The following is a 105,776-nucleotide window of genomic DNA, read 5'->3' as shown; positions in this document are numbered from 1 at the left end:
TGGAGGTAATATCCAGCATCAGGCAGATGACACAGCAAGGCATGAACCTCCTCAGCAGCTCAGGCTGTTTGACTTGGGTGAAGAGACCTGAGGTGCACAAATAACATAACGTGTAATAGCAGAAATCAGCAAACAGATGATTGTCTCCTTTTGGAAACATTTTTCCTCTCAGCCCATGAACACAAAAGTGGGGACTCCATGATACCTAGACATCGTGTTCATTTGACTAATCCAGCTACTGTAGAATCAGCAATTTACTTCCTGCATTTACAGGAAGCAAATTAGACACAGATTAATTTGGAACAAGGGTGGGCTAGCAATGGGACAAAATGCTGCAAGCAATTCTGTGCTGCAGGACTATTTCCAGATTGCTTTGGGCACAAAGGCTGCCCAGGAGCTCATCACATGGAGGCAGGCAGGAGCCCCACCAGTGTAAAACACTGAGTTCCTACACCACTGGTATTCATGGAATCTCCCCCAGTCCCACATGTTAATGCCACTTGGATACAACTGGATATTTTGTGACAGTGAAGTTATCTTAAATTCCACAGGAAAGTTGATGAAAACCATCATTTAAAATATCCTTATCAAGCATTGGTTAAACAGTGGGTTTGGGAAGGGAGAGAGATTTTGGAAAAAAACTCTCCTGCATGTAAGAACGTGGAGTAACTCCCATACACACACACACACACACAGAGCTACACACTGTGGTGTGAGAGCACAAGGAGTTTCAGCATCACCTTGCCTTGAGTCCTGAAGAATTTAAATAATTGCTTTGGTTCTTAAAGGCATACAGAGCTGTGGCTGCAGTGCTTGGAGTTCACTGTGAGCTGAGCTGGAATGGTGTGTCAGCTAACTGCAGACACATTTCCACATTTCCTCAGTTTTCCTTGGAGTATGAGCAGGGCAAACTCAAATCTGCCTGCAAAATCCCTGGAAGAAACCATCTTAAAATGTATAGCCCTTACATAACCCAAAGCTTAAATAACCCACTTCTACAATCATTTATACACATGCTTATCTCCACAGACAACTGAAAAGTAGAACAGCTCCCCACAAACAGGAAGAAAAGCCTGTGGAAAAAACCCTTGCAGGACTGGGGCACCAGCCTGTGGGAGCCAGAGTCCTCTCTTGGATGGCAGGAAGGTTCTTGGCATGCTGCAGGTGCAATGCAAAGCACCACTAAAGTCAAACCTTCCTATAAACACTGGTTAGAGCTATTTCATTATTCAGGTCTCAGGAAAGCTGGGGAGTCAAACATCTCCTTTTTGACAGGAGAAAACGTGAAAATCCCACACTGCCTTTTTCCTGGACTGGATGCTGGGAACTTCCAGACAAAACCCTGTATAATGCATTGGCTTTGAGACTTTTTTTTTTCTCATTTTCTAGAATCACAGAATCATAGAATGGCCTGGGTTGGAAGAGATCTTAAAGATCATCTCAGTCTAAGTCCCTGCCAAGGCCGGGGACTAGTTCACCACTTCCCCTAGATCAGCTTGTTCAGATCAGCATCTCTTGCAGTTATTTTTTTTCCACAGGCAACAAGCAACAGCTCTAAACCCAATTCCAAATGCAGTTTGGTTCAAGTTTCAAAAAGCTCTTATGTTCTGTGTGTCTGTGGGTGTGCACATTTTCCTTTAGCGTGGCTGCAGCACTGCATTGGAAGGGCTACATTTAATTTTTTCTTTTTTAATCTCCAAGGCAGTTATCTCTGACAGTGAGTGTGTCACAGGACAACATTTCTTGCAGGGATTGCACAAATAAGCCTCCAGCCTCTTGCCTTAACAAGCTATGCGACCCAGTGATGTTCAGCATGGCACTCCTTGTGTTTTATTGCTGGCTGCAAAGATTTGTTTTGAGCCTCTTTCAGTGCTAAAGGTCTTTATTGCTAAACAGCCCTTGCTGTTGAGAAATACATGAATTTAATGTACTCATACTGCTTGGAAGGTCGTGGAAATTCAACTTAAAACTGCAATCATCTCTTTCTTCCCCTCTTTTTCATTCTGTCTGAGTTTTCTCTTTGCTGTTTGTAAACCACTTCCTGAGCTGGCTCCTGTGCTGCAGCAGCACTTAATGAAGCAGGCAGTCATCTCAGTGCTGCTCAGGCACATGAAAGGGATGGTCTGCAGGAGGAAGGGGCAGTGGCAAGTCTCATAAAAGCAGCATCCCCCTTGTGCTGCTTTGACAAGATGTGAACTAGTTCCATTCATCCTGAGCAAGTTATTAATAATCAAAATCCATCCACAGAAGAAAGCAGTGCTAGCAACACTCTCCTTGGCTGTTCGGCAAGATGCCTGTAGGGAGGACACGGAAGAATCTTGTGAAGAAGAGCACCAAAGCCCATCCTGGACTATTTCATACCTGGAAGAGGTTAAGGAAGGTTTCTGGAGGGCCTGTCTTTGGAGAGGAAATAGAAATCAGGCTTTTGAACATTCTGCATCAAAGATCTCTTGCCGGTGCCACTGTTGCCTCTGTACCTTTTGCTAGGAAACAAAAAGCTTCCATGACAGCTAGCAGCCGTTCCAGGAGTGAGCTCTCTCACTACACTGGGAGAGAAGTTCTGAGTATGAAAATGTGTATGGGAATTTTTAAATAAGTCTGGCACCTTTCACGTTGCTTTTCAGCAAGCACTCTCCACTTCCAGCAGGAGCTCTGACAGTTTACTGGGAGCAAATCCTGTGCTGTATTCTGGAAGTACATTTGCAGTTTTATGCTCTCAGGTATTTTATTTTTCTCCCTGGTGTTTCTGGTGCTGGCATCTGGGATATAAGTGAGAGTATTCCTTTACTTGAAGCAAAAGATTAATTTTCAGCTCTCACAACTGAAAAGAAAAGCTGAAAACCACAGACTCTAAAAAGACATGGTAATCAGAGAGGCCACCACAATTTTTTAGTGGTTTGGGGTAGTGAAACTTTAATTGTGGCTGTCCTTCTGATTGTTGCACATGAGAAATCTGATTCTAAGAGTTACACTCCCATGATCAGTGAAGAGAAGCACACAAAGTAGTTGAGCTATCCAGTCAATGCTCCAAATCTGATCACCAAATATTGCATAAGCTGCTCTCAAACAAGTTACAGATTCAGAATTATCTGCAGAAATAATAACAACCAGCATTTGGCAGCCTCAGAGAAACCTACTATTTTCTAATGGGCTGTTCACAGTGACCCCAAATAGACAAAATTAATCTAATAAGGTGTTCATTATGTATCATTTACCAGCTTGTGCAAGTGTCAGCCCAGATCTCAAGACCACACCTGACCTTTTAATAGACACGTTTTTCTAACCACCACTTTCTAGCAGGCTGTGCTGGAAAGCAGCTTAGCTTTTATCCCGGTGACTGATCGAAATATCCCTCCTCCCCTCCAGCTCTGAGCATCCTGCTCCATTAAAGCTCCACAGCTCTTATCACACCTCCTCACTCCTGCTGCTGTGCTGAAGGGCAGGAGGTGCTTTGTGTCTGCTGGGCCCTCTCAGAACATCTCTATTGCAGGAACACAAAAAGCACCGAGCGCAGAAGCAGTGGGGAGGGGAGAGGAGGCGGTGTCTCTGGCAGGTCAGGGGGCTGGGATGGCCCAAAGCCCAGGCACCAAGGTGGAACATCCCCCAGGTCAGGGCCCTGACTCACAGGCACTGACGCAAAAAACCGCAGCTGTTAAAATGTCACCGCCTGTCCTGCCCCGGGTGACACCCGGCAGGGACAGCCCCGTGCCAGCACCGCAGCCGCCCGAGCACCTCCCACCCAGCCAGCAGCCAGCCTGGAGTGAGGGACGGGCACACCGGGATCTGTGCCCTGCTGCATCGAGGGTCACCCTGGGGGAGCCCCTGTCAGCAGCTGGGACTCCAGGCTGGGGGGCTTCCATGGTGCAGTCAGTTCAAGATGCTTCAACTCCATCAGATCTAATCTCAGCAGCAAAAGGGGTTTGCAAATGGACAAGTGGCACACCAGCTTCCTATGAAAGAAATCATCACACTGCCTGGAACTCTGACTCCTGAGCCAGGGCAGCAATGACCTAAGCCATAACCTAAAGTAGCCATAACCTAAAGTAACCATAACCTATGAAACCATAACCTAAATTTGCAAATACCCAGCAGCCCCAAAAATCTCGGGGCCTGCATGTTGTGTAAGTAAAGTTCCTCTTTTAAGGCTTGGAGGGGGTGCTCAAAGTATCTTCCCCACTGTGGAGGAAGAGAGAGCTGTGTGCTCCAATGAGGTGAGACCCCACCTGCAGAGCTGCCTCCAGCACAGGAAGGATGTGGAGATGTCTGAGCCAGTCCAGGGAAGCACCAAGATGATCAGAAGGATGGAGCACCTCTGCTGTGGGGAAAGGCTGGGAGCATTGGGATTTCTCAACCTGGAGAGGAGAAGGATTTGGGGTGACCTAACTGGAGCCTGAAGGAGCTGACAACAAAAATGAAGAGACTATTTACAAGGGCCTGGAGTGACTGGACAAGGAGGAATGGCTTCCCACTGACAGAGTACGTTTAGATCAAACGTTAGGAAGGAATTCTACCCTGAGAGGGTGGTGATGCCCTGACACAGGTTGCCCAGAGAAGCTGTGGCTGCCCCATCCCTGTCCAAGGCCAGGTTGGACAGGGCTTGGAGCAAGCTGTGATAGTGGAAGATGCCCCTGCCATGGCAGGGGGTGCAGCTGGATGCTCTTTAAGGTCCTTTCCAACTCAAACCATTCCATGATTCTATCTCAAACCCTTGGCAAAACTAGAGCCATTCATCTGAAGTGATGCTATGAGGTGCTCCCACTACCTGTTTTGAGCTCCGTGGTCTCCTGCATCACCTTTCCAGGGCTCTCCCTGGCCCTGTGAGTCTGCCTTTACCTTGCCTGCTCTGTGAGGTGACAGTCAACTCACTCCTAAGTGTGCTAACCAAGAGAGACACAGGATCATAAGCAGCTCTATCTCTGGCACATTAAAGACCTGCCCACACAGGCTGGGGGATTTTTACTATGTTAGGTCCTTTCCTTTGGGGTACAGTTTCCTCTCATTGAATCAATGATCATTTGTTACATTAATTCAGAGACAGAAATCAGCTACACTGCATTCATGCTCTCTAATTGTCCAGCTGGAAAAATCAATGCTTTTATTGAATTAGCCAGTTGCCACAGCAAGTTTGCTTTGATTTCTATGGTTCCCATGAATCAATAGGAGTCTGTCATTGCCTCTAAGTGGAGCAAAGTCAGGCCCCAAGTCACATGGCTGGATGACAACATAAATCTTCCCGCAGAGCTCTGTGCATCAGGTGGATACGGGACTGCTCAGCAATTTGCCGAAAAAGTACCTCCAGTGATTTCCTCCTCTGCTCCCAGCTCCTAACTCCACCCCTGCTTATCAATTCTCATCTCTCAAACTTGGTATCCTCTGTTTTCCTGCCTCCTTATCAGGTTTTTCTGTGCCCTAGGCAGGACCTCCTGCTGCTGTCTCTGTATTGTTTTAGGTGCAGGTGTCTGTGCCAGAAACATCTTTCCCTGACAAACCCAAATGCCTCCCCAGGACTGCCTTCCCTGTGCTGCTGGCAATATGGAATCTTTAATCAAACTGCCGGTCCAAATATTGTGTTTGGTTTGGGTTTGGTTTTCTTTCAGAAAGGTAATTTCGTTGCTCTTTTCCAGCCTTCCCATAAAAATGGCCATTTTTTATCAGCACAGCTGGCTGGGAAGCATGACTCATACATAAATTACCTCTTTTACTGCCTTCCTTCCCTTTGTCAGCCCTTCTGCTGTCAGCTACCTGGGACAGGACCATTATTCTTCAGTGTTTAGCAAACACTCTACACATAATGGGCGCTACTGTAAACAAATGAAAATCAGACCTGAAATCAAATGCAAGCTGACTGACAGGACTTTTGTGAAGCCCTCCGAGCTCTGCAGGGGTTTAATCAGCTGTGCTGCAGGGCTGTGTTGCAGGGCTCTCACAATGGCTCTGCCTTACTGCCGTGCTCAGGGATCCCGGGGGATGGCCACGGAAATCAGGTCTTTAGCTCTCTTACCCCTGGCACACTCGGGTGGATTAAGAACGATCGGTGCCTTCCAGGCTGAGGAGAACCCCGTGACTTGCGACTGGCAGGAGATGATGGATAGCCCAGCACTTGTTGCCTAATCAGAATTTCTTCCAGGGAAATCGGGGGAAGTGATAGAAATTAATGCTAAGGAATGGCAAGCTGCAGGAGATGTCAAAAATGATGGGGGAAACTTCCCAAGACAAGTTGGCCCTCTTTTAGTGAGGGCAGAAGCTCATAAAAATCCCGTGCTAACAAATTTTGGTCATGCTGTGGAGGAGAGAACACAGGGAAAGGCAAGGATTGTAAAGATGACAAAGTGCTAATCTGAGCAAGAGTGAAAATCAGGGGGAAACAGGAAAGCAAGTTCAGAGGGCTGCAGTATTTCAGCTACCAAGTGTGAATACAAGGAATGAGCAGCAGAACTGCTGCATGGCATGGCACAGCTCAAACTGGCTGAGCACTATGCCATCAAACCACTATGAATAGTATTGCATGGCATTATCTAACAATGCTTTCACAGTACCAACAGTGAGAAGCTTGTGGATATACGTGTGTTGGAAGTGGATATGGTTTGTGTGGTACTGCCTACCCCAAACACTCATAACTTTCAAGTTAGGCTCAGGAAACGGTGAAAGTGGCTTGAAAATGGATGGGTTTATAAAAACACTCCATACATTCCAAATATTTCTTTTCTAGTTTTCAACCTTCATGGTTTACTTCTGTTGTGCAAGGGTAGGGTCTGCTCCAAGTGTCTGCAACAGAGCCACAGATCAGACTTCAAATGCCAGACTTCCCACAGCCTTGTGGTTTATCCCTTCTGGGGAATCCAAGGAACCCCATGGAATTCAGCATTCAGGGTCTTCCCAAGATGCTTAGAAGAGGATCTCTTTAGCCTAAAATGTCTGTGAAGAATAGAGCCATCCTCTCTCCAGAGGGGATGACGCTGATAACCAAGTAAAATTATGAACAGTGGGACAGCAAAGGGAGGTTTTGGCAGGGAAATGTCAAAGCTGAACAAAAATACAGGATGTGAAGAATCAACCATCCTTTCCCCAAACCATAACACTAGGCCCAAATTTCTAACATTAATTCAGGAGTAAAAACCCTTTCACATGATTCAGTCGTGTTCTTAATTCTTACTGTCAGTGTGCTCCTTGCCATGGCTTATGGCATCAGTGGAATTTGAGGCTGCCTAACACTGGGATTTCAGTCCCTTGCAGTGGTTAATCTATAAAAGAACTTCTCATATTGTATTGAAGGATTTTTATCTGACCCACTGGATTAAGCTGCCTCTTGCCTGGAGAAATAGTTCTTCTCCCCATGTGTTTGTTATGATGCTGATGTGTGCTCGTGAGATGAGTTAAAAGGAGTCTGTTCCCAGGCCTGACAAGGTGTGTATTTGTGTGGAAAACAGTGTAAATAAAACCAACCAACCAAAAAGTCCTGCTTTCCAGCTCTCCAGAAACAGCTAAACGTTGCATATTGTCAGCAGAATTTTATGTTTGGGGAATTCTGTCCCCAGCGTGTTTGCTTCTTTTCATCTAGGCAATAAAACACAGCAACACAAACTGAAGTGTGACCCTGTCCTTATTTGTCACCCAAGTCTTAACAGAGAATGAGATGAGGTCATAATTATGTGATTGATGATAGTACCATGAATTAAAAAGCAGGGCTGGAGAAGACATTAGTTAGACAAATTGAAGAAAGTAAATTGAAAGTCTGTAGCTGTGTTTTTTGCAGGAAGACCCATTAAATTCCCTCTGGCCCTGCTGCCTTGGCCTGAGTCCCAGGCTCAGTTTTTACCACCAAACTCATACAGGGCTGAAATTGTCACCCCCATGTGTCTGCTAATTTAGCTCAGGAAAACAGCTCCACACAATTAAAGCTCCAGTGGCTCCAGAGCCACTGAGCAGAAATGGGCACAGGGACACAGTTTTCATGCCTGAAATGCATGGACACAGGTGGAGGAAAAGGTGGAGGAAAGCTGCTCCACAAGCAGAGCCAACGCTCATCCTGCCCTCGCCCCAAGAGAGTCAGGAATCATCAGGACACGAGGCACGAGCAGCACCACTGCAGCTCCAGGTTAATTAGTACCTGCCCCAGCTCTGCCTAATGAGGGGTGCTGTTTGTCATGCCCATGCTGAAGGCTCCCTGCTGCTTCCAGGTGGATTTGCCACATGAACCCAGGTGCTCTGTGCATTGATGGAACTCAGGGCTTTGCACCAAGAGATTTCAGCTGTGAACAGGCTTTCCCCCCAGTGTTTCATGCAGGGAAACACCAACACCCCTCACTGAATTTGCACTGCCTTATCATAACCTTGCATTTTCCAATTCCCAAACAGCTGTACTAAGCTAGCTCAAAATATTAATGGAACCTACTTAATGGAACAGAAGCTACATGATTAAATCCTGCTTTCCTGAAAAGTAGTATCTGAAAAATAACACTGCTTATTCTAGAACCTGGAAATGTTCATTTTAGGGCCTCATGAACAACTTCAAATACTTGGTTTTTAATGGAAAGCTAACAGGCTTGGCTTTGATTGAGGTGAAAAATGAAAAGGCCTGATTGAACAATGTTCTCTGGGGAAAACCCCCCTTCTTTTCCTAGCCATAAAGCATCAGGAAGATGATTTTGAAAAGCCAGAACTTGTCCAGTTGTGACTTGAGACTCTGAGCAAGAAAGGTCAGAACAGAAAGAAGGAACCACAACTGATTATGAATGCAGGGCACACAAGACAACAGCGTTTTCAGAAAGCACAAGAAACTCATGGAGAATCCAAAGCCATTGGGTTTTCAACACAGAGAAGAGACAACATTTATTTTCAATTTTTTGTCCACACAATTCTTCATTAAAATGTTATCCATGTTTCTAAGACCAAAGCACAGTTACCTAGTGCAGTTACTTGGGAGGAAAAACAAATGAAAGGAACGAGTGATTTATGAAAAAATGTCTCACTCTTTTCTTCTGTTATTAAAATTAGACTGTGTAAAATCAGCAAAATCTGAAAATGGATGATTTGCTGCAACTAAACCCATCTGCCAGCTAGAGAGTGCTCCAAGGCTCGCTGGCTGTGGCACTGCCTGCTGTGTGATGCTGGCCATGCCTCTTCACACAACTGTCTCTCTTCCCATCCTCCTATTTAGCCATGATTTCTATTCAGCTCACAGGGCCTTGCGGCAAGCCCTGTTCTTATCCTGGATCCCGGCTCTCCAGGGTCTGGATCTCAGTCAGCTCTAATGTAACACATAAATAACCACCTATGGCTGTCTTTCCCAGAGAGCTCGTGCCACCTTTGGCACGGTGCTGCTTTTTCAGGCATTTCAGGAAAATGGCAGCTCTGCCTGTGTTTGCTGTCAGTCTCCCGTGAGCCTGGAACTCGGTCTCCCCCAGAGTGCTGGAACTGAACACAGGCTCGCAGCATTTCCTTCCCTGTAAGCCAGCTCCTGGATGTCACACAGAAAGATGAGTCCCAGGGAGCGATGGGGTTTGTGCCTAAACCCTTCACAGCCAACGTGGGCTTGTCTGCCACTCAGGGAAATCACTGTTCCCTCCCTGCCTGGAGTCTCTCTCTTCTCCAGATACGTGTGGCGAGGGTTTTGTGAACCAGAGATGACTGGGGCTGGGTTGCTATGTAAAATCATTCTGTTCCTTCTTAATCTGTTGCAGGCTCTCTCACCAGGCTTCACTGATTTCCAGATGCTTCTCAACGACCAGAGCCATGACTCTGTTTGCATTTTGTAGTAAGAAAAGCTCCTCATCGAGGATTTTTGCTTTGCTTTGCTTTTTGCTGGAGATCTACCAGAGATGGTGCCTGGTGGACAGTAAAACTATGTCACCTATGGCTCCAGGCCCTCACTGGGACACAGGAGAGCACCCCGCCCATTTCATCATCTCCCAGATCCTGTTGGAGCAAATTCCAGCTATCTGGGGAACCACAAGGAATTAACATGCAAATTGAAACCTAAGCCAAGATTCATGTCACTGTCATCTTTATGTATTAGACCGTGGATCATGAAAGGAATTAAGCTCCAGCTGGCTAATTAAGCAAACATGAAGCAAACAAGGGTAGCAGACAGGGGTCTAAGGGCCTGGGTGGAGGCAGGAAAGTCTCCTGTGAAGATGGGCAAGTTTGTTAGGGGCAGCTTCAAAATACACAAATGACAACAGCAGACCAGCAATGGGACAGATTTCCACTTCCTCTGCCTTGCAGAGCAGCAAACAAAGGGACTGTGAGATGAGACAGGCCTTGAGGACAAAGCTTCTCCCTGTCCTCTGTCCAGGCCAGGACTTTCCAACAGGTTTTTGCCAGCACTTGTCCCAGCCCAAACCTCAGTGCTCTAAGGCAGCTACAGCTGGCTTTGCTGCACACTCATCCAGGGAAATGTACTCAAAAGACGGGGAACTCAGCCAGAATCCCTGCTGAAAACCAGAAGTACTGTTCCTTAGATAGGCATCCTTGATGGTTCCACCCCGATGCCAGCAGAAAACCAGCTCCATTTTAGCTGTCCTAGCGCGCTCTAGTGGGAGCCGCTTCCCTGCACATTTGGCAGCATCCCGGCAGGATCCCGGCGGGATCAGGCAGGACAGATCTCCCGGCAGGACAGCTCTCCCGGCAGGACAGCTCTCCCAGCAGCAGCCCTCTCACCCAGGGACACAAACACTGGTGTCCAAAGAGCTGGGAGCAAAGGGAGACACCGATGAATCCGTGATTTCGATTTCCCAGAGAAGCTGTGGCTGCATCCCTGGATGCAAGCCCAGGTTGGACGGGGCTTGGAGCAGCCTGAGATAGTGGAAGGTGTCCCTGCCCATGGCAGGGGGTGGAATGAGATAAGTTTGAGGTCCCTTCCAACCCAAACCATTCTGGGATTCCATGGTGCTGTGAAAAGGTAAAGCAGCCTGTTATTTGTGGATAAAGTTATTTCTTTGCATTTACGGCAAAAATACCCGAACAAAATATTTCTCCTCTTTTCTTTCCTCCTCTTTTCTTTTCTCTTTCTTCCTTTCACCCAAACAGCCTGACAAGGCAAGGAACCTCAAAGTGGATGGGATTTTTTTTATACTGCAAACCCCATATTTGCAATTGCAAACAGACCTGTCCACCCACAGCCTGTGTGTGGGGTTCAGATCACAGAGAAGGCACTGAGTTGCCAACAAGAGAAACTATTTCATATTTTTTTGGTATTATTTTTCCTTGTATGCTTGGACAGGAACCAGCCCCTGGGAGGAAAGGAATGGGAGCGTTCAGAAAATAAATCGTCCTTCAGTTTATGCACCTTTGGGTCTCATTCATAACCCAGAGCATTAGGAGAAGAACTCAGGCTGAAATCTGCAATATTTATTCTATTACAAGGAAATTGGTTCTTTTGCAGGAAAGGCATTAGGCATTGATATCACAGGTTTGGGAAATGCGACCGCTGGTGTTGGCGAGTGAAGAGGGGATGTGACCTTCACACCCCAGGTCAAGTTGAACGTGCGGAGCTCTTTGGTGTGTCTGAGCTTCAGCTGAAGGCTCACTGTCACCTCAGCAGCTCCGTGGGACCCTGAGCAGGGATTTACAGCGACAGCCAGCAGCCGGCACAGCACGGATGTGATTTAACTGGGACCTCCGAGAGCACAGTAAAACAAAAGCTGCTCCGAGCTGATAAGGGCTGAAAAAGAAACTCAGAATGCATCAGGGCTCTTGAGCCTCTCTGTTATTGTGGAACACTCCTGGCCAGCCTGCTCATCAGCTCAGTGCTGAAGCTACCCCAGAGTTACCTCACAGCGAGTGGCACGGGCAGTGTGATGCAGCTCTTGAACAAGGTTCAACACGGCAATACTTAGCAGCTCTCTTTCTCCTGGAATACACCAAGGAGAAAACCAAGAAGGAGAAACCAAGAAGATTTTACCCTGAAGTTCTCATGAACCCTGAGAGCAAAAGGCAGACAAACCAAAAGCCTGCATACAGCAGCAACCCTGGAGAAGCAGCCTGGATTCATTGTACTCCCACCTCTACTGCTGTGCAGCATCTGAGACAGGGCACTTGAAGCCTCCAGGAGCCTTTAGCAGTAAGCAATACCATAACACTCAGTAAGGGGCATAAAGAAGTGCTTGCAAGACTGGAGAAACTGAGGCCCAGTGCCTGGAAAACAGCATCCTCAAGGGAGACAGCAGATATCAGAACAATATACTTCCTTGCTTCCCACTTAAATAACTGCCAGGGAAGAAAAGAGGAGTTTGAGTAGGACAGAGGTGTATTTGTCTTACATCGTGCTGAATACCACAACCTGTGCCTGAGGGCAACACAGAGCACAGCACAGGCTAGGGGTGGTTGAGGAAAGGCGTGGGGAGGGATGTAAATTAAAGCAGGGCCTGCTTAAGGAAGCTAAGCTTGGTAGGATGGGGAATTTCAAAGCTGAGGACTGTGTTCATACAGGCAGAGATGCCCACAATAACATGTTTTTCCAAAGCAGCCTTGTGATGGTGAGACACCTTTCCTGGGCTAAGACAGACCCAGATCAGAGCACTGGTGTAATGCTCACCACCCATGACACTTCATCTCTGAAGCCCCAAACCAGGCCAGGCACAGAAATCCACTTTGAATGGACTCCTACTTTTTGGCTGGGTGTTCCTTGTCCACTGGCAGGCCCAGCCCACCCTCTGCTAGCCCACAGGCAGCTGCAGGCAGCTGGAGAATCTTACCTTGTTTGCTTCCTACCCTAACAAATTAATCAACGGCCAAAGTGACCTGTTTTTCTACACCCTTCTTGGTCTGCTACATGAAAACAATAGAAAACAGACTCACAACAGAGACTCAGAGCCAAGTTAAAAAGCACCATTTGCTCCCTACAGCTTAAAGAGAAGGGAATCTAGGGTATTGTCCTAACACCAGCAACAGCATCCCTTTTGTATGCCTCTATTCAGCTTCAAGCTCTTTTTACTTCTCCTTATTAACACAGCAGAGCACAGTGTTTATCAAGCCTGCTTTTTCTTTCTTGGATGTAGGCCCTAGTATGATTTAGAAATAACCTTAATGTGGTATTTGTAATTCTAGCATTTACCTCTTCCCATTATTTCCAATATGATGTTTCTGCATTCTTGGCTCAGGACGAGCTTCTGAAATGCTTTAAAACACCAGGAAAAAGCTCCAATGAGACCTCATTCCTATTGAATAAATGATGGGACATGAGCAGAGCACAGGGTATTTGAATATCCTTTAAACATCACCAAAACCAATTAAAATTGAGCTCTATAAAGCAAAACTAAACCTCTGGGAAGGCAGACTGTCTGATTTCCCTGCAAAGCCATCCCCAAATCAGGACATATCAATCACATCCAAATCCAGACACTCCTTTAGCACACAGCAGAACAACCCTTCTTGGATGCAGAATCACAGAATGCTTTGGGTTGGAAGGGACCTTAAAGCTCATCCAGTTCCAACCCCCTGCCATGGCGGGGACACTTTCCACTATCCCAGGCTGCTCCAAGCCCCATCCAACCTGGCCTTGGGCACTTCCAGGGATCCAGGGGCAGCCACAGCTTCTCTGGGCACCCTGTGCCCGTGCAAAGAGAAAATTGTGCTGGGACAGGGATTAAGCTCAAACCACCCCCTGCCACTCCTGCACAAACAGAAACCTCACCTCAGGTGCCAAGGGACAATGAACTGCTGGACAGACAACAGAGCCAACGCCATTATTGACCCTGATAACGTCCCTCCCACTGTTTGTCTGAAGGCAGCAGCGTCCCTGTCCTTGTACACAGGCTGACAGGGCCACCAGGCACCCTGCTGGAACACACAGTCACTCCAAAGTTGGACAAAAACGCAGTGCTCTGTCAAATTGTTCATTTGCCCATACATCCATCATCACCAAATCAGCTGTACTCTGTGCACAACTTTTATTCTCTCCAAAGTGTGTATGTTCATAATGATAGTGCTCACGTACCACTTAACAGCATATTTTCATTTGGCCCCAGCCACCTTCTGAGCAGGAATTTATTGCTGCTTGTCACTAGCTGCCACTGAGAGTAATACACACACAGAGTTTATTCAGTATGTTTGGTATTTCTGGCTTACTCTTCCTCACACAGACAATCCTGCCCAAGCCCAGAGACTCACAAATCACAACAGCCAAGTGTCTGGGCCTTCCAGCTGCACTTTTCCTTGCACTGCCCACCTTTTTGCCTGCAAGAGCTAAAAACTTCCATTTATTCCTTCTCTTGTAAAGCGAGTGGAGAGCCTAACGCAGCCTGAGTGCTCTGGGAGCTGCAGGTGTAAACGAACCCCTGTGTGGCCCATGAAAACGTGACAGAAGTATGCAGGGGTGCCTGCCGGTGCTGACATAATTGCTGATTCAATATTACCAGGTGGGGCCAGGGCTTGTGCTGCAAATTAACTGCAGAGCTCTCCTGTGCAGTCCCAGAGCTGCAGCTGAACCCTGCTGGGGTGCACAGGGGCACAGCAGAGGTTTTAACCAGTCAAAGCCAACATCTTCAGTCAGTGTTACCTGTGAACCACAGGCTAGCAGGAAAACAAACAAAGCACTTTCATAAGGAGTATCAGGAAATTTGGAGGCCCACAGAGGGGAAAAAAGCTCCCCTTAAGGAGACAAATAAAAAACAAACAAAGAAAAGCATAATTTTGCTACTTGCAAATGATTTTTTACCTCAGACTTCATAAATGAGCGTTTTGCCTGTGTGGAAGCTCTGCGAGAGGACTTTCCACAGGTGAAACTCCTGTCAGTACTCCTGGAAAAAAATGAATGGTCCTTACTGCACCACCTTCCGCTGTGAGGAGGTTTTGCCTCACCCGCACCTCACTTTTCACCTGTGTGCCAGGCTGGGCTTCCCACCACCGAACACTCTGTATGTGCGTGTGTGTGTGTGCACATACATGTACCTCTGTGCGGTACACACAGCAATGCACACAGATTTACGAGTGTATGTGTATGTGTGTGTCTCTTGTCGTGCACACCCGCCCCGAGCAGCAGGAACACCCGCTCGCCCACACAACACCACGGGGCATCTTCACCTTCCGGGGCACCCTCACCGTGCCAGGACACGCGTGTGTCCCACAAAACACGTGCCCGCCACCCGACCCCGCCGCCTGCCTCCATTCCCCGCCCCGCCCGGGCCGCCCCCTCCGCCTCCCGCCCCCGTGCGCCCAAATCCCGCCGGGCCGCCGCCGCTCGTCCTTTCCCGGCCTCCGCGCCCTCCTGCACGCACCGACGGCGCCATGGCCGCGCGGCAGCAGCTCGGTCGGTAACGCGGGGCGGGCGGGTGTCCCTGAGGGCTGGGCAGGGCCCCGCCATGGCCGCCGGCGCGGCTGGGCAGGGCGGCCCCGGAAGGCGCCTCAGCGGCGGCTCCCGCGCGGGGCCGAGGGCGGGCGGGCGCTGTGCGTGTCCCTCGATCCCGGGGCACGGCTCGGCCGGCGGGAGGGCGCTGAGGCGATCGGGCTCGCGCCCTGAGGCCGTGGCCTCGCATGAGGGGCGGCTTCCCCTGAGGAGAGCCGCGGGGCTCTGGTGCTGCTGCCCTTCCCCTCCCCGGGCACCTGGCACGGCATGAGCTGCTAAACTACGCAACTTATAAAAGCTTAATCCTGTTGTTTTCTGAGTTCCGCCGTTACAACTCAAACACTCGTGCTCTTCCCGCCCGCCAGCTTTACTCAGCGTCTCTGACAAGACCAACCTGGTGGAGTTTGCGAAGAGCCTGAATGCGCTTGGCCTGGGTTTGATTGCCTCCGGAGGAACGGCCAAGTCCCTGAGGGATGCTGGCTTGCCGGTCAGGTACACACACTCCCCTGTACATCACCGCCAGAAATGCTCTCTCGGGCCCTGAGGTTGCTTACATTGTTTTCTCTGTGAACAAAAATGAGTGAAAGCTGGTGTGAAAGAAGTGTTCCCTTCAAAAACAACAACAAAAATAGAAAAGCTTGCCCCAAAGCAAACTTCAGAACCATTTTGTCTACGGGTCTGTTGGCTGAGGCTGAGGAGTGTTACTGTGAGGAGCTTTTTGTTTGGATTCCTTGTCTGCCTCGAGCCAGCTTTTTTTCCACGGGACAGTCTCTTACCTTGATGTTCTTAATCTGCCCTGAGTGCTGCTCCTCACAGCCAGGTGAAAGCTGATCTTTTTGCCTGGTCCTGGGACAGCATGGATGTGTCAGGAACATGTTAAAGCTCACTGGAGTTCACTGGTCACAAATAATTTTCCCAGCACAATCACTTAATGCAGATATGGAGCCCTTTAAGTGTTATGTATCCACTGTTGGAAAAAGGTCACATACAATCACTGGCTGTTTTAGCCCGTGATTCTGGGGAAATTTGTTCTGGTTTCTTCCATGCTGTGATTAAAAAAAAGCAGCTCTGGCCAAATAAGAATGGGTTTCAGTGCAGTGATGAAAAAAAGTCAAGTATTTGGCAGGAGAGGTGGCTGACTGTGTTTGTGCTCCCTGTGAACGCAGTGGTTGGCCCCTGGGACACATCAGCACGAATCTGCATCACCTCCAGAGCTCGCTGTTACCCAGCCCTTGGTTGTGTCTCTGACTTATTTCCTTGGCTGTGCTGTCAGTGAAGCCTGCAGCAAAGGATGCTGACATTTCCCCTTCCCTCATTATTGTTATTACCACCCTAAACAGTCACAAGGAGTGAAACTAAGCTGGGAGGGAGAGCACCCCCACATGGCCTTCCATTTTCTCTGCAAACCATTTTGGCTTGGGGTTTGCTTGTCTGGGTTATTCCAGTGTATTCAAGCTGTGCTACTTAGTTAGGTGTGACCCATGAACTCTATTTCCATCCATGGGAGATGCAGTTGTTGCCCCTTTGGCATAGGGAGGTTTTGTAGTGAAATCTGTACATTTTCTTTGCTTTTGGTCATTTAACCTCCAGATAAAGTCAGTATGGCACGTGTGTTTTCTTCTTGGGCAGAGATGTCTCGGACCTGACAGGCTTCCCTGAGATGCTGGGCGGGCGTGTGAAAACCCTTCATCCTGCCGTCCATGCTGGTATGTTTCTGCTGATACACCTTTCACTCTCAGGGAGGGTGGGAAGGAGGAGTTGACAGATGCCTTTTGTGTGGAAGACCTGAGTAATGAGAACAGATTTGCTCCGGGAGCAGAAGGAGAGGTGAAAAGCCACGGGGTGGAGAAGGGCAGGGTGGCTGAATTACCTCCTTGTTGCAATGCTGGCACCTCTGCAGCCAGCAGAGCTCTCTCCCTGGGGCTATAAGTGACAGAGCTTCTCTGTAAATGCCTCTGCAGAGTCAGCTGCACAGAGTTTAGCCCGTGGGTGGGTCTGGAGTGCAGCACAAGGAACGCAGCAGCGTGGGCTTTAGGGGTGATTGCTGCATGCTCTGATGTTCTCTGACTCCCCTTCAGTAGCGAGGGTCTCTGATGTCTGGTCTGCCTGCACATTAATGCATCTGCTCTTTCATCTCCTCTTGCTGGGCTTGAGGTACCTCAAGTGGAGCCTGTTGCCCATCGTACATGAGGGCTGGAGACAATCTCCCCTGACCCTGAACACAGGAGTGTGCTGCTCCTCACACTGTGCCAGCCTGTCACCCTCATGTTTCTCTGAGTTCCTAGACCCCACCTGCACTGCTCATCCTCTCTTGCTTCCCTTGTCTCATAGGGCAGGCACCCTTTTTCTCTCCTCCAAAGTCCTTGATGATGGTTTCTGTTTTTAAGGGTAGCAACTGAGTGCTTAGAAAGTGCATTGTTGAGGTTGCTGGTCAGTATTTGGAGTACTCTGGGATTTAGCATTCCACCTGTTAGCATGGAATTTGAACAGCCAAAGACTGTAAACTGTAATAAAGGAGCAAGGTCTGAGGGTGCTGTCTGAACTAAAATGAAAAAAAATTAAGATAGAAGGGCTCAGGACAAAAGCACAGTGTGAAGGGAGATGTTGAATTAAAAATCTGGTAATGATTTAATTCTTTTTTTAATGAAGTTGCACTGTTTTTTGCAACTAGGCATCTTGGCTCGCAATATTCCAGAGGATAATGCTGATATGAAGAAACAGGATTTCAGCCTTGTAAGGTAAATGTTGGGGGATGTGATGCAATCCATCAGTAATCAAAAACCAACAGCAGAGCTCAGTCAACACCAAGGAAGGGGAGCAGTAGGAATTGTAACCTCTGCACACCAGCAGATCTGCAGTCTCCTTTCTTTGCCCTGGCAGGACATACTGTGTATTTAAAAATAAAATTTTCTAAAGGAGCCTCTTCTCCACTTGTAGTAAGAGAAAGCTGAAACAAGAAAGTGATGTTGTGGTTTCCACAGGGAGCTCAGAGGTCTGAATTTCTGCTGGTTCCCTGGGAAATTTGACACGTTACACTCAGTCAGCGTAGGGCCACGTTACACGTGTTGCAGAGTTGAGTTCAGTACTTTTGAAGCTGGCTCATCTTCCCTCAGGTTGGTTCCACGTGTCTGATCAGATGGCAATTCCCGATTTTGAAATGCTTGCTTAGTAAATATACCCTTTGATATTTGCATAATGTTTACTGAGTTTCAACACATAAATAAAGAATAGACACGGAAAATGGGTCAGGAACGCTGCGTTTGTTCAGACAGAAAACACACAGATAAGAGACAGAAAACTTAAACTTTGAGAGCCGTCGTGGGAGCAAGTGAGCTGCATCCAGAAGCTGAAGTAACAAGCTTTGTGCACTATGTACCAAAGTGTAGGGTTTTTTCAGTTTTGTTAGAATGTGTTTACTTAGTTCAATCACACAGAGCAGTTAGGGGCTGTGTGTAACTAACTGGTGTTAGCATCCAGCTACTGCTTGTGAATAACCACTTGTACATCAGGGAGTAGCTCCTGGTTCAGAAGCAAATGGCTGAGCTGGACATAGCAAATTGTAGGTGTAGCCAGGGTGGGAGGTGCAGTGTGACTGTGGGCCAGAATGCATCTGGAGTTTTAAAATTACTTTTAGAAATTGATGGATGGATTTCTGGGCTGAATTTGAAAACCTGAAATTTAAAACCGCAGGAATCCTCTTAGATGGCTCAGCAGTGGTGGCTCTTCAGAGCATGCTGCATATTAAAGCAGGCTCTGCTGAATTGCAGGGGGAATAATGTGCCCTTACATCAGTGACTTATGGTGCACTTGCATCCAGACTGGTAATTTGGATTCAGGTTCTCTTGCAAAAAGCAGAAGTAGCTGATCCTCAGCAGGACTGCCTTTGCATAGTTGCATAAAATTTGCATATCCAAGTCAGTGAAGGAAAGCCTGATATTGATGGTGTTGGTTTGCACAGGTAAAAGCATTAGCAGTGTTAAAGTCCACAGGTTCCTGAGGGTTTGCAGCAGGTTAGGAGCATGAATGGATCAGGGGGAAGGGGGCATCAGAAACACAAGGGACAATGAAAGACATTGTAGGAAATTGAGAGACACGGGGGGTTCTGAAAGCCATCCTGGAAGCTTATTATCCCTTCTGCTGGAGTTCACAGGGAGTGGGAACAAAGGAATCTTGTAAGGTGGACACAAGGGAACTCATCACAGCAGTTCTGTGCCACACTGAGCGTGCCTTGGAGTTTGACACCTTCATGTACTCAGATCAAGAGAGTAAATTAATTCTCTTGGATTAAAAACCCTGTTCGTGAAGGTCAGAACAAATATTTCCTTTCACTGCACTTCCTGTGGCTCTGGTAGGATGGGACAGACAAGTTATTACATCATGCTTGCTGGAATACAGACAGGCTTCTAGATCAGATGGAAAAACTAATTCCAGTAAGGTCCAGTCTTAGCTTGAGAGGGAAAAGTCGATTTTCTCCCCTGCTTTCATGTGCTACAGAAGCTTTATGGCATTTGGGCTGCACACTCGTGTTTCATATATTGTTGGTATTTTAAAAGTCCACAAGGTGACATATAGGTCATTTTCTGCTCTTGGAAAAGTTGTGGAAAACTAGATTAGTTGGATTTTGTTTGCAATGGACCTTTCTTGGGTGCTTACTCTCTTTTGAGAACTGGTGGATGCCCATTTTCAGTATTGCTGAGAGCCCATTTTGAAGCCTTTGAAATGGCTTAAGCTGTGCATCAAAATCACTAAACACTTATATTTAGGCACTTGCATTTAAAAAAGCTCCTCCTTCAATTTGGTTGCTGTAAACTGTGATTCTGACATTGTTTGATACACAGAGTTCAGTTGAATGTTATAATGCACTGTACCATCACTTGCCCTTGGGCTGAGCACCACTCTTGGCCACAGCATTTTATGCTGGTCCCTGGTCTAAGAGACAAGACCATAAAATCACTGGTGATTGTGCTTGCCAAGCCCAGTTTGGCACTTTTATTTCTTGCTGAGTAACCCAGTTTCTCCCCTCAATTCTCAGAGTTGTAGTGTGCAACCTGTACCCCTTTGTGAAGACCGTGTCTTCTCCTGGTGTGACTGTACAGGATGCAGTGGAAAAGATTGATATTGGTAAGTTGAAGGGAAAGTAAATCTGCTTTCCAGACAGACTATGCTTCTGAACTCTGAGTGGTCTCAGCTCTTCTCTTTTTGTTTGGTGTTCTTTGCACACCTGTAAAGGAAGTCTGCTCAGGAGCTGCAAGGAGCAGGCTGAAGGCATAGTTGGGTAAGCCTCGTTGCTTTTGAGCAATTAAAGTGTCCATAACAGGCTGGCAAGGCATGCTGCATGGGGGGCAAGTCATGCACTGCCCTAAAGGAGCCTGGGAGCTGTGCTAGGAAAGGCCAGCTGGACCATGCTTCCTGCTGGAACATGGAGAGCACACTAAACCTCTTTTGCAGCATGACAGTGTAATAGAAATTTTAAAAGACATGAGCTTTGGAGAGCAGAGCCGAGCCACTGGAAGTGCTCTGAGGATGAGTGAGAACTTCTCTGCAGGAGGCCATTAGAAGGGAAGGGGTTGGTCTGAATGTGTGGGAGAATACTCAGGAGCTGAGGTGGGAAGCATGGACTCCTGCTTTGGACATCAGCATGTTTGCTCCTGCTGCTGGTTATTAACCCCAAAGGCTTGCTGTGCCTTCACTGCAGCATCTCTGCTTGGCAGCCTGTGAACAGCACAGGCACAGTTCTGTGCCACGTGCTTGGAGTGGGATTGGATTTTCTTGCAGTAGTTTAGTCCAAATGATGCCCAGCAGAGCTCTCTATTAAATGTTTTATGGGGTAATACTTGCTCTGCATGAAGCAATGCCAACCTCTACTTTTCCTTTGCAGCAGCCTACTATCTTGTATGATTTAAAGAGTTGCAATAGCAGTGCAGTCAGACTGAAGGGAGAAGTGTGGCATTTTATCTCACACAGAGGACCTGGGCAAGAGTCATTATTATTTGCAGAGACATTTGGGAACCTCTGTTGTGTGGCAGCATGAAAGCAAATCTTTCTGCAGACCCAGTGTGCAGAGGATGGTGGTTAAACCATGTGTGGGGACAGCCATCTTCTTTGGGATGTGGCTGTGCTGTCAGAAGACATTCTTGCCCCTTCAGTGTCTTAGGTTGGAAATTTCAAACCAAGACACCCAGTTGCTCATCACATCCTGTTCCCTTGCCCCTGCAGCTCTGCCTGGGTCTGCCAAGCCCAGTCAGTGTGCACTTTCACCAGCAGATTGAGTCAAAGCCACCAGCCTTGAGCATTTTGAAGAGCACTCTCACCCCTCTCTGTGCTGGAGATGGGGGACACATTCATCTGGCACAAAGGAGTGATGGTGCTCGTCCCCTCCTGGCTTCATCTGTGCCCTCTGATGCTGCTGTGTCCAGGAGGGAAGCACTCCCTGCTCCTGGTGGTGCTGTGTCCAGGAGGGAAGCACTCCATGTCCCCTGATGGTGCTGTGTCCAGGAGGGAAGTGCTCCATGCCCCCTGATAGTGCTGTGTCCAGGAGGGAAGCACTCCCTGCTCCTGGTGGTGCTGTGTCCAGGAGGGAAGCACTCCATGTCCCCTGATGGTGCTGTGTCCAGGAGGGAAGTGCTCCATGCCCCCTGATAGTGCTGTGTCCAGGAGGGAAGCGCTCCATGCCGTGCCCCTCTCTTGCAGGGGGAGTGGCCTTGCTGAGGGCAGCTGCCAAGAACCACGCCCGTGTGACAGTGCTGTGTGACCCTGCAGACTACGCTGCAGTAGCTAAAGAGATGGCAGCCTCAAGGGACAAAGACACTGCCATGGAAACCCGGCGGCTGCTGGCACTCAAGGTTGGTCACGTTCAGGGCTGGGCAAGGCTCGTGTAGAAAGAGGTTCTTTACCCCTTTAAACACCAAATCCTCTGTACGGTGATGTTTCTAAGTTGACAGGTGTCCCCTGTTGTGTCCCCAGGCCTTCACCCACACTGCTCAGTACGATGCAGCCATCTCTGACTACTTCAGGAAGGAGTACAGCAAGGGAGTGTCGCAGCTGCCCCTGAGGTACGGCATGAACCCTCACCAGAGTCCTGCGCAGCTCTACACCACGAGCCCCAAACTGCCCCTGACAGGTGAGGCCTCAGCTCTGCTGGCCTGGAGGGAGCTCTGGGATAGCTGGGAGTGGAGGTGCTTGGGCATGTCTTTGAAAGAGCATCTTGTTCCTTAGTCCAGGGGATGGACAGCTGCTTTGTTGCTGAGAGGCACTAACTTTGCAGTTAAAAGTTGAGCTGTATGAGACAGGAAAGCTGCATTGTTGAGCCCCACAAGATCAATTGCAACTCCATATTCTCTGTTTCTGTAAGATTGTGTGTCCAAGGTGCTTTGAACAGATTTATGTAGTGTACTTTCTGCATGACAGATCCTGATTTTGCAAAGGAAAACCTCATCATCTTTTTAAGATGCTTTCCTACTTGCAAGTTTCTTTGTTTAGTATCTTCGCCCTTTTTTTTGTGTCAGTTTACTCTGCCTAGAAACCTAGCTGTTTTTCTCTAGGTTTAAATTGGTGTGGTTCTTTTTTTTGTCTTTCTTTCTTTGATGAATTTGAGCAGGGGGGTTATTACCTTGGGTTTGTAGAATGTTGCATCTGCTGATGTTGGCAGCAGGAAGGGATACTAATTCCACTTGAAAATTTGGGACAGGTCTGGTGTATCTCTGTGGTGTTTTACAAGGGTGTGCCACTTGCCACAGCATGGTTGTAGTGAGGGAAAACCCTGTTTTGGAGGGAAAGTCTGGCCACTCTTGTTCTTGAGACTGCTTTCAATGTGTGTGGGCATTGTCCTGCTGAATAAGCAGTGGAGCTTTGTGTTGCAGCATTTTCCCCATTTCAGTTCTGGGACCTCTTAGGAAGCTTTTCCATTCCTGCACTGGAGGTTGATTTGCTTGCAAGTCTGCCTGCCAGTATGGCAGCAGAGCAACACTATGCTCATTCCTCCTGAATCTGGATTATTGTTGAAATGATCTTTTGTCCTCCAGTCTCCTGAAACACTCACAGTGCTGCCATGTCAGTACAAGCAGTTCTTTCAGGGCCAGAGCAAAACGTTTTGAGAGCAGACATGTAAGTGGCCTTTCCTCTTGGTGTGGGTTTCTGGGCACTCCACCAGTTGCTGAGGAGCCAGGGTCATTGAACAAGAAGAATTTGGAGTGATTTGAGTGCTCTCTGGGGAAATCCTTTGTGCTGGCTCTCCAGGCTCTGGGGAGAGGGCTTTGCCTGCCTTCACGTGTCCCTGTGCTGTGTTTGCAGTGGTGAATGGCTCCCCCGGGTTCATCAACCTCTGCGATGCCCTCAATGCCTGGCAGCTGGTGAAGGAGCTCAGGCAGGCGCTGGGCATTCCGGCCGCAGCCTCCTTCAAGCACGTCAGTCCCGCAGGTAGGCTGGGCCCTGCTCCTCCCCGGCTCTGGGGGCAGGCCCGGGCAGCTGGAGTGCCCTGGCTCGTGTTTCCCACTAGGTGCTGCTGTTGGAGTGCCGCTCAGCGAGGAGGAGGCCCAAGTGTGCATGGTGCACGATCTGCACAAGACCCTGACGCCCTTGGCCTCTGCCTACGCCCGGAGCAGAGGTGAGGGCTGCAAATAACCACAGCAAAGAGCTGAGCTCGGGGCTCAGCACCTGAGCAGCATCCTCAGCTCTTGCCCTGCTCTTCCCTGTGCACCACACTCCTCCTTCAGAAGGGTTTTCTCCATAAGGATCTTCCTGATTGTCTGTCAGAAGTTGCTTTCCAAGAGAGCAGCCCTTGCATATGGTTCCAAAGAGCTAAAATTAGTTTAGTTTGGGTTCTGTTCCTTGGTGAATATAGAAGACCTGTAAGATGATATATTTTTAAATTTAAATTTGTACACACACACACACACACACACACACACACACACATACACACACATATATATGGGGCTTTGACTAAAGGATCTGGATAAACAGCAGTGCTGGTAGCACACTCAGCATTGGCTGCTCAGGAATATTTAACTGGAGTAGATATGTTTCTGTCTGGTATTTGATGGGTTTTTTTAAAATGCTTTTGTACTGCAGAGCTCACCAAAAAAAAGCTAAAAAGGTAAACAAAACCAGCTTCCTCTGCTTAGCTGAGATACTTTGCTATGTCTCTCATTTTCCATGGCATTCTTAGAAAATCTGCAGAGATTACAAAAAACAAGGCAGACTTGATAAGGAGCATGTTGGCTTGGGTTCATTTTTCACAGACCACCCCTGAATGTTGCTCTCACAAAACCATTGCATGATTGCTAGAAAAATAAACCCTTAGAATGGCAGAGACAGAAGAATTGACCTTCTTGAGTAGTGCAGCATTTGTGATGGGAATTGATTTCACCTTAGCTATGCCATTAAATAGAAAATACTTATTTTAAAACAAAAGCAGAAAAAATTTGCCACATTTCTGGATCTGCTTTCTTGCAGGAAAAGCCAGGTGGGAGCATAGCCATCTAAAAGCTTTCCTCTTTTTCCAACTGTCTCCCATCTAATATCTTTCTGTGTGATCCTTGCCTCTCCTTGTCCTCCTGCCACCAAGGGTACAGCTGGGCTGCTTGCAGTGCTGGAGGTAGTCATTACAGAGTTAGAGCTTTGACAGAGGCAGTGAAGAAGGAAGAATATCTGAACTGTGGGAATGTTTAAAGGTCCATGTGTTTGAGGTAGGATTTTTCATCCTTGTTGCTTTTATGGCCTCTTTTTTGTTATTTTTTTTCTGTGGGATTAAATTCTTAGCTCTCACAGCAATTGACTGGACTGTAGGAGTGGAGGGTGTTCTTTGTCTGATGCTGAAGTTTGACAGGTGAGTAAAATCAGGATTTTTCAGGTGCTGATCGGATGTCCTCTTTTGGTGACTTCATTGCCCTGTCTGATGTCTGTGACGTGGCTACTGCCAAGATCATCTCCAGAGAGGTCAGTGACAGCAGCACATCATTCCAGGGTGTCAAGGAGAATCATTTCAGATGCAGCCATTGGTTTGTAACAGCCTTTTTGTTGGAAACTGACCCGTTTTACCAAGAGGATTTTTTTATGGGCTGTTTGTGTCATCCTGTTATCTGGAGTGCAGAATTTACACCAGTCTTTAGATACTTCTTTTTTCCTACCAATTATCACCTGGCTGTGTGCTGGAGCCTGTGAAACAGCAGAGCTGGAAATGCTGCTTTCCACAAGATGATTGCAAACCTCAGGAAAGGAGCCCTGGTTAGGCTGTCACAAATGTCTGGTTGAGCAGCTGTCATGGCAGAAAAGGAGGACTGCATTGCTGATGGCCAGCCCCTTGCCCAAGGCAGGGATTTGGAAATAGGTTGCTACCTGCCACTTCCCAGGCTGTGCTTTTTCCATAGAATCACAGAATCTTTTAGGTTTGGAGCAGCCTGCTCTAGTGGGACGTGTCCTTGTCCACAGCAGGAGGATGGAGTGAGGTGGCCTTTTCCAAACCAAACCATTCTGTGATTTTATGATGCCAAGCAAATGGAAGAGCGTATTTACCTGGTTTGTGAGGGCAACTTTTGGTACAGTGCTGCTGAAAATGAGAAAAACCTCACCCACACTGTAAGGCACAAATGTGGAAGTTGTGTATTGCTTCTGGCACTGATGAATGTAAATTCTCAGTTTCCATGCTCTTAACAGCTCCTTTTCCAGGGTTTTTGCCTCCTCAGGAGTGTCACTGTTGCAATAAGGATGTTTTGGATTTTAAGCCACGTTTACTGTTAGGGCTGAGAAGTGGGGATGTCATGGTCAAGCTGTTTCCCCCTGGAGGAGGATATTAGTTATTAGTTCCATTCTGAGTAGAGGGATGTGGGATGCTTTTTACTAACTTCTGCCAGGAGCTCACAATGCTCTGCTGGTTTTTGTTTCCAGGACTGAAACCCATACTGTAACAGTGCTTTTGCTGTTGTAGGATACAGACAGACCCCAAGAGAAGTATGTTTTCAGTGCAGGAAATGCCTGGTGCAGCTTTCAGGCTTAGCCCCCGTTTCATTTTTCTCCTGTGGAAGCTGAAATCTCTCTGTGTTGCAGGTGTCTGATGGTGTGGTGGCTCCTGGCTATGAGGAAGAAGCTCTCAAAATCCTTTCCAAAAAGAAGAACGGTGCTTACTGTGTCCTGCAGGTTTGTACCCCTGCTCCAGTCAGGGGTGGAGCTGGAGGCACAGACACTTGGGACCTTCACACACTGCAGCCAGCATGCTTGTCAAGCAGTATTCATATTCTGTGGTCAAGCCAGTGTCAGGGTGCCTTCCTAGTTCCTGCAGTGATTGTTGGGACTCTGAAATCACCCAGTTTTGGTGAACATGACTCAGGGATCACAGATTGCTGTCAAGTCCTATTTCTGCTGCCTGTGAGAGACAAATGAGCAGAGAACATCACTGTAGCATCACAAAAAGAAAATCCAAGGCTTAGCTGAAGTTGCAATTGTAGTGTAGCTGCCAGGGGAGCTGGAGAAAGATGGCTCAGGAGCTCCAGGCAAGAAGGAATGAAATTGCAGACAGTCTTGGCAGCTGATTACCTCCTGGAATTCAATTAACTTCGCACGGATGAGGTCACGTTGGTGAAGCCTGTGTCTTCAGGGCTGAATGCAGAGCAGTGCTAAGGAAGATTGGTCTGAAACATTTTAGTGGATTAGGAAAACCACATAAAGCATGTGTACACTCCTATTTAGAGCTGGTCACCTTAGTCTGGGTTGTTTCCTGTCTGAAACCTCAGCTAGGGCTCCCAGAATTCTGAGTAAGGCCATGCATGGGTGGACCTGAGTGCAGTGTCACAGTTCCAGTTAACCTGATCCCTGGGTTAAATTAATTGTGTAAATTAATTTACACAATTGTGTAAATTAATTGTGCTTCCAGCTGGGATGGGGATGTTGCCTTCTGATGGAGAGTGCAGCTCTGGAAAGAATCACATTCACTGTCCTTGAATGGCACAGAGGGCTGGGAGGTGTAGCTGGAGGCATGTAGGAAGCAGCTCCAAATATTCCTGCCTTTCTCTGGAAGGCTCTGTGTGTGTGTGCATGTTTGTCCCCTCTGTGTGGAAGCTGTGATACTGTAGGTTCTGGTGTGAAGGTGCCTTACTGGGCTGTCTTTGGCTGTCAGATGGATCCCCAGTACGAGCCCGATGACCTGGAGGTGCGCACCCTCTACGGCCTGAACCTGATGCAGAAGAGGAACAACGCGGTCATCGACCGCTCGCTGTTCAAGAACATTGTCACCAAGAACAAAAACGTGAGTGTGGGAGAGGGCTGAGCTTAAAGGCACCTGGAGTGAATGAGCTGCTGTGCCTTCAGCAGGGGATTTACCACTGGGCAATTTCAAGAGCTCCTAAAGGATTTTAATAGGGTTTAACTGGCTCTTAATAAACTTTCTGGACCTAATATACTTGAGTAAATCAAGGTAGCTTTCCTTTGTTTTGATTCCTTGGATAAATAAGAGGAGCTGGACCTTTCCCATTATCTCAGACTACCACAATATTTGTAAATACTCTTTGTAAACAGGAAGCTGCCATGTGCAATTTTTTATGGTGAGACAGCTGTATCCTAAGGATCCATCACATCTCCTGACTCATTGTTTACCTCACCCTTTTGTGTGCATGGTGTTGTATAAACTCTGGCCTGGCTGCAATTGCTCAGCAATTAGAGCCCACATCACCAGAAAGTTTTCAGTGATTTCTTTGTCTCTGTTTTTTTTTAATGAGAATGAGATCAGACATTAATGAGCACACAATTAGTCATGGGCTCAGAAGCAAGTTCAGACATTGAGGTAATAAAAATAGTTTTCCTAAATTAGGAATGGAACTTAAAAATAATACAGATTTTGGGAGCTGTTCTAATTGTTGTGGTCCTGCTTTTTGCCTGTGAGCACCTCTGCTGGCAGGGAATGCAGAGGAGTTTTCAGGCTGAAGGCCAGTGATGGAACCCCCTGAGACTGAGTCTTACCCCTGCGAGTTGGGAGATCAGCTGCCAAACCAATCATTTATGGGCTTTAATCTGAACAGAATTGGCTGGTAATTGGCCAAGCTGCCTTGTTTTCCCTGTGTGTGGCCCAGGGTGGTGCTGACAGTGGTGCTCTGTTGCAGCTGCCCGAGGCTGCGGTGCGGGACCTGATCGTGGCCAGCATCGCTGTCAAGTACACCCAGTCCAACTCGGTCTGCTACGCCAAGGATGGCCAGGTAGGGAGCTGCAGCAGGGCTCCCCCAGCCCCTGCTCACAGCCCTGGAGAACCCTCCAGCACCTGGGGAGCTGCTGAGCAGGGCCAGAGGAGCTGCCCTTCAGTTGCTTCTCAAGGTGCTGCTTCAAAACCTTGCTGTTTTTTCGTGGTCATGGCAGGGCTGGCTCTTTCGTTGGTGGGGTTGGAAAAGTTCTTATGGGCTTCTGCACTGTGGCCTTGAGTCATTTCTTGCTAACTACTGTGTTCTTTCACATATTTTTCTCAGGGTGTGTTGTAGTCAGTGTAGAGCCTTAGGAAATTCCATTTGGGTTCTGACTGTCCAAATGCTTCTTTGTTTTCACTTTTTCCTTAGAAAGATTAGATATGCTTTCTTTTTTCACTCCTCTGGGGTAATAGAATCTTCTGTTTTCCCTGACTGTACTTTTTTAAAAAGCTGGTGATGGATGTTGGAATTTATAGGGGCGTTATAAAATGTGTAATTTGGATTATGAATCATATGGTCACACAGAGGTTTTGGGCCAGAAAGGACCTTAAAGCCCATCTCATTCCACTCCCTGCCATGGACACCTTCCACTATCCCAAGTTGCTCCAAGCCCTGTCCAGCCTGGCCTGGAACAATTCCAGAGATGGGGCAGCCACAACTTCTCTGGTGGTCTCACCACCCTCACAGGGAAGAATTTCGTTCTAACACCTAACCTAAACTTCCCCTCTTTCAGTTTGAATCTTGAATTTTAAAAAAGTCCATTCTTTCAAAGTTGTCACCAGGTGCTCAGCCTAAATAATTTCTCTAAAAGTTGATGTAAATATACTGAAAGTTTTGTTGTTGCCCAGCAGATCATCTTGTAATGGTGCTGTTTAGCTGGCTCTTTGGTCTCCATGGAAGTTTTTCAGTAGGCCTGGATTGCTTAAAAAAATACAGAAGGAAAATACACAGAATGTTTTTGAGCTTTAGTGCATCATAAATCAGCAAAATGGATCAGAGTGAATCCTACAGGTAGAGACTGAGCTGCAGTGCTCTCCATTGGCACTGATGTGTTTGTCAGGTTGTTGGTACAGCCTGAAGAGGCTGCAGTGCTGTCTCACAGGACTTCCTGGGGTTGTGTGCTCTGTGGTTCCTCAGGTGATGTCTCTGGAGATCCAGCATTTGTCTTTTATTCTGCTTTATCTTGGGTGTTGTTTTTAAATGATTTTCTGCACTCAGCAGTGTTAGATCCCATAGCCCCAGAACAAAGGTGTCCCTGTCTTTGCTCCTTTCTCCTCATCACAGCAGCAATTTCCACTCTCCTCAGTGCTTTTGCAGGTCTGGGCTGAGCGTGGTGCTGCAGATGTTTCCAGTGTGTGTGGTAATGGATGTACCACATGGAAGGGAGGGGCAGGAGGGAGCAGCCTGGGCAGGCAGGGACTCAGCTGGCTGGGCTGCACAGGGGCTTGCAGATTTCATGTGGAAAGCACCTTCCACAGTGCTGCTCTTCATCTGCTCCTCCAGGGTCTCACCTGGACTGGGTTACATCAGCCAAGCCTGGCAAGTCCAGCTTGCTTCCCAGGAGTTATTTCAGCCTCCCTAAGAAATAGGGATGCCTGGGGAATCTCTGCTGTATGAGACATCAGCCCTTCCAGCAAGGTAGCTGTGTTAGTGCATCCAGGAAGGTGTGGAGTGGGAAGCATTCTGGACCTGAGTGTCACTTCATTTGCAGGAAGCCAGCTGCCACTAATTGCAATAAACACTTCCACTTGTTCTGGCTGACTTTCAGCTTGTACCACGTTGATTTACACTTGCTTTAATGGCACCATCATGTTTTAAATTAGCAATTTAAAATTATTCTTTCTTTATTCTCTGTACAGTACCATAAAGCAAAGCTGTTAATTTACCTTATGCTTTTCCAGTGACTTCCCTGTTTTGTTTGTCTTCCCAATGGTCAAGTCCTTTATTAGATTTTTATATTTCCAAGTGTCTTTAGGGTTTTTTTTGTTTTCATTCATTATCCAGGGTAAATCTGAGTAAACCCAGACCACTCTGGATCATTTTGCAAGAATCCTTTGGGCATTATCCATCTCATCCACTCTGTGCTGTTGCACAGCATTCCAGCCATGGAGTGTGTTTGACTCTCCTGTGAATCAAAGTGTTCTTAGTCAAGTAATTCTTAATTTTCACCCAATCTTTTTTCTATTAAGTGATAGGTTTTTATTTTTTTTTTTCTACTCACCCTGTGCTGCTGTCTCCTTTCACTGCTCACACTTAATAGGCTCTGCTTAAGCACTTTTGGATTCCCAGGAGATGAGGCTCTGAAAGAAACATAATTAATTTTTCTGTAGGAAAGGGGGGAATGGCTCCTTTGTGGAGGATTTTGAAGGTTTGGCTCTGTTTTTGTTGGGGGGGAAGGGCACCATGTGGGGCAGGGAGTGATGAGGTGTAGGAAGAAGGATTTTATCAAGTGAAAAAGGCAGGGAATAGGTGCAGGCCAGTGTGAGGGGAGATGCAGGTATAAGTCTAGAAGGTGTGTTATTAAGCAGAAAAGCTAAAACCTACTGATTTCTCTTCTTTAGACCAGAAATTCCAGGCTGGATTGAGGAAAATCTTCCCCAGCAGTGTTCCATCAAAACCTGTGCTTTGAAAAAAAAAGGCAAAACAATGGCTTGAAGCAGTGTTACAGATAAAGCTCTGCAGATGTGGGGATGCTTGGGAAGAATTTACAGGCTGCATCACTTTGATCAGCTGAAGTGCAAAGTCCCTGCCATTTAGGAGTTGTTGAATGCAAGCCAAAATTTAGTTACTCGTCTCTTGACAAAATTTAGGTCACAAAAAAGTGAAATACTTTGGGTGGTCCACAGAGGAAAGGAAAAGGCTCTTTAGAAAGGTTCTTGGATGCTGACAGGCAGCAGAGCACCCTATTCCATCACAGGAGTGCCAGGCCACAGCTCACAGGGACATGATGAAAACTGAGACACCATTCTGGCTGGGAGAGGACACAGGACACCCCAACATTAGAAACTTGGGGATGTTTCATGGTATTTTGGCCCCAGCTAGCAGCAGTCAGTCTGGGGTACTCTCCAACACCTGCATCCCCAGCTGAAATGCCTGCCTTAGCCTAGTCCCACTGTGAAGGGCTGGGTGGCAGTTCCTGTGTGCTGTGGGACACAGGCAGCCCTCTCCTTGGTGCAGGGAGGGAGGACAAACCTCTGTGGAAGTGGTAACACACCAGTGTGCAGCTGCTGTCCAGCTCCTGTGGGTCCAGGGTCCCTTGGAAGTGTAAGTGGGTGGGTTGAGGGCAGAGGTTGGACATCAGCAGTGTTTGTCAGGGGCAAGGTGCCACTGAACTGTAAGAAACTGTGTCTGTCCAGTGTTTGTGGTACCACCAATATCCCTGTGGGTTTATTACACACTGGTGACTTCAGTTGTGGCTGAGCAGATTATATCTGATAGCAGCCCAGGCTTCCCAAGCCTTTCATTTGCTCCTTGGGGGAACAGGATCCAGCAGGATGTTTTATGGTTCTGGTAAGAGGTGAAGTCACTGTGTCCTGATGAATGGGAAGACAAATGAGTCATTCTTTGAGGGCAGCCTGCTACTTATGGCTTTACCATCTGTCCCAGTCTGAGCTGGGAACTCTGAGGCTCTGGCCAGCACCTCAGGCCTCAGCACTGTGTCCCTGGAGAACAGTCTGGAGACAGTTCAGCTGTGGCTGAGCAGGAAATGATGGGAGAGACTCGTTTCCTGTCAGATCTCCAGACTGGAATGGCAGGAGTGGGAAGTGGGACCCACAGGATGGACAAAAGTTACCAGCCCAGGTCTGACATCCCTGGTGGCTGGGTCTGGCTGCAACAGCTGAGCCAGTGCTGTGCTTTCATAGCAGCTTCCTTGACATGAAACCACTGTGTGGATTTTGCTCATCTGTTAGAGATCAAGCACAAGTGCTGCTAAACAGGGTTAGCAGCAGCTATTTCAAAAAGCCTGGATTCTGGCAGGTGGCAGCATAGGAGATGTGTGGTAGCTGCAGGGCCTTGACAATCCATGGATGTCACAGTGCCACTGACCAGCATTCCTGAGTGAGCAGAGGGTTTACTTCCTTATCAGCCTTGCCAGACAAACTGCTCTCAGCTGATGTGGTTAAGCTCTGTGCCTGACCCAGCACAGAGATGGTGGGGTTTGGGTGCCCTGGGCACTCTGACTGAAGTGCCCCTTTCCAGAAGAGGCAGGAAGCCATAATTGTGTCCCTCTCCTGAGGTTAAGGCTTTGACTGGTGGCTGGGGCTGTGTTATTTAGGAGGGTGAAAGAACACCAGTGTTTGAGCGTGACTGTCAGCTCCAAAGAGCTAGCAGTGCAGACAGCAGCAATTTACAGCATCAGGCCTGCAGGCATTCCCTGCTCATCACCTACACCTTCGGGTGAGGAGCAGCTCGCCTGGGGGAGGTGTGTGTGCTGCAGCTCTGATCCCCGTGTGCTCTGCAGGTGATCGGCATCGGCGCGGGGCAGCAGTCGCGCATCCACTGCACGCGCCTGGCCGGGGACAAGGCCAACAGCTGGTGGCTGCGGCACCACCCGCGCGTGCTGGCCATGCGCTTCAAGGCGGGCGTCAAGAGGGCCGAGGTCTCCAACGCCATCGACCAGTACGTCACCGGCACCATCGGGGAGGTGAGCGCTCGGCACGGCTCCTGCCACACCAGCTCTCTGTGCCTGTTACACCCGGGGTGTGTTGGAATGGGTGACTCCAGAGCTGGGACATCCCGGTGATGGTGATCCACCCCCCAAGGTCATCTGCTGGCCAAGTGTCCTGATTTGTCCCTCCCCTACTGCAGCCACAGCCCCGGGAGCTGGAGCCTGCCCTGTGCCTCGGTGAGCAGCTTGGCTTCAGCTGCTGGCTCTTCCCAGCAGTGAGGATGGGTTAAAGCTCCAGCTGGTGTTCCAGTTCTCCCTGCCCTGTCAGTGGCTCATCACACAGAGCTGTTTGTGTGGCACTTTGGATTCTCATCCAAAATTCTGACCTTCCCGTTACAGGCCATAGTGAGACAACAAAATAGTATCTCCTTTTTAAGTATCAAAAGCCAAGAGCTGGATTAGGAACCTTGTGAATCACCTTGTGACAGTTGCTTGTTTAAAGGGGTAAGAACTGGATCAGTTGCTGTTTCAGAAGGTGAATCATAAACTGAGCTGCTGTTAAGTCATTTACCAGATGCCTGCTGGCATTCATGGAGCAGCACACTGCAGGCAGAGCATCTTGGAATTCAGGAGGGAGAGAAGGAATCCCTCAGGTCCTGTGGTGAGGAGAGGGAAGGAGTTAAAAGGATGCAGAAAGAGCTGATGGTGGTGATGTGTTTTAAGCCCTCTGGTATGAAGTTCCCAGCAGCAGAGTCATGGAGCAGAAATCCCGGGATTGGAGGGAGGCCATCACTCATCCCCCTGGCAGGGAACTGGGGGAGCTGTGTGCTCTGGGGCTGAGCTGCCTTCTCGTGCCTGCAGGATGAGGACCTGGTGAAGTGGCAGGCCATGTTTGAAGAGGTGCCCAAGCAGCTGACAGAAGCAGAGAAGAAGCAGTGGATTGCCAAGCTGTCTGCTGTGTCCCTCAGCTCCGACGCCTTCTTCCCTTTTAGGGATAACGTCGACAGAGCCAAGCGGGTAAGGCCATGGCAGGCCAGGAGGCTGGGGTGGCTCCAGGAGGCTGGGGGGGCTCCTGGGGAATGGATGTGCAGCCCAAGCTTGTCCTTTTTATTCTGTGTGCACTGCTGAGCAAAATCCCTGCACTAGGATAGCAGATCCTGGGAAGGATGTTCCTGGTGGTTACAGCTCTCACATGGACAGTAATTATCCAGTCATTGCTCATTTTGTTGATTTGGGATGAACAGAGGATTAAGTTTATTAAACCATTTAGGAGTATCAAGCCAAGGGCTGTTGCTTCCAAAGGAACCATTTTAGGGTTATTTCTGAGCAGCAGAGAGAACTCCCTGCTCCCTTAAAGAGCATCTTTGGGACTGGAAGCCTTTGTTCAGTGGGACGTGGATGAAAAGCTGGGACTGCCAGCTCCTTCTGAGGGGGGTTTTGGGTTTCCATCCTCTGATCCTTGCCCTGTCTGTGCAGAGTGGGGTGCAGTTCATCGCCGCCCCGTCGGGCTCGGCTGCCGACGACGTCGTGATCGAGGCCTGCAACGAGCTGGGGATCACCCTCATCCACACCAACCTCCGTCTGTTCCACCACTGAGCCCTCTGGGCACGGCCTCACCAGCAGCCAGATGTCACTGGTGTAACTGGGAGGCCCTGCAGCCTGTGCTTAGCAAGAGTTGGTCACTCTGGGAAGAGCCTTTCCCCGTGTTCAGGGAGAGGGAAGAGGTACAAGCTGGCTTCCAGTGTAGAAAAGCAGTCTCTTTTGCAAATAAACATACAGTTCTTAGCTACCTGCTGTCTGTGTGGTCCCTGTCACCCAAATTCTGTGTCCTCAGGAAAAAGGGTTATTTTTGGGGTAGGTTTTATGGTCCAGACTGTACTAATTCAATAGAGGGCCTGTGGAGTGGTGTGAAAGCCTGGCTTCTGCTCTCATGGAACTGATAAAGACCTGCATTGTCCTGACAAGTTGAGTCAGCAGGTACTTCTAATCCATTATCTTCTTCCCTGGGAGGAGAGGGGAGCAGCTCCTTTGCACGAGGCACTCTGGGGTTTGGTGCTCCGAGTCCTGCCCTACACTCTGTGCCTTGCCAGTGCTTTCTCCAAGGTACAAGACCCATTGACAGGCCTGTCCCCGTACTGGGAGCAGAGCAGAGTTCAGAGGCTGGAACGGGGAAGTGTCTGGAGCCACTTCCTTCTCTGCTGTCTGCAGTTTGCATTAAGCAGATTTGAACTTAAGTCTGGGAAAAAGCAAAGTGAGGATGTGGAGCACAGTGAGAGAAGTGCAGGATGAGCCCAGACACATTTTTGCTGGCAATCCCTGTGCCGGTTTCAAAGGGATTTCTCTTTTTGGTTCAATTTTATAAAATCTGTTCAGTTTTGCCCAAGAGCAGCCCAGAGTTTTTCAATAAACACTTCTGTGGGCTCAGCTCTCAGCTGGTGCAGAGCAGGGAGTGTGCACTGTGTCCTTGGCCCAAACAGGGCTGCCCAGGTGGGAGATGGACCTGGGAGAGGGGAAATCTGGGGGTGCTGCTGACTTGCTGTGACTGTGGCCATGGATTTTGTTTTACCTGCTTGTCTGTTTGATCCAGACTGGTTCAAATGGAGCAAAACAAAGAGACACTTCCTAGGTGAGTTATTTAAGGTACCACGGTCCACACACCAGTTTTCCTTTAACAGTCATTCCCCCTGACCCTGCTCCAGTCTGAAAGGGAGCAAAGTCCTCTCTTTTCTGATCTCTACAATGGATCATTTTGTCTTTTCTGATCTCTACAATGGATTATTTCCAAGTGACTGCATGAGACCAACAGGGTAGAGAGCATTCTACTTTTTTGGCATAGATTAAGACTGCAATCCAAAATAAAAATTGTCCATTTCTTCCTTTGCTGTGCTAACCCCAACCCTGGCTTCTGTCTGTTTTCTGTGCTGTTGCTTCCAGTAAATTGTCATTGCTTGCAGTTTTACTTTAAAAGTTGGGGTTTGAGACTCTTCCAAAGATGGGAGTCCACAATGTTCCTTGCATGTCTTCTGTGTCCTGCTGTTGTGGCTGCAGCTGGCACAGACCCTGCTGTGAGTTCTCCGGGGAATCCCTCTGTCCATTCTTTACCTGCATCCTCTATAGCACTGGCTGAAACAGGCTGGCAGTAAGAATCTGGCAGCTCCTTCTCTGTGTATTCCCCTGCTCCCTTGTTTGCTGTCCTTGGGGCACTGTTTGTTTTGCTGAAGGCAGTTAATAGGTACTGATCTCCAGCTGAGATCTGCAGGAGATAGGAAATGTCCACCTCAGCTGATACTCTGCAGGACCTGCCTGCTGTGCCTGTGGTAAGGTTAAAGGACAGGCAGGAGTTGTCAGAGGGGTGAAATTGGATTGTTTGATGTCCCAAACAAGAGCTCTTGATGATCCTGCCTCACTTGAGTGGATAAAGGTTGATAAAAATCTCTGGTCTGGTTCCAGGTGTGACTTCACAGAAATGTCTGTGGGAGTGACAATTTCACCTAGCCTGGCACCTTCCCCCTGAGGGAAGCTTCCCCTGCAGCTGTGGGAGGGGTTGTAGGGAAGGGCTGTGGTGGTCTCAAGGTGTCCCTCCTGATGTGTGCTGCTTTTGGATGTTTGCAGGGATTAAAAGCACACTGTGTGCTCTGCTTGGTGTCATTTCCCAGAAGGAAGGGAACGTGGGGAATGTCCCTTCAGCTGATGTGTCCCGAGGAGCAGCTGCTGCCAGGCTGGGATTTGCACTGTCACCTGTGGCACCTTGCCCCTGGCATGTCCTGTGCTGCCAGGGCAACAGCTCCCAAAATGTGGATGTGAACAGGATCATTCTGGGCCTTGGCAGCCAGTAACAGAGGGGTTTTGTTTTCTTCTTCAGCCACCCAGGGACTTTTCCCTGGAGTAGAGAGCCTGGATCTGGTTGTTCCTGAGCTCTACCCACAGCTGAGCAGACAAGTCCTGTGGAGATGTGCCTCCTGTTCTGGAAAAGAACTGCCAAGGGCTTAAATTCTGCAGACAAACCTCTACAGAGAGCTTGGGGAAAAGTGCTGTTTAAATGATTTTATCTTGAAATGCTCCCTGTGGGCAGGGGAGATGTTTGCTGCTGGTGCAAGAGATGTGGCAGAGGAGAGGAGGCGGGCTCTGACTCCAGTGTGTTGGTGAATTATTTAGTGACAAAGTGACTATGAAAGGATCACTGCAGAGTTGTTCTCTGGTCCCTCACTTGGGAAAACCAATCTGGTTTAATGGGAAATGACCCCTCTGTGTCTCTGTCTGGGCCAGTTTTAGCTCTCAGGTATTTTTAGGGACATGTTTGGCTTTTGAGCACGGGTGGGGTAGAACTGACGGCTGCTGCAATCATCCTACTCTTTGCAGAGGTTTGGGGTGCTCTGTAGATAGCAATCCCTGAGGGCAGCTGCCACAGGTCAAGAAGGCAAAAGGAGTTTTCAGGTGATGCTTTATTGGGTGCAGAGAATGCCAGTGCCTGGAGCAGTACAGTGCGTGTGCAGCCGAGGGGAGGGGGCTCAGCAGTCCTGACAGCACCTGGCCTCTCCTGCCTTGGCAAAGGCTGCACAGGTCCTGGCAGAGCAAGCAAAGGGACTCACTGCTGGCTTGGGTCGCTCAGCAACAGGGTTGTGAGGAGCATTTTGTTTACCTCCCTCCCCACCATGAGGTAGAAGCACAGGAGACAGGGGGCTGTGCCTGTAACAGCCAGGCTCAGACCCAGCTGGTGCCTGGCTCCTGCTGGGTTTTGAAGCTTTGGACACATTGAAATTCACAGGTTTGGACTGTCTCACTAATTCTGGCACCTCGGCTACTGAAAGCTTATTGAATTCCAGGTGTGGAATGAGCTGTAGATCAGTTCATGTGCGAAGCAGGGGCTGTTTGCCTTTCCCTCCCTTGCCCTGTTGCCCCAAAGCAAGCCTGTGCTCCTGTCCATGCCATACCTACCACTGTCTGTGCTCTACGGGGCAGGGGTGCAGCTGGAAGCCTTTGATTAACAAACTGCTCTACCAATATTCTCTCCAGGTTTACTTCACTCTTCTTGGGGGTGTTTGTTCCATCTCGTGTCAAGGCAATGTTACTCCAGCTCTGAATCATCCCGCTCAGAATTATCCACCTCAGAATAATCCAGCTGAGGATAATCATCTTCATCCTAAATTCCACGGCAGCAAAGAGAATCACTTAAACTATATATCTGGTTTGTAAATCTTTTTATTAAAAGAGTTGGTTTTTTTTTTCTTTTCCACAGTAGTAAAGCTTTGGCACTTACAGTATAAAAATAATCACTGATCATAATTACACCAAATTCCTCTTTTGTCAACTGCATACTAAGTGTCTTCCATACATTTTATTCCCATATAAAAACACTTGAAGGTCAGGGGAACAAAACTGATAAATAACAGTATGAGATATAAAGATACAGCTAGAAAAATACTAGGATCATCAAGAAAGAATTAGGACTGTGCATATTTTAAATATCACAGTGATTGGATTTGCTGTTCCTATCTTATTGCTGGCTGCACGCTTATGTGAAAGCAGAAGTGTTTGGTGGACTTTCCTATCCCTAAACCTCAGTATTGTTGTACTCAAATGTTCTTGCATAGCACGGGAACCTTGAATTTCTACACCCTCCCTCCCCATCAGTATTTTGATCCCCCACCAAATTTGTGATTTACAACCTCTCCCCCTCCTCCCCTTCTTTTTTTTTTTTTTACTTGCCCGCTTTAAATTTGAAAATATTGACTGGAATTCAACCCTTTGAGCAAAACCAAGACAATCGCTATCAATCATGAGAAAAGTCTGAAACACTCCAAGAGTGGCGCTTGGAGAAGCTGTGAGTTGAGCTTAAGCTGGGAAAATGGCTCCAGAGCAGGGGGCCATTCTCACTAGATGCAGTTTTGCTAGCATCACTCCAGTTTGGATGGTAACGTGGCACATAGGGGTTTACACTTTGGTTTGTCTGTTGCCATGGCCGCAAGCAGTCCCGCTGGATGTTACTTTCCCCGTGGATGTTGTGTGTCTGCCTGTACATCTAGGGGCATGAAACACTCAATGGGGCAGTTGACGTTCTGTCGGGAGGGAAGGAAATCAGTTAGAGCTCTGTCCCGGGTGCGGTTTGTGCTGGGAGCTGCTGTTTCCCAGCACAAAGCACACAGCTGGAAATCTCTCCATGCACTACTGCCTCAGAGCATGCATCGAGGCCCTGCTGGGGCTGTGTGTGTGGGGGGTGAGCTCAAGCAGGTGTGTGTGTGTGCTGGGGCTGCCATGCACTGCTGGGGAGCACCGACCCGCAGCCACCCCGCCGCCGGTGCCACGCTCAGGAGGGGCACGGAAGGGAAGCTGTACTCACAGTGTTGGTGGCCTGGTGGTACCTCTGGGTGAACTGCGTGTAGGTGTGGCCAGCAGAGCCTTCGGGGGCCACCTCCACGCTGGGCCTGCGGCAGTTGTCACAGCGCCAGCCCTGCGGGGACAGAACGGGCCCTCAGTGCCGTGGCCAGGAGCTGACAGGGCTCACAGCATCCCAGACTGGGAGGGAGCCTAAAGCTCATCCCATTCCACTCCCTGCCATGGGCAGGGACACCTGCCACTGTCCCAGGATGCTCCAAGCCCCATCCACCTGGCATTGGACACTTCCAGGGATCCAGGAGCAGCCACAGCTTCTCTGGGAAACCCGTCCCAGGCCCTCACCACCCCCACAGGGAAGAACTTCTTCCTGATATCCAATCTAAATCTACTCTCCTTCAGCTTAAAGCCATCAATTCATGATCATTCATACATGAGGCTAGAGCCAGCAGCACCCGTGAGGCTGCTCCTGTGTTACACCACACAGGCACCAATGCAAGTACTGCAGCTCTGATTACTTCTCTCCTTATCTGGGCCCATTTTGGCCCCTTCCATGACCTGAAACCCTGCTAAGTGCAGCCCAGCACAGCCTCCCCTGTGTCCCACATAACCCCCCCCTCCTGCTCACCTGCTGTCCTCCGTAACAAGTGCAGGAGCAGATGGCCCCAAAGTACTCCTTCTGCCACTGCTCCCCAACGTGGTACATCTTGCCGTCGTCATAGCACGTGGTCTCATCTGTGGAGGCACAGGCAGAGCTCAGCTGCAGGCCTGGGCCTGGCTTTAGGCATTCTCCAAGCAGCCTGGGGAAGCGTGCTGCCCTGGTCTGAGCAGAGGCTCCCTGGCTGGCAGGGGAACATCAGACATGTTCACAGCCCTCCAGACACTTCAACCTACAGCAGGGGGGTATTTTCCTGACATGAGCACTGCAGTTTAAGTCACAGTGTGAAGGCCAGAGGAGCTTGAGGTGACAGGCCCTGCAGGGAAGTCCAGCTGGGGCAATCCACCCCTCTGAGACAGTGACACATCCCTGGTGTGCAGCTCCAGGGCCAGAGGCAGGCAGGTGCTCAGTGTGCTCTGACCTGAGCTAACAAAAGGTTTTCTCCTTTTCAAGCTCAGGAATGTGAGATTTATGCCTTCATCTCCTGTGAGAACAGACTGAAGCTGTCACCACTTCAGCCTGAACCAGACACACTGACAGTCTGCTTGTTCCCTGGCAGGACAGAGCTGAGATGCTGGGATTTGCTGAAGGAGAGCTCAGACTAACAGCACAAAGACACTTACGAGGTTCACACTTGAATTCTCCTTTTCCATTCCCAAGGCAGGTGCAGCTCATCATCTGGCCATTCTCCCCTTGCCTGTCCCACTTCTCCCCAATCTTGTAGTTAACTCCATTGTCATGGCACCACTCTGGAGAAGGCAGGGGAACAAGAATCAGGAGTTATCCCACATGCAGCAGGAAGGAAAGAGCTTGGCATTGTCTCAGGAAAGGCAGGAGAAAGAATCTTCTCAGCTCATCTAAGTCCCAAGGAGGAAATGGGTTCAGCTCCTGCAGTTTTTAACTGCTGAAGGCTGTTTCAGCTCTGGAAAATGTGTAGAGGCTCTTGGGAAAAAAGTAGGATGTGATAAAGAGTGGGGAGAGGCGGTTTGGTTCATAGGAGATGAAAAGAAATTAAAAGGAATTAAGAGATGTGGGGCAGGAAAGGAGAGAAAAATATTTAAATGCTCTTTTTTGTGCAAATACCCAGCATAAAATTTACCACAATCTCACAAAACAGCATGGGTAAGCCATGTGTATCAAATAATGAAACATAAATATTAATCCTGTAAAATAAGCATCTTTTCCTGTAAAATTAAGTGTCTATACACAGACTCCTCTGAATCTATGCAAATTGCAGAAATACTCTCTCTGCTGAGCTTATTTCACAATTTAAAAGCCTAATTTCAATTAGCTGGGTATATGTTGTGTTAAACTGCTCAATCACAGCCTTTTGTTCCATTCCCTTATGTCAAGTTGGATTTTTTTTTTCCCATGTAAACCACACAGTTCTGCAAAGAATAAAACTTAATGCCCTGGGCAGAAGTGCTAGAAAAATTAGAAAACTGGTTTTGCAAGCTGCTTTGCAAAGGCTGCCTGCAATGCAAACCATATTTATTGTAATACCAGCACTGGCTGTAATACCCACTGAAATCCACACTTTCCCATATTACCTAGACATGTGTGGCAAGGTAAAAATGTCTCTTATCTATACAATACTGATTGTTGCTGATGGCAATTCTAGATCAGCTGCAAAGCTCAGAGGCAACCAAAGTTTTCCATCACTTCTCACGATGCAAAACACCGCTTTGGTTTAAAGATCCTGCCTTCATTTGCATCATGTTTGGGTCAGGCTGAGTCTGTCAAACATGCCACTGCTGCTGGGGGAGAGTGGGGATGGGGATGGTTAAGAGCAAGCTACTCACTAGAAGAGTCACATCTGAAATGGCCACTGCCAAAGCCTAAACACTGGCACCAGAGCTTAAAGCCAGTATCAGATAAGCGCTCCCATTCCTCGCCAATGGAATAGAAGGAGCCAGTGTAAGTATCAAAGCAGGTGTCGTCAGCTGGCTGATTTAGTCCTTCAGACACTGGAACAGAAAGAGAAGAAACAGGCATCACAACCAGCAGTGGGAACTGCTGAAAGACAGGCTGGTTTTCAGTGAATACACACGTTTTTCTTCTTGTAATATCCTGCCAGTAATGGAGCTACCCCATGGGCATACACTTGATGGTTGTCAGCAGCCCAGCTCCCTGTGATTTATTTTCCATTTGCATGTGTCAGAGCAGTTGAATGGTAAAAAAACTGACATGAAGGCTATTTTCATTTTCATTTGCCAAGTTTGAAGCAAGTATGAGTTTTTGCATTTGCTGCTGGTGAGCAACAACCTGACTCTGGCCTGTCTTTAGGAGAAAAGGTGCTGTAAGGTGCTGAGGAACAGCAGGGGGGTGGTAGCTGCATGTGCACCTTTTTGGGGTGCTGCAGGTTCTGTGTCATGGCAGGGGGATGGGAGATGGAGAGCAGACCCTGTGGTTGGGCAGGGATGGGTCACCTTAGGTGTGTGCCTTGGCTGGTGGGTGCTTTACAACCACCAGTTCAGGGTGTGATGATCAGGGTCAAGAGCTGATGGTGCAGTCTGTGACAGATACATGACTCCCTTTAAGCAAAGCAAATACCACACCTGCCTTGGGGTGTGTCTGCAGCCTCAAGGCACACTCTCTGTGCTTGCACAGCAGCTCAGGACAGCTCTCATCCCACCATCAGTGTGTGTCAGTTATCCAAAACCAGAGGACCTCACAAATCACTTGTCCCAATGTCCTGCTAGGAACTGTCCTTGTCAGAAGCTTCTTTTCTGAACTTTTGTCAAGCTTGGGCACCAGGTAGGTGACCCTGAGTAAGGGGAATGAGGCAGGGGCTGTACAGGTTCAGCCAGGCTCCCTGAGGCTGTTCCTTACCAGTATTGCCAACTGTGACCACCTCCTCCAGCACCTTCTGTCTCCGGTGGTCCTTCAGGGCTTCCACTATGATGTTGTAGGTGGCCCCTCTTGTGAGACCCTTGAGTGTGGCGCTAGAGGAAGTGCCAGGAACCCTGAACTGCAACGAGAGACAATGCCAGGTCACCAGAAAGGTGGGAGGGAATAGCCTTTAGGTGTTACCTCTCTCATAGGAAAGACAGGGTGTTTAGGATGACCCTTATGCTCTGTACCATGATGGAGCCAGACCACTCCCCTTAGATACTCTGAGAACTTCAAACAACACCAAATTAAACTTGGCTACTCTGGACTATGGATCACAAGGGGTTAATTTTGCCATTTCAAGGAAACCAAGGGAGACTTCATAGTAAGAGTGCTGTAGCTTGGAGAAGCAGCACCTCAATCTCTGAAACTCCCACTCAGCTTGCTGCCCTCTTCCCTGATGAAACATCACTGCTGACAGCATTTCAAACTTTTCTGGTTTTGCAGTTTTATCCTGCAGCCTTTTCCATAAAGGAGATGAGGCTTTCACCCATCCTGCTCTCAGCTACGTGTTAAACAGACTCCTAATGCTAATTCCTGCCACTCCCTTAGCACAGCAAAGGTGCTGAGAGACCCAGGTGAGGCTTCCCCACGCCGTTACCTGCAGAGTGTCCTCGTCCTGGCTGACGGGCTGGCAGGAGATGATGTACTCGGAGCTCTCCAGCAGCGGCCTCCAGGAGATGGTGGTCTGGGACAGGGCCTCCTGGCCCGCGCTGTCGTTGCGCCGGGGCCCGCGCGAGTGCGGGTACGAGGGCTCCACCACGATGGGCACCTGGTAGCCCGGGATCTCGATGGCCTCGTCCACGCTGGGCAGCGGCTGCCGCGAGCCCGGCCGCAGCGGAGCGGCCGTGGTGGGCCCGGGCCGCCTGTAGCCGTGCTCCTCGAAGAAGATTTGCTGGCCCTGGTGTCCCACTGTCTGCGGGTGCCCAGAGGAGCCTGGAAGTTGGATACCGTTGCCATTGTCATACCTGTTGTTGGTGAGGTAAGGGGTCCTCTCGTCAATGGAAGGCACGTCCAGGATGTCGGGCTGGTTGGGGTGTGGCCTGCTGATCAGCGTGGGGAGCTCATCTGGCCAAAGAAAGGTTAGAGGACATCAAGCAAAGCAACAATGGCAAATCAAACAGCTGCGTTACACCACTCCAAGCATCAAATTTTAGCAATTACCCCAAGATGCAACACACTTTTTATGACCTTGCACTGATTGTAAAGGTAATTTCCCTCTCTGTCTTTCACACATAGCCATAAGAAGTGTGTTGGTATGAAATTTTCATACAGCTGAGCGACACTTTTGAACACTGCAACCCAAAGAAGCCACCACCACTGCCCAAACTGAGAAGGAATGATTGCAAGAGATAGTTGCAGGTTATCACTTTAAGAGGAATCATTGGTGAGCAGGAAAAAAATTGCTCCTTGATCATATGTGGATGTCCAGCTGGTATTTTGCTTGCTATAGGTCAATCCTGTACTGTGAAAGTTGCAATGTAAGAGGAATGCAACAAGCAACAAATTGAATGGATTATGCATTTGACACCAAGTGTTAGACAATCATGTTAACCCTGATTTAACTATCCATTAGGTACCCAAGCAAGATTCATCATGCACACTGTTCTGTTGCTAGTGTTCAAACACGGGTAAGTGTTATTAATATAAATTTAGAAGTGTACCTCCTGCATCCTTAGAAAGGCTTTGTAAAGAGGTTTTCCTATTTGACTCAAAGAAAAGGTGTGTGTGAATGGGATATTTTTAAAAACGTTATTATTTCAGTCCTCCACACGTGTCCTTCAATGTCTTTCACACTGTATTCCCCAAGTGGAAGCTCTCTCCTGTTGGCACAAACAGTCCAGAGCTTTGTTTTACCTGTCCTTTTTCTGCCAACCAGTGGTTCACTCTTCTGACTGTTCTTCACAGCAATGATGTAGATGATGTATTCAGTGCCAGGTTCCAAACCTAGGGAGGGAGGAAGGGCAATTTTAGACTTGAGTTGCTTTTCTTTTATGATTATGAGTGAGAACTAAGGCAGAATGACAGGTGGGCATGGCTACAGTATTGGGTAGGTGCATTTCACACCCGAGGTTTTCAGGACAGAGTTCAGGCTCCTGTTCCTCAGAGCAAGTTTGCAGTCTGACCATATCAGCTGGGATCATGGACCCAAACATAAGGGATCTTTAGCACATGTAACTGGTGGGTGCCAGAATCAGGGGCTTTTTTTCCTTGAAAGAACAACAGTTGTGGTGACAGTGGAAACAAGCACCAGACTGTTCAAATGGGGTGGTTGTTCTGATCAGTGAAGTGCAATGTGTTTGGAGGACAGGTGTGCTTACAGGACCACTCTCTTGTACTGGAAACCACAATAAATGAACACAATTTTCTGCCTATTAGCTAATCATCAATGCATTTTATAATTAGGCCTTCCCCCTCCCTCTCTCTTGAAACTCAAATGTTTCAGGTGAAGAGCTCCCAGACAAAGCAGAGTTACCAGTAATGGTAGCCTCGGTGGTGCCGGGCCGGGGCCGAGGCAAGACCTCCTTGACTGGTGAGCCAGGTTTCTCATATCTGATGATGTAGCCCGTGATCTTGGCTCGGGGAGGCTGCCAGGTGGCCAGCAGGGAGTTGCTCGTGGTTGTAAGGAAGCGTAGGTTAGAAGGAGCATCGATAGCTGGGTGGAAACAAAAAGGGTTTAACAAGTCAAATGCAGAAAAAACCAGCATATTGTTCACCTGAGCTACACCTGCTTGACACCCTCTAAGCCACAGGGAATATTAAATGTGGTCAGATATAAACAACTCCTAACTGGCCACATGTGATTGCTGTGTGTTAACATGAGCAAAAAGGTCAGACAAGATCATTACCAGTGGAGGCATCCAGTACCACCGGGGAGCTGCGTGCATTCTCGTTCAGAGTGTACAGGTAGATCTTGTAGTCAGTGCCAGGCTGCAAGCCTAAAATGAGGTTGAAACACAAATGTTAGCTAAGGAGAGGAAGCCACCTAAGATGGTCACCAGAAGGTCTTTCAATAACCTCTTCTTGGAGCCTAGTCTTGATGCCTCAGGTATTTTTCCCATCTTTTGTCCTATAGTATTTCTCATCAAGGATATTAAATTCCAAAACAAGAACCCAGTGTACTTCCTGATGTGACCCTGGAGCTGCAGAAGCCCTCACTTACCAGTGATAGTGTAACTCCTGAGCTCAGGGCTGATGGTCCTCTGGATGGGGTTCTGGCCGCCTGCAGGGACAGCTTCCACCAGGAAGCCAGTGATGGTCTCAGTCTTGGTCCTCCAGGTGATGGTGATGGTTGTCTCGGTGACATCTGTCACCCGGGGCCTGCGAGGGGGACTCACATCTGCACACAAGGCAAAGGGTCCTCTCAGTACAGTGGGGACTGGCAAGCTTACCAGCCAAGGGTTGGTGCAGCCTGGGATGGGCTTTGGACAGAGCCCCACTTTGGGCACAGCTCCTGTCCTCTGCACCCACACAGCACTAAGTGGTCATTTGGGGAGGTTCACCACTCACTTTCAAGGGTTGTGACCACGCCCTGGGCTGGTCTGCTGGTCAGGGAGTCCTTCAGGGCATACACACTCACTTCATACTTGGTTGCTACCTAGAATGGACAGAGTTGTACCATGTTAAGAGAAAGGACCTGGCACAGGGGGAAATATTCCTGCCCTCAGTCAGTATTTGGTGGAGCCATGTTTCTCAGTCACCACTTACTGAAACATGAAACCTTGAAATAAATTGGAGAAGAACTGATGGGATAATTCTAATTATTTCCAGGTGGAATAAAATAGTAGGCACAGACCCTGACACACTGTGCACACGTGCACACTCAGGAGCAGAAGAAATCCTGGAAGAAGCTTATTTATCACCCCTCATTTTAAAATCTGTGCTTCAAAGCTGATTCTTCAGAGAAACTCTAATTTCCCCTCCTATTTTTCCCAGGGTTAATGGATGCCATTTGCTATGATAAAGAATAAAATAATGTGAATAAAAGATAATTGTGAATGTAACAGCATGGAGAGGTGGGGGGGTGTCTTTGGCTGCATCAGACCATGGGTCCATTTAGATGAGAATGTTTTTTAAGGCTCATTTTTGAAAATGATTCATAAAACTCCTTAAAAACAGATCAGTAGCTTTTTAAGATTGCAGGAACCATAAAAGCAGTTATTTTCAGCCTTCTCCAGTTCAGGAACTCCTGAAATGCTTCCAGTGGAGAAGATGGCTATATAGCAAATTTAAGCCTACTCACAAAAGACTTGTATTTTTAACTTATATTTTGCAGATGTCTTAAAAATGGGCAATAGACTGCCAGAGCTCCCATATCACAGCGTGAAATCTCTGCGTTAGATCACTTTATCTGACCTCTTTTGTGAAAGATGAGTAAAAGCATTTTGCTGGGTTACTCTTGATTGTGAACCTGGTAATTTGCATTTGATTAGGCATCCAGTCTCTCTGTGCTAGATGAGGAAGGGGGTAGAATGCAGCTTCAGCAGGCCAATTACTTGCCTTTTAAAAAACCTACACTGCTGAGTAGCTGCAGGCTGACTTGCCATGAGCTTCAGAGCCAGACCCTTAGGAGCTGCAATGATCTACTCCAACTGAAGCTCCTGACACAGGAATCTGAAATTTCTTCAAAAATCTACTTCCCACAACACAAAGAAAAAAGTTACCATCAGGCCAGACACGACTGCAGATGTGCTGTCCGGAGAAAGGTTGATTTCTTTCATAGGGCCAGTCTTTTCCTTGGGGTTCACTCTGACTCTGTAGCCAGTGAGGCGGACGTTGGGTGCATTCCAGTTGATGGTGAGACTGGTGGGAGTTACCTGAGTGAACTTCAGGTTTGTTGGAGGTGGAATTGCTGCAAAAATCCAGACAAGCACATGGTTACTTTAAAAAAAAAGACAGCTGGGTAAGACAGAATTCTCTTCTGAACATGAGACAGGTTTAGGCCAGGAAAGTGGAGTGCCTTGTGCAAACACAGGCATAAAGCACCCTGGGAGGGGACACATTGCTCAGCAGGAGATTCTCAAATCTACAGAAACACTTTTCAGCAGAAATAAGGAGATATCAATGCTTCAACCCTCAAATAAAATGAGCAGTGACATTTGTTGTGATAGAAGGTAAAGGCTTGGGAAGGTGCTTAAATCTCTAGCAGGCCAGGCTGTTTTAATTATTCTACCAGTCTCTGCTTTTCATCACACAGCTCACGGTTTAGTCCTGCTCCACTTGCCCTGGTCTGTTAATTTCCAAAATACGATGGATGATTTACAAAAGTAAGTAGGAAGCAGGCTCAGGAATTGCAGAGAAGATATAAAAATACTGCAAATGGAGAGGGGAAGCATTTTACAGCCACTTACACAGCGAGCAAGGCAATGGAAAAGCAGAGCTGTGGTGGCCATAAGGCTCATCACACAAGAGCCTGTTCAGGAGCTAACACATCCACTATCCTTACAAACAAATGCCTGCCTAAAAAAAGGAGTGTCCATTGAAATATTCTCTTGCCTTACTGTTGGTAAGCCTGGGGCTGTAAACAGAGCAAAGATATGCCTTACCATAGTGCCCACTATGGCACATTGCTATCAATGCTTTGCAGTGTTACAAAGTGGAAATACAGGGTAACTCTTCCTTCTGGTTTAGCTCAGAGCTCAATCTACAGCCAATGAGAGTCAATGGAAAGTCTTGAATGACTTCAAATCCACTTTTGAACAGCCCTCAAAAGGTAAACCACGGAGGGTGTGTTTAAAAAAGTATTATATTTGCCTTTCTGGCAGGTAGTCAGCCAGCTGTTCCATCATTACATCACTTTGCTTCAGTTTAGCACAGCAGATCTGAACACTAGGACCCCCTGAATTCATTCCACCCCTGGAATTAAAGTGCCAACTTTTCAGCCACAAATGAATGGGAGACCTTTATTACACAGGTGCTACCTGTCTTTGTAATAAAGTCACATCTGGTAATGCTGGAAGCTTGCAATAGATTCCATATTGCTGGAAGCAATGTTGAGCTAATTCCTTGCAATAATTTTCCTTGCTCATCAAGGAATTTTCAATGCATGGAATTGCAGCTGGATCAGCCTGGCACAGAAGGGACTCCTGTGGAGGTGATGAGGGCGCAGGGTGTGGGCATGCAGTGGGCTGTGGTGCCTAGGGCAGTGCCAGTGAGGGATCTGCAGGCTCTGAGGGTTCAGCAATCTGCCAGCCCTTCCTGCTGATCTTTGGCTCCAACAGCAAGGCCACTGGAGCATGAAAGCTGCCCTCATCTCTCTTGTTGGTCACCACCTGTGCTTTGAGGTGTCCCATACCTTGAAGGTAGGACAAGAGCATTGTGAGAGTGCTCACCATGGATCAGGCTCCATGACCAGGGACAGGACACCACTGGACACCCCTCCCTCCTTTCTCTAGGATCTGCAGTCCTGCTCTCCTGCCTGCCTTCCCTGATGTGTGTGCAGGCTGACTCTGCTCCAGGCAGCTCTCTGGCCCCAGCTAAGCCACCCCTCAGGAGCAATCCCATCCCCAGGCTGCACTAGTTGCACATGGAAGCACACTTTACCCCTCGGGGCAGAACCCGCTGCTGCCATGGCCTGCTGGGGGTGGTGGGAGCTGTACCTGTGGACTGGGTCCCAGTGAGGGGCAGGCTCTCCATGTCATCGTAAATGGCAACGATATTGATAGTGTACTCAGAACCTGGCCTGAGGCCATGCAGCTCAGCAGTGTCTTCTTCGCCCCCTGGGGCCGGCAATAGCTCATGGATTCCATCCTCAGGGCTTGAGTAGGTCACCCTGTACCTGGTGACTTGCCCCTGAGGGCTTTCCCAAGCAATTTTGATGGAATCAACATCCACCTCAGTGAATGTTAGTCCTTTAGGGCGGTCAATGTCTGTTAGGCAAATTAACGGTAAGAGGTTAAGTGATAAAAAGCAGGTTGTGGGTGAGGAAAATAAAAAGCATTTCGATTACATGCAAAGCGGTTTTCAGTTTGGTGTGGCAGGGGGGCACTGGATTCTCCTCTGTGCTGCACCTTGCACACATGCTTACATCCCTAAGCCTGAGTTTGGAGGTGCCAGGCAGCAGGAAAGCAATCTTGGCTTTGCTGAAACCGAAAGGACCTGCATTGCCATCTTCAAAGCGGCCAGAACACCAATTTTCACCTATTTTTGAGTCCCCTTGGCACCAGAACCCCTTTCACACAACTCCAGTAGCATTAAGCTACCTTAAAAGTGGACAAGAGAAAAAAAGAAATGGGAATGCTAAGACCCATTTCTGTCATGTAGATGGTTGCTGGTGCCAAAGGCAGCCAGAGAACCCACCTGGCTCTGTAAGTTTGGGTTCATGCTGCACTTGCTGCTCACTACTGTGCTAAGTGCCAGTCCAAGGAGAATCCGTCCCGCTATTTTCTTTCATAAATTAATATCCAATTAACATACTCATCAAGAAAGCAAAATTACTCAGCATATTACATTGCAAAATCAGTTAGAAACAAACTTTTCAGCTTTGTATTGAGTGCACAGGGAATGTCCACAGGTGCAACTGGGTGATATGCACACCTCCCAATTAAACCAATTCACAGGATTTCCTGGCAAGGTGGGAGCTCAGAGCAGGGGAAGTGAGCCTTGCTCCTCAGAAGTCTGGAGTGGCTATCACAGAAATACACCCAGCTGCTACACAAAATGGGAGGATTTAGCATGTAATTTTTATAGTGGATCAAAACCACGCTTTTCTAGAAAGTTTCATCTTTTTCATTTGCCATGTTGTATTAGTCCTCATTTTTCTACATTTTCTAGTTGGCAAAGGTGATTTTTGTCTAGGAATTTGTTGGTTTGAATATGGACTCTTCACTCATTTCTGCAAAGCTCTGGAGAAGCTCCTGTTGTCTGCAGTGTTTGGGGCTGAGTCTGAGTCATAGTTTTGAATACAAGCTTGAGCAGGGAAGTAAGAATCATACAAATCCCTACTCCAGAGGTATCCCTCAAAAGCACTTTACCTCAAACATATCCCTGAGTTACAAGGTCCCTCTTCTGTCCCTCCTGTGACCTGAGCAGGACTGTTGTTTTGTACACAGCACCTCAGTCCTGGAATTATTTTTTTTTGCAGTGTTTCATCCCAAGTTCTTGGTAAAACCCATGTGGTTTCCCTTACTCTCTCACACAGGGCAAGTGCTCCCAAGCCCAGTCCAGCCCCTTAACAACAATCAATCACCTTTGCCACCTAGCTCCATACAAAGGAGATCTTGGCACATTTAATCCACTGATTGGTTGATGGCAAACCCAACTGGTTCATGGAAACCCCAAAAGACTGTGTAGCTTTAGTGAAAGAAAATAAGAAGCGCAGCACTTTGAGGGGGCAGGAAATTGCATTTTGGCAGTGTTTGAGGCAGAGGGACTGCATTTTTGCCAGCATCTGCAGCTTAGGTGCATGGTACTTCTCACAGGCCAGACCACCTCACACTCTCCTGGAGATCAGGCCCCTGGCTTTTGCTTTCCCTGGGAACCTGGTGGTAGGTTCAGAGATAACAGAAAACACGTGTTTGCTCCCATGAAGTGAAATACGTACTGGTGACAGCTGTCTCAACCAAGGGCTGGCTCTCCCCGTTCTGATTCTGAGCAATGACACTGACCACGTACTCCACTGTGGGCTGCAGGCCTTCAATAGTGACTTGAGTTTGATCTGGCAGGAAAGAACACCATCAGTCAGAAAGAACAGTGCAAAGCTGCAGAGAGCTGGCTTCAAAGTAGCCTTGAATGACTGGCCTGTCTAAGCCATACCATGAATAGATGTTATTAAAACAAGGTGGGACTGACAAATTAAATTTGCCTTTACGTTGTATCATGCTTCTCTGGCAGTGCACAACTGCCATTTGTACCTGCTCCAAGGCTCCACAGCTGAAAGGGCAGGTTAGCACAGTGGGTAGAACTAGGTACAGGGGGAACAGCTTTCATCACTTTTTAGGATGAGACTGACCATCAGCTCAGCTGCATCATTAGCATCCCCAAGTGCTCTGCTGATCCCACAACATGCAGTTTTCCTGACAGCTGACATGGCATGTTCCACAGGTACTACACTACAAACCTGTAGTGTGACTGAACCCATGCTGTGACCAAGGGTCACATTATGTGACTTCCAGAAGGATTTCAGAGCAAGTTTTTCTGGATGCTAGAAAATTCAATGGTATTTCTTTGAAATGCAGGTGCTTTTCATGCACACTGAGGCTGCCAAGAACAAACTCCTGCAGTTCAGTGGTGTCAAAGAAATATGAAGCTTTTGGGACAAAAATCTGCCTGAGCTCATCTGTCCTGGATGAGACAGAACTGAAAATCAGCAAGATGCTAAAAAAGGTACAAGCAGCAGCAGGATTTTAGTGGTTACATCTTGCATTGTTTACAAATCCAGTGAAGGATGACATGACTCTTACCTGCAGGGACATTTTTCGTTTTTGAGGGCCCATGTCCGTTCTTGGGGACAGCAGTCACCCGATACCCTGTGACTGGGGATGTTGAAGGGAGCCATCTGATGCTGATACTGTTGTCCTGGACATCAGTGACTTGCATCTGGGACGGTGTGTCTATTTCTGGGCAACAAAAATAATTTTTCTGAGTATGTTGGTACAGGAAACCCTCCCTCCACTTTCATGTCCTGGCTGAATTTTATTCTGCACTGCTTGGAAGACAAAACACATGTTGCTATTTATTTGTCTCTCATGCTAGCCCAAAGCAAAAAAACCTTAACCAGGATGTGTGGGTGAGTGATCTCATATCAATGTTAGTTGAGGATTTTTGTTGTTTTAAAGGCTACTTAATGCCTTTAACTGCAGCTACAGCAGGAGTAGGATTTGGCTATAGCCAAACAGGAGTGAGATAACAGTCTTGGCATTAGAAAGTTAGGTCTCCTCAGGATCACAATCTGACAGTGAAGCTCTGGAATTAAGCCAGCAGTGACCCCACATTATGAGAGCCCAACAGGATTTCCACTCTGCAGTGAGCAGCTGAGCACTGCTTTTATCCCCATCTGGACTCCACAGGGTTTCCCTTCTCCAAGTCCACAGACTGCTTCTGTGCCACCAAGATACATCACTCCAAAAACTGATGGCCCTACAGCCCATGGCTTTTAAAAGAAACCAGGGATCAGCAGTACACATTGATGGGCAAAAGCCAACACAAAGCTGCGGGGTTTTTGTCTTGTTTGGTTTCATCAGGACTCACCTGTCCTGTAGGTGACAGTGACTGGCTTGCTGCTGGCAGGGCTGTCTCCACGGCCAGTTACAGCATACACAGTGATGGTGTACTCAACACCAGGCTTGATGCCAGTGATGGTGGCAGTAGATACGGTGCCAGGCACTGTGAACTCCTGCACCGGGCTGCTTCCACCTAGCAAGAGCAGGTTAAGAAAGAAATGTAAAGCATACATCTAAAATCTCTACAAAAAACAGGACAGTCCTACATGCATCAAGCTGAAGACAGGGCCCTGTTGATTTCAGTGGTTGTTGGGTCAAAATTGTTTTGAGGAAAAGAATGAAACATTTACATAGAACCATTTCTAAAATTACTGGAACACTCTAGATACACTTTCTTTTGGGTAGACAAAATATTATTTGCTCTTTTTTAAAAAAGGCATCTATATGTCTGCTACAGCCCAAGGTGCCTTTACTATTTTCTTTCTAATGGCCTCAGAACAGAATTTCTGGTCTGTGACCAGCTGTAGCAGCCTGCCCTCACCTGTTTCACCATAAGTGATCCTGTAGTATCTGACTGTCACTGCAGGAGCATCCCAGGAAATCCTGAGGCTGGTTGGGCTGGTAGGGGTGACTTCCAGGTCCCTTGGAACATCAGACACTAGAAAAACAGAGAATTGAGAAGGAATTTAAACACAGTTGTATATCAGCTACATACTCCACTTACACCGTGCTCCTCTGCTACTCATCTGTCAGGGCACACCCCTCTCCAAAGAGATATATCTCGTTAAAAACCATATGGCATTGGACTGGATTTAATGAAAATAGCTCTGCTGGCCCCAGAAACATCTGAAAGCAGCATGGGTCCTCCCACCTTTTCCTAAATCAGGCCCTACATCAGTGCACAGGCACTTCCTCACGAGTGAAGCTGGCAAGGGGAGACATTTAAGAGCAATGATGTTGCTAGAGACACTCCAAACCCAGCCTTCCCTCCAGGCTCACCTGTTGTCTGCTGGCCACCCAAGGGCAGGCTCTCCTCCCTGCCGTTGACCGCGATGATGCTGACCACGTACTCGGTGCCTGGCAGCAGGTTGGTGAGGGTGATGGAGTTCCTGGAGGGGGGCACGCGCTCCTCCTTGGGCCGGGCCCCGCCCTGCTCGGGCTGGTAGCGGATCCGGTAGCCCGTGATGGTGGCGCGAGGAGCGATCCAGTGCACGGTGAAGGAGTTGGCCGTGATGTCCGAGAAGTCCAGGCCAGTGGGGGAATCGAGGCCTGGGGGTTTCAACAGACACAAGGGTGAGCTCAACCAAACTGCTTGGCATCATCACAGGGGAAAAAAAAAAAAAAGTAATTCAGTTCCCTTAATGAATTCTTAAAGGATTGCATTAGCCACGTGTGCACCCAAGTACCTGTTTTCTGGATTCCATACAAAGGTGCACTTTCATGCTGCTCAGAAACGCTGTAGACTCTCACCAGATATTCAGTGCCAGGGAGCAGGTCTGTGGAATTGAAGAACAGGAATTTGGGCTACTGTTTCTTTGCTAATATCAAGAAGTTAATCAACCTACACAATTTTAACTGTGTTTCTTAGGAGACAATCAGGTTTTGCTTGGTGGAAGATCTGAGCCTCCAGGACAATCAAAAGTTTAAATCAGTTATTTTTGTGGCATTATGGTTCCTTGCAGTGCTTTAGCCTGAAGGAGCACAATATCCTAGGTGATTGCCTCATCAGGTTGTGGAGACTGACTAGCAGCAATTACCTTTTTACAAGGTCCATTCTAGTTATCTAGTAGTTTATCTATGCACCAGGCCAAAGCTTTAGCTGATATAAACTGAAACAGGGCCAAAGATTTCCAACACAGCTGTTCTAACTGAGACAAGCTCTAGATTTAGGTTTTATTCTGAAAAGAGGTCTTGTCTCTCACTTAACCAACCAGATTCTCAGAGAAAAAAACAAAACCAAAAAAAATCCTATAAATATAACACAGCATTTGCCCCAAAAATTAATGTCAGCTTTTGGAAAATGGCAGCCCACATTTTGCTGCCATGTCCTGTAAGATTCCAAAACAGGATGTGCTTTCTGGTCTGAGCATACAAAGTCAAAGGAGCAATGACCTTTTGCATATTCTGATCCTCTCCTGAACCTCTGCACTGCAAGTCCTTGACATTACTGGCAAACCAGGTGAACAACGTGTATTTACTGTTAATACCTAACCTGGCTGCAAATCAATGCAATTGCCTCATAGCCTGATTCATCCCTGTCCTTGGATTGATAGGAAAAAAACTTTCCTGTGGTTTGGCTTTAACATGGGTAAAGCTAGAGGCCAAACTCCATTTGCTGTGAGTTTCTATGAAGCTACCTGGAACATCACTTTAGATCAGCTGAGAATTTGGCCAGCCACATTTAAACAATTGGTTTTTTGCCTCATCTTGTGCCACATGGACCTTCTCACCCTCTACAACTACTTGAAAGGAGGCTGTAGCAAGGTGGGGGCCAGTTTTTTCTCCCAGGTAACAAGTGAAAAGACAAGACCTCAAGCTGCACTAGGGGAGACTGAGGTTGGATATCAGGAAAAATTTCTTCACTGAAAGGTTGGTCAGGAGTGGAGTCACCATCCCTGGAAGTGCTCAGGGGGTGTGTGCATTGGCACTTGGGGATGTGGCCTGGTGGTGAACATGGTGGTGCTGGGTTGATGACTCAACAACCTTGGAGGTCTTTTCTCTTAGTAATCTTATAATTTTATGATGAGGTGCTTCTCATGTTTGTTTAACTTATGCAGGTAACCCACTTACTTGTTAGGATCACCATGTTGTCTGAGGGTGCGACTGTCACCTCTGCAACATCTTCCTCCTTCTTGGCGGGGGAGTAGCGCACCAGGAAACCGCTCAGCACGATGGAAGTCGGGGCAGTCCAAGTCACCCTCATGGTGTCAGGCCCCACGTTAGTGAAGCGCAGGTCAGTGGGAGGAGGCACAGCTACACAGCAAAGAACAAACCCACCTCAGCTCTCAGACTCATATTGATCAAGAGGTCTGTTCAGGGAATCAAATCACCAGAGGAAGTATCTCATGCACAACTGACTACGGCATCAGACTCATGCAAACAGACTTCTAAACTACATTTGGTTCTACTACAGTTAAAAGAAAAATGTGTCTGCACTGCTGTCAGGCTGCTTTAACCTCTTGGCAATTCCTGATATGTTAAATGTACCCCGCGGGGCTAATTTAAAAACAAGGTAGCAAGTTTCACTAATGTGCTTCTAGCAGCTGGATTTTGTATTACAGATGTGGTGCCAAGAGAGGTTTAAAGTTGCCATACAGCAGCTTACAGATGGGAAAGTAATCTCATCTAGAATCCATACATGCACACACAGGAGAGGAGAGGGTATATCACTAATTTCCTATGACTCTACTTCTACTCATGTCGAAGGATTTACAGCCTCAGGACTTTCAAACACAACAGGATTTCATGCAAGAACCAGTTTCCAGCTTGCCTTCAGCTCATGCACTATAGAAACCCCTGACAGTGTGGCATGGCTGTCACTGGCATGTACTCAGGGAGTGGTGTCCATCTGCATCCTTTGGGGCATTGTGGAAAGAGTGGGGCCACCATGGAAATGGGCTGCTGGAAGCTCAAACAGCTGTCAAGGCTGGAGGGTGTCTACTGATCTGCTCCGCCCTTCAGCAATCCTATTTTGAGGAATCACAGTTTTAAAGTCTGGCAAACACACAGCTCATGTTTCAGGCTCTTGATTCCAACTGGATCCTGGAAATCTGAACAGCAGAAGGTGAATGAGCCTGGCAAGTCTGCAGTCATTCATGGTATTAAAATGCCTCCAATTCAAAAAGGAGCAGCACCATATCCATCCCCAGCTGCCATCTGGGGAAAGCAGCCAGCTGGGTCTGCCTGGCTTCCCTGCAGCGAGGGGCTCAATTCCTCTTTGGACAAAGCCCCAGCACCCAGCAGCCAGTGACAGCCAGTGACACCATCCACGTCACAAAACACAGAAGTTTTCAAAATTCACCCGTTTGCTGTGTCAGAGTGGTAGGGGCGCTCTCTCCGCCATTAATGAGTGTGATTACACTGATGTCGTAATCAATGCCCGGCTCCAAGCCTGTCACTGTGTAGTATCCTACTGAGGAGTCCACAAAATCTTCAAAAATAGGGACACTTTCTCCTGCTGCAACTACTGTGATGCGGTACCCAATAATGGCGGAGGCATTTAACGGGGTCCACCTCAGGCCGATGCTCGAGTCAGTTATGTCAACAAAGCTTAGGTCAGTGAGCTGGGGCACCTCTAATGAGGTAAAGAGCAAACGGGAGAGGCAGAGACACACGGAGGCAAAAGAAAGACAAGGGAGAAAAAAGCAGTGTTCGTCACTATTAACATCGACAGAACTCGGGAAGCAACTGCGGTGATATGCACAGTTTCTCTTGGGGTTTGGGGGAAAAGGAAGGATTTTGGTGGGGTGGTTTTTGTTGTGGTTTTGCTTTTGTTGTTTTCAGTTTGTTTTCTTATATTTACCCTTCAATGCAGTCTCCAGCTGCTTCTCTAGGCAGACAGAAGTTGAAACCCCATCCCCTCAGAAGCTGAAACCCCAGTTCTCTTTAGACATGTAATCTTCAAAGAGCCCTACAAAAGGCACTTAACTTGCAACAAATTTACTTGGAGCAATGATAAGCCACAAAGACCCATCATTTTCTGACAAAAATAGAAGCAGAAAAAACACAGCCCTTTTATCTTTCTACAAGAGAGCTAAGTTTACTAAAAGGTAAATAAAACAACAACTCTGTTGACTGACCCTCTAAAATTCTTGTTTTGCTCAAATGGTGAATCTAACTTTTAACACTGGGATCATAAACTCACTTGAAGAGGCTAAATCAGACCCTCAGCTAGTGAGAACCTTCACAAAGTTCCAGGGTAGATCATCCACTGTCTGAACTATTTACGCTGCACTTGGAAAAAAGCCTCAAATCCCTGCAATGGCTTGAGGATCTGGCCCAGAATTCCTCAACTTCTACCTACCAAGCAACTGCTGCAATTTATGTGCTAAAAACAGATGATGTGAAACAGTAAGTAACAGAACACTTCCGTGGAAACATGGAAATGGTTAAAAAATGACCTTTAGATGGTATTAATTTTGTCAGAGTGACAACATCCCCAAATTCAGAGGTCATGCCCAGCATATGGCATGGCCAAGAGCCTGACATACGTGGATAAAATTTCAAATTTTAGTCTCTGAAAAAGAATGCCCTTTAATGACCTTTTAGATGCCACCTAAATTCCTGTAGGGAAAATAAGCCCAGCTGTGACTGTTTTCCCTACTGATATTATTCCATTAGCAAAGGTGCTCATTTCCTGCATGTTAGGACCAGCAGAATTGGGCAGGGAATGGGGAACTTTAGATGCATCTTTAATTGACAATGGCCAAACCTTCAGTTGCTCAAGTCAATAAACTGGTATTGACTTAAGCCACAAGATTTTGCTGTGTAACTTTATCAGGGTGATCCTGAAACCAGTGGGAAGCAATGGATGCTCTTCCTCACTCAGGATCAGACATCAGTGAGTCAAAGATGCAGGACTCTGTGTCCATTCTGTTCATTACAAGTTAGTTTGAAAAGAAATTATGGGACAGAAATATTGCTTTAATAATAGTGGTTTTGTTCTATTTTGATGTTTTTCTTGGAAAACACTTATTTTACAGAATAGGTGCCAAAAAAGAGCCAGTTTTCTGTAAAATAATTGTTTATCCACATGGAATGCATGTACCATATCACCTTTAAAGAGTTGTAAAAGCCAGACACATACATTCTTAGCTTTGCCCCACCAGCAGATGGTGAAGGGCTAAAGCTATTACTGCATAACTATGCAGCATCACAGTATTAGTTCACCCCAGGGAGCACACAGCACTTCAGTGAAGCACAGAAATTTTAAAGCAGTGTTACAAGAGCAAGAAAACACAGTAGCTGGCATCATCTCAGAGCAGAAACAAAAACAAACAAAGCCCTCACAAAGGAAAACTAAATGCAACCATTTGGGGAAATGCATATTGATTTTGCTACTGCAGCTACAGAGGCTGTTTCTGCAGTCCCCACAGATGTCATGTGAGGTGGCACACACCACAGTGTGCCTCAAGTGCTACAGTGATGGACCTTTCCATCTTAGCTTTCCTCTCCACTGTGCTCAAGTAATCTTCTGCTGTTAGTGCTGCCAGAATTTCTCCTGTGCTCGCTTCCCACTCATACCTCTGTTCACCTACTTCCTGTTCCCACCAGCTGTGCTCCAGATGCTGGGGCACTTCAGGGCTCAGCTAAATCCCTGCTGCTGCCCAGCTCAGTGTACTGATAGAGCAGATCCATGTGCTGACACCAGCCTGTGAAGCACAACACAGGCTGCCCATGCAGAGAAGTACACGGGTGTAAGAAGTTCTGTCACACATTGGAAGGTGCCTATTCTGCTTCTTGAGACTAAATGTGAAGTCTAAGCCCTCTACCAGCACACTAAAACAAGTTCTGCATTGTAGAGCTCTCAGGCTCAGCCATTTGAGCTTGGGCAGCTGAAATTGCTGCTCATCCTTTCGTTACCTGGCGTGATGGTTTCTGAGATGGGCAGGCTCTCCTGGTCGTCCTTGACAGAGTAGACACTGACATTGTACTCCACGCCAGGGTTGAGGTTCTCAAAGGTGCAGGTGGTCTGATCTGCACCCACCACCTCCTCCAGGGTAGAGCCCTGCTGCCCATCCGTGGGAGCAGTGGTCACACGGTACCCGCTGATGCCTGAAATACAGAGGCCAGTGTCAAGAGTTTCCTCATGGATCCACTTACATCAGTCCTCAGTGCAACAGCTGAAGCAAACACATGACATTTTACAAGTGATTTTGCCACCCTGGGCCCAGGAAAGAGGTTACTTTGTCAAGTACCCCAAAATGAGCTTCCTGTTCCTTTTGAGACCTCACCAAAGCAAAAATCTCAGGAGTTTTGAGAGGAACTTCTCTCAGGACTCTGTCAGGAAAAGATTCAGCTACCAACACAGGTTTTTGAAAACTTTCAATACAGCTTTTATGGGAGTCAATTGTGCAGCTGCCATCAGCTATTGTGGGAGAAGAGTTCATCCTGAACACTGTCAGAACTTCCACACACTTTCCATTTGTCATTTCCACAAATCTTTGTGGTCCATTCTGCTTTCCTTCCCTCAGACTATTTTTCAACCACTAGAGATACCTGAAGAAATCCATCAAATCCTTAAAACAGCTGAAATATTCTAACACATTCATGCTCCAAAACAGGATTTTATACAGAATGTAAATCATTAAGAGTCCTACGACAAGCTGTAGTTAGTTGTGAAATATATCCTTAAGCATATCTAGAAACATGTACATTTTTCTTTAAATTAATCAACAGCTAATTTCCCATCAAATTACAAGGCACCACAGAAGAAGTGTTCCTTAGCATTCTGCTACAAGAGGAGGTCTGAGCAGAGAGTGAGTTCACGTGGTTACCTGGAGATGTGCTTCTCTCCCAAGAGACTATCAGGATGCCAGTGTCAGGATTGGACTGCAGGCGCAGGCTGGTCGGCGGAGCCAGTGCTGCAAGTGTTCAGACAAATGGGTCACTGATGGCACTGAGAATCCTGCTGGCTGCCTCAGCACCCCTCTCCCCATGATATCCTCAACCTCTGGAATTAGCCAGCAATACTCCCCTGAAGCTGTGACCCTGTATTGGATATTGCTACTGTGACCTATGCACCAAAAAGAAAAACCAGACCACGACAGGGAGGCAAGAGCAGAACTGCCTCGCAGAAGGCAGTGGGGAGTGGAAGAAGGAATGATGGAGGAACAGCAGGTGCCTTACGTGTAGTGACTCTCCTGACGATGGGGGTCTCTCTCTCCTGGCCATCCATCAGCACTGTCAGGCTGTAGGTGTACTCCACGCCGGGGGTCAGCCCGGAGATGACGATGCTGCCGGAGTCGGAGATCACCTCCCGGGGAGCCTCCCCACCCTGGCTCGGGCGCACTCCCAGCTGCAGGGCACAGACGTTTGCTTTTCAGCCACAAGCTGCCAGCACCCTGACTGACCACCCAGCAGCAGCACTATGGGCCCTCGTGCTGAACTCCAGCTGTTAGTCCTGTAACTTGTGGTCTAGATGTCCCACTTGAGCTGAAACCCTGTGACTGCACTGATCTCTGTCACCTAAACCTGCTCCCTGTGAGCAACAGGCCCTTTGCACTGCTCCCCTTCGTGCTGCCATCTTCACCACAGTCCATAGAAAATGGCTTTAATCTGCCCTCCCCACCACACTGAAGCAAGAGGAAAAACCAACACAGGACTTAGCTCCTCCTACCTTGAAACCAATCCTTGGGGCAGGTGTCCAGGTGATGACAATAGAGGTCTCAGTCACTTCTGTGTTAAAAGGAGGAACAGAGCCAGCAGGCTGATCTGTGGAGTGAATTGACCAGAGTTCAAGTCTACCTGCTGTGATGGCTCCAAAGATTTTGAAAACCTGATCTACAGCAGCACAAATAGCCAGAGGTATGAAATGAGTGCTGAACTAGATCACTTCTGAAAATCCAGTGATTTGGAAGGGATCTGACAGATGATTTTTGTCTGCTGCTGGGCTTGACAGACACAGTATGCAAGTGGTCTAATCACAGCCAGGGCTTTTATTCCTGAGGCAAACAAAAATACTCAAGTGGATGCATGATCCTCTATGCATCCAGATCCAAGAATCTGGGGAATGCTGGTTTTTGGCATGATATCTAAAGTGTTCCTCAAAACTCAGCTGTTTTTTTTTTATTCACCCACCATATGCCTTCCAATCAGCAGAATATCACACCCTGTCTGTCACCCAGCTGTCCCAGCAAGGACCATCTCATCCCTCACCAACATCTTGTGAAGTCAGTAGAAAGAAGCCAACGTCAGTCTGAGGCATCTGTGGTCTCAGTGACATCTGTCAGAAGCATCACACAGCAGCCAAAGCCTCTGTGCATGCCAGAATCAGCCCAAATGAAAACACTGAGTTTAATCTGAAATGACCTTGTTACTAGTGTTATTAATGAAGAGGCTTGGTTAATCAAATCCATAGTCTCAAACTGGACTGGTTTCATTCAGACAAGCCAGAATTTGAAGGCAATATTAAATCTAAGATATCAAATCACATTCTACTTGAGGGATATTTATAGATAAGACTGTCAGCAAAAAGCACCTTGCCAATGTCAACAATGGTACTCTAATTAAAAGTTTGAGCCCTTATTTTAGTATAACATTGTTCTAAAAGAAACCACATTCTCTTTTGAAAAGAGGATGTGGTTCTGGGTTTGGGTGGCTCTGAGTTTTGCTAGTTTATGTGATGGCATCATCATTATTTAAATACTGGATCCATTTGTTCTTTTTAGAAGTATGTGGGGGTTTGTTACAGAACTCCCTTTCCTTCCAAAATTTGATTAATCTTTCTTCCAAACCAGCATCACAAATACAGATGACTGAAAAAAAAAAAAACAAAAAACCCAAAAACCCCCATAGAATACTATGTTTGTGTCAGTTTGGGTAACTGCAGTTGAACTGCCTTAGATGGTATGGCTGAGCTTGAGAAATGACTGCTTTCAGCTTTATGTAAGTACCAGACTAATTATTCCCTGCCCATTTTAAAGGGAGTTGTATTCTCTCCTTGATTTGTCATGCCAAAACCAAACAATTAGGAAGATAAAGTAAAATTAAATTTCTCTGACATCCAGTTAAGCAAAAAGTGAGGTACCAGTAGTAAGTTCTCCCTCTTGTTTTTAATCACCAGGAAAGCTGAAATGTATTTTAGTAAAAGCTTTTTGATGCAAATTGCTCTTTTTCCTGCCAACGAGCTCAGAAAGAACAACAAGGAGCATTTCCCAAGCCGTTCTGCTGGCACGCTACTTCAAAAGGCTGCCCCTGTAAATCAGCTCACAATAGACACTTTCAGCACAAGTTCTGAAGAAGGGCAGGGCATAAAGGCAGAGCAGAATGTGTGGTGTGTGTGTGTGTGTCTCACTCACACGTGGTGAAGACGCCGGTCTCTCTGCTGCTCTGCAGGTCGCCTTTCACGGCCACGAGGTACACAGTGTACTCGGTGCCAGGCTGCAGGTTCCTCAGCAGGTACTTGGTGGCAGAGGGTCCCACGTTGTAGGTGCGGGGCTGCCCTCCCCTGGTGGGCCCTGCTGTCAGCTTGTAGCCCGTGATCACGGCGCGGGGCCGCGTCCACAGCACCAGCACCGAGTGCTCCGTGGTGTTGAGGAAGCGCAGGTTGGTGGGGGCATCGAGCTCTGGGGAGGCAAAGCACAACACACATCAGCCTCCCAGATGAATCTCCACCTCACTTCCAAACCAGGGCCTGTATTTCTGATGGATTGTGGGAGGGCAACACAAGGGAAGGGAGAAGGTGGGACCGTGAGAGAGCTGGGAAGTTATTTCAGTTCTACATCCACGCCTCGGTGCCATCCATTAATACACTGAGACAGGCAGACCTGAGCACTCCAGGCTGCACTGATTTGGGTCGCTGCCACCTCTGCATCCCATGGGGAAGGCAGCCTAAAGGTTGACCCCAACACACTCAGGAATTTCAATAGTTTCTCATAAGCACTGAGCATTTTTTAAAAACCGGCTCAGTTTAGACTTGTCAGTGTAAGCACAGAAACCTAATTTTAGCCCTTTTCCATGAAAAAGATTTATTCTTTTAAATGCTTGCCCAGTCCTCTCAAAATCCCTTCCCAAAATAAACCACCCCTACTTTGTCATTTGAATGTCAAAATAAGTAGTAGTCAGCGACTTTCTGCAGAAAACCAGTTCCTAGATCTACTTAAAAATATTCACACCATGGAACCGACCATCCAACAATTCCAAGCATGTTCCCTGGGACTCAGGGAACAGCTCTTACCAGGCTTCCTCCCCTTTTTATCAGTGCCCCTGGGAAGCTGCTGAAGCTGATAACCCAGATAACTACATAAACAAGAGGCTGAGGCAGCACAGCTCCTTCACTGGAGCCACAGTGACTGGTGGAGATGTCACCGCCCTCGGCTGAGGCAAGGTGAGGCTCTGGAGGGGAATTTGCCCCCACAGCAGGTCTGGTACCACTGGCTGCAGCAAGGAGCTCACAATGTTCACATGGCAAGCCTCCCCACCTTTTCTAGGTTCTAAGCAGATATTAAAATTAAGAGCAGTGAGGTTTGATCAATGTTTTTTTCTCCTTCTGGACTAGTAATGTTTTGGCAAAAAAAAAAATTAATGTTTTCATCACTATCCCAATGATTCAGCGTGAAAACTGTTTTGCCCTTTTTGTTTTCTCCCCAGTTGTTCTCTCCATTTTTGAGGAGGGAGGAAAAAGGAAGTGAGGTCTTCCTTCTTCCACCACTGGAAAAAACTGGGGAGGACTTGAAAAGGAAAAGGATGAGTGTGACCCGGCTTAAGCCCATCTCCAACCCATAGGCTGAAAGTCAACTTTATCCCCAGCTGGTACTTAGATCTGGGCTAAGTCCCATCTGACAAAGATTGTATCTTCTTAAAATGTGTAGCCTAAAGTCAGCTCCTTTCTGCACAATTTAATTTGCCAGCTCTATTAGGCTTTTATCACTTCCTCTCCCCATACCAGAGGAAAAAGGGGAAGATTAAAAAGCCACACACACACACTCGGAGTTTATTTGTAGACTGCTTTGTAACGGAAGGGCAAAAAGAGAATCACATTTACTCCGTGGGAAGAGGCTTTTGCTGCAGGGTTTTCCTTGGGAACCCTGAATGATTTCTGTTTCCCAGGCCTTTCGATTACAGGATGCAATTTATGTGAATAGTTTCTGCAATGTGGTTTAGGCCAAGCAGTTAAGCAGATGATCACAGCCTATGGAAAACGATCCCAGACATTTGTGACTGGCACTGTGCTGTCTGAATTAAATGTCTATACTCCAATGTACACCTCTCTGTGGAGTTTCAGAGGAACCCTACACCTAGCCCAGGCTCCTCAAAACAACCACAAAAAAATACAGATCTGGCTGGGAACTGAGCCCTTCTTGTTCTAAATGATTCCAAGAGGGTTCAGATTCCTAAGTCGCATCCTTGCTTTTGAAAGCCTCGCTTGAAAGAGGAGGGAGGGTGCTCACACCATCTGTGCTGGGCTCAAATTAGCCACCTATGGCAAAGGATGGACATAAGGATCCCATTCTCCCTGCACTGTCAAGGGACAGGCACTATTCATTGCTCATAACTTTATGGATGGAAGTAAGGATATTCCTCAAAAAGCATGGCTATATTCACAGATTATCCCATTTCCTTTCCTCCCCCTTCATATTACTAAGAAGGGGCCAGGATGGGTTCTCAGAAGTTGCTCTTATTTGCTGAAAAGTAGCAGAAGAGCAGCAGATGCACATAACTGAATTTTGTCCTTTTCAATAAGCCAAAGAACATCTAACCTTCTATTACCCAATAAACAGGACCTGATCAAACAAACCATGTCCCATGTTCTGTCTGATCTGCTCCTCTTGGGTCAAAAATGGAGATAACCACCCAGATAAAACTCCTACTCTTCCGTCAGAAAACCTACATCTTGCCCAGCCACTGCTCCTCTCTCTTCTCTGCACTGCTGCAAAGCAAAAAACAATGCCTGACAAAGTGCATTTCTCCTCACACTGGTGAGGTGCTGCACTGCCACTAGATCATTAGCAATCAGGTTCTGAGGGATCCTGCATGATCCTTCCCTGAATGTGCAGGCACAACTGCTACTGCTGCCAGGGGAGCCAGATAGGCATGGAGCTGTCAGAAGGGAGATGGGGATTTTCAGAGGAATCTCAGCAAGGCTTCTAAGTCATACTGATATCTGCCCTAAGGTACCAGCAAAAGAAAAAAATAAATATAGAAGTCACAGGCTGTGATCTGTGCTGTAAAAGAACTGCAGGGTCCATCAATTCTCAGTCAGTAATAAAAAAGTTGAATTCCAGCCACACAAAATTGTTTTAAAGCACCATGAGACTTAAGCTCCCATTGGAAAGCCCTGGAGGAGGATAAATCTGCTGAAGAGATCATTGTTAGAATGAGTGAATTCCCAGCCCTGTCATCCTACTGATGGGATACCTCCTGGGCTAGAACTGTTGCACTTCAAGTGCTCTGTTTATACATTTCTCCAAGCGACAGAGAAATCCATGCTTCAAAAGGCTGAAAAAAGCACGGAGGAAAGACACTTACTGGTGGTTTGCTCTCCAGTCAAAGGTTTGCTCTCCCTGCCCTGGTTTACAGCAAAGATCTTGAAGAGATAGGTTGTTCCTGGGATCAGGTCAATGACTTCAGCAAAAGAGCTCCTGGTGATGGGCAGTCTCTGGCCGTGCTGGCCAGGGCGGTTGACAGGGATCACCTCCACCCGATAGCCCGACACCTGGCTCTGGGGTGGGGTCCACATGATGGTGATCTTGATGTCAGAAACCTCCACAAACTGCAGATCTCTGGGGGCAGGCACTTCATCTGAAAGCACAGGGGTACAACAGTTGTCAGGGGGAGTCCTTAGCAGGAGGAGAAGTTATAGGTTTCCATGGAAGGAAAAAAACCCCTTAATTTTGCTTGAACGACGGCTAACCCAAGAATATTTACCAAATTAAAAAGTCAGGGTAACCTCACTGTAAACACACCTACAAACATTTCCAGACAATATTCAAGCAGACTACAATTCCAAACATCACTATCTACTTCAAAGTTTACTATGTCTTCAGAAGGTATCTTGCTGTGACAGAAAACTGAAAGACCAGATGTAATATCCTACAGAACTTCAAGTATATGCAGAACCAAAGCCTGAGGGGAAACAAAGTACTCCAGGGGTTGGAAACAGTAACCTCCTTCTAAAATTAAAAGAGAGGGTTTTCAAAACCCACAGCATGTTCTGAATGTCAGTGATTAACTTGAAATCCACCTTTTATAATTAAACAAGTACAGGGGCTGATCTGGCCTTACTGCAGACAAATGCAAAATGCAGTTCCCTCAGTGCTGGGCCACAGTGCTGCACCCTTGAATTCCTGTGTTTAAATTAAGTTTCTTGAGACACTGACTGATACTGCCCTAAGGTTAACCAGTGCACATTTTTGGAAGATGCAGAAGCCAAACCATAAAATCATTGAGCTGAGTTCATTCCTGGTAAATTCCCATTTGCAAACACGTGCTTGCAACTTGCAGGACCATGAAATTCCACTGCTTACCACATCAAATCCCAATTCTTTCACTATCCCTTCTTTTGGTTTGGTTATTCAGTCCAAGTGGATACTTAAAGAACCCTGAAACCAGAAGTTTTTCAAATACTGAGTGCCTCAAGTTTAGATCTCATGGAGTCATTTTGGCACATCAGTCAATGCTGAGCAACCTCTCATCCCCACTGACTGCAAAGGAAAATATTGGGTAGGGCTGGAAGGGAGAGAGAAAAGTCAGGTGAACAGTCTGAACATTGACTTGTGGTGTCTGAGTACATAACCCTGAAAATCTGTGAGCCAAGTGCTGGGTCAAAATGATACACCAGGCACTTCAGGGGGATTCTGCTAAGAAATCCTCTAAGATAACTTGGGAAACTGATCTCTCTTCTGCAGGCAATGCAAGACCTACCTGCAGTCCAATCCCAGGGAATTACATCCCTCTTAATGGAGAGTGGTGTTTTAACTGCATCAGTAAGTATGATTTTACTACAGAACTTCAATACAGTGAAACTTACAATTCAAGCCCACAAAACCATAACAGAGCTCATTTAAGCACTCCCTTAGCTAGCAACAGCAACCTCAGTGACTGAAACCCAGAAGATGAGCATTACCTGTGCGTGGGACCCCGGTGGTTTCCTGCTGGATGAAGACAGGAGTGCTCTCCTGGTTTTCTTCCACAGCATAGATGCTGATGTTGTACTGAACCCCTGGCATCAGGTCACTGAGTGTCACAGAGGTGGCAGTATCAGGCAGGTTGAGCTCTGTGCTGCTGCCTTCCACAGAGGGTACATAGACAATCCTGTAGCCTGAAGCAAGAGAAATATGCAATCCTCAGCACAAACAGTAAGCACAAAGAATGCTAGAAATGAGGGCTGAGCTGATCTCCCTCCTGAGCTTTGGTAAAAATAGTCCTGAACTTCAGCAGGCCCTGTGGCCTGCCTGTGCTCACGTCCCATTACAGACCACACACTCACACCACCTTCCAAAGCACCATCTGACCTGGGTTAGAATCCCTCTGAGGTCTGACATGTGGATTTAGCCCTGTGCTGTTCTCATGCTCACTATGGGATGGTCTGGATGACAGATACAAATATAAGGTCTTGGGGCTTGTTTTTATTTAACACAAATTCAGAAGGAATTGTTTTACATCCAGCCTTTTGCATTGCTTGGTTCAGCCACCAAAGCCAAGGAAATGCTGAACTGCCCATGTCCTTTCCAGCTGGTGTCTCTGACCAGGCAGAATTTTGCACTACCTTTGTCCCAGAGTTATATTTCATTTTCCTTTTCACCTACATTTCAGATTCTACCAATAATGCAAAATAAATGCATTCCAACAGGACAAACCTGTGATTGGAGCCTGTGGTCTGCTCCAGCTGATGACAATGGATGTGTCATCCACACTTTCCACTGTGTGGTCGGGTGGTGCATCAGGAGCTGTTTAAGACAACAAACACAGGAGGACAGCAAGTGTGAGCATAAGAGGCAACAAAAAATTCCTGAGCAAACAGTAACATCAGCTTTCAAAGTGCAGGAACAGCCAACCACACATACCTGTAGTCTGTGAAGTAGACAGGATGAGATTCTGCTCTCCCTCTTCAGAGATCTGGTAGACATTAACAATATACTTGCGACCAGGAAGCAAGTCAGGGATGTTGACAGAAGTGGCTGTGCTTGGAAGATCTGAGGAAGGCAGGAGACAAAAATTTGTTTTAGCAATTCCATCCTCTTGCTGTCTCTCCAAATGAAATAATTGAGAAGTCTGTTCTAATCTGGGCTGAAGCACAGTCTTCCTGTGCTTGGTTCACCTCAGAAGAGTTGTGTGGAGAGTTGGGATCAGCAACCAAGGGCAGCAAGGCTTGCTGTGGGATATTGCAGGGCAGCTTGAGCAGCAGCCCCCTGCACACTGTAGCCATCTCAGCTGAATACTCGTTTCATACCCTGACTGTTGAACTTCCAGTACAGAAATATATGGAAAAACTTTCACATGAGTAGGTTATGTGGAAACACTGACTCATGAGTGAAGAAGAATGACATTATGAGAACTGGTGAACTTCTTTCCCTTCTCCCAGATGTCCACCTACGTGCCAGATGTAGAAAACTCCACAAGAAGCAGCTCCTTGCTGACCAGACTGAAACCAAGCATGTTAGAGACTGGGAATTGCCTTTCAATCTGCCTCTAAACCTTTGTCTGTAGACAGACAAACTCAGGAGCTACTTCACAGCACAGCTCAGCTGTCTGGGCAGAAAGAAAGTTGGTGACAGTGCTGGCAGTCCCCACAAGAGCCACTTCTGCTCAGTGTCCAAGCCTGTGAGCTCAGGGGAGCAACAGTCCAGGGAGAATTATTAGGTCAGGAGATTGCTGTTCTTTTTGTCATGTTCTTTCACCACACTCATGTTCCAATAACTATTATAACTTCAAATGCTTGAGGTGAGACATTGCTATTACCACTGTTAAGACACAAAACTAGGAAAAAGAAGTTAAAATGACATTACACATAGTGCTGCCATGGGCTCTACAGTAAATGTTAGAAAACCAGGATCAATTCCTGTGTCTGAGCCCAGTGCCTTTAACCAGCTTCCCAGATCAGCTAAATTGCCATATTATCCAAGATGAGGAAGATCTGACCCAAACAAAACAACTGACAGAGCAGACTGGAACATGAGATGTCCATGAGATAACAAGCAGCCAAGAGAGGGCATTTGGGAAAGATTTCTCTCTGTCCATTGTGATGGAAGGACAAAGGTATGCCAAAGGAAATTAGCCAGGAGGCAGGTTCAAAAAAACAGATTTAGTTCTCTTTTCATCTGAACTGCTGCTCACTTCAGGATGCTGTGGAAGCCACTAACTTTACATGATTGTAAAATAAAAAAAATAAACAAAAAAGAGAAAAAAAAGAGCAAAGATTCATGGAGATGAAAAGAATAATTCATCAACTCAGAGTTATTACTCATCCACCACTCCTGGCTCAGGCAGTTTTCCTCTGCCAAATTCTGGGACAGTATTCTGAGGGGATATTGCTGTTTACTTGCCTTGCTCTCTTACAGCTATTAATGGAGAAAAGACAAGGAACTGAGTTTTTAATCCGAGCTGCTCCTGCCACTCTCATAGCCTCATTAAATCCTTCTGAAGGACAGAGAGGTGCTCACTGTGATGTTCACACCAGCTCTACTGACTGCCACACAGCAGTGATGCCCTGGCTGTGGGCACTGCTTTGCTCTGGCACACACAGTGTTGTCTCACCAAGGTACTGTGGCTCATCACCCTCCTCGCTCAGCTCGTACTCAACACGGAATCCAGAAACGGTGTCAGAAGCAGAAACCCAGGAGACAACAAAGCTGTTGGAGGTGATTTCAGTGACAGATTCTGAAGTAGCAACCACGGGAGGAAGAAGAGTTGTCTCTCCTGAAACAGTGTTGCCTACCAGAGAGAGGAAAAAGGTTGCATTAAATATCACTACACTTTTGTGTTAACTGGGATGCACAAATCAAGGACGTGGGTGAAGGAGATGAGGTGTTCCTGGATGTCCCCCTGCTCAGCTCACTTGTCACTGCTGTGGTGCTGGTTGTGGTAAAATCAAAGCGGGTGACTTCTTTGTGGCCATACTGCTGGACACTGATAAGCTGTCCCTCATAAATCACACCAGGCTTCAGGCCCGAGATGGTGTAGGAGTTCCGGTGGCCAGGGATGGTGGCTTCCTTCCACTGCCTTCCTGAGTTTTTCTGCAAGAAAAAGGACACTCAGATAGTGAGAGACTCCCTAGGCTGCAAGCAGGGCAATCCAGTGATCTAACCTGCAGTGTTGTCACTACTCACTGTAATATTCAAACACAGCTATGACTTGAATGGCTTTAATGCACAGACAGAATCAAGTCAAAGGAGATGAGAAAAGTATGCCAAGAAGCAGGACCAATGGCATTGAGTTACTAGGTTTTACAGGGGTAAACTAAAAACAGCCTAGAGATGAACTTTACCCTTTAAAAGAAGAATTATTTGTTATAAATTCAATGCATTCCTTCACAGAAAGCACAGTAAGGCATGAAGTAGTGGCTGGAGAAGTTACTTTTGAAGCCTGTTCATAATAACTCTAAGCCATCATCTGAAAACAATATACAGAGAGGTTCTTCCCTTCTACCCTGTGTTTGAACTCTATGGGAAGCTTTAAAATAATGCTCCATCCTCTGAGGTTTGTACTCCAGCGCTTTAAAGTCCATTTCATTCAGGCCTTCATCCAAGATACACTGAAATCAGTAAAAAGACTTGAGTGCCTTGAATGGCTTTGGATCAGGGCCTTTATTGTTCTCCTAATAACAGACAGCATTGAGGTACTAATGCTCTTAATTATTAAGTGGTCTTTTGTTAAACTGTACCCAGTGGAGCTGGAAGGCAGCTCATCTACTTGGGTTAAACCAAATCACTCCTCACAGAGGAACCAGCCAACAAGCTGTGGTTAACCAGTTTTGGTTTAGACTTTGGAGAAGATGGGAGTGATTGTTTATTTAATCCTACACTAAACTGTTTATGACTTCATATCTTAGTCATTTTTACCTCCACATTAACAGAATAAAATGTATCTCCGTAGTTTCTGGATGTGCACATGTTACTAAAACAGCATTTCTCTGGATGAAGAAACTTCCACAAGGATTTACATTCCTAAGTATATAAACTTGTCTGCTTGCTGTACTAGTGCTTTGTTTAATAAAATACTTCATGAACACAGCAACCAGTGAAATTTGGGTAAGAAAACACTAAGTGTTTATACAGCACTGGCTCTCCTTGATGCTCAAGAGGAGCTGTTGACCTCAAGAGGACAAAGACACTGAATAAGCAACTCAAGTTTGCTGAAATTGTGTCAGCCACTTCCTTCAGACACCAGAAAAAGCCAAATAAAGTACTCTTGAGGAACAAATGATGACAAATGTGGCACTCACAGGTCTCCAGCGCAAGATGTACTGGGTGATGTGAGACCGTTCAGGAGCATTCCACTGGATGGGGTGGGAGTTTGGCTGGTTGGTACTCTCTGTGATGATCACCTGAACAGGTCCAGTTGAGCCTGAAAACAAGAATTGCTGGTTTTAACTTGCTGGGGATGTTGTGGAGTCATCAAAAAGCAAGAAAGCTGCATGGCTCACATAGTATTTCTATACACAGGAAATCAGTTCTATTGTCTTTCTATCCTTCATTGCTACCTAGAAAACCAGTGAATAAGAATAAATTCTGTGGGGAAGTTAATGTGCACTCCTTGGGTCCATGTCCTCTAAGCTACCAATGAAGTGGAAGATGGGAGAGGTCTAGTAGAGAAAAAGTCTGCAAAGCAAAGTCTTGCTGTTCAAAGAAATGGAGGGAAGTTCTCAGCAAGTAACTGTTTTCTTCATTAATATCTCCTGCAATGGCAGCAGGGAAGCTGATAAAAAACATCTGCCAAATCCAAGTCTAATCATGCAGCATGGTGAGGGAAACATTTCTGATCTGACACTGAATATACCCTGGAAAGAGGGTATATTCTTCTACTGTTTTACTAAATTTCTTAATCAGTTCATTTGAAACATTGAATTTTCATGACTCTGTGGAGGACTCCACAGATAGTGAGACTTTTCTTCAGCACACAGAAGGGAAGGTGGAAGTCCTGAGACAAAACAGGCCCATGAACTGATGAAAATACAAGTTTTGCAGTGCTCTAATGCTTAAGACTACTGACTGCATTCAGCTAGGTCAGGCTCAGGCCTATTTCCTCCAACAAGCTCTCCAATAGAGAAGGACAGGTTTTATGATCCTATGGGTTCTCTTTTCAGTCCCTCCCTCAGGGGAGGTGTCACTGAACACTCAGCAGCACTGTCCTCATGTTAGTTCTCAGAAAATCCCAGCAAAGGGATCCCTGGAATCTGCAGGAAAGTGTTTAAGCCATTAAATAGCTGCACCCTCACCCCATTCCCAACATTTCTAATAATAATTTATTTGGATAACCATGTAACATATATACCTGTTCCCTATTTAACAGGATTTCTAGAAAAACAAACCTGTGCCCACAGGCAGAAAATTTCAAAGCTCACCTAACCCCAAACCTACATTCAAAAACATTACATTTGGTTTATTTACACATTTTCAGTCACTCTTGTGTCTAAAGCAGCCCCAAGCCTGGTCTGCAGGCTGGAGGCATGCATATTTCACATAGCTCAGGGAGATGTTTGTTTAAGCAGTCCAACAGGAGTAAATGAAGCTCAGCAAGCCTTAATACTTCATCTTATTCAGATTAAGACAGTGGCAGTTGCAACCTTAAACAGGAAACTAGAGAGGTTCCCCTCATGTTCTGTTCAGGGAACTGAAGCTGAACAACCAACAAACAGGCATTGCCCATCCCTATAAAGAGTTCCTGGAATTGCCTGGACAAACAAGAGATCAAATATTTAATGTCTTCGGGGCACTGATCAGGAAAAACATTATGTCCCATGGTGGATTTTGCTTCTGTAATGAGTGGAAAAGGAAGAACTACATGTGTGAGTTTCAGGAAATGTAAGATGAAGATTACACATGCGATATCACTAAATACCAAGAGGCAATGTAAACCCAAGCTGTTGTGTGCACTGAGGGTCATTCCCTGAACTAACCCTGGCCTCAGGAATAGCTGCAAACAGCTTGAACCCCTCTTTATAAACCTCTGACACATGCTTGCAATGTGCCAAGGGACAAGGAGAATCTGTTCTGTTTCAAAAGGAAACCAAAATGCATTAGGTACAGAAACCTGAAGAGGTGAGGGGTGGGAAGCTGGCCTTCCTCAGGTCTCATTCAGCAAGTGAGTTCATTTTCTGCTGGGTTTCTTACCTGGGTAGGTCTGCAGAGGTTGGCAGTGCCATTCTCCAATCCCACGGCCATAGCAGTAGCACTGGTACCTGACCCCATGCACATACTTCTCCCAGGAGTCTCCAATCTGGTAGAAGGTGCGGGTTTCTGAGTCCTGGCACTGGTCTGGAGGCACAAGAGGGACAGTTCACACTGGGTGTTACTGAAACAATGGAACAGCTACGAAAAAGTCCCTAAAGACTTTACACAAAGAAATGCAGCACTGATGTTTATTTGCAAATATAGGTACATAAAGTGGCAACAGAACTGGAGTCTCAAATCAAGGTTCTTAATATAGCACTGCATGTATTAAGTTGGATATTAGGGGGCTAATTCAGCTGTGATGCATTTCAGTGGCGTGTTCCTTCTAGAAGGACTTTCATCCACACTGGAGCTGAATTCTGCCCTGGCCTATTGAGTTCATCTCTCATCCAAAGCTAAATCATGCTGCTCTCAAGATCAAAGGCAAAAATTCCTCCTGCCTTCAGAATTCATTTACGTTTTAATAGTCCCCAGAATGTTTTTATTTTCAGCAGAATCTTTCCAGATTTACCACTGTATAAACCAAAGGAGCACAGATCAGATCCTGAAATCAGCTGAACTTGTGTAAATACAGCACAGTACAGCACTTCAACTCTGACAACTGCATGTATGCCTGGCTCCACGGAAATTTTCAGTGAGAACCAGCATTGTGTTTGCTTGGATAAATAAGAGCTTTGTTTAGAGAGAGCCAACAAAATTAAAACTTTAATTGCACTTATACAGATAGCTGAAATCCTCCCCCCACTCCTTCCTTTAAACTAGTAATTTTCAGGAGCTTTACAATCTATGTTCCTTGAGTAAACAGATACAGATACTACTGTTAATAAAGCACAGCTTCACAACTAGCAATTTCTAATAGATTTTCTTGGCAATAGTTTGAAGCTCTCTTGGACTTAGTAATTGCAAACCAAACAGCCAGGTCTTATCTTCCAATCAAGGTTTGCTAGGGAAGGGGGAGAGGAAGAAGACATGAAATCTCATTCCTGCAGAGAATCATGATGGTTTTAGCTAACCTCCAGAGCACTATTAACACATGTTCTCATACTGAGCTTTCTCTTTGCTAGAACAAACAGCAGCCAAAAAAAATCAATTCAGTCCAAGGTAAGTTAATATATGTGGTGCTCCTTCCTCACTTCAGGGAGAAAACTCTGAAAGATTTTAGGATAGAGAAAGGCAAGAAAATTGATCCTAGCATCAGGGCCCAGCTGCATGTTTTATCAGTGTTCAGGCTGAGAGCCCTGCTAAGCTGACAGCTGAGGTACCAGAATCCAGCCAAATGACCACAGGCTAACTGCCCTGCTACCACAACCTGCTACATTTTACAACATATGCTTGCCACAGTCTTCTGTGGCACGTGTGATAACCCAAGCATATGTTCTTAAATTAACAAATGTCCTTTCACTTACCCTCAAGCAAATGCAGTGTTGCATTTATTTTTGCTTTTGTACAATTGAGGACAGAAAGTGGACAAAGACTGGGCTCAAACTCACACAGCCAGTTTGTACAGAGCCACACAGTGTGTCTGGCAAGGGGAGAGGGACAGCCAGTGACTCACCAACAGGATCACACTTCCATCTGCCCCGGCCCTGGCCAAAGCAGGTGCAGTTCAGCATGTGCCCCTCATCATGGCGCTTGTGGAAGGTCTGGTTCACGTCGTAGGTGATGCCATCCACAATGCACTGGTCTGGGGGAGAGAACAGAGTTTATCAGCAATAAGTCTAAGCATTGAGACAGAAACCCTGCCTGGAACATCATTCCCTTGTTAGATCAGCACACAGACTGACTGTGACCAGCTCCATCCAAGCCAGAGGAGCCCTCCTTTCTGTAATCTGTGACCCTCACAGCGCTGCACACACAGCCCTCCTCCTGAGTTCATCTGTCAGCACTGCACAAATAAGCAACACTTGCAGAAAAGAGGTCTGTAGGACACAATCCAGCTACAGAACTGCCTCGTTGATCCATCAGACAGATTCCACATGTGAACAAAACTCTAAACTGCCACTCACTCTCCAACCATCTCCTCTGAGGAACGTCTCAGCTGAAACTCCTCAGCCACAAACCACTGCAACTACACAAGGAGAAAAGGGCTGCTCCAAATTTAAGAAGATACAATGAAGAAGTACAGCCATCCTCATGATGTTATTCTGCTAGGTATCTCTGCTCCCCCTGTAGTAATCTGAAGGTAAAGGCTGATCTTTTACACACAAGATGCTGCTGGTGCCTACCAGTCTACTCTTCCCTCATAACACAGTAACCAGACTCCATGCTGCAGTACAATGGCATCACTCTATTAGGTTCCATGTCCATCTGGGATCTGGCCTAGAATTCCTAAAGCCAGTCTAATCACAGCAAGGAGCAGAAAGACAAAACAAACATGAAAACAAGCCCAGAAGCAAGTTGTTTTGTTAAGTGGGACCCAAGAGACCCAAGTTCAGGTCTGGAGTCAATCCTGGACCAGCTGTTCTTGGGGAAGTGAGTCCATGATTCCCATGATTTTATTCCCCATGATACTTTCCCACACCATGGGCACAGCATCTGGATAAACCAAGGAGCACTCACTCTCCTGCAGGCGCCAGGGTCTGGCTGCTGTGTTGAAACAGCTCTACTCAGATAACCTCTGCCTTTTGGAAAAGCAAAGTATCTCTACCCTCTCCTCATCAAGAAAGACCACTTCAGCTCCAGAATGGAACTGCAGAGAACTAGCTGTGTGAGTGGAAACTTGCACAGCCCAGAACTTTGAGCAGTGCCTTTCACGCTGAAGGGAACACATTAAAAACCCTTCCAAAGCCCTTGAGCGAGCCTTTCCCTATAAATTATATCCCACTTCAGCAGTGGTGTTAAAAGAGTCCTTTCTTGGCCTCTTGACAGCAACCCCCCTGCCTTTTCCAGACATGAAGCCAATGCTGTGAGCTAGCTGTAGGATGATCAAATGTCTGTGCTTTTAAGTCTTCTTTTTTTGGTATTGCTTAAGTACTTCTCCACTTGGACCACTCGCACAAATGAGTAAATAAATAAGAGTAATCTCCATGCTTTCCTGCCAGCCTTTCATATAGATTAGCCAGCAAAAGGCTAATCCAGCACAGAGGAATCGAAAATTTCACTGCAGAACAATAAAACACAACAGCTCTGCTTTCAAACTACAGACTAGTCTGGAGTTTTGTCTGTTCTTGAGGTGGGGAGGTGCCTATACTGAGCTCTCTGTAAAGTCACAGTGCTGCCAATTCCTAAATGCAGACAAAAGGAGGGAGGGATATCACAATCAAGACAATCAAGGTTTGCTTCTGCTTCAGAGCCTGTAAAGGCTGGAATATACTTTTTCAGCACATAAACAAGACAAGAACTTCGCAGCTCCTCTAATCCCCTTCCTACTCCAAAAAGTAAACAACAGTTCTTGAGTGTGGGCTCAAACCCACAACGACAGAAAAGAACACCAATTTCTGCCACCTCCCACTCCGACTGAAGTGGTGATACCAACATGAAAATCAGTACCTCTGAGCTGTGAATAGGCAATGCAGGTCCATTCTCCACGGCCATTTCCTACACAAGTACACCTCATCATGTGGCCCATGTCATGCTGCTTATCCCACTGGTCCCCAACGCGGTACATGACACCATCGTTGGTTGTGCAGATTTCTTCATGGGCTGGAGAAGAAAGCAAGAAGATATTTATGAGGCCAGAATTTACAAGATCTTGAGGACTGAGACCATTTTCAATGCCCCTTCATACCAGGTAGTGGTTTCTGCATCTTAACAAGGAAATTTTGGGCACCCACTCAAATTTAGGTTCTCCAGCAGATCTACACCAGTTTGCACCAGCTGAAGAGCATGCCTACCACTGGCTTGTAGCACAGAAGTAATGAAAATTGCCTTCTCCTGGCACTGCTACATCTCTGCTAGAGGTAGTCAATGGGGAAAAAAGGACAAAAGAAAACTTCAGAAATGCCTTAAAGAGCTTTGGGCTGAGACTCAGCTCATTAGAAGTCATCAATATCTAATCAACGACAGAGATCTTCCATTTCCAGTTCAAAGAGCCACACAGAGGTGCTCCATAAGCCCTTTATGGCTCTCAGCCTTACCAGCCATGGGGCAGAACCCAAACTTCTGGTCAGCATCGTAGTTCTCAGTGGTTCCACACCACTTCATGTTGTCCCTGCGTCCCTCGGAAGTGCAGTCCGTGTAGTTGCGGTTGTTGTACAGGAAGGGGAAGTGGCACAGAGCACCATTGGAATTGCCACCCCGCGTCTGGACCAAAACTGTACCAAAAAAAGAAGAGAACAGAGGCAAATTCAGCCTGCACTCTCTCTTAGCATGCATGGAAGAGCTTGGAAAATAAACCACTGGCACTACTTTTTCCCATGTGTGCCCTGTATATAATCCACAGGCCTCTTTTCTTGGCTTTAATTAATTCAGATGTGGAAACATAAGCTTTGCACGAGGTCAGTTCAGTTCAAGCTTTGCTCTGGAATGAGCTGCAGAGCCAGCCATGGGAATTCCCAGGAAGCAGGGAAAACCAAAGCTTACTGTGCTTGGGAAGAAGCTTTGCAAATGCCTTCTCCCAAGGCCTAGGGAATGAAATAAACTCATAGCTCTCAGCATACCTGTACTATCCCTGAAGCTATTTTCCAGTGGTGCCCCTCAGGTCTAAGGGAAGCCTTCACCCTCAGGAAAGGGTTACAGCTCAGTTAGGTACAACAGGACAAGCCAAAACCTCCCTGCAGGCTGGAAGCTTCATGTTTTGCAAGCAGCACTGGAAAGAGGGCTGTAATCTACCTGAACTAATCACCTCTTGAGCAACTCTGCTTAACAAATATCGGAGAGCAACAAGATATTTACTGAGATTTTTCTATATCACATTTCTCTTTTTCACAGTGTATCACAAGAAGCCTCTCTAAAACATGAACCTGTACATGGACAGGGACAGTGTTTGGGTGTTTTTTTGGGGGGTTAGTTTATTTGTTTTTTAAAAGTAAAGTATTATATGCCCTGCAGAAAAAGGCTTGACTTTTAGCAGAAAAAAAACAACCGAAGTAGAACAAAATTTTAAAGAAAGTGTCTATGCAGTGTAGGAAGCAGCATTTTCATGTGGAAACATGAAATATTCTTTCCAAGATCAGATCCCAAGAAGCTGCCTGGACACTGCTCCATGGATGTCTGACAGGCACTCCAGGAAGTGCAACCACACAGGTAGACAGATCTGTGCTGTGAACACTGACCATCCACAGACAAGAGGCAGTGCTGCTGCCTTAGTCATGCCCCAGCTCCTGATCAGTCACCACAAAGCACATGAAGAGCACTGCTATATATGGCAGCCTGGCTAGATATCCAGGATGGAGGGAGTGACAGGACTGCACAAACTGTACTCCATGGACATCCTCCTCTTTGCAGCCTAATATGGACATTGCTTGAAGCAATCCACCCAAGCAAAGCCAAAGATAAGCATCCCTTGGGCCAAAGCTCCACCATGACCAGGTACTCCCATTCTAGGGTCAACTCAGAGAACAGGACTCAAAGGGTACATCTGTAGCACCCTCCAAAAACACCAAGAGCATACAAGTGCTCTGTCACCAGGCAGCCCTCCATTCACAGCACTGCCTTGCTGCCCTCCAGACTGCTGGAATTGGTCAGGCAGCCTGTCCCTGTGTCCTCTGCTCCATCCTCCATCCCTCCCCCAGGGTCACAGGCATGTGAAGACCCAGTGAGAAGAGCTCACCGTTCTGCTCAGTACAGAAGGAGTATCTCCTGTCCTGCTCAAAGTTGGAAGTGGTGCTGCACCAGAAGTGCCCGTCCGTGCGGCCTTCGGTGGTGCAGGAGTAGAAAGTCCTCCCATCGTAGGTGAAAGGCAGCACACAGGGCTCTCCATCAGAATTGCCACCATACGTTTGGGTCACAGCTTCAAAAAGACCATCACAGCATTAGACTGCAGTGTAAAGCAATTCACAAATTACAGGGCTCTAAAACAGCAACAGCCCCTCCAGGCCAAGCTGCTGGCTGCTGGGAACCCACACTGACTGCCATGGAGCCGGGCCAATACACACCAACAGACAGCTCCATAGCTGTGGCATTCCTCCACATTCTTTTCCAAACATATATTATTGCAGCTCCATTTGAATGAAGTTATTAATGCTGCTCCCCAAGGGCGCTGTTTCCCTCAGCAGGTTATAAATAGCTCACTGGGAAACGTTCCTGCCCTAAACAAACAGGCTTCAAATAACAAAACCATTTATTTCCCTCTTGCACCTTTCTCCAGTGTGTCTTCTTCAGAGAACATTTCTGACATGCACATAGAGGGTGCTGCTCCCCAAGGGCTCTGTTTCCCCTCAGCAGGCTGCATACAGCTCACTGAGGAACATTCCTGCCTTAAACAACAAAGCTTCCAATAACCAAACCATTTCTTTGCCACCCCGCATCTTTCTCCAGTATGTCTTTGTCACAGGACACTTCTGACATGCACACGAATTTCCATGTTCTACTTGGAAATTAAGCCACAGGACAGTCCTAGAGACCTCATACCTATCTCCTGGCAGCTGACTCCGTTGCCCAGGCAGGTGCACAGCATTTGCTGGCTGCCCTGTGTCTTGAGCCACTGCATGCCCACCGAGTAGACGACGCCGTTGTCGGTGATGCACTGGCCGTAGGGCTGGGGCTGGGGCTGCTGTGGCTGCGGCTGGTACAGCGCCGTCTGCACGTTCGTGATGCTGGGGGAGCCAGAGCCTGCGGCACAACGGGACAGAAGGGACATGTGGCACTCAAAGCTCAGCAACAGAAGGCTGCCATTAAGTGCTGAGATAATAAAACCTCGGGCACTCCAGCAGACGGAAGGCGCGACGCTCTTAAGCTTCCCGAGACGCGGCTTAATTATTCCACTTAGCAAATTTCAAAATTAGAAGAACGACTCCCCCTCTCTGCTAATGACAGCCTCTGGCTTTCAACCCTGTAGAGTGCCTTTAGAAAGCATTTAGAAACTCTTTTGCATATAATTGTTTGGAAAACAATATTTTGGGGGCAAAAAAATTAGTTGAAGGAAATGTAGAATAGAAAAATCAAGATCAGTGACAAGAGAATAAAAATTACCAAGGGAGTAGGGAGATAAGGCAAAAAAGATTAATTTTGAATTTTTCATTGAGAAACAAGAACAATAAACTTAAAATGTATTCTTTTACTCAGCAATTTTATAATTTTGAATCAAAGTTTTTAGCACATTACCATTTGAAATAATACTGAGAGACAAAGAGGCTTCTTGTTGTCTACATCATAGGAATTTTTGCTAATGATTCCCACAGGAACCTCCACAAATTCAGCTCTGCTAAAGTAGGGGAAGTAATAATGGAAACCCTTGAAAATATTGGCATCCTTGAAGCATTAGTCATTTTGAAGTTTAGACCTTCTGAGAGTTTTAAGTTAACCTGATGGTACCAAACAGTTAAAGGTCATTTACCAAGAAAAATTTAGTGCAGGCACTGCAGGAAAACAGAAGTTCTACATTGCACTTACTGATAAGAAACCTAGATCCTTAAAATGACAAAAAAAGAATTTAGGAGCTGAAGATGTAAACCTTGGGCACAAAAAATATGCTATCCATAAACTAGGCAATATTTCATACCGAAATTACAAGCTATCTCATGTACAGATACTAAACAGCGTTGTATACATTCCTTGACATTTTTGGGTTTTTAAAGCTCAGCCATTAGTAGGTGTATTTATCATGTCAAAGAAACCAGATGGTCTCAGTGGGGTTTAAATAAAGGACATTTCAAGAAAGTTACCCTGAGGCGAATACATAAAGTTCAAACATTAACTTGGAGCGCCATGCTCCCAAGACAAAGATAGTTCCTGTGGATGCAGGGCCCTGGATGTGATTTACTGCCCTGTGATTGTGCAGGCAATCCATCTGTTTGTGCCAGCCCCATTTGTGCGTGGGAACAAGGTACCAATTAATCTTATCTCCACACGCACTAACAAGGAGCATCTTCTGAACTCTGACCCTCTTTGCTGCTGATCTCTCCCAGACAAGACTCCAAAACACTTGAATTAGGATGGAACAACTCAGCTCCAAGTCCTGACCTGTCAAAACACGCCATTCCTCTTCCCCTTCCCTATGTTCCATGCCATGATGTCCCACTTACCAGTGCTGGTGGTGTGCAGGGCCGTGTGCCTCTCACACTTCCACTCTCCCCTGCCATTCCCGGTGCAGACACACTGCAGCAGGTTCCCACGGTTGTCCTTCTTGCTCCAGGTGTCCCCAATCCTGTAGGAAGTCTTGGTGTCGTGGTCATTGCAGCGATCTGTGGGAGGAACAGGACTCTCAACTGGGCCTGCTTCCAGCACTCCACCACCAGCTCTACCACACAAGCTCATCCTTTAAAGCCTGAGTTAAAGACCCAGTCATTCTCTGGAGCCCACTACTGCAATTCCTACATGCACAGCATCCCAAAATCCTGAAAGAGTTCCATTCACTTCCAGAACTGTGCTTCCACTTTGCAGCCATTGTCAAAATGAGCTACTTTTTAAAGCCATTCTAAACCCATTCTGTCTGGCACACGCCTCTAAAGCTAAACTTGTTTTAATGACCCTTTTGTGTCTTCTAAGAAAAAAACAGGAGTCTTTGCAGCTTGGTCATTTCATATTACTCAAAGGGCACAGTTCAAGTTCAGGGCTCTCTCTCGTCTGGAAGGGACTAAAACCTGTTTGAGAGCAACACAAAAAAACCCCACTTCTTTCAAAAGAAGCCTGCAAGAATCTGCAGAGAAGTTAATACAAGCTGCTCAAGTAATACCAGGAGTACTTTCTAAATCTCTTTAATAACCCACAGCCCCCAATGAATTGAGCAAATGGGTTCAAAGGACAGCACAACAAACTACTTTTGTCTGGATGCCAGACCCACATGGATTAACTAGTTCTTCTTCCATTACAACATTTTACCTTCTTATTCAAGGGAAACTTGATACAGTGGCTCAAATATAATCACAGATCAATGAACATGGATTTATGAAGAACTGTGGAAGGACATATGCATTAAGCCAGACTGCCACTGAGAGAGCACATGGGACAGAGTGTGAATGTAGAAAACATGCTACTGATCCACACTGGTAGAATGACCAGAAATTGAGCATCTGCCAGAAGTATGGTAAATTGGTGAGGCATTCATCATGCAATTTTGCAAATGTGAAAAAAATGTGTCTAATGGACACACTTCTCAATGAAAAGCTGAAATGTCACTGAAGCAACCAGCTGTGATTCTGGAAAATGCTGGCCATAAAAGATATATAACAGCAGCACACACTTGAAGTGTAATGCCGTTTTGTATGCTAGAGGTATCATTTTATATACATGAATTTGAATTTCTCCATTCAACTGTAATTGGAAAACAAAATGAAAAATGAACAGCTCCTCATACTGCAATTTCCCCCATGATACAACAGCACAGACCTGAGTGATGGAAAGAAAGCTACTGCCAAATGCATTTTATTAGTAATAATAAGTCCTCCAAAATTCACAAACAACACATTCTGTTTTATTCATTCCCATTTGACAGCTAATGATTTTTCCCCATATGTCTTTACCAGACTTAATATTGTCAAGGCTGGGTTGATTTTTATAGCTTATTTCTTGACCAAGTCTCTCCAGATCTTCCATTTTAATCTCAACTTTCCTTAGTGTCTTATTCTTTACTGCTGTTTATATCATCAGGTCTGCTGTTTATATCAGCAAAAATCCATTATTTGTGTGCCCCAAGGCAACTAAATATGAGGCAACTGAAAGGCTACAGAAGAGTTTCTCAAACCTTGCATAACCAAGGTGTAAGGTACAAAGTTAAATTTTCTTGAGGCAACTGGTGTAAACCCGAGACAGAAGTAAGCTCTGTGGTGGAGCTAACAGGACTGGAACAGAAGGTCAATAAACAAGCAAGATTTTGGGTTTTAAAAGTCCTGTTTGCTCTGCAAATACAAATAAAATGGAGTATTTACGGTAATGTCCCTCAATGATGCAAAAACTTTAAAAAAAAAAAAAATCACCTTTGCTGCTGGAGCGGGAAATGGGGTGGGAAAAATCATAGGCGAGACGGTAGAGCAGGCAAAACAAACCCTGGTTTGGCTAACACATAAATTAAACAGTAATAAAGAGAAGTAAGAAAGTATTTTAATCTTGCAGATCCTGCTGTTGGAAAGGGTATTTAACCTAAAAACCACTTGACTGTCCCTCAGAAGGCTCCTCGAAAGCATAGAAATGGACATCCTCGGCTAAATGCTCTGCCATTTTGTGGGCCAAGCCATTTCCCTGACTTCCTGGGAGATGCCTGCTTGTGGCTCAGCTGACATACAGATCCCTTACACCTTTCTCTCTCCATGAGATTAAATCCCCAAATAATCCAGGCATCCTTGTCCCCAGCAGCAATGACCAGCTCTGGGGAGTGTTCCCAGACTGCAAATGGCAACCGGGGCACCACCACAGGCCTCTCTCCCATTTTCTGCTTCCCGCCACTCCTCAGGGGACGCCCGTCCCTCTCAAACTACTGTTGCTTGCACAGGGCAGACAAAGGGGTAACTTTCCTTTCCCACCCAGCACGAAAGATAAGCAGGAAAATAAAAAATAAAGCGGAGCAGCCGGCAGGCTGGCACTTACTTCTGGAGGTGCAGGTGATGCGGCCGCTGCCCTCACCGAGGCAGGTGCAGTCCACCATCATCCAGCCCTGGTAGGGCTTCTCCCAGGTCTCTCCCACCACATAGGATGTCCCGGCCGTGTTGTCGTAGCATCGCTCGGCTGTGAGGGGAAAGCGGATCAGAGCCCACCCGGGGCATTCCCACACGGGGACACCTCAGGGAGGACGAGGAAAATGGCCCACACGCCCTGACTGCGTGAGGGAGAGGGAAGGAGCAGCCGCTTACCCACAGGCTTGCAGGTCCACTCGCCCTTGCCGTTGCCCAGGCACACACACTCCAGCATGTAGCCGCCCGTTTCGTGGGGCCGGCGCCATGTATCGCCGATCTTGTAGGACTGGCCGCCCTCATGGCAGCGATCTGTGGTGGCACACAGGGGAGCCAAGGTGAGGGACACGCCAGGGACGGCATGGTGGTGACAAGGTAAGGGCCATCTGGCCAGGGGCAAAGGGGGTCAGCTGGGGTAAGGGGCAGCAAGGAGGAGGAGGGACACTGAGGAGAATGAGGGGGGACATCAGCCTGTAAAATGGCGCTCAACAACTCCCACTGGCGCCCGCCATTTTCTGTTGGAGCCCACTATTTTCTGCACTTCCCAGGCCCTGTCCTCTTCCCTCAGCTAACTTCTCCATGTTCCAAACCCCAGCCAAAGCCTGGCTGTGTGAAAAGGGGATGCCAGGGAGTCATGAGGCCTTGTTCCTCCCTCAGACCCTGCTCTCAGGCTGAGGGGTGGCGAGAGAGGGTTTGCCTCCATCTTGTTTGAGGCAACGCCACTTGGGCTTCTCTGCGGCCATTCATGAGGGACATGACAGCACTTGGAGGATAAGGAGGTGCTTGGTGTGACAACCCATGGGAAATCAAACCTCTTTTGGGGTTTGGAAAGCCTGCCCTGGAAAGGCAGATTCCCACCCATCAACACCCCACAGCTCTGAGGCAGCCCAGGCTGAGGGAGGGCAGCACGGTGCAGGGCAGTCTGCAAACACAGGGTTTGTTTCTTTGTAAGCATCCAAGAGAAAAAGAAAAAAAGAAAAAACACGCACATCCCATCATTTATTAAGAGCCAGTAAAATGTTTTGTGGGCTCATTTGTGAAAGCAGGGAATCTCAGAGCTCTGAAGATTGATTCAAAGCCAGTTGCAGTCAGTGAGACTCTCCAGTGAGCTCTAAACCAGGCTGATGATGAGGAAACAAGGCTGCTCTTACACTCACAATTTCCTTACTGACTCTCTCTTACAACACTTATCATCCCTGCCCAATAAAGTGCCATTAAATTCAGAAGGGCTCCAGCTTCACTTGTTAGATTTAATGCATTATTTTTTTCCCATGCTACAATGATGGCTGGTTTCCGAGTCCTCTGTGGCAACACTACTAGGGTCTGCATGTGTGTCTTAAACAAGAAACTGGATACTTTTAACAGCAAGACTTTTCTCAAAAGGTACCTCAGAGACTTTGAAATCTCAGTCTAAAAATCCTGACACACAGCAATCTTCCTCTGGGCTCACAGAAAGTCCAATTATGAACTGAGGGGAAATTGTGAACAATTCAGTGACTCAATAAGGAAAGGATTTCCAGACAGAGATGTGAAACAGGAGCTGGGGATAAAGGACCAAGGGAAGAGAGGGAAGAGCAAGAGGAAAGTATGGGTCAGGCTAGTGAAAAAGGAGTTGCAGAACGTGTTAAGCTGCTGTCTGGATATCAAATCCCAGTTCCCTTAGAGACAAGTGTTCAATGACATTTTTGCAGGATGAAGGACTGGCTCTCAGGTGGCATTCATTTATTATCATTTATTCTGAGTAGTCCCATTAATGCTGACTGTGTTATTTTGACCCACCAGCTGCAAGCAGACTTTTTCTCCAGTCACAAAACTACTTTTACACTTGCACCTGCGAAGATGTAACACACTCTTGTACATAATAAATTACTAGCCTGTATGGCTGGACACTAATTTTTGACATATGCTTTCTCACTTAGCACTTGATCTCTTAAACAAAAGAGGAGTTTGGTTGTGCAAATGTATGTAAATGGGGCAGGGACTTTTAATTTCAAAGCTTTAGTGGGCTTTGGATTAAACCCCATGCAACTGTAGCTAACAGGCACTGGGAATAGTATGTAAATTGCTCTGGAAAATGTGACTAAGGAACAATAGCTGTAGGAAGAGGCTCTGAGTTACATACTGGCAATGGTGCAGCTGATTCTCCCACGTCCAGCTCCAATGCAAGTACAGTCCCAGATCATGGAGTCCTTGGGGCGCTCGTAGGTCTCCCCGACCCGGTAGGTGGATCCAGTGTATTTGTCAAAGCAGGTCTCCTCAGCTATGAGGGAGAAAAAAAATATTTAAATGATCAGCTTCATGTAACCACACCAGAAACATGCACAGTCAACAGAAACGCATTCCTTGACTCCTCACACAGATACCCCTTCTATCCTGGGGAAAAATGGCTATCAGTCTCCTCTTTCCTCATGGGGTGAAACTTGCCCCCTCAAGGCCCAACAATGCTCAACAACCTCAATAACCTCTTCTTCCCTCCCTCAGGGAACCAAAAGTTGCACAAGGCAGGCATGCCTGAAAGCATCAATCCCAGCTGTTTGAAGGCAACAGAAGACAGGAGGGAGCAAACAACCCCTGGAAACTGTGTGCTTTGTCATGCTAATCCTCCTCACTCTGATTTAGCAAAAACTGAGTAGGTTAATCCCAAATTCTGCAGCAGTCCCACCAAAGAAGTCAACAGCAAAGTTCACTACTTGTGCATTGCTCACATTGATGCTTAGATAAGTGATTACAGAACATCAGTGCTGCCACCAGACTCAAGATGTGAAGCAGAACAACTTTCTGCACTGCTGGGCAGATAAAGTTCATTGTATCATAAGGAAAACTTTCTATTGGACTTCATAACTGTAAAACTTGGGAATCTCTGCAGGGGAAGGAAAAGTAGTTTGAATCCTCTTTTATGGAGTAAGGGGACTGAGTACTCCTTAAAATACTCCAGTCGTGAGGCAGACAGCACACAAACCTTGCAGAACAGATGGCTGAGATGCTCACATCTGTCTTACATGAACACTGTCAGCCAGGAACCAGTTTTTCATCTCGTCTATCTCCAGAGCAACATAAAGGAATTATGGCAAACTAGTGGCTTCAGACCAATAAATACAGATAGATTGCATCTGATAAACTGAACCACACCGAATCCTGGAGAGACACATCCTCCAGCAGACCTTGCATTTAAACTTCTTTCTGTTCCCTAAACTTTTTCTGCACAGACTAAACAATCTCATTTTACACTCAATTATAGAAAGCTCACAGCACGGCCGGGAGGCTGTGGAAAGTTGTAAGTTGAAATATTTTTAAACAAGCTGACGACACTGCACAGCTATGAAAAGTTGGGGTGAAGCAATCAAACAGAGCAGAGCCAGAGCTGCAAAGTGACTCCAGATTTGAACTTCCCCGTGCGAGTCCAGGAGTCAGTTCAGTTCATTATAAAGAAGAGGTTGGCTCCAAAATTAATGTTTAGATCTAATCCTCCAGAGAGATGAGTGATGTTTGGCTCAGGGTTCTGGTGGCAGGCCCATCTCTAATGAAAAGCATTTCTTAAAATCACAAGCCAGATCTTCAGTGTAATTGAGTGTAGATCCCATTACTGACCCTAAGTACCGAACTTCAGTGGAAAGCCTGGGCTGCCAGCCCTGACTCGTACAAGGCTTGGCTTACTCGACACCAAAAGCCGCGCTGGGGTCTCGACGCAGACAAAAGGGGCCACCAACTTACGTTCGGGCTTGCTCTCGCAGTTGAACCCTCGGCTCCCACCGTAGCAGGTACAGACCAGAGTGTTCCCCAGGTAAGTGCGCTCCCACTGCTGGTTTATCTGATAGTACCGTCCATTGTCATAGCAGGTCTCTGGGGGGAGAGGAGGAGGATCGGGGATGCAGAGGGGGGACAGAAAGCAAAGTTCGGCGTCACCGAGGGCAGCAGCCGGGAGGGAAGGGGCGCGGGGCGCACACGTGTGCGGCTCCGCCGAGCCGAGGGGCGAGCGCGGGGGTCACACAAAGCCCCCCGGGGCCAGCAGCGCTGCCGTGCCAAGCCCCGCGCCCTGCCCAGCCCTGTCCTGCCCGCGGGCGGTACTCACGCTTTCCCTGCGCGGCGGTGCCCTGCGGCAGCGAGGTGGTTTGGGTCTGCGCCTGCCGCCGGCTCTTGCCGCCGGCCCCGCGGCGCTGTCCCCCCGCCGCCGCGGCGCCCAGGCAGAGGGCGAGCAGCGCCAGCCGCCACACGGTGCGGCCCGGCATCCTGGCACGGCTGGGCTCGGCACGGCTCGGCTCGGCACGGAGAGCCCGACGGACGGCACGGCGCCGCTGCCGGGCGCTATATAGGGCGGGCTGGGCGGGAGGAGGCGGCCGCCGCCGCCCCAGCGCCCATTGGCCTCGGCGCCGCCGGGGGCCGGGCGGGGGCCGCCACCGCCCCGCCGAGCCCCGCCGGGGTGGGAGGCCCGGCCCCCCTCAAGCACAGCGGCCGTGCCATTTTGTAGAACATCTGGCTGAACAAAATGGCTTTTTTTGACGGGAGAGGCAAACTTTTCTTTTTTTTTCTTTTTTTCTTTTTTTTTTTTTTTCCCGTGGAGCAGCGCTGCCTGTAAGCGGATACTGCTCCGTTCTGCACTAGGGAGAAGGTGAGGTGTAACATACGGGTTGGAAATGGCAACCGTGAGTGATGTTTTATCTACTGCTGGGAGCTCAAGGTTACAAGCTTTCACACCTCACTTGGAAAAATCGGTGTCATTGCATTCCATTCAGAATAAATTTAACACCCTCTTTGTCTGACTTTATTTCTTGCTGTCCAAAATCAACTCTGAGGGAAAAAAAAAAAAAAAAAAAAAAAAAAGTGAAAGAACTACTAGGTGTTGAGCCTTTATTAAGTAGAAGGGTTCTTCAATGTGATGCCCTAATGTAACCTTGCTGTACACAAATTTTGCCAACCTTTTCCATCAGTCTTCTTCCCATGGCCATCTCTGCTGCTTGGGGTTTTTTTTTTCCTCTAGTTTGAAGGAGTACTGCAAAGCAGAGAGTGTGTACAGTAGGTGTGGCTCTCAGTGAGCAAAGCACAGTGCGTGCCCCATTCTGGTACAGTGCCTGGACCAGCACCCAAGTTCAGACCATACAGGAAGGTTCTGTTTCATGCTTCTCACACATAAATCGTCTTGGCAAAGGAATTGTTAATCTAAAAAGTCTGCTGCAGTTCCCAATGTATAAAAGCAATTCTTCAGACAAACCTGAGTGTGAAGTAGCCTACAGTGTTTCCAGACATCTTTAAGGTGAACATCCCCAGCTTTCCATAAGAGTTCTTCAGCATGCTGAGCCCCACTCTCTGGTTCCACTTCCTGCAAGCCCACTGTGTTCTCTTTGCTGATGTGCAAGCAGTAATGTCACTGCTGGGATGAAGGCTGTGGCAGCAGGCAGAGTGCTGATCCAGTGCGTGCTGCTTCCAGGAAAACACGTACTTGTGATGTCAGGTATCTGTTTTCAAGGATAGTTCTTTTCCCCTGTATGAGGAGTGCCCACAGATACATTTACACAAGCTACTCTGCTGAAAACTTACTGGAAATTGAAACCTGACCTGGCAATTGAGGTGAGCTGTGGTGAGCTAATTCCCACCTTTCCTAATTTTTATTTTTAGATCCACTGCGCTGCCTTTTTTTTTTATTTATCTATTTTTTTGAGTCCCCAGACACACATTATCCCGCATAATATTCACAGAACTAAGGTGGCCACAGCAAGGGAGAGTATTAACTTTTGAAGTCGGACACAGCATCATAAACCAGCAAATATCCAGTTTCCTGAAATGAGAACCTGCTTTCAGAAAGTGTTCCTGCTTTTCCAAGATCTAAGATATGATGTGTCATCCTCAAATTCGATCTCTCATTCCACCTTATGTCTGGAATTCTCTGATAAAAGCCAGGTGAAAAGCACATTGTCAGAAAATGCTGCTGTTTGAGTATTGGATGTACTTTGCTTGCTCCAAAGGAAGAATTACTGAGTGGAAATCAGTGGAAAAGAGGAGTTTTCATCCCTACATGCAATGAGGAGGTGATTTGAGGTCATTTTTCCAGTTACTGAGTATAGAGCCAATGAATGTGTGAACAGACCCTGCTGCTGATACAAGCTCTAATTTAGCTCAATTTGCATGGAAAAGGAAAGGGTTATGAGAAGTCTTCAAGGACAGCAGGGTTATGATATATCAAATTTGCTCAGGGAAATCTGTTAAATGTAAGAGCTAAGTACCTAAGGAACAGGATGTAGTGGAATAAGCAAACATGAGGAAGAAATATCTGCTTTTAGCAATTATTTGCAGGTGGCATATAAAAGGTTCATGTATCAGGTATAGCTCCCATGAAGGTTAAATTATTGACATTGACCTCATTTCTGCCTACTTTAGGTCCAGTTCATGTAATTTTTCACTGCACTTAGGTCTTCAAGGGCAATATAAGTATTTACACAAACTGAAAATTGTATTGTCTGAAATTTGAATGAGAAAACACAGTGTCAGCAAGCATGTGACTGTGCTAACGCTTTCCACAGAATTAGTTACACAAATACAGGCACAAATGTAAGATCCTTGTGTGAGAAAACATTACTGGAAGCACATAAAACAAAATTATAATTTCCAGTGATGCTCAAATTAGTTTCTTGCATAGCCATCATTTACAAGTCGGCAGAAATAGTCTTACAAGTAGTATTTCAAGATGATTTGGAACAGCCTGGTTTCTTTTTTAAAGGAATTTCTGACAGTAATTACAATACAAGCATGTAGTAATTATTATACTGCATGCTGTTAAACTTTGTGAGACGTCTCTTATTTATTTCAGGAAAGGGATGTAGCTCCTCTGTCCGTCCCTCTGTCAGTTTGTCCCTCAAGCTAACAGGAAATGAAAGGAAGATTCACCTGAAGTCTTCCTTCAGATGACATCAGTTTGAATTTATAAACCACCCGTTCATGGGTTCTGCATCCAAATAAGGATTAGGAATGTCCCAAACCTCTGTTTTAGCCATTGGTATTCTGATTCATGTTCTTGGTCTATTCAGATTTTTTTCCCTACTGAAATCCTACCTTTTTGACTCTTGGCTAGGAAAGGCACATATCCTTATAAGGTTCTCCTGACTTTTGTTGTTCCATTGTATTGCTCTGCAGATAAACCTCTCCACTTGATTTCCTTTACTGCACACACTTGTGGGGAGCCACACGTGTGACTGGGAGCATGGGCTGTCCCTGTAGCCATTCTTCAGCACATTCCAACAGCAAAGAGAGGATGAATCAGTACATAAAGGAACAATCCAAGTCACTTGTTATTCTATAAGCAACCTTAGAAAAAAAGGCGACTTGAGCTTAATGATATCATTTTAAAATGATTGCTTATAAGGAACAAGAACCATGAAGAGAAAAGGTCAGGATTCCTCTCCTTGACACAGGGAGACCATTAAACGCTTCCTGCAGTTCCCAAATATTTTGCAAGAACCCCTGTTGCGAGCTGAAAATTTCTGAATCATCACAATTTCAAGTCTGTGGTTTTTGTTAGGTCACAGCAAAATTCACTTCAAGGCTGCTGAGGCTGTGCTGCACAGTGCTTCATTCACTGCTGAGCGTCTCGTCCAGGAATCCGGAACAGGCTCTTGAAATGAAATCCATTCCTTCTGCCCGTTAGCTGCAGCTTCAGGAAGATGTAACTCCATGCCGGCTCTCAGCACAGGAATGAATTTCATCGGGTATAAATGCTCTGTGACAGGACATTAACTGCATCTCTGGCACTATCAATGGAAATTCCTTCTCTTCTCCCTCCTCCCTAGTCCTTCCCAACGAATTGTTCGGTGTCATCAACACAGAAAAATGCATTTCCTTTCTCTAGCTGTCCGTGGATTAGGAGATTTAGTTCGGTCTACCCAAATTGTTGTAGTTTGCCAGTGATGAGAAGTTTGCAGCCACAGCTCTTGTTTTGCATTAGAGTCTGCAGTACTGTCAGCCCCAGGCGTTTAACCCTCGTGAGCCACTCCCTGCAAAATCAGGGGAGCAGCTTTGGAGGGCCAGGGGGAAGAGATTTCCATTCTTTCCAGGTAGAGGGGTTCTCCTGGGGCTTTCAGGTTGTTTGTTTTCCTAACTTTCAATGAGGTGTTTACATCACATACTGGTGATTTAAGAACAGAAACTGAGATCCTGGCATGCTTTCTGTTGCCAAAACATGAACAAAAATGGGAACTCTCATTAGACCCACGACAATGGGAATTGGCAGGTAAGTGGTATGGGACAGACAGTCCCTCATTCCCTGGTGAAGCTTCCAGATGGGCAGCACCAGCTTCAAAGAGCTGGAAACCTGTTCTTCATCACATTTGAGATGTTTGGCAGAGACTTGATGCCTGAATCCTACCTATGTTGCCCTAAATACTTTGGATACCTCATCCTGATGCCCCTACAGGGAGTTCTGCAGCACCTCTGGGAACTCTCAGGACAGCTCTGGAACTCTGAGTCGGCGTTTCAGGATGTGTCACGAGCATCGCTGATTGGGGCTGTGGGACCTGGCTTGGTGTCCTACACCAAGCACAGCAGGGCCAGATCTTGAAAAATGCTATTTTAGGCAGAGTTCGAACTATTTTGTCTCAAGGGCTGTTCCATCTCCCAGCTGATGTCTGCCCTCCTCACATTCTGCTGGCTCTTTTTATTTAGTCATTGCGGGTTTCTAACAATAATTTGACTTTTGACTAATAAAGGGTTTTTTCTTTTAATGAAAGGGCAACAGTCAGTTATGTCCATTTTGTTAGGATCACTTGCATCTCCCTCAAAGCCCAGAAACAGAGCTGAAACCCTCCCTTTTTCCACAGCACTTTTAAAACTGCTAAAGCAAAGTGAAATAATGGTGATATCACCACCAGCAGCATGAGGTGAACTTGGCCACAAACCCTGGTGTTTGAGCACAATTCCTTTTATTCTCTCCCAGTGAATATGGCAAACCACACTGAGTCTTGTTTGGTTTTAGGCAGGCCTGGTTAAAATCCAGAAATAAATGCTAGTACTGGGTTGAGCTTGGCTTGCTGCGAGGAAGTTGAATACACTGAGCAAGCAAACAGCCACATATTATGATGATTATAGGGGAGTGCATAAGGGGTTGAAATTGAGAGTCACAAAAGGCTGAAGTGAGCCAGGAGCATGCAGAAGGGAAATGTTTTGGCTCCAAGCTGCAGTTTGTCCCCTGTTTCTTTCTTACCCCTTCCACCCAGCATTATATGTAGCCAAGAGTGTGGATAGTTCTTTGCTGCCAGTTTTGAGGGGGGTTTTCTTTTTTTTGTTGTTGTTTCCTTCTTCTTCTTTTACTGTAAATAATCTGATTTTTTGGCTGCTTTCTCAGAGATGAGAGAAGCTCTCACTTTCACTTGTTTTTCAGCCCTGCCCAGAAGTTCTCATTGACCTCCTGCTCTGTACTTTCCAGCTTCTGGGGTAAAACTTGAGTCTTCTCCCTGTCTTCATTCTCACTTTCTTCTTCTTGCTTTTCCACCCTCCACCTTCCGGTAGTCCAGGCCAGCAAGATGTTCCTTGGTTTCTGATGTATTTATTTTAACTTGGTCGTTTCTATGGCCCAGCAATAGTGTCACTTCTCCTGTGGGACTTTCACAACTCTTTCTCTTCTGTGGATGGGAATCCAGCCCAGAGAGAGGCCCAGAATAAGGCAGAAGGGCTGTTTCTGACTTATTCAAACCCTCTGTGGAGGCTGAGCTTCTAGCAAGAAATTGTGATAAAGCAGGCTGGAGTTTCATTCTGTCTCTATCTGTCAGCTCATAATTAGTCTGAAGCTAGGATTTCTTACAGGTATGATTCTTCTCTGGGGAGCTTTGCCAAGGGGCAGTTTTGGTTCTCAATAGGCATCAGTATTGAAATTATTTTTTCCTCCCTTCACTTCCATTGGAAGCCCCTAATGGGAGTCAAGCTGGCAAATGGAGCTACCTTAGTCCTAATGTCTCATTGCCAAACTGATTCTGGGGTGGCTTCCTGTTACCTTCTAGTTGGGCTTGGATTAATTTTGGTTGAAAGCTAGGCCTCATGGCAAAGGACTTCTTATACTGACTCAGAAAATTTCTGCTCCATCAATAATCCTTTGAATTCTTTCTTTATTTTCAATTGTTGATTATAGTGGGTTAGACTTTTTTTTTTCCTTGCACTCAAAACTGATAATAGTCTGCACATGTTTTTTGATTCTGGCCTGGTTTTTTGATTCTGGTTTTGGGGCTTCTTTGCATCTTGGACTGGCTTGGAGCTTGTATTTTCAGTCTGTAGTGAGCTACCTATCCATGAAATCATACAGATTTGGAGCTTTCCAACAGCTGTCATTCACTCCATTTGCCTTTCTGACAGTATTTATAGAGTTTGCAGTGTGCTCACTCTTGAGATGAATGGCTGTAGACAGTAAATATACATGGTTTTCATGGGCCATTTTACATCATTCTTTTGCCATCTACCCTGATACAGCCCCACCAAAGGAGTTTGTGTGGAAATGGAAGCTTTATCACTGATAGGATTCAGCCTTGACGTGTGTGGGATTGGCTCTGCTAGAGATGCTGCAAGAGGTTTTCCACTGGGACATCCCAAGTGAAAACAAGTCAGTTTGCCTGGAACAAGGAGCCATGCCATATTCCAGGAATCTGTTTCACTACTTCCAAACACTTACACACTGATTTAAAGCTTCAAAGTGTTTTGCAGGAGAGCTGGTGATTCAGACACATCTCTTCTCTTGCAGAATTCTCCTCTCAAGAGCAGCCAGCACCTCTGAGTGCTGGGCAGAGGGATGGCTTCATAGTTTGGCTTACACTTTCTTGGCTACACTTTTCCTATAATGGCATGGCAGCAGTGGTCAGGTAGGTATTTAGGCATGGAATGGATGGAAAACTAAATCTCTTACCTTATAATAAGGTAGTTGCCAGTCCAGCCCCTTGAACTGAGAAAAAAAAAAAAAAGATTCACATTTTTCTTAAAAGGTGCAGAATTTCAGCCTGTTAGCAGGATGTTCTAGAGTAATGATTATCATTTCCATAGGTATGGAAACAGAGTGGAATAAAGCTGTTTTAAAAGGGGAAAAAAAAAGCCTGAATAGGTTGACACTGTCTGAAGAGGAAAGTTTCTCTTTGTGTTGTCCAGGATAGCTTCTGGCAAGACCAAAAAAGCTGAACATTATTATTAAGTGAAGTAGGAAGTGTTTCAAAGATGCATCATATCTTGGTCATATGCTAAAAACAAATATCCCAAAGCTCTTGATGATGCATCTGGTGTTTGTACTGATTGAATATGTCCCAAGCCAGCTATATTTATTGGAGGCACATTTTTGCTTAGCCAGGTCATGCAGAAATTGAAGTAAACATTACCTAAATACGTATCATCAGGTTGGGGTATTAATCTGGCAGGATTAGTATAAACCCACTTGCTGTCCATTCCATGTCTGAAAGATTTATAGGGGAAGGTAAAAGCTTTAGAGTCTGGAGATATATGTTGCTTCTGCATCTGATTATAGTCTCCAGATTTATATACAATGTGGAAAGAGGTCGTAGCTCACTTTCCAGGAACAACATTCATATTTTCCACAGAGTTCTTTAGTATAAAGTGAAGATTACATGCTCATAAAATGAAGGGAAAGTTTTGACAGAAGGTCTCTTCAATTAATTTACAGTCAAAAATGTCCTGTGTAGTATTGAAAAATAGTGCTACACAAAGAATTTATCTTCTGATGGACTCTTCCTTCTCCCTTTTTTAAAATTTTGTTGCATTGGTGCACGGGGACATAGAAATGGAAGGCTGCAAAGGGCCTGTATAAGTCTCATTTCTTCAGAGAAAATTTTCCTGAAATATAAATTTGAAAAAATTACTCTTTTTCCTCTATCAAATAAAACAGCCTGAGACATTTCTTACAGGGAAGAAAAAGTGGGGAAGAGAGACACATACCTTTGACAGGAATTTTTATAGAAGATGGAGCATCTGTGCATGGGAAAGAGATCTTTAAGACAACAGAATCCTAAGGATCACAGAAAAAGCAGTAGTGTTTTACCAGCACTGTTGTAAGATGGCTCTGTGCTAGAGCTTTGGGCTCTGGATAGTGGTGTTTAAGCCCCTCTGAAATGCAGGGGGCTCAGGCCACCTAAGGACATTTACCTCCCATGTGTTTGTGACCTGAGATTGTCTGACAGGCCAGGTCCTAGAGACCTGTGAGCCTGAATCTCATTGAAAGACAGCAAATTTTGGTGTCCTAGTGCCTGAGTCCATACAGCCATGTCCTTTATGCCCCTGGCTCCTGTAGAAGCAGTGCTGGTAGAAACTTTGCCATTAGAAGCAGATCAGCTGGGGGAAGCACTGTTAGGCCAGAGGCAACTCAAGGCACTGAATTCCTTGCTGTTGCTGGCTCTCAGCTTGGAGATCTTTGCAGCTGAAAGGCTCACATTCTGACCCTGCAAAGGCCAATTAAAGTGTGTAGCTTTACCTGCTGCAGTTATTGCACGATTTGATTTACCTCGGCTGTCACCTGAATAAAGGCAGGCATGTGCTCTGTCTATCAGAGCTCGCTCCCTGCACCCTGCGAGCAGTGTTTAGATACCTTGGTATCCTCAGCCTTGCCACTGGGAAAGTGTGTATGAATAAACTCTATGACAGGGTCATAAATTACAGGGAGAGTAGAGCAAATCTTGGCAGCAGATCACAGCTACTGGAGAGATGAGAGCTGTGGCAGACACATGAGGAGAGAAGCAAAGGAAGACTAATATTTAAGAGGAAGGCAGAAATTTTGCTACTAGACTTTGTTCCACTGAAATGAGACCATTTCTGATCTTGGTTTCTTTGGGAGCAGGCTCAGTCTCCTAATTTCTGTTTAATGTTTTTCTTTTTGTCTCAATTCTCAGGGAAGGATTGATGCCTTAAAACCATTAGAAATTCTTCCTTCTTTATAGAAAAGCCAAACTGGAAACCATAAAGTGGCACTGAGCAATCTCACAAAATTGCTCTCAATACATACTGTCCATGCCCATCTCCAAATCCATGGACTGAAGCTATATCCCTAAATTTGTGTGTTAGCCTTCACAGGATGTGGGCCAAAATATTCCTTCCACATTCAGTGTCCATCACAAACTCTAAGCGTCATTACTGTGTAAAATTAATTTTTTTTCTTTGAAGTTTCATACACTTATAACATTCTCATAAATGTGTTTGAAAACTGTGGTGTGACTTTAAGATACTCTTGGAAAACCTTCAAACAATTACAAATATGCACACCAAAAAAATCTGTGCTTGGATGAGGTAATCCACAAGAGGGTTTCCAGTTGGCCTTTTGAAAACCAAGTATTTTATATATAAATGTCAACCTTAATTAAAAATCAACACAGAACAGGAAATAAAACCCCATAATGCAGTATTGGTTATGATCTGAATACACTGATTAGGTATTTCTTAGAGTTTATTCCTGCTCTTGGAAGCAGTCAAGCTTTTTAAAAGAAACAAACAGATATGCACCCACAGGAAGATGCAGCCCACCAGATGATTTCATACTGAAACAAACACGTGGAGAAGAATTTTCAAAGACAAAGGTCCTTGCACAGTGCCTGGTTATTAATTAAAATGGAGCATCCTCATCCTTTTGGCATTTAGAAAAATCCCTCCCATGATTTAAGCATATTGGCCAAAGCCCCCTCCCTGGAGAGCTGTGTAGGTTCATCCCATGAATCAGTGAGACCTCATGAGTTAATATTTGTGTGCTTATGCTCTCAGTTAGCTTTCCTGAGTGGTGCTAAATGGCTTTTTAGATCCGGTTCTCAGATACACAAAATGTGCCTTCCAACATTGCTGGTTACAGCCAAGCTTCAGGAGGAAAGAGGAAATGGCCTGAGCTTAATCCATCCTCAGGAAAATCTTAAAGTGATTAATTTGAGGCTGTCCTCGAGTGCCACACAGCAGGTTTCAGTGCTACTGAGTTGTTCCAGAAATCTGTTTATTTATTGGTGCTGCATACATTACTGCCTTTTTTTAGGGATGGCAGAGTATGCCACAGCTTCCCAGGCACACTTAACGCCTTGCTGGTGGGGTGCACACTTGGAAAAATTTTGCAAGTAACAGCACTTTAAATCAGGGGTCATACAGAGATAAAATTCATTTTAAAACTATGCCCCATAGTGTGCTCAGTGCTCTGCACACCATTTGTTTCTATGAGTGCACAGGGACACTGCAGACATGCCTCAGCTAAGGGTGACTGCTTACATCTTTAAGTCCTTTTAGGTAAAATTCTCTCCTAAATGGTAGAATATAAATAAACTGAACCAGATTCACCTCCATGGAAGGTAACGCTTTCTGGTGTTCAAATGCCACACTAGATATCAGTCACCGATTTGTTTTGCCTTATTGAAAGAAGAAACTTCCTTTACAAAACTGATTTTTGATATTGATTTTAAGTCCAAGCGTAACTTTGGAGTGTTGTGACCTGGGAATTTTAAATTTAGATTCATATTCAAATTTGTATTTATGTGTATACTGAATATAAATTCAGTCTAAATGAAGAAATTACATAATGTTTATTGAGTAGGAAATAGAAGACATGGTCTTCTTAAACTGGTGCCAGAGGAGCCAAGACCGGGGACAGCATCACAAACATCGTGTGTGAGTGATGCCTTTCCAAAAATAAAGGGGTTTTTGGTAGGGAAAAGGCTCAGCAAATGTCCATAACTGCCTGGAAAGGACCAGAAACCAGTCTTCAGCCTTTCCTGCTGCAAAGGAATCTGAATGAGGCTGTAAGAAACTGCTGAAACCTGCAAAGAAGAAAGGAAACTTTTCACCTGTCACCATTTGCAAGTTGCCAGAGGCAATGGAAGTATAAATACAATAACTCACTGCAGTAGCAAGAGCTTTGCAGTGAACTGCACCATCACCCTAAAGCCCTGTGTTAGATTATAAGGGTATGCTGTGCATGATGAATGCTTCTGGTTTAAAATATTCCAGGGAGAACATTTTTTATCTCTCCCCCTCCTCAACGTCTACCAACTGTGTTTGCATCTAATAAAGTCCAGATGCTTCTTGAAATAAAATTATTGCTACATTGGACCACAGAACTTCTTTTAAAATTAAGGTTGTGACATTTTTAGCAAATGTTCCCTTTTGCTGCAGTGGGCTCGGAGCAGGAGGCAGTAACACAGGCAGAAGGTGTTAATTTTATCTGCTAACTGTGCTGTTATTGCTCTGTGGTAATCTGATGGACAGGTTCTAATACGTCCTGGATCTAATATCCAAGATCTTGGAGAAACTTTCCTGAGAACAAGTGGGATTTCTGCTAATCTAGTGTATACTTACCTCTGCACCTACAGGACATCTGAAAAGTGCTGTTTTCTGTCTCAATGGCCAGAGGAATTAAACCAGCAGTGTGCATGTGGAAATTTGGAGGCACACTTTTTAAGGAAGAAATGTAGGATGCTGTGTCAAGGAAGGCTAAGAGGCATCATTGCAATGGTTTGTGGCAGAGGGCCAAGCCAGACAAAAAGTGAATTTATAGCGGGTCTATTATGTCTACAGTAATAACCATCTTTTATGCTGGTGTGACAGCCTGTTTTCATTTTGTTTAAAAGACCAAAGGCTTTTATGGGCAAACCTTGGCTTGCACATCTCTGTCTTAATCATCTTTCCTCCCACTATGGTGAAATACCTTGACTCCTTGTGTGTTTTGTATTTTCAGCTATCCGTGTCCCATTCCTGCAGGAATCTTCCCTTGAGCACACCTCCATTATTGTGCAGATTTCCCCTTATCCAACTTGCAGCATTAAGAAATATGATTACTTTTTAAAAAGAACTGAAATACTTGGATTGCAAGAACTGTTCCCCCTGTGTTCTACAGGAATTCACATGTGGCCAGATACTTCTGGAAGCCTACTCCCTTTCTGAAGTAAATGCATCTCTGAGAATCACAGGTCACTTTTCCTCTAAGGTCAGGTGCTACATGGAATAGCATGATGCTAACTGTGCTCTTTTCAAGTTTTGAAATTCTTTTCAAATTCAGTTTTAAGTCCTTCTCAGTCAGCAAAATTTGGCAGCTCTTCAGCCCTTTGAAAAACTGAAAGTTAATAGGGAGAAAATCAGTTTTCAGGTCCATCTTTGTAGTGAAAAAAGTCTTACTGTTGAACAAACAAAATGTATAGTTTATGTAAAGAAAATAGATAAATGCTTCAAATTCAATGTCATAGCAAATTTTAGCAATAAATGGAAAAAATTAAACATTTTATATCTATTACAATTTCTAGGTATTCTGATACTCACTTGGAAAACAATACTGAGGGGACCCAGGGAAGAAAGATGTCGATACAAGGATTGTTTCCTGCCAAAGGCTATAAACACAGCTATTTTGGATGTTGTAAGCGATAGTTGTTTTGGAAGCGATATAATGTACAACAAATTAAAGAAAATATGGAGATATCTGCTCTGCAGATTCTGATGCCAACCATTTAGTCTGCTAATGTGTCTGTGTGTATGAAAATTCACACTGGTTTGTTTTCAAGGTAGAAAGAACATTCAGAGTCTCAGGTGTATTTAAATTTATAAAAAACTCAACCTTGGGAAAAAATACAGAAGACAAATTGAATCTTCAAAATAACCCCTCTGCATTTAAAAAACAACATACTATTTTTCAAGAAAGATCATTTCTGTCTCCAGCTTTATATATGTTCAGCTTTACTGGTGAAAGGATGGATGTAAGTCCTTTGCAATAGAGAAAACTTGAACCCATGAATTTCACTGGTTTTGACCTTCACTTTCACAGCAAACATGTTGGGATTCAAAGTTTGAGATCTGGACTACTTTCAAGCCTGGTGCAGAACTCCTTCACTTGTTAAAAGTTCAAGACTTCAGCTATTAATCTGGACTGCAGAGAGGAATTGCATGTAGACCTGGTTACTGCAGGTGCTTCTGCTCCATGGAAATAAGGTTAGAGGATCCAAAAAATCACATGCTCCAGTCTGGAGTCTGAACACACCACAGGTGTAAAGGTCCAGAAGATGTTGATCTAACCATAACCTGAGCACCTCCTGTGGAGGAGATTGCTTCTGTAATCAGGGCTGCACTTTGGAACTGCAGAAAGTTCTTCCTAAACCACTAAAGATAAAAATTCTGCTCAGTTATCCTCCTTGTGGATGTTCTCCCGCAGCCTCCTTCCTTCCTTCCTTCCTTCCTTCCTTCCTTCCTTCCTTCCTTCCTTCCTTCCTTCCTTCCTTCCTTCCTTCCTTCCTTCCTTCCTTCCTTCCTTCCTTCCTTCCTTCCTTCCTTCCTTCCTTCCTTCCTTCCTTCCTTCCTTCCTTCCTTCCTTCCTTCCTTCCTTCCTTCCTTCCTTCCTTCCTTCCTTCCTTCCTTCCTTCCTTCCTTCCTTCCTTCCTTCCTTCCTTCCTTCCTTCCTTCCTTCCTTCCTTCCTTCCTTCCTTCCTTCCTTCCTTCCTTCCTTCCTTCCTTCCTTCCTTCCTTCCTTCCTTCCTTCCTTCCTTCCTTCCCCTCTCTTTCTCTTTCTCTTTCTCTTTCTCTTTCTCTTTCTCTTTCTCTTTCTCTTTCTCTTTCTCTTTCTCTTTCTCTTTCTCTTTCTCTTTCTCTTTCTCTTTCTCTTTCTCTTTCTCTTTCTCTTTCTCTTTCTCTTTCTCTCTTTCTCTCTTTCACTTTCACTTTCTCTTATTCTCATTCTCTTCCTTTAACTTTCCTTCTTTCCCCAGATAAAACTCACTTTCAGATCTGATCATCTTTTATTCCTTTCCTAGTGCTCCCTTCTAGATTCTTTACAATTTGTCCCTAGACAACTTGTTGAAAGGCTTCAGAATAACAGGATGGGAATCAGCTCTGAGTCTTGCCTGTACTATTCTACTGCTTCTCTCCTTTCCTACAGCCCAAAGTGAGAATTCTAATTTTTGGCAACAGCATCTCATTGATTTTTATAATCTGAAGTTTTCCTTATCCCTAATTCCTTGCCTGAGTTCTGCTGCTGAAGCACATAAGATCCTTTTATTGCTGAGCATTCTGCGCTTGTCTCTATCAGATGTCAAGTTATTGATTCAGAGGTGATGTCAAGGTCATTTGGGATTCTGACACTCTCCTTGAGAGTTCTCCCTGAGAATTCTTGGAAATTTTGGTGACTTTTGGCCAGACACAAATGTCCTAGTTACGTTCTATTTATTCCTGACAGCTGTACCAGGGAACAATGTTTTAATGGGAACAATTTACATTTTTTATATGTCAGTCCCTGAAAAAAGAGCATTCAAGACTGCAGAAATTCTAAACACTATCATGCTTAATGCAATCCTTATCCTACCCTATCTCTTCTTTCTCTTGATTTTTGAAAGAGACTATGGTTTATTCATAGTCATTGTAAGTGAGCACTAGCAGTTATGTTCAATGTGCTAATAATGTGCAGCAGCAAAGCAGAAATGGAAACTGGACTATGTGCAAATGTTTCCTTTTTTCCCCCCATGAATTCTGATTACTCTCTGTCGATGTAGCATCCCACAAAAATATGTGGAGTTTACATACAGAGCAACAGACAGAACAAGTTTGAACAAGAATTCCTTTCTTCCTGGCTGAAGTGTATAAACCCAGAGACTGTGCTCCCAACACAAGCTGCAGTTTACGTGCCTCCTGTACATGTGTTTGTGTATTTGTGGGGCTTTTCAAAACAAACTGGGCTGAATCACCTTGGAAGAGCTTCACAGGCTGTGTCGTTGGCCAAGCCTGGAACAGCAGACTCACACCAAAACCCCTTGCCTGCAGGCAGGTAGGGATAACAATTGTTTGTTTATTCACTTGCACGAAGCGGGAGGGACTTTTCCCTTCACTTTAGAGTCCCATATGGTGATGCTTCTCTGCTGGGCACTCTCAGCCTCTTCTCATGCACCCAAAGTGCCTCCAGGGGGCATGAGATCCTGCTCACTCCTGTTCCCTTCTCTGGAGCCACACCATCCTGCACTTCCACCTAATTTTGTATCCCGACTTTTAATTATGGCAGGTGGGCCAGAAGTTCTACAGACAGAAAGAAGAGACAGAAAAAGTGTGTCTCACTCTTACAGTCAGCTGAAGGATTTGCAAAAGCTTAAGATGACTGACAGCATTTTGAGCTGCACTGAGGTGTTGGTGGAGGGATTACAGCATGTAAAACGATGCACAATTAAACACCCAGGGTATTTATTGGATCTAAGCTCATAGCAGATGATTGTCCTCTACATTTTTGGGGGTTATTTTGACTAAACCATTATGTACTGGCCTAAACCCAATCTCTGGAGGAGAAGATTAGCAGGACTATTATGCCATCTTGCCTAATACCTCTCAAGATTTATTCTCACTGGAAGCTATAAAAAAATATTTTGTAATCTCCTCCAGGTTACAGACACATTGGCAGACACACCTCCCTCAGATCAGGATCACCATTTCCTTCAAGGCTGATGGATGATACTGTAGGAACAGAGATAAACTCGGCCCTTGGTGTATCATGCGTCTGATTTCAAAAGCAGTGATTTTTTGCATCAAGATTAAATGCATAAGCTTTCAATTTTAGGAGATATTTATTCAGGGAATCCATGCTCTGGCTGTCCTGAGCATGTGAACCCCTCAAGAGAGGCTCCACAGCCAGACTGCTGCTGCCCTAATTAATTCTCCTGCGCATTGGCATTTACTAGCAATAATTTGACTCTCTCTGTTTTATTAAAACACATATTGTAAAGTGCTCAGCTAAGGAGGAAATTAAAATTTCCTTTCACACCCAAGACTTTCCTGGTAATGCAAATACCTTGATGTTTCAGCATGTTGTGTAGACAAAGCAGGGCAAAGCAGCCAGAGACAGATTTCACGGAGAGAATGATCAAGGGTGTTTGTGGAGGCATGAGCTCCTCTGCTGCAGAGCTGGGGCAAAGAGGCAGGAACGAGAATAACCTGACCAGGTCTTTAGCTGGTGCAGTTGGGAGTCATTTAATTGATTCCAGAGGAGCCACTCTGCCTGGAACAGAGTGGGTGGAAATCCTCAGAAAGGCTTGCACCAAGGACCTCGCTATTCATGAGATGTCTCTTACAGAGCTTTGTTCTTATCATAGGCAGCTCTGAAAGAGGCTTGAAACGAAGGGGTCAGCAGAGAGGCCAAGGGTACAGCTCTTCCAGCTGTTCCACAGTTGGGATGGGAGAAGTGCTCCACAGCTCCACCCTGTAAGGTCCTGAAGTGCTTTATTTATTCACGAGGGTGATTATTCACTAGAATAACTACTTGGTGGAAACACTTATTCAAGGGAAATAATCACTCAGGAGAAAGTAGGATCAGGGGGAATGAAGCAGCATATCCACTATATCCATCCCTGTAGAGCAGCATTTACAGGAACAAGAGGGGAACAGCAACTTTTTCTGGTTGAAACCACAAGTGAAATTATACGCAGGCGAAATCCCATTTGAAACTGTGCCAGGGCTGTGGGCTTTCACTCCTACGATTGTGGCAAACGGGATGGGGTTTTTTAATGATGAGATACTGTTGATGTAGAGTGGTGCCTCCTGGGAGAAGCAGGAAGATCCCCTTAAATTGACTTTTCCTGCCTCCTCAGTGGATTTTATCCTATGCCATTGTCATTAGGTGACATCAAAAGTGCTGGGCAATGCCCTGTGTGTCTCTTAGGAATCTGTATTATTTCTTTTTGCTTAACTTAATAGCTATTACTTCTAAATATTTCATGACCCAAGGTGTTGAGTGCTGTCCTAGGTGAGAATCTGTGGGACTCAAATGCCACTATGAAATATTTTGCTGTTGGAAGGTACTGTATCCTCAAAGTCAGAACTTTAGCAATGTAAGCAAAATGCCCACAAAATTCCCAGACAATCAGATCCAGCATTTCGATAATATCAAATACCCCTAAAAAGGCAGAAAAACTGATTTTAAAATTTATGCTAATTAAAAAATTTAAAGAAAATTTTCTTTTAAAACCTGCTATGAAAGTCAGATTGCTT

General features: G+C 46.3%; 2 protein-coding genes and 3 long non-coding RNA genes across 11 annotated transcripts; 2 read left to right on the top strand and 3 right to left on the bottom strand.

The window, feature by feature from the left end:
- Positions 1-11,334: 11,334 nt before the first annotated feature.
- LOC135309404 (uncharacterized) lies at positions 11,335-15,027 on the bottom strand. Its single transcript, XR_010369674.1, has 2 exons — positions 14,657-15,027; positions 11,335-11,662 (listed from the first exon to the last, which is right to left on the bottom strand). It is a non-coding gene; the product is annotated as an uncharacterized LOC135309404 (long non-coding RNA).
- A 92-nt stretch (positions 15,028-15,119) lies between these two features.
- On the top strand, positions 15,120-34,840 carry ATIC (5-aminoimidazole-4-carboxamide ribonucleotide formyltransferase/IMP cyclohydrolase). Its single transcript, XM_064433588.1, has 16 exons — positions 15,120-15,247; positions 15,649-15,775; positions 16,913-16,989; positions 17,955-18,021; positions 20,316-20,404; positions 21,974-22,125; positions 22,247-22,403; positions 23,573-23,698; positions 23,778-23,885; positions 25,134-25,219; positions 26,327-26,416; positions 27,393-27,521; positions 28,372-28,464; positions 32,909-33,091; positions 33,917-34,072; positions 34,532-34,840. The coding sequence occupies exons 1-16, from the start codon at positions 15,226-15,228 to the stop codon at positions 34,649-34,651; spliced, it is 1,782 nt and encodes a 593-aa protein (XP_064289658.1). The 5' UTR covers positions 15,120-15,225; the 3' UTR covers positions 34,652-34,840.
- Positions 30,209-31,547, bottom strand: LOC135308537 (uncharacterized). The gene is made up of 3 exons (XR_010368944.1): positions 30,991-31,547; positions 30,668-30,746; positions 30,209-30,571 (listed from the first exon to the last, which is right to left on the bottom strand). It is a non-coding gene; the product is annotated as an uncharacterized LOC135308537 (long non-coding RNA).
- Positions 34,841-37,558: 2,718 nt separating the features above from the next.
- Positions 37,559-89,123, bottom strand: FN1 (fibronectin 1). Of its 5 annotated transcripts, none has more exons than XM_064433584.1 (46): positions 88,918-89,123; positions 88,560-88,688; positions 86,971-87,108; positions 85,029-85,160; positions 84,766-84,903; positions 82,269-82,427; positions 80,656-80,856; positions 79,856-80,035; positions 78,222-78,398; positions 77,635-77,787; positions 75,701-75,829; positions 74,086-74,229; positions 72,198-72,319; positions 70,812-70,989; positions 70,511-70,687; positions 68,821-68,949; positions 68,614-68,703; positions 67,881-68,075; positions 66,284-66,556; positions 63,115-63,381; positions 61,434-61,528; positions 60,944-61,112; positions 60,592-60,678; positions 59,678-59,869; positions 57,117-57,389; positions 55,886-56,068; positions 54,502-54,591; positions 54,095-54,364; positions 53,637-53,753; positions 53,124-53,288; positions 52,337-52,492; positions 51,478-51,591; positions 49,535-49,804; positions 47,600-47,787; positions 46,446-46,533; positions 46,099-46,275; positions 45,785-45,874; positions 45,412-45,591; positions 44,793-44,882; positions 43,537-44,003; positions 42,876-43,014; positions 41,846-42,010; positions 40,667-40,792; positions 40,014-40,120; positions 39,393-39,503; positions 37,559-38,195 (listed from the first exon to the last, which is right to left on the bottom strand). In XM_064433584.1, the coding sequence occupies exons 1-46, from the start codon at positions 89,072-89,074 to the stop codon at positions 38,121-38,123; spliced, it is 7,452 nt and encodes a 2,483-aa protein (XP_064289654.1). In that variant the 5' UTR covers positions 89,075-89,123; the 3' UTR covers positions 37,559-38,120. The 5 variants fall into 5 exon arrangements, with proteins under 5 accessions (XP_064289654.1, XP_064289653.1, XP_064289655.1 ...); XM_064433583.1 differs by lacking the exon at positions 37,559-38,195 and adding an exon at positions 38,239-39,111; XM_064433585.1 differs by lacking the exons at positions 37,559-38,195; positions 49,535-49,804 and adding an exon at positions 38,239-39,111.
- Positions 84,898-101,123, top strand: LOC135308536 (uncharacterized). 3 transcript variants are annotated; one of them, XR_010368942.1, is made up of 5 exons: positions 84,898-85,223; positions 87,330-88,629; positions 89,410-89,454; positions 95,557-95,674; positions 101,072-101,123. It is a non-coding gene; the product is annotated as an uncharacterized LOC135308536 (long non-coding RNA). The 3 variants fall into 3 exon arrangements; XR_010368943.1 differs by lacking the exon at positions 89,410-89,454; XR_010368941.1 differs by lacking the exons at positions 95,557-95,674; positions 101,072-101,123 and having other exon boundaries at positions 89,410-89,610.
- The last annotated feature ends 4,653 nt before the right edge of the window (positions 101,124-105,776 follow it).

Source organism: Passer domesticus, chromosome 10, assembly GCF_036417665.1.
Source record: "Passer domesticus isolate bPasDom1 chromosome 10, bPasDom1.hap1, whole genome shotgun sequence".
Classification (NCBI taxonomy): domain Eukaryota; kingdom Metazoa; phylum Chordata; class Aves; order Passeriformes; family Passeridae; genus Passer; species Passer domesticus.
This window is presented reverse-complemented; position numbering and strand designations above follow the sequence as displayed.

What these genes read in the sequence shown, in the direction of transcription:
- ATIC (XM_064433588.1), top strand. Translation starts at nt 15,226, where the DNA reads ATGGCCGCGCGGCAGCAGCTCG. An exon ending in CCCCAAACTGCCCCTGACAG is followed by an intron (nt 22,404 to 23,572) that starts GTGAGGCCTCAG and finishes CTGTGTTTGCAG; the next exon opens with TGGTGAATGGCTCCCCCGGG. An exon ending in CAAGCACGTCAGTCCCGCAG is followed by an intron (nt 23,699 to 23,777) that starts GTAGGCTGGGCC and finishes GTTTCCCACTAG; the next exon opens with GTGCTGCTGTTGGAGTGCCG.
- FN1 (XM_064433584.1), bottom strand. Translation starts at nt 89,074, where the DNA reads ATGCCGGGCCGCACCGTGTGGCGGCTGGCGCTGCTCGCCCTCTGCCTG. An exon ending in CACTCTGACACAGCAAACGG is followed by an intron (nt 56,069 to 57,116) that starts GTGAATTTTGAA and finishes TTTGCTGTGTAG; the next exon opens with CTGTGCCTCCTCCCACTGAC. An exon ending in AGGACGAGGACACTCTGCAG is followed by an intron (nt 43,015 to 43,536) that starts GTAACGGCGTGG and finishes CTCTCGTTGCAG; the next exon opens with TTCAGGGTTCCTGGCACTTC.